At 40.0% G+C, this 144,179-nt stretch overlaps 8 protein-coding genes across 14 annotated transcripts in view; 6 read left to right on the top strand and 2 right to left on the bottom strand.

The window, feature by feature from the left end:
* Positions 1-11,833: 11,833 nt before the first annotated feature.
* On the bottom strand, positions 11,834-13,255 carry kctd12.1 (potassium channel tetramerisation domain containing 12.1). Its single transcript, XM_042494399.1, has one exon. The coding sequence runs from the start codon at positions 13,079-13,081 to the stop codon at positions 12,221-12,223; it is 861 nt and encodes a 286-aa protein (XP_042350333.1). The 5' UTR covers positions 13,082-13,255; the 3' UTR covers positions 11,834-12,220.
* A 3,642-nt stretch (positions 13,256-16,897) lies between these two features.
* acod1 (aconitate decarboxylase 1) lies at positions 16,898-20,448 on the top strand. Its single transcript, XM_042494393.1, has 5 exons — positions 16,898-16,993; positions 17,184-17,345; positions 18,360-18,449; positions 18,550-18,749; positions 19,335-20,448. The coding sequence occupies exons 1-5, from the start codon at positions 16,982-16,984 to the stop codon at positions 20,293-20,295; spliced, it is 1,425 nt and encodes a 474-aa protein (XP_042350327.1). The 5' UTR covers positions 16,898-16,981; the 3' UTR covers positions 20,296-20,448.
* Positions 20,449-20,573: 125 nt separating this feature from the next.
* zgc:162944 (uncharacterized protein LOC569993 homolog) lies at positions 20,574-23,913 on the bottom strand. The gene is made up of 4 exons (XM_042494400.1): positions 23,672-23,913; positions 22,744-22,915; positions 22,379-22,577; positions 20,574-21,840 (listed from the first exon to the last, which is right to left on the bottom strand). The coding sequence occupies exons 1-4, from the start codon at positions 23,864-23,866 to the stop codon at positions 21,645-21,647; spliced, it is 762 nt and encodes a 253-aa protein (XP_042350334.1). The 5' UTR covers positions 23,867-23,913; the 3' UTR covers positions 20,574-21,644.
* A 1,138-nt stretch (positions 23,914-25,051) lies between these two features.
* LOC121948873 (ceroid-lipofuscinosis neuronal protein 5-like) lies at positions 25,052-30,059 on the top strand. The gene is made up of 4 exons (XM_042494397.1): positions 25,052-25,230; positions 26,225-26,399; positions 27,431-27,656; positions 28,595-30,059. Exons 1-4 carry the CDS (start codon positions 25,127-25,129, stop codon positions 29,080-29,082), a joined length of 993 nt encoding a protein of 330 aa, XP_042350331.1. The 5' UTR covers positions 25,052-25,126; the 3' UTR covers positions 29,083-30,059.
* A 433-nt stretch (positions 30,060-30,492) lies between these two features.
* LOC121948872 (acyl-CoA desaturase-like) lies at positions 30,493-40,512 on the top strand. Of its 3 annotated transcripts, none has more exons than XM_042494394.1 (7): positions 30,493-30,661; positions 33,643-33,731; positions 35,437-35,675; positions 36,446-36,576; positions 37,014-37,219; positions 38,493-38,725; positions 39,304-40,512. In XM_042494394.1, the coding sequence occupies exons 1-7, from the start codon at positions 30,605-30,607 to the stop codon at positions 39,501-39,503; spliced, it is 1,155 nt and encodes a 384-aa protein (XP_042350328.1). In that variant the 5' UTR covers positions 30,493-30,604; the 3' UTR covers positions 39,504-40,512. The 3 variants fall into 3 exon arrangements, with proteins under 3 accessions (XP_042350328.1, XP_042350329.1, XP_042350330.1); XM_042494395.1 differs by having other exon boundaries at positions 33,675-33,731; XM_042494396.1 differs by lacking the exon at positions 33,643-33,731.
* A 610-nt stretch (positions 40,513-41,122) lies between these two features.
* On the top strand, positions 41,123-47,511 carry commd6 (COMM domain containing 6). The gene is made up of 7 exons (XM_042494401.1): positions 41,123-41,356; positions 42,765-42,823; positions 43,267-43,332; positions 43,434-43,510; positions 45,249-45,417; positions 45,517-45,669; positions 45,760-47,511. The coding sequence occupies exons 1-7, from the start codon at positions 41,332-41,334 to the stop codon at positions 45,808-45,810; spliced, it is 600 nt and encodes a 199-aa protein (XP_042350335.1). The 5' UTR covers positions 41,123-41,331; the 3' UTR covers positions 45,811-47,511.
* Positions 47,512-48,501: 990 nt separating this feature from the next.
* Positions 48,502-95,129, top strand: tbc1d4 (TBC1 domain family, member 4). Of its 4 annotated transcripts, XM_042494099.1 has the most exons (24): positions 48,502-49,476; positions 63,260-63,388; positions 63,951-64,182; positions 64,318-64,562; positions 66,704-66,793; positions 68,166-68,270; positions 68,392-68,524; positions 68,629-68,720; positions 68,895-69,005; positions 69,991-70,113; positions 71,674-71,733; positions 75,561-75,778; positions 76,197-76,349; positions 79,553-79,707; positions 81,165-81,377; positions 83,850-83,852; positions 84,293-84,454; positions 85,552-85,710; positions 86,102-86,202; positions 86,311-86,454; positions 88,802-88,961; positions 89,123-89,292; positions 91,462-91,638; positions 92,746-95,129. In XM_042494099.1, exons 1-24 carry the CDS (start codon positions 49,078-49,080, stop codon positions 92,974-92,976), a joined length of 3,765 nt encoding a protein of 1,254 aa, XP_042350033.1. In that variant the 5' UTR covers positions 48,502-49,077; the 3' UTR covers positions 92,977-95,129. The 4 variants fall into 4 exon arrangements, with proteins under 4 accessions (XP_042350033.1, XP_042350034.1, XP_042350035.1 ...); XM_042494100.1 differs by lacking the exon at positions 83,850-83,852; XM_042494101.1 differs by lacking the exon at positions 76,197-76,349.
* Positions 95,130-139,908: 44,779 nt separating this feature from the next.
* The window catches only part of klf12b (Kruppel-like factor 12b), a 58,467-nt gene continuing 54,196 nt past the window's right edge, over positions 139,909-144,179 (top strand). The window contains exon 1 of one of the 2 annotated variants that reach the window (XM_042494261.1): positions 139,909-140,037. In XM_042494261.1, coding sequence (XP_042350195.1) covers positions 139,944-140,037 — 94 coding nt within the window. In that variant the 5' untranslated portion in view covers positions 139,909-139,943. Of the gene's footprint in view, positions 140,038-140,058; positions 140,314-144,179 lie in introns of those variants that run through there. The other variant, XM_042494262.1, reaches the window with a different exon arrangement.

A 144,179-nucleotide genomic window follows, 5' to 3' on the forward strand; every position in this document is an offset into this window, starting at 1 on the left:
GAATCCGATGCCACTGCTTTTCTGAAACACTTTTTTCTAAAACAGCTGCAGGGCCACTGAGCCTGACTCATCCTTACAGCTGCTGGCCAGCTTTGTGGCTCCCTCAGCTTCTTGCAACAAAGTTCATTCTTCACAGCAATCAATAAATAGTCAATTTCATGTTGACAGAGACCGTGTAGGTGCTGTAGGTTTTTGTCCATGTGGGACAAGCCTGCCTTTTCGCACACTGCTGCACATCTCAACAATCTTCAAACATGCTCACTGTCCCAGGAAAACAACAGGCTTTTCTCTGTGGCATTAAGGACATTTTCGCCAGGGGCCGTATTCACAAAGCTTTCTAGTACTCAGAGTTGCTCCTAGTGACAAATTCTAAGAAAATTCTTTTGACATTCCTGAGAATTTCCCCTTATAAGTTAGACTAGATCCTGGTAAAGATAAAATGTATTCACAAAGTGTCTAAGCCCTTAAGATAGCTCCGAAAGGATAAAACTGTTAGAAGTATGAAGGAGAACTTTTAAGGGGCTTTAAGAGTTTCTTAAGCAGAGGAGAAAATGGTGAAAAGACAAAAAGGTAGGAGAACGCTGGAGGACAGTGAGTTAATGTAATGCTGCAGATAAGATGGTGCAGGGATAAAGTTTGTCGTTGATTTCATTAGAGATGCACTCACATCTTCCACCCAATAAAACAACAATATAACACCAGAAATAAAGTGATTACAACACTGAGATATTTGGGTACTGGAAGAATATTACAGTGCAGCAGTGTGATCACACAGTCTCATATTGTGATGCAGTTAATTTCATCTCGACTGGGTGTCCACACCTTGCAGTCTCACATTAGGGTGAGTCCTTGACAACCAATCACAACTGTTAAAAGAATGTATCATATCTAGCAATGGGGTCGACCACACCACAACATTAAAACAGAAGTTTCTGTATCTTCCTTGCTCAGAGTAGCTCTGAGACTTTTCCTAAATCACTGCTTGATAGAAAATTTAAGGCTGAGTTGGGTGCTCTCTCAGACTATTGTCAGAATCGTTTGTGAATATGGCCCCAGGTGTTTATAAAGGTGGCTGACAAATTTTCCACAAATCGGTCAACCCTGATTCCTGTGGATTTTGACATCTTTTTCTGCGTCGATGTTTCATCTTCCAACATGAGCTACAGTGAGCCATCACTGTTTTTGTTGTCCTCGCTCACCATGGATGTATGAAGAGCCTGACTTTATCTGACTGACGTTTGTGCAAGTTAGTTATCCTAACTGTGCATTGACAAATGCTTAGATCAGTGCTCAGCTGTGGCAGGATCAAAAAGAAATTTAAATTTCATATTTTAAACTATTTTTTAAAAAATGACTTAATAATAAATCTATCTTGTACCTACAATTCCTTTAAATCAGAAAAAACCCAGTCATAGTTCAATCCGGTTACACGCAGAGCTGGTTGTGGCTTCATGACAGAACCTTTATTCTGCACTAGTGCTGGGAAGTGGTCAACCTTGAGAAAAAAAAATCCCAAAGCATAAAAAAATAGCATGAATAAAGTGAGGGTTCACATGTTGAGTTCACATCATTTAAACTAGGGTGCACTTACGTGAGTCCTTGGTGCGCTGTAAATGCTGTTTAGTAAGTCAACTTTAATAGCCAAAGAGGAGACTGTAAAGGAAACACAAGATGCTGTGGTTCATGTACAAGTCTATAATTTACATTATTTCTGCCATGTGCCACACGAGTACTGCTGTTTTCCACTGCTCCTAAAGTATTGCTGAAGATACATTTTAAAGAAGTGTTGAAGGCTGCTTTGGATTCACTGAGGTGAAAAAAGAGCTGTAAGGAAATAATTGCCTTTTCCTTGCTAGCACAGTAATTACCATGCATTGTACTGTACCAGTACATATAGAGCTGTTGCTGCAGCTATCCCCTGAACTCCATCTGAGTTTGCTTTACACTCGTCCACAGTATTAAATCAATACCTTAATAAAGCCTATTTCTAAACTGAGATGTAAGCATCTGACTCGATTCTTTGCCCCTGTATTATTTATGCTACTGCAGCACTCTGTAATTCTGTCTCCTAAACACAGAAAAGGCTTATTCTCAAAACTAAGCCAGATGTGGAAAACCTGAAACTACAGTGACGGCTACTAAAACCAGATCCTCTGAATTTTTTGTGAACACCACATGAATGGGAAACCACATTCGTGCAGACGTAACCCTGTCGTTGTAGACTGCTCTCACGGGGCGATAACTTGTAACAGCCTCCTCGGTTCAGCATGTCATGACTGTGGGTCATTTTGTTGTGATGTGTCAGATCGCTCTCCCCTCTCCTCAAAGTGCATGATTATGTTTGATGCAGCATTCATGCTCCCTATTGATGGCGTCATTTCCTGAGTTGGGAAGTAATTTTTCTGACTTTTCATGAGCTTTGTAATGGGCAAAACCTCTAATGTGGAAACAACGTGGATGCTACAAAAAAGATGTGTTGAACTTTATTCCCCAGAGCATTTAAACAACATGTTATAACAGTTTAAAGATTCATTGTAGAAAATTATTTTGTCCCCAGGCTTGTTTCTGCACCAGTACATCCCCTAAAAACTACTAAAATGTTGCTTAACCTGACTAAGGTTTTGACAAAAACAAGTTAATTTATAATTTCAACGTTACCTCTCAAACACAAGCCTGGAAGATGTTCAGATCAGATCAAAAAATAAAAAGTCCCAAACCCACAATTGTACCATGTGTAACATATTTTGGCATCAAGGTAATGTGAAATGTCGCAGCTAAGTGCTGTCCCATTCCTATTTATATCATTTTAAACCCTTGGGCCTCTCGCTCTCAAACATTTGCCAGGTGTTGTCAGTTAAGTCCCTCAGGGTTCAGGGCTGAAGTCCTTAGGGGCGACATTAGGTTTGGTTAATTATATACACATTATTGAAAGTATGTCGTACAACAGACATTGCAAGCACTTTTTGTTGTTTCCAAAACATAGACGTAACAACATATGTCCCCCCCCCCATGAAAAAGAAAAGAGACAATTCAAGCCCTATCACCACGTGTACAGATATTTTTGAAAACACATATTTATCACCTCAATTTCAAAAAATAACTCCGTCAACATGACCTTCGTTTTACAAAATATCTCTGTCTATGTTAGAGCGCAAAAACGACTCCAAACACTTGCTGGCATTAGCTGTCTTCAGCAATCTACCTTGTCATTAAGGTACTAAGGTGTGCAGGCTAATGTTACCTTTTTTAAAACACCAACAGCAGAAGTGGTGCAGCAAGTCTTAGTTTAAGAGTAAAGTAATCAATAGACCAAGCAGTGCTAACACAACTTTAGCAAACCTGTAGTCCGCCGTTTATGTTTTCGTTTCTTGCTTATGCTCTTTTTAACATGTTCTCATCCCAAGTCGTCATATATCGCTGCTTTGTCAGTGGATTCACACTAGTTATCCTTCTGCGATGCTCCGGGATGCCGCATCCAACGCCGGGACGTCAACCAAAGCACATGTTTAGGATTACGTTACAAAGGCACATGTGGTTAGGTTTAGGAAAAATCATCATGGCCCATCATGTGGCCGTGACAGGTTCTATCCGCTCGCATTATTAACTGTTATTATCTGTGTGCAGAAGTGAGGCCGAAATGTAGACAGGGCCTTAGTTTTCAAGCACAACTATGCAAAAACAACAAAATTGTTTACAAGATCAGTTTTAGTTACAGGGATCAAATGGGAAAAGGCGTAAAGGTTATCTGCAGTCATGTACATCCACACAGGAGTTAAAACTGTGCAGAGCATCAAGCAGATAACAAATCTCTTGTTTGCTTAAAAGAACATCTGATCTCCACTAACGCTATGTGGAGAACACTCAAATGAAAGGCCTCCGTGTGAGACGAGTGGCCTCAGTATATAAAGCAGCTGTGGAAAGAGCATTTTCTATTTGATGACTGTAATTTTCAAAAGAACTCAGCTGGCATGAAAGGTGGGAGGTTTAATGGACATGTGAATGGATAGAGCGGCATCTCAGCTCAGGTGATCAGGGGCACATTGCATTAGTCTGGATGCTGCCGATCACAAATGAGGACATTGGCAATCGCATAGCAGAAGGCTAAAATAAAAGGAGTCTAAAATAAGAGTGCGTGGCACATCAGAAACTCTCAAGAAAATCGAATGCACTCTCAGCGACATCATTTGCCATATTTGAGATGTGCTCTGTCTGATGTTAGTGGTGTTATAACAATATCAGCAGAGGCAGTGACAGCACACTTAAGGCTCAGCAGGATGTGGTGTTTTTCTTTTTCATATGTTGTCTAATATTTTCGTTTCTGTAATTTAAGTCTTTTATCTGAATGCAGGCACATGCACTCACATAGTGGCTCCAGCTGCTGTCCCTTCACCATCTTTGGCTGAAGTGTCCCTCTGAAGCGGATAAATCATAATCATTACTATCACTGATAGAGCCTAATGTTTTTTGTGGTGATAATATTATTGTTGTTCCTGCTGCTGTTATTCTCATAATAGCGAGAAAGCTCTCGTTAAATAATCAAGTGGAGGTTATCACCGTCAGTGTTGGCTTTCATCCCTTCAGTAAATTCAGTGAGAACTTTCTCTCTTTTTGCTATATTCTTTGTTTCCCTTTCTTTGCAGTAATTGTATGTTCAGCTGAGGCTGGGATTGCATGACCATTTCATACAGTTCTTTACATTCTTATGAATCATTCATAAGTCGACCAACCTGAGCATGCTCTCTAACCCGATTCTTCTCACAGCGAGCCTGGCGGTCCAGCACAGTCTCACAGAAATATGTGAAATGGGCACAACCTCTTAACAATGCAATATGTGGTATTGGGCATGAAATGAGTTGAAATTTCATGCTAGCAACATGAAAGAAATCTCAATGCAAAGTCTATTACAAATGGTTGCACTTTGGTTAGGTTTAGGATAAAATACACTTGGTTAGGTTTGGAGAACAAAAAAAAAATGTTGGATAAGTTTAGGAAAGATTGTGGTTTAGGTTAAAATAACTATATGCAAGACGTAAGGTTCATAAATTCATGCAATACGAAGACTTTTGGTTACACATGGGACAGGAGCAGCAGTTTCCTGGTTAAAAGTCCATGTTTGTTTGACCAACGCTCTCACCCAACCTGTGCAGACTTTCTCACTGTTTTTTAAAGTCTTAATAGGCAATGAATTCATTGATCTAAAAATAAGGCCTTGATTGGTCATAACATTTCTTAAATCAGTCTTGCAGAATTCTTAAAATGCTACGACATAGGAGGTAGGATTTTTCCCTTTTCCAACATTGTATTGTTAAATTTCAAAATAACTTATAGCAATTTTTATTTTTCTAATTTACCTAATGCCTCCAACATTAATGTGACAGAGATCAAAGATGCAGAGAGTTCACTTGGTTGCAACTTTTTTGAAACATGTTGCAGGCATCAAACTCAGAATGAGTGTGTATTTATAAAATAAAGGTGTATAAGTTTGAATATTAAATATCTGTATTCATTTGAATATAAGTCGAAAAAGATTTGCAAATCATTGCATTCAGTTTTTAGCACATTTTGGGCGATTGGGTTGTACCTGGACCACTTGTCTCCCACTTCCCTGCAAAGATTGAAAAAGAAAAATCTGATTCATCCAAAAATCGTGCTTAAATTTGGTTAAAAATGATCTTGATAGGTCTGAAGTGTCTGAAACCTGTAGACACCCTGCCTTTGTTGCATGTCATTTAAGTGTGAACATGTGAGGGATAAATGTGCAGTGAGTGATGATTTAGTTTTGTAAAAAGATGTCAATGTTCCTTTATTACAAATATTGAAGTGCTTTACATTAGTAAAAGCAGATTGTGGTTGAAACTAAAAATAGATGAGCAATATTTTATGATAAATCCTCTAATACAACACTTGCTGATGGATTTTCTTGTTGCTCCTGGGCTCTTTCGACACCATGAGCCTTTTTACCCCGTGAAACCCTGTAATGTTATGCTTTCATATAACAGCGGGAACTATCCTCAGCACTGACTGATGCATACCCCTGTTGTGAAGTCAAGTTTAAAATGTATTTCTGACACAGAATTTCATTAGAATAATGAAGCCTTTGGTCCGGAGTTACTGTTGTGATGTGCTAATGAAAGAGACTTTGATCTAAAATAACTCAGGAAGCTGAAACGCATCCTGGACTCATGCATGGAATTCAAACAGTCCTGATCTGCGGAGGTTCATGTCGGGGAGCTCAACATGGCACATGCGCACACAGAGCAGAGAAGAGAATGAGTATTACAAGTAGAGATAAGCAGATGAGGCCAGAACAGAAACAATGGTTGACAATAAAAAGTAATTTCTGTTTCAGACTTGCTATTTTCCTCCTGTCCTTGACTCACTTTGTCTCGCAGCTCCCGTCTTCTGTTCTTTGTTATTCCCTCATCACTCACACTGAAAAACCTGACAACCCATTTATTGCATTTCCATTTCACTAAAAGGTAACACAGTCACGGCAATTTAAAGTAATTGTCAGTAACTCATTCTTGTTTACAATATCATATTGTGTACTAAAATCATATTGTTTTTTTCTGTTGTTTTCTATGTTTCCTCTTCCTTTGTATTCATGAAACAGTGCATCTCAAAACAAATGGTGTCAAGTCAAGCTACAGACAGATACCATGACTAGCATATCCAAATGATACCCATTAAAGCTGGTGTAGGCAGTTTTATTTTGGCATTACTGAGTAAAAACCCGATAAATATCTTTGAGCATGTTGTTGTTCAAGTTGACTGAGAGAACAGAAGACTTCTGCGCCTCCTCTTGGATCTGTTTTCAAGCTTTAGAAAATCTAACCCGTGATGGGAGACTTTGGCCGATCACGATTGTTCAGAGAGAGGGAGTTCCTATTGGCTGTTCTACAAATTAAGATGTGTGTGCACATCCCTCCAGTGAAAGCAAGCCCCCAGGAACAGTGTCGCAACCCCCTTAAAAAATGACTCATTTCACTATCCAGATTTGATCCATTTGGTTTCATAACATTTCAAAAGTCTTGAAGAGCTGCACTTTTAATCAGTTTATCCCCATTCAAGTAATCGAAGCACTAAACTGGAAGTTATTTTTTGGCTAGTGGGATTAAGCTTGCCTTGGCTGTCATAAGTTCACCACCGATGCTATATCCAGTTGTTTGTATGCATCCGTGAGTGAAAGCCCTGGTTTAATGATGGAGAATCCTGCAGAGAAAGTTGCTCCTCCAGCATTAGGGGACAGCTCTGGAGACGGACCCCCAGTGTGTGGCTGCAGCAACCCAAATTCAGCCAGTGCAGACCTCAGCTCTGGGGGACCAGACCGCCCAGACTCCCCACCCGATCAGCAAACTTTCTGTTGCTGCTGTTACACAGCTCAGACCCGCTGAGGTTTGTGCTCACTGAATTTGAGCCACTAGAGCCACCAGCTGAAGGTCCGCCTCTTGAGCTGCTGTCCACTCTGCATGTGGTGATGCAGTCCACAGTGGCAGGAGGTGAGGCGGAGGGATGGCGGGGTGGCTAGCTAATTTGTGTGTCATTTGTGGTCTTATAAATGAAGAGAGAGAGGCAGGCCTGGACTGATTGAATGAACTGTGTGCGGCTATACAATGAAATAAGATTAAATAAATCAATGTGTGTGAAACACTGGGTGACCATAGCAGGAGGAGGGTGCATTTTCAAATTCTACTGTTTTATTTTTACCTTTTCAGGTTTTTTCCTGCCCCAGCTTTAAATATCTGTGAGCAAACCCTAAAAAGACAACTGAAGTCTGGCCAGAATGCAGCACTACCAGAATGTAAAGATTTATATAAATAACCATGGAGACTCTAAAACAAAGCGTCTCTATGTCCAAATGGACTGTCATTTGTAGCTTCTTATCATTTATTTCATATTACAGATAGTAAGCTCCCGAGGGGCGGTATAAAATCCTGCTCTCTCTAAGCTGGCTGATCATTTCCACGAGTGCACGATGGGATCGCATCTGCATGTGTTGCAACAGCTTGAACGTTTTTTTGTTTAGCAGTGAATGACAGCCTTTGCTGCACATGTTCGAGTGGGTTTCCTCCCACAGTCCAGAGATATGCAAGTGTTGTGGAGACACTCACACTGTACTGTGTGTAAATGTGGGTGTGAGTCAGCAATTGTTTGTAGGCTGATAACTGTGACGGGCTGGTGACTGATCCAGGGTGTTTCCTTGTGTTTAGTCCCATGAAAGAGAGTAATTGTTACTGTCTGGTGTTTTTTCTACATTTACAAGAAAGAAAAAACTTCAAAGGAATTTAATATAAGCTCTGGGGCCTATTTCCAATTTTAATATTATCAAAGTCTGGAGAGAACTGGACCATGACAGGTTTTTCAAGACAGCTGCTAAAAGTTCAAGATCATGTCATGTATTTTCTCCTTTAAACAGCATGAAAAACAAAATCCACCAAAGATGGGATTGTTTATACATATTTCCGCCCTGACTGTTTGTTGGGTGTCTGAGAAAAAATTTACATGAAGTGTGACATTATTTTGGAAACTGATTTACATTTGAGTGTATCACTGTTAATATTTCTGCAGATGTCTGTGGAGAATCATCTTGGTTACTGCAGCTGCTTTTTCTGCTGTGCGTCACCCCGTCTGGAGACAGTTGACCTGCGCTGTCGATTACACTGTGGCATTTTTTTGGGAACTGAAAGAAGCCACCAGTGAATTTAAGCTTTTTGTTGTAATACCGAAACAAATGATAGAGCCAATTTAGGTCTTCAAATAAGGCATGCTTCCTTCAAAATCCTCAAGCTTGATTTGAGATAAATATCAGGAAATCCTAACTGGTAGTCAGCAAGCATCAATACAAAGTTGCAGAAGTTGCAAAACACTTGTTTTTTAAGCTTTATTTCTCTACTGTGGTTTTTAAATAAACTTGTCAGCGAGGCTTGCTCAAGCCCAGAGTTACGGTGGTTTCACTTAGCTATCATGATACTATATTTTTAGATTCAAAGCTTTGTCACGTCCGTTTTTAATTAACTTGTTGACCTACAGTTAATGTGCTTGTGAAGCGAGACAAACTGTTCTTCACACTTCATTTAAGTTTGTTTCTATGGAGTTGATGCTAACCATTTAGGCTGTTTACACACCAGCTGTGACAACGACACGACGGCTGATATTGTTTTCTTCTTGTGAGTCTGTGAATATCATCATGGCAGAAAGTGGTTCAGGTGACACCAGTTGCAGCAGGAACTACCAAAGGTTTTAAGTACTTTGTCAGATGTTTATGTCTTCTGTGGACATATTTTGTCAATGCAATAACATCATAACTGTACAAGATGCAGAAATGAAACTTTACAGGTGTGTAGCAGGGATCAAATTGAAGACTGAGCATGAAGATGGGTGTTGTCCAAGCGAGGGAGTTGGAAGTAGGAAAGAGCCTTTTGGCCCCAACATTACTCAAAGGGGCCTCCTGTGTGGACTGAGGCTGCTAAAGAAGTTTATTTTATCACAGCCTTTGGTCTTGCAATGACCTTCAACTAAGACTCAATATAGACTCCCTGATCTTTCTAAAGGCCTTGACACACCAAGAAGATGTCTGAAGAACTAGCGGCAACAAAAACCCTTTCTGCGTTGCCCTCACGCTGCTGTGCCTTAGCCAAAAAATTGCACGACCACACCAAACTGTTGGCCAACAAGCATATACGTCCTGTGTGACAGGAGATACCCTTCCATGCCAGCAGATGGCGGTCGTCTGTATTCAAAGCATATTTACTGTGGGTTCCTTCAAAACCTTTCTAGATCATTGCTGTCAACTTATTTTGAGTCATCTGTGTTTCCACAATGATGCCTAAACTAAACAGATCTCTATCCCAGATAGATATTTTTGCTCACCAAACAGCACATTCTCCATTTTTTTTAAAGCGAAATTGAACCACACTGACAGATTTAACCCATGAAAATGAAAGATATTCCCTCTGTGAGGATGTCCCCGAACCCCTGCTGGGAGTTACATCACTGCATCTGGTCTATAAGCCTCTGGTATTCTATCATCCCACTCATGGCTCTGAATGTAAGGCCATTTTTTTTCATGCCTTTTTGAATGAAACACATAATCCAGAACTGGCTGTACACTACACAGTCAAGCAATTCTGCTCTTGCAGCAGAGGTGCACGAATCCGCTCTCCATTCATCCTCCTGGCAGACTGGACCCTTCTATTTGTGTGCAGCTGGACCCTTTCATTATTTACACTTGAAATGATAATGACATCATGTGTGCACAGCTGCACTATTTGCATCCACATGGCGTGCGAGTGAATTTGGGACAAAATGGATAGGTGGACGCGGATCCTCCTACAGTATTTACATGCAAACTGTGTTCAGATGTGGAGGTTTGCTGCTTGGGTGATTTAATAACAGGGCAAATAGAAAATAGATACAATGTGACAGACTAAGTTGGAGCAAAGAGAAGTTCACGCTCGGGATTTTGTAACTTGCTCGTAAACACTTCTGGGTTGAAACTGTGTGACAGATTTTGTTGAGCTGGCAGCTTCAGTGCTGTGGCGGGCTGACGTCCCTGGGTAGGGCATCTCTCTTTGAGGCTGACTCTTTGATTCTCCACTGAGTAAAGTTGAAAAGGTTGGCGGCACATAAATGCCAGTATTTTTTTATATTCTACGCAAACGTTAAGAAGATATGATTGGCAAAAGGGGGCTGAGAAGAGCCGAGTATAAGATTTTATTTCATCTGAACAGGTTTAACAAACACAACTCTACCAAGCAAGCACATACACTTACAGTCATGTCAGTGGTGGAACTTCTATGTATAAGAAGAGCCTATTAGATAATACAAAACTTGGCCAAACATGTGATCAAACAAGCCTAGAAGTTACAATGACACTGAATACTAATTGCTGCTTGTCTGTTCTCTTGGATGCCGCTCAATTCACACAGCACTGAGTCAGATATGACTGAAACACTGATATGCAGTTCTGAGGTGGAGATGATGGCATTTTGTTGGGTGTTTTCCACGCAATCGGGCCCTGGATCGGTGTGGATGCTCTGCTCGCTTTGAACATCCAATTTCCATATATTTTTGTATAATCTACAGTACTGTGCAAAAGTCTTCGGCCAACATACATTTGTTGTTTTTGTATATAACCACCATTTCTGAAGACTGAAGTCGATATTTAATGTGAAACATGGAATCGTACAACCATAACAAAAGGTATCTCAATTAGTCAATATTGAGCTTTGGACATGTCTTGAATGCAACCTGGTGTAAATACATCAGAAGATTAGTAATGTAAATTTCATGTCTGCCCAAGAGAGTTCAAGAAATGCTAAGTGGAAAGGGAGGTCACACTAAATACTTGCACCTTTAGCCTGTTGAAGTTGTTTTATTCTGAAATATTTGTGTTTTTGATTATGTATTCACACTCCCTGTATGTTCGGGTTATATTTTAATAGAGCGACTACTGAGAAATGAATGCGTATGATCATTACAGCCAGTGGTGGCATATTGCTAAGTACATTTACTTAAGTACTATACTTAAGGTACTTTACTTGAGTTTTTTTTATTTTTATCCCAATTTCTATCTCTATTTCACTACATTTGAGAGTTAAATGTACTTTATGATTCAATATATTCATCTAAAAGATTTAGTTACTAGTCATTGTACTAGTTATTTGATTAAAAAAACATAAGAAAATATGTTTTCGTACTAAAAGTACAGCTAAATTTCTTCTCGACAATTAATCAAACAGCTGATCGACAGAAAATTGATTAGCAACTATTTTGATAAACATTTTGTCATTTTCTTGTTTTCTCTATTTTAAAATAGCTTTGAGTTGTTGATTTTCTTTTTTAATAGTTTTAATTGCTCAGATTTTTCTGAAAAGGGCACTTACTTTTCAAGTAACGTTAATGCAGGACTTTTACCTTTAACAGAGTATTCTCACAGTGTGGTATTAGTACTTGGAATTGGACTCTTCCTCCACCATGGACTATAACCTTGCTAAAACAACCTCAGACTTTTGCACAGTTCTGTATGTACTCGCATTTTGTGGTTAAATCACAGAAGTGGTAATACTGGCTGTTCTCAGAATAATGGAACAATATTTTGCAGTCGCCCTTGACAAATGTTACCATTCAACACAGCAAATGCAACACTATTTAAAGACATTCCCATCTATAGTATGAAATGTCTATTTACATGAGCTCGACTTCTTGTTTGCTGTTGCTGTTAATCCCGGCAGAAGACATATTCAGTGTAGCTTGTCCAGATTTTGTCCTCGTTTGGATCATTACTGGTGTAGGCGCAGGTGCCAGTGGAGCTGCAGGCCACCATGTGGAAGCCCACCTCTGTCAGCTTGTCAAACGCCTGCTCTAGAAAATTATACTTGAGATAGTACCGGGATGTGTATCTCTCCGGGGGCCTGTCCGGGTCTCTGCTCTCATTCAGCGTGTCCCCAAACACTTCTTTAGCCAGAGACGTCTTTCCGCACACCGTGATGCGCGCCACTCTCCTGAACTTTGCATCCGTTTGGATGTCTCTGCCGATGGTGTACGAGCCGCGGTATCCTATCGTGATATAGCCCGACTTTCTGGAGTCCAGAGACGGGGAGCGCATGGCCCCGCTCACCGACATGGCGCGTAAAGTCTCCATGGTGCTGGATGAGCCGCACTGCTGCGCACCCTCCTCCGTGTCGCTCTGGCTGATCTCCTCGCTGATGGAGTTGTCCTTACTCACCCGCGGGCTGAGGCGTTTGGCGAGGTCCCGCAGCTGGAAAAAGTCCGCCTCCCTCTGCAGACGACTTTTTTCCGGGAAGTAATCCGGGAGCACCAAGTTCAGGTCGCGGAGATAATCTAGGATGTAGCGGAACAGGAACCCGTCCCTATCCAAGAAGAAGCGCCCTTTGCTGTCTCTCGCCAACTCCTTTGGCGACTTCTTGCTGAACATGGTCCACAGCAGCGAGTCTGGGACGGCGACGAGAGTTTTGTGTCTGGTGACATAAACTTGTCCTCCGACATTCAGCTCGATAATCTCTGAGAAAGGGGAGTCTCCGCAGTTGGACACTCCGCGCTCCGTGTCGGCCAGTGCCATCTTCTCTGCGCCGCTGCACTGATGTGGAAACACTGAGCAACTAAGTGGCAGCGGCTTGTTTATGAAGCCTGGGCTTACCGCGTGCGTGAGTGCGCGTGCGTGACGGAGAGGTTGACTGTAAAATTAACATTTAACTATAACATGACTGTCTGGCCAGAAATACAAGCAGGCTGCCCGGTGTGTAAGTGCATCTGCAGCTCTCTCTCTTTCTGCGAGTGTCAGTGGCGTGTCCAGACTTTTCTTTTTTTTTTTTTTTTTGACTGGGGTGGCCAAGTGGGGCACTGTAAAAAATAAAAAGTTGATCTTACGCTTTAAAAAGTCTAGGAAACCCATTTCCTTGAAAAATGTAGGCTTAGTAATATAACTCTTAATTTATGTCCATGTTATATCAAATTATGTTAACTAAATTTAGTCATAATTTAATTTAGTTGGTATTGTGAAGTTGTTGCATCTTTAAAAAGACAAGTGTAATTAAATCAATCTTATTAAGTTTAACAACTTCATTGAACTAGCATACTGTGCTATACATCTGTATTTTGCTTGTTGCAAACTATACAATCATATTTGTGTGTTTTTTTGTTTTGTTTTTTTAAACATTTTAGTAAAACAGAACTTGCAGATCTCCTAACTTCATCATTGGCAAAATCCCTCTTGTGATGATCACGTTAAGTCAGACTAACTTAGTTTACTGAAGTTGTTAACACTTATAAAAGAACAAGGTGATTTCATTTGTCCTTTTTAAGTTGCAACAACTTCACAAAATTAAGTACATGTTAAATTTTAAGTAAATGTAACACTTAGATATGAAGTAGAGTTAAATTAAGATTGATCATTTTATTTACTTTACTTTATTAAGGCAAACTGTTTCCAGGATTATTTTAATTAAGATCAACTTGTCAGTTTTTACAGTGTGCAGAGGTTGCATTAAGTAGGAGCGCTGTTGCGGGCACACGCTTTGGCATAATTCAAATTTACCATTTTTGTCTCCACTACACATACCTGCTTTAATAACTAATATTGCTGTTTTACATTTATGTAAATAGTTTAGTTGAAAAGAAAAAAAGACCTGCTAATCACAACACAACAGAGTGACCCCAGACAAATGTAAATTAAAAGCTTCTACACTTTATTAAAGAAATAGTTCTTCCAAAAGTAAGTACAACAGCAGGTAAAAAGTGGCAATAAAATTAAGATAAATGAGCATGTGTGAACCAGTATTTTAATAGTTGTATCAATTTATTTGTCTGTAAAATTAGTGCGGCTAGACACTACTCTGACGCATTATTGCCTCGCAGGTTTAAAACTGAATTGCACCTTAAAACAAAAATTCTGTTCACTTGTCAAACAGTTCAAACTGACTGGGCAGATATCGAGTCATAATGGGGCTGCACCTGGAGCGGCCAGTACAATTTGGCCTGTACCGCCCCAGGCCTGGAGTGTGTGTGTGTGTGTGTGTGTGTGTGTGTGTGTGTGTGTGTGTGTGTGTGAGTGTGAGTGTGTGAGAGAGACATCCATGTTTTGTCTCGTCCAGCATCACTTAAAGCAAGCAGCCACATCCCATTTGATTGTCATTTTGTTCCTTCCCTGTCTGACGATCATATAAATGCAGCTCACCTTCTGATGATGTTTAATAATGAAATAAATAAAAGTCAAAAGAATGTTTGGAAAATATGGAAAGAGTGACATCTATGGTAACTCTGATGGAAATGCAGCCACACACGTGAAACACAATCTTAACCATTTAACTGCCCTTTGGAGGAGTAGCAAAAATACTCACTATTAAGGTTTCAGTTTTTTATAATGTAACCCTTTGAAACCTGTGCAGCTGGCTTGATTTCTTTCAAAAAATATGGTAAAAGGGTGACAACCAGTTTAATGAGAATAAGAAATGGCCCCAAATTAGCAAGAAGTGTTAAAAAGAAAAAAAAGTAAGAAAGAAAATGACCTTAAGAAAGTGATATTTTTCTGTAATATATTTTAAATATTTAATTAAGAGAATTTCAAATCTATTTTTCTGGACATATTGAATTCATTTTGATCATATCTAATAATCCCCTCTAAGCTAATTTTCAGATAATTTCCTTGTCACCTCTTGCTCATTTTTTAATTTATTTTTTTTCAGTTTGCGGGAGATTTCTTGCCAAGATGCCCATCATATTTTTTCTGTGTTTATGAAAGAAATCAAAACAATTTCCTCAGGTCTCAGAGGTTTAGTTTTTAATTTCATTTCAGCTTAGTTTCAGTTTTGTTTTTATTCTTTAAAAATGTTTAGTTTTAGTTGATATTTATTTGTTTCGGTATTAGTCTTGGTTTTATTTTTACAGTTAGTTTAAAGGTCAGATCAGGTGTTCGGTTTGTGAAATCTCACAGTCATGTGGACGCTCCTGTCTCGTAAACATAAGCACACACGTCTCCTCGTGCTTGTTCAGTTGACAGGACTGGAACTGAAAACATTTCCTGTATGATTTTATTTGATTTTACACAGTTTTGTATGTACATAATATCTTTTCAGTTTGTTTTTTAAATCTAGTTTAAAAAAATCACATCTAGTTTTAGTTTTGTAATTAAGTCTCAGTCAGCTATATAACCTTGTTTTTATCACTAATGATGACATTGACACTTTTTTTGCACCAGCCAAACAGTCCTTGGTTGTTGTTAGTGAATGAGAAGAAAAAATATCACATTTTGTGTCCCTAGGACTTAGGACTTTTGTTTTAGTATGTAATCAAAAGAGGTATTGAGAATCAAATCATTTTTTTCAGTGGTGTAGTGAAGGACATACTGTGGCTGTTACAAGTAAACCCACCAATCAGCCAAAAAGCTAGGTTAGAATACCTACTTCCTCCTAGTAGTACTAGTAGTAGTAGTACTGCACCCACCTCATCAACTAGCATGACAGCACTGGTTCTGTTGTACCAGTATTGTATTAAAGTTTAAAATGTTGGTATCGTAACAACTCTGAGACATGATATGATGCAACACTGTACTACTAATATACCTATTAGTATACAAAGTGTCTAAATTGTCACCATGTTGACAAACTATAACACGTAAAATGAACACGTGTATTTGTCAGTGACAAAAAGAATAATGTTCGATGATAATAAAACACTGAAAAGAGCAACAAGTACTTTTAGTTTTGATACTTTAAATACATTTTGCAGATAATACTTTTGTGTATTTTCACTGAAGGACTCTTTATGGAGTATTTGTAGATTTTAGTGTAGATTTCAAGGGAGGTGCAGTGGACACACCCATTTGAACTTGGGCATTTAAGAGTAGCAAAGGATTCTTCTTTACACAAAAAGACGTTTATGCCATAAATTTATGCAAAACGGCAAATCAGTAAAATGCTGATTAACACTAACACTAGAACCCCGTTTAATACGTCGCCCACCACCACCAATGTTGAAATGAAACCTTTGCCTTGTTTGTGGACCGCAATATTTCATCTTTCACATAGAAAAGGACCTGAGAACTGAGTCCTCCTCAAAGGTTTGGTCAGGGTGGTTCCTCCTGTGTCGACATACAAACATGAATGGGTCTATATCTGAGTTCACCAGCCTCTGGGGTCTAAAGCTGTCTTTCACACAGTCATCACAAACTTTTTTTCAACACCACAGTTGAGGTCAGTGTTGCTGTTTAGTAATATTTGTTTCCCCAGCAGTTTGAAATCCAGCATATTTTTGTCATGTGATTGTCCGTGAGTGTTTTGGTGGAAACTCATTTCCCTGTTCAAAGAGGCGGCAGCAAGTCATTGTGAAAGTTCCCACTTCTCATCATGTCGACTTTTAGCCACTTTGGAAATTTGGCAGACCAGCCTTCGGTTGGTGTAGTTACCTATAAAAAGCAGCTGCGTTTGAATGTCCTGCCACTTGAAGACATTGTAGATCCGCAGCAATGCTACGCAAGGTTTGGCTGTTTTCTTTACATATTTTCTTATATTACATTTACAATCTGAGATTCAATTGAGGCACTTTTTGGAGAGTATTTTTGTGTTTTAAGACAATAGATGCTGCATATTTTAACTGATTACATCCTTAACAGCTGTACTGTCACGGTGGATGTTTGCATCTGACTAACCCCTCGTTCAACTTTCCAGGGTATTACAGAGAGCTTCGGAGCTGCTATCCATGCCCTCAACAGCAGCCAGCTGACAGATGGTGTGATTAACAGGAGCAAGAGGATGATGCTGGACACTCTGGGCGTTGGACTGTTAGGAACCAGGACATCTGTCTTCAACAAGGCTCTCACGTACAGCCAGGTATGCCCAAACGCTTGACTAGAGTGGAGATGTACTATTGTATACCTGCTAAAACATGGCAAATTCTTATCCCTTTTATTGCCTTTTTGTAGGAATTTCACAAAAAAACTTGACTAATCACCTGACATCTGAAGAATTGGACTAAAGTGTCATAATTACCCGCTTTTCACCCTCTTACTTCAGTTTAATTCATTGACTAGACTCCTCCTCATGTACTTTTTGTGAAGGAATTTCTTTTCAGTTTTCTCATGTCTCTTTGGGCAGGTGTGAGCTTCTCATGCTCTGTCTTCTGGTTTATATTATGGAAAATGAAGCTCGTTCCCTGTACCGTTTTAGATTTTCAAAAAATGCTTCAATAGAAATACATCTGAAAAGTAAAAAGATTTGATTGAAAACACCACAAGTATCTCTTATATTAAATTCAAATATGTTTTAATAATATCTGTCAGTCCTTTACAGTATATATCTTTTTCCTAAAGTCACTCTCAAAGATGTTGAACTTAAGGAAAATGGTGGAGTGGAGTGTATGTTTAGGCAAAATCCACCCCCGGAAATACAAAAAACAAGAAAAAAAACTAAATTTGAGAATTTTGCACATATCTTTTTCTTGTGATTTTATTAACATTGTTTGTTAGCTAGGTTATTTATTGTGTTGATTGTAAACCAAGCTTCTCATTTTTTTTTCTTTCCTTTAGGATGTTGATATTATAGGTCTGCTTCCTGTGCTTCCTCAATAGGCCAGTTAGTCGATATAATCACTTGATGTTGCTTTTTGTTCATAATTTTGTGTGCTGGAACAGAAAAATAAGGAACATCACTCCTGAGCTCCATATTTAATTGCACACTTATCCTCTTTTTAATATTCTAATGTTTTTTTAAAGGCCTCCTCTGCACAAGTGTTGCAAATTAGCACTAAACACAGGGCATCTGGTTGTTGTGCATGAATTTGCTTTTCTAATGCTACTGTGATGTCCATATCAAGTAAACTATAACTAACTCATTGCCTGATTGCAGTTGTTCATGTCTGACGAGAGGAGCAGTGTTTGGGGTAAATCAGAGATAACGCTTCCTCCTCATTACGCTGCTTTTGTCAATGGCATTGCGGTAAGTTTGACCAAATATACCCATCATAATATATGGAAAACATAAGTTTGATATGGTGCTGGTCTGACATTTGATTATCGATTTTGGCCACATTGTTTAGGTTCACTCCATGGACTTCGACGACACTTGGCACCCCGCGACTCATCCCTCAGGAGCTGTGCTGCCGGCCCTGCTGGCGCTGGCAGAGACGCTGCCCAGCCAGCCGTCTGGGCTCGACCTGCTGCTGGCCTTTAACGTTGGTATCGAGGTGCAGGGCAGACTCTTGAGGTTCTCCAAAGAGGCCTACAACATCCCTGAGAGGTGAGATATTTAATCATATTAACATCATCAACATCAGACTGAGTTCTGGAGAGTGTTAATGTGCAGATTTTCTAGTTCATTTACGCTGGAATTATTTGAATGTTAAAGGGCTAATTCACCCAAACTGCAGTACTTCTGGTGGTATTTAGCCATGCACATATAGTTCTGCTTTTATTTGAGGTTTGAGAGGTGGATGTGGTGAACAGATTTTAATTTGTGGTACTCACAGAATTGACAAATAATATTCAACAGAAACACTTAAATTCATCAAAAATTTCGTTTGAGGTTGAGTAAGTGTTATAAAAATGATAATTTGGGGGATGAAGTAGTCTTTTAAGTCTAGGGTGATGTCCTGAAACTGCTTATTTAGTTGGACCATCAATATAAACCCAAATTGAATGAACCAGTGAAAGAAACCAGTAAACTTTTAGCATTTGTACCTGAAAAATTACTTATATATTGATTATTTAAATAGCTGCCAGTTAATAAAAGAGATTAATAGACTAATCATTTAGCTCTGATCATCTGCAAATCATTATTAAACTCAAATATATCCTGATGTTTTGGTCATCTTCCTTCACTCAGATTTCACCCTCCTAGTGTTGTCGGGGTGATGGGCAGCGCTGCAGCCTCAGCTAAGCTCTTGGGTCTGTCCCCTGCACAGTGCAGTCACGCTCTGGCCGTCGCAGCCTCTTCAGCTGGGGCTCCCTTAGCGAACGCTGCCACACAAACCAAACCTCTCCATATCGGAAACGCTGCTCGAAGAGGCCTGGAGGCTGCTCAGCTGGCTCAGATGGGTCTGGAGGGGAATCCGGCCATCCTGGATATGAACTGTGGGTTCGGGGTTTACTACAAGGACTACAGTCCTTCACAAATGTCAGTTTCCTCTTCTGGAGACTTTAAATGGATTTTGGAAGATCAGGACGTGGCCTTCAAGCGCATCCCTGCTCACCTAGGGATGCACTGGGTTGTGGATGCGGCGCTGGCAGCCCGAGCAAAGCTTGAAAACACACTCGGGAACTTTGACCTCGGCCAGATCAGGCGTGTCAAACTACGAGTGCCTCCATCCAAGTACGTCAACTGCCCCTTACCTGCTACAGAGCACCAAGCGAGGCACTCATTCCAGTTCAACGCCTGCTCCGCGCTGCTGGATAACAAAGTGGCAGTTTCTTCCTTCAGTGACGCTCAGATTAATCGGCCCGCTCTGAAAAAGCTCCTGTCCAAAGTGGAAGTGGAGACGCCGAAAGATAACCAGCCCAGCTTTGACAAGATGTACTGTGAGGTGGAGATAGAAACACATCAGGGGCAGAGTTACGGAGCCAGATGTGATACCTTTTATGGCCACTGGAGGAAGCCGCTGAGTCAGGAGGACCTGGTGGAGAAGTTCAGTGTGAACGCTTCTTCAGTGTTGTGCTCAGAGGGAGTGGAGGGCGTGATCGATGTGATCGGAAACATCGAGAGAGTGAGAGAGTGCTCAGTTTTGGGGTCGTATCTGAGAATGACGAGTAGTCAACACCAGCAGATGTACAGCACAAGGCGTTTGTGATTATTCAGTATGAAGCTGGTGTAGATAAAACTCACACTCATCACTTACCAGCCTAAACATCATATAAACTTCCTGCGTCAAACGTTACTTGAATCATTTAGGCCAGAAATAATATTAAACCACATCATGAAAAAAATGTGTAGCCTATGTGTTGTATAGAAAAGTGTGAATATCATTTTGTAGTCCCAAAAACAGGATTTATATCTTGTTATCTGCAGGTACAGTTGAGCAGGCAGAATATGACAGCAGTGATCACTTTCTACATGATTGTAGTTATTGTTCAATTGTTTCCACGGCAACGAGTGAAACAGACTGGAGGCCTGCAGTCTCTGCCCTCATGGACTTTAAGTGACGACAAAGAAGACGCCACAGTACGTATGACTGAAGTCTGTGAGGGCTCAGTCTGGAGGTTGGACGTTTGGATTCATCCCACGTTCATGAACTGCACATCAGTCGACACTTGTTACATTTGTTATATCATTTCAAGAGTTTTTTGTGCTTTCATGGGTAACGTACAGTTTCTACTCGTTACATGCATACAGTAAGTCAACTTACTGTAAAACGCTTCGTTTTTATGTTTATTCCTTTAGGTGTAGGCATCAAACGTCCCCAGTTAGGTTTAGAAAACCTAACTGCCATAGAGGGACTTTCTCGCTCTTAATACTGCATTAACTGCCAGCAGCGTCAGAAATAGCCGCCACTCAGTGCTTATCATACGCCCTGAAGAGTGACTCTGTGCGTCACTGACAAAGCGCGAGTAGTAGACAAGTTCTGTTGTTGCCAGGAGTCAGAAATAGCTGCTGCCCGATGTAGAACACACCGCTGCTAAAGTTGCCTCTGTGCGTCATTTTCTGACGCCAAAATCACTGACAAAGTGCCACAATTTGACAAGTTGGTTGTAAAATACAAGATACTCAGATGTAACCTGTGTGAAGTCATTTAATATATATTAATCTTTTCCACAAGAATCATAATGTAAATATTTTATATTCACCTCTTTTATTCTGTGCATGAAGAAATAAAGAGGACTGAAACAGTTAACTTTATAATTTTATTGCTTTTTTTTTTTTGTACAATACCACAGCTGCTGCAGATTTTTTCAAAATGTGATTAGCATTGCCCTCATGATACCAATCCACTGCATCAGAACATAATCCAATAATATTGAGTCAAACAGAGATTTCTGTAAAATAAATCAGACCATGTTGAGCTTAATACTTCTACAAACATGATTATTTCAAGAGTATCTGGAAGTGCTTTTTATCAAGTTACTTATCATAAGCTCTCTAAAACGACAGCCTTCCTAATTTTTCCTTTTTGTTTCCACCAACTTTTGAGTATTAGTACAATCATGCAAGTTTCAACACATCCTTCACCATCGCTCCGATCCCATCAAATATTTCGTGTATCGGAGCGTTGCACATGAACGCAGACGTGGTGACCAACTTGTTCTTCTCGTCCACGTGGCTCTCGCTGACGCTCTTACTCACGTGTTTGCAGCCCAGCTGGTTGATGGCCGCTGCAGTGTCAGTGGTGTCAGGATATCTAAGAGAGAGAGAAAAAAGAGGCCCCACACAACTTTTTAGAAGGATTCAGAGAATCATTTGTAACATACATAAACAATATGTGCAGTGGAAGACATTTAACGTCATCTTAGGGTTGTCCTGAAAGACAAAGAGGACAAAAATTCAGGATGATAAATGTGTGAAAATGTAAAATGTATACGTCACAATTTGAATGCTGCCAACTACAGGACAAAATAATGAATACACTCAAATCCATATATTCATGCAGTTTCTGATACTAAATCATTTTTTTCATTGAGTATGACTTTTTGTCTAAAAAGCAACTACGTACTCAATTTTTTGTTCTTTTTTGAGATTCTAATATTTTCTTTGGAGGTGAAATTGCAAGTAGTTTCCCCTTGAAGTGGCAGTATAATGCCTTGTGTACAACTACTGCAAGTACAGTAATTTAAAAGTCATCACTTAAAGTTATTTTGCAGAAAAAAAAGTTTTTTCCATATTGAGACGTGTAAACCGGTGTGTGAAATCATCGTAGTGCTCAGGCAAGTTAGACTCACTTGTCGTCCTTCTCGATACCGACAGTGACCTCACAGCCAGGAAACACCTTGGCAGCCAGGACGGGTGAGATGCAGCAGAGGCCGATGGGTTTTCCCTCGCCATGAAATGCCTGCAGCGCGGCCTTTACCTCTTCATTAACGGAGCAGTCCTTCCCCTGCACGGCCCATGTGCAGAGGTTCTTCGCTGCCCCAAAACCACCTAAAATACATTGCAAAAAAAAAATTAGTCAGGTAATTCAAACACTCTGAAACGCTTTTATGTCAGATATGGTCAATTTTTGGCCATATGTAACATGGCCAAGCATGTAACAGCACAACAGGATGAGTTCCTCTTGGCGAAAGAGCAGGCTATTATGTCAACAAACCTGGGAATATAACAGCGTCGTGGTCTTTGACACTGAGTTTAGACAGATCCTGGATGTTTCCACGGGCCAGTCTTGCGCTCTCCACTAACACGTTTCTCTTCTCCTCCGATGGCGCGCCTTTCAGGTGGTTCACCACGTGCATCTGGTCAATGTTGGGAGCAAACATGTTCACCTGCAAGTGCATAAAGCAAAGGAGAAGACTGTTGATATTTTTGTCAAATTATAATTCCTTTAGTCTATGAATTTAAATACATAGTAAGAAAATATTAATCGCAAGTTCCTGAACACCAACATGATGTGACCTCATTGTTTGTTTTGTTAATGTTTAATAGCCCCAAAATATTCACTTTACAATTATATAAAGCTGAAAAAAACAGCCAATTATCTTACTGGGAAAGCTTTAACCAGATAATATTTTGCATTTTTGCTTGATAATTTGCTTGATCCACTTGTTTTATCAAATTTAGACTAGTGAAACCTCATATTACAGTTTTTTTTCATGTAACAAGGACTGTGGATCACATGTAGGAGAGGGTGCTTTAAGGACCAATGGGGAACAATTAAAGAGACCGGTAACTTTTATGCACATGTGAGTATTGTTTTGAAAAAATGTGAACCCGTCGTTTAAAAGTCGTGCACGATTTGTGTAACTTAGTTAACCATAATCAGAGTGCATCAACAACAGTGGGCGGCAGTTTGACCTCTGGCCAGTCTCCAAATCCTGCAGCATGCGCATCCAACTTTCTATTGTCAAACACAATGAAAACAACCATAAACGAGCAAAATTACAAAATATATCTCACTCTATCAGGCCACACTGGAAGCTACTGATGATAAGGGTTTGTATGTAAATGAAAGTACAGTTTCAGCACTTCCTATTATAAGAAATCTACGCAACACTTGCAGATCTGAGCTGCCTTAAACTTACACTTGCACCTCCTCTGCTCAGGTGCACGAGAACAGCGGAGGCCTCGTGAATCTCACTGCCGTCATAAACTCCGCAGCCCGCCAACACCACGGCCACGCGCTTAGCCATCTGTGTCGTATAATAACTTTTATTTACTGTCTGAATTGTCCTGAAAGTCAGTAAGTTGCGGCCACAGTGGTGCAGCAGGGGGAGCATGGCGGACTGTCAGCGGAGAGGACGCCTCCTTCTTCTACGGTTTCCTCCTCTGCAACAACCGGGTCTCAGTGCGTCAGCGCCGTCCTGTGTCTGAACCTGAGCACTGCTGCCGCCGACGTTTCTATAGATTTATCTCTTCTTTAAAAGATAAAAGGTATAAAAGAAGACTAAACACTGAGGAAAATTGATTCTGCAGTTAGACTCGTTTGCTCGTTGCTAATATTTGCTCTGAAATTTAAATAATCAATTCTGAGGTTACAATTTCTAATACTACAGAAACAGAATGAATCTATTTCTACGTGTAAAACCAAATAATTTAAGTGTGGTAAATTCTTAACATTTTCTTTATTTTCAGGTCATTTTGATGTTTTTACATCTGTGAAATAAGTTCTGAAATATAAGAAAGTAATTACATTAAAGGATGCCATTAATACTATTTGTATATAATGAATAGTTACAGTTATCTTTGAGTAATAGTAAGACATTTTTATATATTGACTTAATTCCAATATCTTTAGTATATTTTATAATCAATATTACTATATTTTTTCATTTCGAATTTTTAAATTAATATTTATCGCTGTAATATTTATTATTATCGTTATTATTATTGTTTTGCTGTTGTTGTTGTTGTTGTTAAATTAAAAAAATTTAATGTAACACACTATAAATTTAATATTTGTTATTACTGTAATAAATTCAATGTCATAACCTTATCTCTCGCTCTCTCTCTCTCTCTCTCTTTCTCTCTCTCTCTCTCTCTCTCTCTCTCTCTCTCTCTCTCTATATATATATATATATATATATATATATGAACTTTTTATATATATTTATATGTGTGTCTTTTAATTTGTTATTCATGTATTTATTCAATATAATTCTGTCCGAGTTAGTCCTCTCCTATTGGAGCCAAAAAAATACACAAGATTTATGTAATTATTGTTTAAACGTATTTCTATGTAATATGTCAATTTATATCTTTCTTTTCTTTTTTCGCATTTTTAATTCTGTATGAATTTATTTCCACATTTTTCAATATAATTTATTTATTAATAAAAGTATTTCTTTATTTTGAGCAACGTTACCAACAACGTTACTTTCGCTGGAATAACTGCTGTCATGTGATTTCTTTTTTAAATTATCAACAAAACCACGTGACCAGTAATGAGGAAGTCCGTTCGGGAGGGGAGAATCATGGGAACGCTACCTCGCTAGGAGAAAGCTATCTTCCTCTTTTGTGTCAGTTTTTGGGTCTTTAACATGATTTACACAGAAGCTGTTTTGTTTTTAAACTTGCTGCTGTTTCTTCGTGTTGTTGCTCAGTCGGGGAATGACGGACAGCGGCAGTGGCCCATCCCCTACAGGTAAGACAGTAAACCCGCGTCTTCACGCTGTTTCTGCTCATTTAACCAGGAAATCAAGTATTTTTAGAGAGTTTAAACGTTTGAGTTTTTTTTTTACCTAACTTTTGATCGACAAAGCGTTAAAATACGATTATTGTTGATTATTCGGTCTCACTGTGGACTTTGAGCTGATTTGAAGTGATGTCTGGTGCGTTCACATGACTCTGGAAACTCTGAGAAACTAGGCAGCACATGATTAATCTAATTAAAATAATGAGTGACACAACAAGTTTTGAACAATGAATGTTTTGAATTTTATCAGTGGTGGAAAAAAACAACCTAAATACTGTAGTGTGATTTTGAAGTGCCACAACTTCACCGATTATTTCCCTTTTCTGTTACTTTATACTTTTCTGTTACATTTCACAGGCAAATATTTTTTACTGACTTTCTTACTTTACATTTTTTTAACTATACATTCATACATGTATATATACTGGATTAAAACAGTTTTAATGTGGAGCTAAAACAATGTCTAAACATAAACTCTAATTTTTAAAATTGTATAAAAACATTATTTTGACGGGGTACAGGGATGAGAATGGGGTTTGACAACCACCAGGTGTTTACAGAAGTTACTTTTTTATTTATTTGGTTACTTAATATTTATTCTTTCCTAGTTTATTTTCCTCTTTTTATGTAAATAATTATTAGGGGTCGACCGTTATTGGTTTTTCAAGGGTGATACCAGTTATTAGTAGTTAATGAGACCGATAACGATATTTGGAATAGATATGCATTTACAATAAAAATGAAGATTTTTCATTCAGAATTTGGAACATAACAAACTACAACACAAAATTTTGTTTAAATGCTTTTAGCAAATGTTTAATCAAAACTGTAACTTTAAACGTCATATACAGAAAGGTCCCAGCAACTGTTTTTTAAAAAAAATAAATATGCATTGCAATTCATATGCATTATTTAAGTGTTGTTCAATAATAAACATGCACAGACGGTTTGATCACCGCCCTGCTGTGGACTCCTACTGTGAAGCTCTCTACCCGTTCTGTCCCACTGGAGACGGAGATGGACGGATTCCTTACATGAGAGACAGCGATGTCATCTCAGTGTATCGACTGCAAACACCCGTTTGGGAATTCAAGTATGGAGATTTACTGGGAAAACTCGTGAGTACACAAACCCTCTTATTATCAGTTAAAGCATGTTGCTGATTTTTTTTTCTCTGCAACACAACACTGAAGTCAGACTAAGGTCTGTAAAATTCATTAAATAACCTGGTGATACATAATGTCTCTGATAACAACCCCAGTTCCAAAAAAGTTGGGATGCTGTGTAAAATATAAATAAAAACAGAATGCAATGATTTGCATGTCCTTTTCTCCCTACATTTAATTGAATACAGTACAAAGACAACATATTTAAATATACCATCACTATGGATTTAATGCCTGAAACTTGTTCCAAAACGTTTGTTGGTAAAGTCAATATTTTCTCAGTATATTGCTCAGCTGTGGAATATAGGTCATAAAAGATTGCAAATCATTGAATTCTGTTATTATTTATGTTTTTACACAGCATCCCAACATGTTTTGAATTGGGGTTGCAGTTTAATTTTAGAATCATTGGACTACAATACAATATAAATGAACTATGCTGTGTGTGTGATGCAATCCAGCATAAAATTATAAAAAATAAGAAAATATATAATTTTTAAAATTTTTCTCAAGGAGATTGTCTTGTATGTTTTTTTGGCTATTTTAATATAATTAGTCGTCATCGTTAAAATTTTCTTTGTAGTTTTGATTAAATTCAAAAATCTAAACAATTGTGGTTTCAGGATGAAATAAAAAATGCGTCACTGTGTAAGGTTTCAAATTGAACTTTATTTTGATTACATAAAGTATATCTGGTAAAATTCAGGTTTTGTCAGTGGAGGAAATTGTAACATATTTAAAACTAAATGTGGCCTCTAAAGGGTGAAATGGTCACCATTAGCATGGATATTCTTTATGTTGCGATGATTATAATCTCTAAACTTAAGAAGATACAACTGTGTTGCTGTAGATGGTAAAATTGTGACATAAATAAACATATGGAAGTGCAACTTGCTACTTTATTCATAGACACACAGCTGTGCACCCTCTCCACGTCTGCCCACAAACACAGAGCCATTTTACTGTTTCTGTTCGGCTCACAGCACATCATGCATGATGCCATCGGGTTCAGCAGCTCAGAAACGGGGTCCAATTACACCATGGAGTGGTATGAGCTGTTTCAGCTGGGGAATTGCACCTTCCCACACCTCAGACCGGAGATGTACGCACCTTTCTGGTGCAACCAGGGAGCCGCCTGCTTCTTTGAAGGCATCGATGATTTACACTGGTCCCAAAATGGCACTTTGGAGAAAATAGGAGAACTCACAGGTAAAATGTTGTATTTTGCTCATAGAGTCCAACAGAAAATGTTAATATAGTATCACTGGATTTGTTTTTCTGACATCTAAGATCATACAGAGATAAGGCTGATGAGAATCGAAATGTTTAATTATTTCCAACATATCCCATTTAGCCCACGTTCCCCTAAAACTTCATAAATGCAGATATGAGTCAGATGTTTACACTTGGAGACATTGTCCTTCATTGACTTGTAGCTTGTTCTGAGTCCCACATACACCTTGCTGGTGCTGTAAATACTCACTGATACACAACATTTGTATTTATCTGCCACTGACAACAGTACCCCAATAGTCCATTGTCAAAATATAACATGTATAATATAAGTCCATCTTTCTTATGTCATTTAATGTCCTGTTCCAGCTGGATTCAACCACAGCTGCCAAAATTAGAAATAATCTATTTACTAAAGGAATAACTGTCGTCAGCCACAAGAATCGTTTTTTTTTTTTTTTAATGCAGATGATATTCCTATTTATAACCGAGAGCGCCCTCTTTCTCAGTGCTGCCTTTTTTGAATATGGAAAGTTGTCTTAAAGCCAAGTAAGTCAGTTGAATCAGTGTTATGTATTTTAGAACTGAAATAATTCCACTTTCTGGAGGCACAATAGCAAAGTGAGAAGGTTATGGGTTGACTAAGTTTCCTGTTTATAGTGTCTCCTATGCCTTCTTCCCAGTGCATTCTGGGAGTGACACCCTTGACTTAGAAATAAACAGCTTAGATGTAGAAAAACTGACAGATACATAGTTAACTGACTTTAAAATGTTGCTCTTGTACTGTGATTAAAGCAGTTTTGTGACCTGTTCAAGCTTCTTTATAAATGCATATATACACTCTCACTTTGTTTGACCTCCTGTTTGACACTGTTCTGTCTCCGTTGTAAAAAAGGTTTGCTTTCTTTGTCCAGGGAACCAGTTCAATGACATGGCCCAGTGGGTCCAGGATGACAACGAGACTGGGATCTACTATGAGACGTGGACAGTTCGCTCTGACCCCAGTCCAAACGCCACAGTGTGGTTCGAGTCTTACGACTGCTCGCAGTTTGTTCACCGCACATACAGGAAACTGACTGAACTGGGAGCCAAACTGTCCAGCAGATCCCAAACCAACTACACCAAAATCTACCTGTACAGCGGAGAGCCCACCTACCTTGGCAACGAAAGCGCCATTTTCGGACAGCCTGCTCTGAAGAATCTGGCAGTGGACATCCGGAAATTTTACCACACGTTCAGACCACATCAGTCGTTTGCAGACTTTGCCTTCAGTCTGCTGGAGGCTTATAAAAAAGTCGTATTGGACAAGAGCTTCTACCTCTACTACAACTTTGAGTACTGGCATCTGCCGATGAAGCCTCCATATGTGCAGATTACATACGAAGAAGTGCCTTTGCCTTAACTTAAAACTTTTAATAGTGTTTTCATCAAGGGTCGCAAATAATAGTTTTCATTTTTGATTAATTTTTTTAAATGTCAAAAATGATGTCCAAAAGCCAAAGATATTAACAATAGTAAGAAACTGAGAAAGCTTATCTTCAAATTTCAGTTTAAAATTAGAGCATGTTTACTATTTTTGCTCGATGAGTGATTTAAAAACAATTAAACTTTTTTTAACCAGTGGACCATGGCCTAACCACAGACTCTATAGAAAGATGGACGACACGCCCTCCACTTACCCCCGCTATGCTGAAGTGAGGTTAAAATATTCGGGATACAGGCGTTGCCATCTTGTTAGTGTGATGTCATTGAGAGCCTGCATCTGTGCAGTAGCGATATCTGTGGTGGGTTAGTTGTGGTATATACACATTTGTGGTTGGATTTTAAATTCTGGTTATGAGGTTGGGCGCAACAGAGCAAAAAAAAAAAAAGAGTGCTGAACTCGCGTCATCACGGTGGTCTTACCAGGTTATGAATTTGTGTCCCTCATCAGCCAAAAAAAAAAAAAAGAAAACAATCTTAATCTATAGAGTGACTGATAAAATTTGAACATTCACTATCTAGTTGGTGGACCAAAGAGTTATTTTTGCAGGCCTTAATAAATGGATAATCCAAATAATTTTTAAGGTTAAAGAACTCCTTAAGGCATGGCAACCACATTTAATGAATTCCCTTTCTCATAAAAGGTTTGCAAAGCTATTTCTTTGTCTAACAGTTTACATTTTGCATCATTTACATCCATATGTTCGCTTGCAGTTTTATTCTTCCCTGCCTCTGTTGGTACATTACTACATTTCAACCTCAAATTTTGAGCCAACATGAACATTTGAACTTCTATAATTTCATGTAAAGATCTACTAATGATGATTATGCTCCAAAACAGCTACTAAATTAACTCTTTTTTCGAATTTTTTATTTATTAAACAAAATAGTACTAAATTCTTTTTTTTGTCTTTTGTTCAATTGGTCAACTCTTTTTTGTCTATCAGGGATGGGATCAGTCTATATCTATCTAATTTCATCACCATTGGTGTGTGGACTGTTTTGAAGCCATGAGTTTGGCAATTTAGCCATCACCCACTGCTTTAAATTTTGAGGGTAAAACATTTTATTGATTGACTATGTGCAAATTAAAATCACCTAAAATAGTAATTGTTGCAATTGGTGTGGATCAGAAAAATCTGAAATAAAAGAAGGGCATCGTTTTGGTAGCCTCTAGACACACATACACTATATACATATACATATGTAAATATATGTATATGTGTGAGGTTTTCTTGTGTTGTGATTTGGCAGGTTTGTGTGTGTATACTAGTCTGAGGTTATTAAAATTCACTCCATTTGATCTTTTTGTGTTCTGTCAGTCTGAACAGTCACTGGATGTTAGTTTACTGCAGGGGGAGCTAGTGGTGCTATGGAGGGTAGTAGTGGATAGAGTGCACCTGGGTCACTTGAGCTCGGTAGTCAATCACGTGAGGTTGTGGATGATGACGGTGATGATGATGCTCAATGGTGGTTTGCGGCATGCTATGGAGAGCCAGGTACTAGATCCTGATATGAAGGCTGACACTTTAAATACTTTCAAGATATTAAAATGATAAAATCTTGTTTTAAGATCTCCGACTATTGCCGTGAAATATCGTTGGTGCCCACGTGAACCACCACCGTGTTCACCGAGAGGTGCGCCTCCAGTGCGCCACGGATCTCGGCAGCTATGTTGATGGTGGTGCCGGGGACACAGGGCGTGGTGGAGGATTGTGTTTTCACGTGCCTGGTGATGGGGTCCCCGATGATGTTCGTGGTGGGACCAGGCATAGATCCTAAGCCAGGGCCGCGGTGTGGTGGAGGCAGCCGAGGGCCTCGGTTCGGCTGCGCCTCTCCAGTGGTGGTGGTAACCGTGAGGCCTGGCCGGGCTGTACACAGCGCGTACGGATGACCCAGCCGTAGGAGGATTTAGCCATGCGGTGCACGAGTGCGCACTAGCCGTATACGGTGGGCAGAGGTGCGAGCCGCCGGAGTGGAGATTGCCGTGTCCCTGTGGCGGGTCTGCTCTGGAGGACAGGGGCGAAGGGGCTCAGGCTGGTGAGGACCCCCTGGGCGTCTGTTGACGGCCTCCTGCAACATCCTCCGGCGGTTCTTCGTGGTGACGGAGTGAGCTGCACAAGCGGCGTTGGTCACAGGTGGAGGACGTGCAGCGGTGCCGGGAGGAGCCGCTAGAGCAGGGACCGCCGAGGCATCGCCAGGATGAGCAGGAGCCATGTCCACCAGAGAGCTGAAGTGGTTTGTGGGGGTTAAAAGGAGATAAATGAGAAATCGTCTCTCCAGCCAACTCACTCCTACGGCAACGGCGCACTACCTCTGTCCAGAATGGCCTTAAAGAGGAACTGTGAGCCGGTGCCAAGGGCTTAGGTCCCGCGCAGACCTCCGAAAAAAAAAATCGTAAAGAACAATTACTTTACAATATTGACATAAAGAAAAGAGAAAGACAGAAACAAAGAGGGGAGAGAGGAGGCGAGAAGCAACAGCAATAATGGCAACAATCGCGCGTCCCCGGCAGATAAAACCTATTGCAGCCTAACTAGGGGCTGAAAAGCTGAAAATAGCGTGTCGAGACAAGCCAGAGCATAGGAAGTTGTAAAAACAGCCAAAACACCCTAATATGGCAGGTCGAAAAATGCCATACCATACTATAGTATGGCAAAAATGTCAAAATGTGACCCCAAAATTATGCCATACTATAGTAGAGTGAAAACTGATAGGTTGCTTCTGTCTGTGCTATGGCGTGTTTCGACACGATACTTTAGGCGGTTTTCAGCTGTTATCAGCAGTTTTTGGGACTTGGGACATTTTTCATCATGCAATAGTATAACATTTTAGGTCGAGTTTTTTTTTTTGACATGCCATATTAGGGTGTTTTGGGCTGTTTTTGCAACATTCGATGCTATGACGTGTCTGTGCATGTTATTTTATGCGGTTTTCAGCTGTTTCTGGGACATGTCATATTATGACATTTTCACCCTATTATAGTATGGCATTTTTCGGTCGTTTTTTTGACATCCCATATTAGAGTTTCTTTGGGGCTATTTTTGCAACATTCTATGCTATGGCGTGTCTCGGCAGGCTATTATATGCTGTTTTTAGCTGTTTTGGGACATGCCATATTTTGACTTTTTTGCCATACTATAGTCTTGCATTTTGGGACATTTTTTCCACATGCCATATTATAATGTTTTTGATATGTCATCCCTCTTACACTTAAGAAATGTCAGCAGGCAAACTGTTACCTCCTGCTCTAAACATCCTAAAGCTGTTTGGTCAACTGATCTTTACTCCTCATCCTCACAGTGTTTGGTCAGTTTGTGTAACATTTTACACAACATGTTTCAAGAGTTTTTGTTACCTAAGTAATTTATGCATTCAAACTGGTTGTCAGAAGCAAACACTTTGAGCTGTTGCATGGGTGCCAGTATTTAATTGTTGATGTTGTGATTCTAATTTCTTTTGCTGTTGTTGAAAAGAGTGTGGCGTGCAGCATGGTAAAGAATGATGCTGTAAAATCAAAATCATCTGTGGTGCCAGTTGACACATTTAAGGAGAACAGACTGGAATGGAAATGGAAAAACAGATGGATGGATGAATTACTGAACGGGCATACTGGGCACAGGACCAGCAGCCCAAAGTGTCAGTAGCCCCCTGAATCTTTGCACCTGCAAAATGTCACTCATACAATACTAATAAACAAAAAGACAACAGAGAGATGCAAGGGAATTGCAGACGCACAAAAAATAATTACAAAAGGTCCAACAAACACAAAGAGACAAAAATGACTACAATTACTTATTTTCCATCAAAATTAGTGTGTGCAAACAGGTTTTTTTAAACATGGGTAAACCCACTAAAAATAGGCTATAGGCTCATTTACCATTGCCAGTAGAACAGAGCTGTGTACATGGCTCTGCAGCAGAGGAGTATGCCTCAATAAACAGAAAGCAGCATAGATGGGCGTATAAGTAAATGAACAAACAACAATGACCACAAAGATCATTTTTCATTTTTTTATCACATTTGTGAGAAGTTTTTCCCTTTCCCACAAACGTAACAAATTCCTGCAAATGTTATAGCTATTACATTTGCATGAAATTACGCATTATATTTGTAGTAGGCAACTGCTATAATGTTTATGAGAAGTTTGTGGGATTATTACATTAAAAGCTTTGTACTGAGTTTGTGGTTCATTACATTTGTGGGCGGTTATTATGTTGGCAGGTGTTACAAGGCCCCTGAAGACCTCAGTGTTTCAACAGCAACCAATTAGGGAATATTTACTGTCATTTGTATGCTCATATCGCTATGTTGCGTAAATTGTGACGTTGACTGATCAAACACTGTGAGGACTATTGGTAAACAGCAGAGACAAACAACCATGGTTTAATCACAGCTTGAGGCATTAATTTCCCATTGACCAATCATCTTACAGTGCAAAAAGGTGACTTAAGTAACGCAGCGGAGTTACCTTTTGCAGCTCTACTTTTCATCTTTACCTCCATCTCAAAGGGTCTCCTGCAGCTTCGGTGCCTTCCTCTGCAGGGAAAAGCGATTGGATAACATTCGGTGAGTTAGGCACTTAAATTGAATGCACATTTTTAACCAGGTCACAAATGCCATTTTAGTGTCATTAATAACCACTCTAAGTGGTATTTTACTCAAGATACTATTTAAAAAACTATACTTTTATTAACCAAAATAGCCCAAATGGATAGCATAATAAGTTTGAATCAACTGCTGTAAAACTAAACCTTACCTGAGATTCTGTAACTCTATTAACTGGAATACAACTGAAAAGTTTCAGTTAGTAAAATGTTGCTGCAGAGCAAGAACAATGCTCTAACATTACTATTAATAAGATTATCTTTAAGCCATTGCAAACTCACTTTGTATTTGTTTTTTAATCAGCTTATTAACTGACATCCAGTCATTGTATTAAAACATCACTTGTCGAGTAGCTATGGCTCTTTGTCCAGATTATAATGTTCATACTTAAATGACAACACATATATAATCCAGTGGGGTATGTGTCAGTGGAAGTGGATTAAAATCTCATTCACATGTGTCATATGGAGGGCACAATTAAGTGAAATCAAATTAAACAATTCAAAATTCCTTGTAGGACAATATTAACTGCAAACTAAAATATGGATGGCAAAGAGGTAAAGAAGTCGGCTGCACCTTTTCTTAACTGTGGGTAGATCTTTTTAAGATGCACACAGCCCCAAAAAGAAGGTAATGCAGCCTGTAGGCTCTAAAGTCTCTTGTTGTCCACCTTAATGTGTGTCTCAGAGAGACTTGTCTTTCTAATGCACAATTTCTGCACAGTATACAAGATTACTGGGAAGCACTGAATGAAGATGCAGAACTTGTCAAAGTGTCAACAGCTGATTCAAGAACAAGAAAATCAACAAGAAACAACAAAAGAGATGGGGGCAAACATATAGAGGGATTAAAGGGCTGTAACTAAATATTTGAATAATGATATAATTAAAAGCTCAAGCAAATAAATAACTACATAACTAAATGTATAAAAGTCTTGTGTGCAAGATTTAGTGGCACCTAGCCTTCAGGTTCCAGATTGCAACTAACTGAAACTTTTTCTTTTGTGACAAGGGAGTAATATGAAAATATGAATGGCTCTATCTGGAGCTGGTGTTTAATTTGTTAATTTTGGGCTACTGTAGAAATGATGCAACATGTCCAAATCAGGTAATGAAAACATAACAATTCTTATTTCCAGGTGAGTATACACTAAAGAAAACATAGTTATTATTCTATATTCCATCTCTGCCGATACAAACTCCTAAATTTGACAGAAAAATAAATAAATCTCTCAACTTGATCAAAAATCAACATTTTTAATTTATTTATGGGGACAATTTATTTATTTATTTAAGAATCTTATTATATTATTCACGTATTTAAGCATTTAATAATATAACTATTCATTTATCCATTTATTTGAGCATTTAATTTTACTATCATTACTTTGTATTGTCTGTTGTTTTTAAATGTGCTCTATAAATAAATTTGGATTTATATATTTAGTTATGGCCTTTAAAACCCTCCACACAAACATAGGATTATGAAAAATGAAAGAAAGACATGCCCACCCCCCCCCCCCCCCCCCCCCCCCCTCCCCCCCCCCCCCCCCCCCCCCCCCCCCCCCCCCCCTGCCCCCCCCCCCCCCCCCCCCCCCCCCCCCTAGCCGGCCCCCCCCCGCCCCCGAGCAGCATTAACTGAGCAGCATATCTCCTTTTTCTTCTAGCATAATGACTGAAACGGAAACCCTAACTTGTCACACTGGCAAGCAGCCTAATGGAGATGCCCCAACAAACACATCGGAGGAGCAGTGTGTTTTTGACCACACCTATAAAGCAAAAACGGGTGCCAGACCACCGGTGGTGGTGGTGTGGAGAAATGTTATCCTGATGTCACTCTTACATCTCAGTGCTCTTTATGGACTGACACTAATTCCCTCTGCATCACCTTTAACTCTTGTATGGGGTAAGTATTTAGTAAATATTATAGCAGCTCTGGCTTTGCAGCATTTATTTGGTTTTTCCTCTGTGTCACTCCCTGCAGCCAGAGAGGACAATGTGTTGACGTTCTGTGGTCATCACAAAGTCCAGTACAAACAGCTTGAGGGGTCATGTCTTGGGGAATAACGGAGAATGAGTCACTCTGGCCTTGTAATTTTCATTATAGACATCCACGCTTGAAAGCCTCTAAATCTATTTTGTCCTTCCTTTCAGAGCTCAGACCTGTAGCTGACTGGAAACTAAACTTGTCCTATATTAGAAATATGTGAATTTTAGTGGTAGTGGCTAAATCGCTCAATACCTGGAATTTGTGGCCCTATTACTGAAGCAAAACTTGTTTTTTTATCAGTCTCAATCTTGTTTACACCCTGTTATCATTTCCTCTTTTCTCTGTAATGCTGAGCTGCATATTGTTGCAGTATGGCAGACAAAGTACAATCACCACTCCCTGAGACAGAATAGTCTTTGTCAGTCCAATGCTCTGCTTCTAAAACCCTTGAGTTGCTTCGTCTACACTTTACAGAGAAACACATCAGCAGATTTAGAAGAATAGTGAAAGGGCTGGCCTGTGTGTTCCTACCTCCCCACATAGATGACTCTTCACCTAACAGAGGGGCCCAGGTGTAATGGAAAAAACATGTCGCAGTAGCTTTGCACTTACTTCTGTAAAATTAATTTAAGTGTAGTGGTGACTGTTTCCCTCACATCAGTCTTTCCCGCGTCTCTTTCTTCCAGCTGCAGCGTGTTACTTCATTGGTAATCTTGGGGTGACCGCTGGAGCACACAGGTTATGGAGCCACAGATCCTATAAAGCCTCTTTTTCCCTGCGAGTCTTCCTCATGCTCTGTCAGTCTGTGGCCTTTCAGGTAAAACAGAAAAGAGTTTAAGTATTTCAGTATGTTCCCATTTATTCCATGACAGTTTCATCCTTATCTTAAATGTTTTGTAACTTTAAACATGCATTAATTGTCTTTTATTGCAAATATAGTGGTGCAGGGGTCCTAAACCCCGGAAACAAGTGAGCATTTTATTAGTCCTGGTTGACTTGTCTCAAAGTCAATGGGTTTTTTAATGGGTTTTTGGTTAGACACCTGAAATAAGGTCTGTGGTTAACACAAGCTTGAGAGACTTTCACATTATAGTCTACGGCAAAAAATACGTCAGTAAATATTCCACTCAGAAATTTCACAGCCTTTATTTATCTTGAAAAAGACAACAATGGCTAAATGAGACTGCGGAGGTGGTTGCTGAAAATGGCTTTGCAGCTCACATCATGTATCCCTGCCTTTCTCTCTGTGTGCAGAATGACATATACGAGTGGGTGAGAGACCACCGTGTGCACCACAAGTACTCTGAGACGGACGCAGACCCCCACAATGCAAAGCGGGGATTTTTCTTCTCCCACGTGGGTTGGCTGCTGACCCGCAAGCATCCTGACGTCATTGAAAGGGGAAAAAAACTGGATCTGTTAGACCTGAAGGCAGACGAAGTGGTCATGTTTCAGAAAAGGTGAGCAAACACTGACCGCAGTTTGTCTTTGTTGTTTTAGTCAAATATGTTGTTTCAACAGGTCATCCATAAAACAGTCCACACGTAATGAGCTGCTGTCACTGCAGGCTATTTACTGAAACTTAATGGATTCACAAGCTCTGGTATTTAATTGTTTTACATTAATCTTGTCTCCTGTGCAGCAAATGCGCATTAGAGAAACAAAATAGCAACTGGATTATGATGGGACATTATTTAACTGAAGAAATAATTACAATATACCAGACAGAACACTCATACTAAAATTGTCTGCAAAATGGCAGCATTTTAGTGCAGATACTCCTCTACTATTAGAGTGTTGACTATTTACTGGAGGCCGACACAGAATTTAGCTTCACCCGGGTTCCCTCGTCAAAAACCAGTGGGATTTTTCCATTGGATTTTATTTTATTTTAATTTTTTTTTCAGAAAATAAGCTCTGTGACAAACAAATGCTTTTTACACTTCCATGTTTTTTTTCAGTTTTTATTTAATTTAACCCTTATATAATGAGGTAAGTCCTGTTGAGATCAACAATCTCTTTTTCAAAGGAGTCCTGGCCAAAATAGCAGCTTAAGAGAATGAAATCTTCACACATGAACACCACTTGAATGATTTTTGAGGCATAAATTCAATCACCAGAAGTTAAAAAGCTAACTGGGCTATACACAAAGTACATCACGACCGCATAATTTAACACTGCCACCATAACAAAGCTTTAAAACCCTGTTTGGCGCGGCTCGGCGTGACAATGTTCTGTAGTCTCATTCGGCCACTTGTTAGAAATCGCCTTTTTTAAGACAAATAAAAGCCTCAAACTTTGTAAGTGGAATATTTAATGATGTATTTTATGTCGTAAAACAAAAGGTGAAAGTCTATCAAGCTTGTGTTATCCACAGATCTCATTTTAAGCGTATAACCAAAAGCCCATTGACTTTGAGAAGGTGGGACAAGAGATGCTGAACTGCTAAATGATTCCCAGGTTTTAGGACTCCTTACTGGGGCACTGTATGTGTTGTAGAAGTTATGGAAATACCAGTGAAATCACTTGTGAAAAACTATTAAATTGCTTTCCACTCCCATTTAGAGTGAGTTGTGGGATTATGAAATGTATTACATGACTTTCGTTAAATAAGTTACTTCCATGCTAGTGCTGCAGTCACAGGTTGTCATTTGTCGTTTTGATTGGCTGTCGGGCTCAGATGGAATTAGTGACAAGTGATCTGGATCTGATATGTGTCTTCTTTCATTTTAGGTACTATAAGCTCTTTGCATTGACTCTTTGCTTCATCACGCCCACGGTGGTGCCCTGGTACTTCTGGGGTGAGTCCTTGAAGGTGGCGTACTTCGTGTCTGCGCTCCTGAGATTAGTTTTATCGCTCAATAGCACCTGGCTGGTCAACAGTGCTGCACACCTGGGGGACAAGAAGCCTTATGACAGGAACATTAACCCCTCGGAAAGCCCACTGGTTGCTTTTGCCGCCGTAGGTAAGGAAACAGCATGTTTGCTGTTAATTGTTTTACAGTAAGTGGAGAGGTGTGACTTCTCCTTTTTTTTCTAAATTTATTTATTACATTGTTTTATATCTTGACCCTCCCCAAAATTACAAATATGTTTCTTAAGGCTTAAAAATAAATGTAGTTACTGGAACCAGTGCAAGTTAACATGTGCATATAATCACCATGACTAACTATATCAGTAATTTGGCAAGGTAGATGTTTCTACTATGGTAACATTCTTATTTTCAGGTTATTATACGCCAAAAAAATAAACAAAATTATTATATTATATTCCATTTCTGCAAATATATTCCTCTAAATCCTACACACTTGACTTTCAAGATTTCTGAATTTAAAAAAAAAAAAACGCTCAACTTGGCTTCAAATTAAATTATCACTCACATACTGCAAATAACTGTTTGCCACTCAGTACAGCAGGTGCAGGTAATGTATTTTCATATGATTGTCATGATCATGTTTTTCCACTACAGCCATGAATATTTGAGTTTTGCCTGTGAACATGTTGACATTCAGTCAAACACTAAACTTTTCTCTTTGGTTTTCAGGTGAAGGCTTCCACAACTACCATCACACATTTCCTTATGATTATTCTACCAGTGAGCTTGACTACTGGCTCAATCCCACCACTGCTTTTATAGATCTCATGTGCTGCCTGGGTTTGGCCAAGGACCGCAAGAGGGTGTCAAAGGAAACGATTGTTGCTCGCATGAAGCGAACGGGTGACAGCAGCCACAAGAGCGGATAAATCACATGAGACACAAACTCTGTGATCTTTCTCTCTGATCCGTAATTGATGCCAACATGTTGAACCAAGACAGAACATAGAAACAGGGGTAGCAACATTTCGGTGGTGGGGCAGTGTTTAACGCTTCGGACTGTATGTTAACCCTTTTCCTGAAACCAATATTGTTTTTAAAGAGTTGTACAACTTTCATTAGATTCTGTGGCTCTCTTTTAAGTTTTGAAGTGTCCTCACTGACAATAATCCCGCCTGCAACTTGGCTACACGTGCAGGCACAGCCCTGTAACCATATTATCATGAAAAAGGCTAATGAATTTAACTCTTTAGCCAGCAGTACAACCGAGCAGGTCTCTATGAGCAGTGTGTGACTGCAGCAATTAAACAATAACACCTCTTATGCATTCATGTTATATTTTTTAATAGTCTACGGCACTTTATAAGCTTATTAGTGAGATTTGCAGGCAAGATTCAATCATCTCTGTTAGCTGAGAGCCTTTTGCTCTAATTGTCAGCAGTACTTTATTCATGTTTGTCTGTTTAAGTTAAGGTTTACCCTAAATTTTTGGCAAGCCAGTCATCTTAGTCAACCATAAGATATTGTTTTCAAGTCAAACCCAGGACCAAAACTGTTCCCCTTAATCCGACCAGAGTAAACTTGGTTGGATACTGTTCAGATGTGTTACACTTTGTTTTACTTTTACAGGTAAAGTTTGAGAGTCAAGACAATACCTTGAGGACAAAAGACTTCTCACCCTTCATTGGAAAAGAGACATTTTTTTTTAACTTTTGTTATTTATTCAGTCAAAAAGCCAATGCTTTTTGTTTATGCCCAAACATATTTAGCTTTAAAACCAGATCCAACCTTGTTACATCATGAATAGTACTGTTTTAATACTTAGTCACATTTCTTCTTTTGCACAACAACAACTGGTTGCATTTACTAATTGATGTTTGAATGCTTTAAAAGAAAATGCACATTTTGTCAAAGATATGTTTGCCTGCTGTATGCACAATAAATAAATAAAATTTTCCATTGGTGAAAAAGTTTTGTTTTTTAAATTCTATAATACTCCTGATTGCTATATTGAATGAAAAATATTTGATTGTGAGAATCTCTGCATGGCCTCATGTTGCCACTGATGTCACTGAGCCACAGCTACTTTAACATCTGCTGTTCTCATATGTTGTAATATAGAATAGAATAGAATATTCCTTTATTGATCCCCCATTGGGGGAAATTCCAAATGTTACAGCAGCATGAAAAAAGAAAAGTGAAATGTAACAAAGAAAATAACAATAACAATAACAATAAATAAGTAATAAAATAAGTATGTACATAGAGGAAATAGGGTATGTACACATAATAATAATTAAGTAATAGAATAGTATGTACACAAAAGATGGATTAGAGAATAGAAGATGGATTAGAGAATAATAATATATAGCGAGAGAGAGCAATATAAATATAGATGTAGATATATGCGATGTAAATGTTTCTTCAACCACTGGGAGGCAGCAATGAAACATCAAGACGAAAAAAAAAGAAAAGCCATTTAAATATGTAGAAAGGCAGATCCTCCGATACAGTAGGTGGCGATAATCACTTTTTACGGAGGTTGCCATCCGCCTGGAAGCAAAAAGAAAAAGAAAATGACCAGCTCTCTTCGGAGAAGATTTTTCTGTCTGAAAAGTCGCTCTTTTTTCTTTACTATGCGTTTTAATGTTTTTGTCTGCAGTCAACATAGCGACATTTAAAGTTGCCAGACAATAAAGTCTATTATTTGGCAGCACTGACCCGGCTTGTGGTCAAACCTGCAACCTGACTGAGAAGATGCCAGCAGCTGAGGAGTCTCACGGTGAGTTTTAACTTTCATCACGTTAACCTAAAAGTTGCAGTGTTTTGACAGGAGAGACAAATATGCAGCTGGTTAGCACTGCATGGAAATGTGTTAGTAACGCATTAGCTCGTTAGCTTAACACGGTGGCTAGCCGGAGGTGTATCTAGACTATTTCCCAGTCGATAACGTTAACTTTTGTGTTTTTCCTTTCCCATAACTAAAAGTAGCTAGTAAGCTATAACCTCAACTAGTAGTTTTCCGACATTGTTACCGTTAAGCTAATCGTTTATAGTTATCTACTCCTAGCCATTAGCTTAGCCCCGATTAGCACCTCATACAAACAGAGCTAACGGTTTCTCTAACCTAAACAAACGTTACTATAACTCTCAAAAATGTTGTTAAAAACACTTACCGCTGTTCTGTCAACATATCCAGAATCCACAACGAGTCCCTTAATCATTTTGGGTGAAAAATATTGTGCCAACTACCCGATAACAAGAAATTTTAACTCGTTTCTCAAGTTTTAGGTCCTCTTTCCGTCCAGGTACTCCTCATGATGCCATCTTTGTTTTGGTTCAGAAACAACAGTATAAGTTCGGCAAACTGGTCCAAATCTTTTCTTTTCTTTTTTAAATTATTATATTCCGTTAACGGAAAATGTTTTATCCAAGCAGTTAGAAGACTCTTCGGGGAAACAATGAATAATACTTGTCAAAACAGCCATTCCTTATAATTAGCATCTTTACTTAAATACTTTTTACAAGTTTGAATGCAGGAGATTTACTTTACAGTCAATTTCTACACTATATTATTGCTACTTTTACTTAACTATAAGATCTGAATAATTCTACCACCACTGGAAATAGCTAGATAAATGCTGTAAGAGTGCAAGATGTCAGAGAAAAACTAGAATTAACTTTTTATTTTTTAAATAGAGATTTAAGTGACATGAATTATAAGTGCACCTTTTGTACTTTTGCTGCTAAAATAGTATTTTTGCTTATCTTGGAACTGCTCTCATGTACATTTTCTGATATTAGTGCTTTCAATGTCAAACCTTTTTTTGTGTTCTGTGCTGGTTTTATTTGGATGGCTTGGATTTATTTTATTGTACTTTTTTGATTATATCCTGCTTTATGTAATTTGTGTTATATTTTGTCTAAATACATTTCTAATAATATACTGAGCTTTCTTTGGGTCACAGAAAACCAGCAGCATTAGACTAACATATTTGTTCATATTTGTAATAGTTTTTTTTAATAGTTAAATAATTTACGTCAATGTTCCTTTCCTATTCCTGAGAGGAGAACATTTTCAGACTGGCATATCAACATAACTAGTGAGCATTTTTAACCAGTGATGCAGTTCTGGATTCAGAAAAGTGTGGGAAACCTGTGATTAATGAATTACTTCATCTCTGTTTCAGGTGTCAATCAAGTTGTGGACAACATCTGTAAGCTTTCCCCAGATCTGTTGGCTGAAGCTGTGAGTATATTTGATCTCTAGTTGTATTTATCCCCCATGAGAACATGTCACATTTTTTTTCAAAAAGACAACCAAGCAAACAGCATAGACTTGATTAATATTTAAGTGAGTGATAAAAAAAAGTGCTTAGATGAGAAGTACTGCTCAAGTCACATCATGTTGTCATCGTTCACTTGTAGTATTTGATAAGTACAGGAGCAAAATGAATTCCTGAATGATAATAACTTAACAAATGCGTCTCTTCACAGTTTATTGTACAAGATTTGCAACATTAAGTTATGGAGCAAACCTCACAGCAGGATTAACAGTTGAAAGTCTAACACAATATAACAGTGTTCATGGTGGGGCTATTAGCAATAATGTTCTGCATAAGCTGCACAGGATGTGGTGTTGCTATAGAGGTTATACTGTAGTTCTGATAACTAATCTTATAATCTCCACAGTGTCAGCACATTTTGACTTATCTTCAAGGGCACATGCGAGGGGTAGATTCAGCTGAAATTTCTGACGTGAGTCAATGTTTCCTTAGAATATTTTTTTAACTTATAGTAACCCATCTTCCCAAGTTCCTCTTTCATGACTTGTTTTTTTTTCCACCTCCTCTGGGCAGAGATTTCAGAGAGCGGGAGTCAGACTTGATCATGAAGCTCTACAGAACATTATCAGATTTCTCTTGTTAACATTCAGGTATCTCATCCTTTTATTGGCCTTATTTGTATAACTTTTGTAACTGGGGGATGTGTAGTCTTGCATGTAGACCAAGTTTATTCCTTATGTTATCGATCAAGGTTTTACATGTTGTTGTGTTTGTCCAGTTTGATGTATTTGCATGTTGATTCCAAATTCCTGGATGAAAACATATCTATCCATAGCAGTGGGTATGTTTACATGCACACTAATATTCCAGATTTGATACAGGTCATGTAAACAGAATATTCCTTTTGCATAATCCAAATCCAAAGCCTTTTTCAGATTAAGATGTGGGATTTATTGGTATTTTTTAGGTTTTAATAGCATTGTTTGGGCATGTATGCAGTGCGTTTGTAACATGCATCTTAATTGGGTTTTAACCACAGTTTGCATCTCATGGCCTCTTGCTTGTTTACGGTCTGCTTTGTGCATTGTCATGGATGTGTTGTACACAAAACAACAGTTTTTAGGGCTGGTGTGGAGATGCATGCCCAAAAGAAAAGCCCACATCTCTGATCAGAAGAAGAAACACCTGCTTTTAAACATTATGAAAGACTTAGATATCAACAGTTTTTTTGATATGCGCAAATATTGCAATGCCAACCTTTTCAAGAAGGTGGTTGGAAGAATTAAAGAGAGCACCAGTCCATCAGCAATGGAAAGCGTTGAGAAAATTCAGGCCCAAGCAACAGCTGATCCACTCTTTCATATTCTGACGGGATAAATGACATGTCAGGGCACATTAGTCGCAGTGTGCACGGCTGCATGTAAACAAGAATATTCATTTTCATTAGTTTGTTAACAGTTTAGTAGGAATATAGTCTTTTTCAGAATAAGGATAAAAACTGTGGAGCTACAACTGTGGCAGTAAGTTCTTTTAAACTGGCTCAAAAACAATCGCACTGAAAAATTAAAGAGGCATTAAAAATTATTTTTATGTTTTTTTGCATTCTGATGTTTTTCAAGGCAAGTTTATTTATAAAGGACATCAGCAACAAGGCAAATTGCCGTACATAAAATATAAAGAGCATGGAGACATAGTGCAAAAGAAACACATAATAAAAGGACATTTAGATGCAATTAAAAACTTAATTAAAAAGCTAGAGAAAAAAAATAGAAAGAACGCTAACAAAAATATTAAGACAGGTATAAAATACATAAATAAAAGTTACAGTACAGTGTAAAAAATTAAATTAAAAAAAAATTTAATTAAAGGCAGCAACAAAGAAAAAAGACAATCAAGGCCATTTTTTAAATATCATTTTCTTTCAGGTTCAGTTTTTATCCACCCAAAAACAGTGACAGGAAGTTGCGGACAGTGCGGAAAAAGAGATTGAAAAAAAACCCTAATAAAAAAACCAAAACCTGCCACTGAAAAAAGAGTGGCATGAAGAAAATAAACAGACAATTGTTATTAAAAAAAATCAGCAGACTGAAAAAAATATAAAAATAAAATTCATTTCACTGCCTGTGTTTTATTTTTCAGTGGATTTTCATCAGTACTAAGGTTTCTTTTTGCAATCCCAAAACTTGCTGTCACTATTATATACTATTATATAGCTTCATAATAAACGGAAATATTTTGTGCATGTAAACGTTGTGCCTGACTCCGATTTTGTAAGGGAACTTTAGGCCTTTTTTATGCAGATTTATGTGCCTAATAAAATGCTCAACAATTCATAAAGAAGCACTGTGTTGTACTGTAACATGTGATAGCTGACGTGTGTATGATCAGGTCAGCTGGGAAGAGTAACCTCTCCGGGGACGACCTCGTGTCGAGGCTGGAAGAAGGCAGCAACAAGTGGCCCAAAGCTTCCCTCCAGGTGTTACACACGCTGTGGAGTGAACATGGTGCGTCGGTCCACGCCCAGCAGGAGGTGCAGGCCGTGCTCAGCATCGGCCAGGTGTGTCCACGTTTCATTTTCAGATATTTTCTGACCTAAGCACTTAATTTGTCTATATTCAAGGCGTATGAGACTCATTGTTTTGCTGCATCTTTCTAGTTAGTGGACATGCAGTGGAGGCTCGGCATGGCGGTGAGCTCCGACACCTGCCGATCTCTCAACTCCCCGTATGTGTCTCTACTGCTGAAGATCGTAGAGCCCTCTGGACAGATTTGTCAGAGGTCTTTTGAGATGACCATTCCACAGTTCCAGGTTTGTATGTGTTGATGTGAATCTAGTGTTGTTGGTGTTATTCATTATAGGCATGATTTAATTTTTTTTTTTTTTTTTTGTCCTCTGCAGAATTTCCACAAGCAGTTCAAGGAGATGGCAGCTGTTATGGAGACTGTATGATGGCTTCAAGCACACGGAAGTGCTTGTTCTAAATGAGTTTACATGACGCAGGCGTCTGTCTGCTGGCTGAATCAGAATGTGGATTCGTATTACTGCAAATGTCAATTGTCTGCTTTGAACTTCTATTTTTCTGCAGATTGCATAAGCTCCTTAATGAGTAACTTTTGAAACATCCAGCTGTTAAAATAGTTCAAAATGCCTGTTTTCACTCTGAATGCCAAGATTTAAGTTTAATTCCTCCCCTTAACTTTTCCAGGTATCATTGATTTAATTTGAAGGACATGTACTGTTGGCATTAGATACGACAGTCCTATAATAAATACTTTGTTCATGAAGGTTATAATGCTCACTTGTTTAACACTTAATGGGCATTTTGAAGGATGCAGTGTATGTTTAAAAAATGACTAATCTACCTAGTTCCTTGTACCTTTTTGAAGTTAATTGTATTATACAGAGAGGCGATTCTGTTATTGGTCTACCCTCTTTTGTGGGGTGGACAAAATAATAGAATCACCTGTCACAAAGCAATACAGTTCAACACACAGCATTCTCAAGTGCATCCCCCAAAGTTAGTCTACTCAACAACACTGTAAATAGTTTAAAGCTGAAACGTATAACCTTCGTGAAGGGAGAATTTATTTGCAGAGCTGTTGTATTTGACTGCAGTAGTTTTAGCTAGGAGTACTTAATAATGTGGCAACTGTATGTATTGTATCTGTACTGTTTATCAGTCCCTCCAGGATTCTGTGGGCTGTTTTTATGACAGGTGCAGCCCGAAATGCTTAATATCACAGCAGCTTTTCTAAAAATTCGCAATGTGTGTTGTAATATCTTTTTATGTGTTTTTTTTGTTGCTTTTTTGCAATGAAATTGCTGGAGCAAATGAAAATTGCAGTACAGTAGTTGTGGTGCGGTCTCAGATTCGGAGCCAGTTATTACGAATTCACGACAAAACTGAGACTAATATTAAAATGGTTTCTGCATTCCAAATCACCCATATATTCATACTTCAAATTTCATGGGACAGACCGCAACAGATATGTGAGCAAGAGGGTCAAACTTTAAGGTGTAACAGTATGACAAAGTAGCAGGTCCCAAATGTACATGTACTTCATGCTGCAGTACATACTGAAAGTGAAAAGAAAAATTATGTGATTTGGAGAGCAAGATAGTTTTTTTGTGGTATAAATAGTACGGTATTGTGGGTATTGGAATGCACAGTGTGCCTCATTTGTGACATGTCTAACAATAATATGGTTTAGATTAACCCTAGTTTGCACTAAACTTGAGTTTGCCTCTGGTGTTGTACGTTTAGATTGTACTGAATGAAAATTTGTTGCCACAGTGAGATCAGCCGCTGCTTATGTTGCTGTGTCTTTATCTAACAGATAGTGATTAGCCCACTATACAAAATTCTCTATACTGTATAGTTTCATTAGTGGCTGAAATTTCATATAAACTTTCAGTTTGTAGTTTGAAAAGCCTGCGAAGTGAAACACCCCACATACACTTTTAACACTCCTTGTGCTTTTTATAAATGTCTTAATTATGAACACTTACTTTTGCTGTTCATGTCTTTCCCTGTTATGCTGAAATGTACACTGTGTGGTTCTGAGGAGGTCTTTGCCCTTTTTCTTCTTTGGTCTGTCCTCACTTTGATGCCATATGAGGGTGATGCAATAAACATTTATTTAATGTAAACCTTTATTGCGTGGTTATTTGATCACAACTTCACAACTTCCACAAGAAAATCAAAGTGAAATCAATTTTACACTAAATCAACTGGGTGCTGTTTGCCGCTTTACCATCTAACTACTTTGTTTATGCAGAATCTACAGAGAAGTAATTCTGACCTACTTTTGGGTAATTTTATAGTCTTAATATTATTTTATTACTATTTGTGTCTCTTTGTATTGGTTTTGTGTCTCTGATGTAATTTAGTGTCTCTTTGAGGTAACTTAATTTCTTGTATGATCATTTTATGCATCTATGTAGTTGTTTTGCCCCCCTTTTCAGTTGTTTTGCCTCTCTGCAGTCCCTTTCCATTTCTTTAAGTGACATTTTGCAGGTGAGGGCCAGAGGGCCACCTATTCACTTTTGGCCCCTGGGCCTGTGCCTGGTCGAATAATCCTTCCACCAGTAGTGTGTGGGGTTTGGTAGGCTGCAGAGCTTGTACTGCCTCAGTGGGTGATGAGGTTAAATATGGCACCGCTACTATTTTGGGGAGAGGCGGAGTACTTGGAGTTATTGCATTTGATAGAAGGGAACTCCTCTGGAGCATAAAGCACATCAGATGTGATTACAGCTTCCCAAGACTATGAATCAGCATAACCTGTTGTAAACAAATAGTTGTGAGCTGCCATAGTAAAGTATTGCATTTTGTGCAGCCAACATGCAGTATTTAGTCAACTCTTGACCTAACCAAACCTGCTCATTTCACCAGGTGAAAGCTGTTTTTGTGTAGGATTACTACATACAGAGTTATGTGGGCCCCGAGGAGAGTACTGCAGGGACTGGAAACACTTTCCCCACTACCATGGAAGTGGCTTTCCAGTTATTGTGCACTGTGGAGAAACAAGGTGGAGCTTCGTCCTGTCACGTTTCGCACAGCGGCTCTGCCCTGCCCACTCCTCCAGCACATGGGATGGTTGGGCGGGTCGTCGACGCGCACAGCCGCTCCGCCTTCAAGGCGTTGTGGAAGAAAGGATCACAGTCAGGAGGCTGCGTTGAAGGGCGATAAACAAGCATCAATGTATTTTTTTTTTTGTTTAATAAAATGCGTGCGCACCGGCTTAGCATATATGGAATAGGATTTTAGGATTGGGACTGCATTTATGCACCGCCCTGTTTTGCGCTCCGAAGCAACGCGTCAAAGAAATCAGATTTCTCTGGGCGACTTGTGTTTACACAGGAGCCATCCAAAGCCACGTTTTAGCACGCAGGCTTGGTTGGGACAGTACAGTACAAGACTGTTTGGCATTTGAGTCACTGCCCATGCAAACAGTGGAGCACCAGAGCAAGGACGCACGCTACAAATACGTGACCATATAAGTGAATTTACTGAAGAAAAACTGCATCGGGGAGATTTTGGTAACATGGAGTGTTGCAGCTGATCGACAGCGCGAGCACATGTTGTGCATGTAGCTAATCGATGCGTTGAACTTTATGGCTGTGGACATGGAAACTGTTGCAAACTAACCACAACTGCGTATATTTGAAAGAAAGTCAACACATCGCTGTCAAGAACCGAAAGTGTGGTGGGTCGACATGGAGAGCCCAGAGGAGAGGGAGAGCAGCCCTCCGAAGTCAGACAGGAGGTTCTCCCTGACTTACATCGGCTGGTCCTCGCTCGACAGGCGGACCACCCTGCCCATGCTGCCATGGCTGGTGGCAGAGATCCGCAGGAAAAGTGAGAAGGGCGACTGCGGCCCCGTGGTGCAGCCCAGAGAAGTTCAGCTGGCCCTCAACCCCCCCTTCGTCCGCTGCGTCCCGTCCAACAGCAACAACTCCTCGGTCTTTATATTCGAGCACAAGGCTCAGCTCATCTCTCGCTTCATCCACAACAGCAATGACCTCAGCTATTTTGCCTACCTGCTGCGGGGACAGCCTGACAACCCCGAGTCCGAGATGTCCTGTCACGTCTTCAAGGCCTGCGACCCTAACCAGGTAGGCACGTGCTAGGTGTCAAAAATACTCACATACACGCTCACAATAGCCATTCTGCCAAGAATAGAGACGTGGCTGCATCTTATAGCAGTGATACTCAACTTGCTTTGCTTGGGGGCCACTTTTGCAAAATGACAGGAGGCCAGGGGCCAGTGCCATTCTAGTATTTAAGAGACTTCAAGGATATTAGGACATTTCTAAGATTTTACGCTTTGTCTAGGATTTTAGGGCATATCTAGGAAATAAGGACATTTTCTATGATTTTAGGACGTTTCTAAGCTTTCAGGACGTTTCTCGGATTTTAGGACGTTTTTAGGACTTTAAGACAGTAGGGGCTTTGCTAGGACCTCTATCAGTGGGTGCAGAAGATCCTCCACTGGCACTTTTTTGATAAACAAGCTCTATTTTGATGCAGTCTTATGCACTCTGGCACCTTATATATACCAAAAGTATAAAATAATTCCCATTGTAAATCACTTTATTTTTATTGTTAATTAGAATATGGTGGGAGGGCCATGCTGCACTCTATCAGGGGCCAGACTTGGCCCGTGGGCGTTAAGTTGAGTATCACTGCTTTGTAAAGAACAACAGATTGAGAGCATTATTAGTATAATCACACAATAATAAATATTGTTTCTAAGTGGCATTTAGGTGAGTTTCTAGTGACCTCATACCAGTGGTGCTCCCAAACAGGGCCATGGCCCCCCTGATACAGTTGTCGTCCCCTCTCTTCCCCTTGCAAAATAATTAGAGGCTGAAATTTCTCATTTTGTAAGCTATTGCAAATATATTGGTATCTTGTAAAAGTAGACAACCTAACACCCAGGGCACACTGCATGCATGAGTAGTGGATGATGGCAACCTCGCTGAATTGCTGCAGCTCACACAGACAGCATTGTTACCTGTTACTATAACTTATGTATTTCCACAATTAAAAGCTGATACTCTACTAATTTATGGAGCTGTGCAAGCCACTGCATTTTCCACAGCACGGTCCAGTGTCAGAGGACTTTAATTTTGAACTGGTTGAGTAAAACAGATATACTTTTATTTCCTCATGTCTGGGACAAATTATTAGATATTTTAACTGTGGTAAAATGTCAATATAATTGTCAAAATCCCATTGTCACTTTCTATTTTTACTGTAACTGCATGCATTGTGCAGAACAAAATCGTTGAGCCCCCCCACTCGCAATCAGTGTGACTGCTCTAAGCTGTCAACATGGGTGCAAAAAAGAAGAAAAAAGCAATAGGTTCTGCGATGCACATGCACTGGCCATGCTGGTAGGGTGTCCTAAGCATAAGGCATCCAGTGGTACTAACCATATCACAATAGCTTTTGGAGAAGAGGCTTAAAATACTCCTGATTTTGCAGAGGGAAAAACTGGCACGGCGACTTTCAGAGGGGTTCACTGAACTCTCACCATAGTCTATAAACATCAGATAATCAGTACGGTTGAAGAAAAAATCAATACGGCATAGTATCAAGATATTTTGTGTGTATCCTTTAATATTGTTTTTTTGTATTATAGAAATGATCAACATGACAAATACAAATTATCTTTTAGTAGCTTGCTAGAATAATAAAATGTATGGCTTTTCCAGTCCACCTGATACAGTTTGCTGCAATGAAAATAACTGAAGTGAGACAAACAGACTGAAAACTTTATCTTATTGAATGAAACAGATGCTAACAATGTTTTCCAATCAGGGACATAACTTTAAGTTTAAAAAAGATAATGCATAGCATTATATTGCGGTGTGTGATACTGCAATACTCAGCATATCGCAACATATGTAAATTTGCAATAATGTATCATGATCCAAGTATTGTGATCATATCCTGGGGCATCTGGTGATTCCCAGCGCTAATAATTATTAATATTAACTGTAAATCAGAACCTAAAGTATATTAGTATGCAATTATGTAACTTCCTTAACAACAACAACAACAGTATAATAGAATTCCTAAAATTAATTTATGGCTTATGGTTTTCGTGTGCCACCCCTATGAAAAAATACCTGGGCCACTGCCTCGTAGTGCTCAAAACTCCAGTTTAACAATATCAATCTCTTACTGTTGTGTTTTTGTGATATAATGATGTAATTGTCCTGAGGGTCCTTAATTGTAAATCGACGATGATATCATAAACAGTGAGCTCCACCTGTGTAACTTTTATGATGGACTGAAACTACCTCTGAGCATAAACACCAGACAATGAATGTCCTGCAAAGCCTGAAATCTCCTTTAGGTGACAACTATGTCATTTAATCTCAAACACACAGTAGATTAGTTGATGGCCCAAACATGTTTGCTCTGGTATTAAGTATTTAGGCCACCGGGTCGGTGGGAATGATAAACAGAGCACCCTGGATTTTTGGCAAAGTTAATCCATCTCTGTACTTTTCCTCTTCACGGGATCAGACATGTTGCTGGTGACTGTAGTGTGACAACAACTGAATAGGCACACTATCGAGTCAGCACATTTACATGCTGATCAGCATGCCACTCTTGAGTAATAAACCGAAATGTGGTAAACAGTCCAAAATCAGGAACGTGGTAGTCAGTTCGACATCGAACATGCAATCGTGTTTTCTGGTCGTTGCTGAAATGCACTTTAGGTCAGAGTGCATGTGTAAGGGCTCACCCTCGTGGCACTGATGTGTTTGTTTGCTTGCGTGTGAGTGAGAGTTTGCAGTGGTGAATAAGAAGTGCTTAATACATCATTTTTTGTGTTTATATATGAATCATGTGGTCGTAGTTTTGTGCTAATGTCATTTTTCACCTGCTGCAGGCAGGGTTACTGCAGATCCTCAAAAAGTCTTAAAAAACATTGAATTAATTCTTCTGAAGGTAAGGCCTTAATTGGTATTAAAAGTTTTAAAACTGCTCAGACAGTGGAAATGGGATTTTTTTCTGACATTGCATTGTAAAATTAATATGTAACTGGTATTATTTTTTATATTTATAATAATAATAACAATTATAATTATTACTGTTGTTTTAGATATAATCTGTCAAATTCCCCTCGCATGAACGTCAACAAAAAGTCACATTTTATGTCACAATAAATATTTTGGAAAAATTGTCCCTAATCAATTGATCGTCAATTTTGGTTAATGTAAAATTGGTCAGAAAGTTCATGATAAGTGTCATTAAAAAAGTCCTTAACAGTCTTAAATCTAACATGCCTTAAGCTGCAGGACAAACTGAAGTCTCACACTCCACCATGTTTCCCCAACGAACAAGGAAACCATCACAAATGATGTTCACACACAGATACGCTCACATTTTTGCATCGATCTCTGCGTTGTATCATGTTTCCTGTGGTATGTGCAGGCTGTTTGTCTGCTGGTGAAAGCTGAGAGCAGAGGAGGCAACACATTTGAGGTACTTCCGTGGTGTCTGGCCTCTCTGCTGGCATCCAAATGTTTGCAGCAGTCACTAAGGCATCTTGAACGTACCTCATTCAGCATTATTACGCAAGAAAAACTGGTTTGGCAGTCAGCGAGCTAGCAACACGTGCAAGGTGGACCATGTGGAATGCATGGGTTATTTTAGCAGTACACTGCTGCCGTGTACAAACACACTGCTGCAGTCTTTTTGAATCATCTGATAATTTTCCAAGTATTTCCTGGTTATTATACAGGCATTCTCATTGTGCTGCTGTAGATTTCCTCCTAGTCCTAGCTGAGTTTGAAGACATGATGATTCTTTGCTTTATTTTCAAGTGACAGGCATGTTTTTAATATCTGTTCTTAGCTGTAGACATGACACAGGGACATTGTGTAAAGCCTGAGGAAAGAGTCCTGGCCTCTACAAATATGATGTGAAAGGTTAAAATGAAGTGATGCTCATGATGTCTTGAGGGACGGAGAAGATTCAGTTTATTAGATTTTGTAGGCGTGGAAAAAGTTGAATGTAAAGAAATGCAAACAATGCATAAACGTAGAATGTCTCATTGCGTGTGTTCCTTTAGTTTGATAGGTTGGGTACTTAAAATCAAGTTTGACTCCCTCAACTTGAAATACAACTTCAGTCCTCACGTATAGAAACTTTTTAAACCATTTGTAATCGGTTATGCATAAGGTACAGCCTTTCTAAAATTTAAAGAGACGGTTCACCCCAGAATCTAAAATACTAGATGGTTTTCTCGAAATGATGACCCGGTTACTGAAGATAATCCACAGACGTTGTTGTGTGCAGTTTCATGTAGGAACTATTTTCTTTCTACCGAGCTACATCCACCAACTGTATCGCTGAGCAGAAGGAAATGTGCATCTACTCATGGCGTGCTCATCGTGCTCATGACAGAGCGAGATGTAAACATTAATCCTCGCCTGCAATGTTGCTAGTTCAGTGGTGCTAGGTGAACTAGCTGTAGCCCCTCCTGCACAGTGCTACAGTAAGTGGGTGTAGTGAAGTCTGGTAGAAAGAAAATAGTGCCTACATTTATTTATACATTTATTTATTTAAAAGAGACCATGTGCAGTTTAAAACATAAATGTTACCATTTTATGCACCGTACTAGATTATAGTTACGAGCTAATTTGCATCTGCAGTCCCTTGGCAGGTCAGAACAAAGACACAGCACAATAACATAATAATATAAAGTTGTATTTAAAAAAACGAGAGAAAACCCCCCACACAAGACAAAATACCCACAGGAAACTGCTCACAACAAGGTCTGTGGATTATCTTGATTAGGGCTGCCCAAAAGTGGGGCCTGCGGGCTAGAGTCAGCCCACCATGAGGTTTGATTTGGCCCACTAGATGTTTCTAGCAAAAAAAAAAGTAAATTCATTTTTAAGAAAACATAATAAAAAATGCTGTTTATGTGGTTTTATAAATTTTATAAAAGTATTTTTAAAATTTTGTATGCTGTATTTTTGTGAGGTAAAAATGCTGTTAAAATATGGAGGGTCCCTAGTTCTTCTGAATTATTTTTTATGATGTGAGCATGGCGAGCAGAGTAAATAGGCAAAAAACAGCTTGCACTCTGCAGTTCTCCACTTATCACTTATTTATTGACGTTTCGAGCAAGACTGCTCTTCACCAGACTGATGAAGAGCGGTCTTGCTCGAAACGTCTCTTTTGGTGCATTAAATAAGTGATAACTGGCGCCCTGCAGTGTGCAAGCCAGTTTTTGCCATTTTTCTTTTTACTTATGTTTGGTTCAGCACGTGCTCCAAGTTTGGATTGGATGTGCGTGCATATTGTGTACACGGCGAGCAGAGGGACACTTTAACGCAGGCTTTGGTGCAAGTGAAGTAAGAAAAAATGGAGACCCAGAGACAGGAGCACACGGAAAAATCAATTTCAGTTAAGTGAAATAGGATCCGAGTAGCATTTTGCACCTTTACATTACTGCGCAATAAGTGTGTGCTTTACACCTGTAATCCGCAATGAACTATCAGTTTTGGCCCATCAAGAGAAAAAGTTCAAAGAGACATTGCTGTTGAGTTTTTCAAATGTATTTTTTTGGCACTTTGAGCACAGCATGCTGAGCGCCGTCTAGTTCCAAAATTTGGAGAGAATGCAAACATCTTTACGGCTGATAGCTCGAACACTCAACGACTCACACCAAAATGATCTAGACTGATAAATGGCACGACAGGTACGAGGTAGAATGTGTATTTTGGGGGTCAACTGTCCCTTTAACTCCTTAACAGGCATTGTTACTACTCGGTAGACATTTTTTGCAATCAAATTGCATCACTAAAATCTTGGCAAAACCCAATTTAATTTCATACAGATGTTTATACATAATGCATTTTAGTATTTTCATTATACTATAATTTTATTCATTTTCAGTTTTATTATATTGTACTATTTGTTTTTGTTTTTCTATGGTACATTAAAAAATGTTACTAAATGTATTATTAAATTTATTTATTTTTTGTATTTCTATTATTTATTTGATTAAGTTATTTCTTTTTTTATTTTTTTATTATAGAATATTGACTCCTTTTTTACCATAAGTTCTATGCAGACTTTTTTTCACTAGATTCATTTTTATTTGCATTTATATATTCTCTTATTAATTTTTATGTTTATTTTATGACATCACTTTTTTCAGATTTCTATTATATTACATTGCCTTTTGCACTTCTTACAATGCATTATACAAGGGAAAAAATCTTAAGAGTTTGATGCATTTTGTTAACATAATCTGCAATCTATAATGTTCTATACATTTTTGCAAAGGTATTTCTTAGTGTGACTGTTTAAGGGTTATGGCTTACTCAGTCATCTTTAGACTCTTGATTGATGTATCCATGGCAACAGCCTATAATATTTTGCCAGCCACTATCATTCAGAGTTTAAATGTAACGTTTTACCTGGCTCAGAGTCTTAGATACTCATTTATGCCCTCTGTCAGACTCTCACGGCAGCAAATTTAATACTGGCTCAACTCATCCCTGTTGGGCCGTTATCAAACCAGCAACAGGCAGTCAGAGCCTGCACAGTGTTAGAGCACAGGCCTGTGTGTGTTTGCACCTCTGCTCTCACTTGGAACTGGACCACAGTGGAATCTCTCACTGGATGACCCTCTGCTGTCGTGTGAGCGGCGGTCATTATTCAGCAACACGTAGTGAGAGTGGGACGCACTCATGAGCCAAGTCGGGGCAAGAGTGACTTGACCGCACTATAAAAGTCTAAATCAGCATCAAGGAGTCAGAATCAGAATAAGATTTATTGCCGAGTCACTTGAAAGGATTTTGCTTTCATAGGTGGTGCATAAAATAAACATTGGGTGGAAATGTTTCAGAATGAGAAAGCTGTTCAGTGCTGGCAGTTAAGCAGACAATGGCAAGCAGGCAAGAAAAGGACAATGATGACATTCACTGTTTTTGTTTTGTGTCAGTCACAAGCTGCTGAAATGAATCAAATCAGAATTGTACCGTGGCGGACTTTGTGATATCAGCAAATATCATATAGTCCAAAGGATCAATATACAATCCCCACACAAAAAAGTATGGATGCTGTCTAAAACATAAATAAAAACAGAATACAAATATTTGCAAATCTATTTCAACCAACATTAATTTGAACATAGTACAATAACAAAATATTTAAAGTTCATATGTGGTTGTTTTTTGTTGATATACATGCCTGCAACGTGTCAAAAATGTTGTGACAGGAGCGTGTTTACCACCGTTTTATATCGCCTTTTCTTTTGATATCACTAAGAAAGGATTTTGGAACTAAGTACATTAATTGTTGAAGTTTTCAAAGTGAAATTTCTCTCTCAAGATTCACAAGTGGGCACCTGAAAATCCTCAGGACTTTTTAAAAATAAATCATTTAAAAGGATCCCCATCGATGCCAATGATACCAGCTAAGATTTAAAGACTATTTGTTGAAGATAGCACCAAAATCTCATCTGAACATTGTGAGAGGTTAGTTTCTTTATACAGAAAGCGTCTTGAAGCTGACTTTGCAAACAAAGACTTCTCTAAGTATTATATAAATTTCACTTTAGCGCGTTCAGTACGTTTTCCCTGTATCATTACACTTCATTGTTCATAGCTTTTATGGATTGAAATGAAATGATGTCTTTGTGTTGTTTAATCAAGTTAATATTAAAGTCTCATCTAAATTTCGTGTGAATAGTTGGTTGGAAATATGTTTAATGAAAAAAATAGGCAGAAAACAGTAGATCATAGGCACAGTGTGAGAGTAGACATGTTCTAATAGAGAAATGACTGCTTCTGAATTTTTTTAACTGAAAATAGCAGGCAGTTTCTTACACATGGTATGGATCTTCCATGGAAAGATTATTTTTGCAACAAAAGTCAAAGAGACCATGTGAATGAAAGTAAAAGAAAAGTCAGTGATCAGTTCTGACATGAGCTTTTCTGCCCACGTTAAGGTGACACCGGAGCCTCTGTTTTGCTTTGTTTTGACTTGGGACATGAACTTTGTACGGTGCCCAGTTTTTCCTAAGGGAGATGGAAAAGCACTGGCACGACGTCATCGCTGCTGTGAGAACAGAAAGGTGCCTTTAAAACCAACCCTCAGAGAGCTCCAGCCACACAAAGACAGATGTTTAAAGCAGCAGTATTTATCCAGGGCCGAAGCTCTGTTAACAAGCAGCAGTCTTATTTGTCTTGTCGGGCTAAACTGTTTTTTTTTTAAATTTTGAGGTTGTAAACGTGTGTGTGTGTGTGTGTGTATATATACACACACACATATACATACATATATATATACATACATACACACATATATATACACATATATATGTTAACATGATAACAATTAATCGACGATCGATTACTTGATTAACAAATTTAATTGATTAATTGATGTCAAAGTGTATGCACTTGTATGTGAGTGTATGTTGCTGTGAGCTTTGATTTAGGAAAAAACACATATGATATTTGAAATAAGTAACATTATTAAGAGTATATGTTTAAATAATGATTAATCAATTGTCATAATTATTGTTTAATCAATTGTCATATTTTTATTTATGTTTTTATTTGTTTATATACACACACACACACACACTATGAAAATAAAATGTTTAGATTAGATATAGGGTGTATATGTGTATGCCAGCATATATATGACAAGCCTTGGTTTTCTTTATGTGAGTTTTTGATAATAATTTAATTATATATGAAAGGGGCATTTTTTCTTTTTTGTTATTCATACATTTTTAACTACTGTTTTTGTTGTTTTTTTACATTTTGAAATTAAGACATGAATCAGTTGATATATCGTATTAAGTTAAGCTGTGACTGGATTTTAAAGTCTTTTGATTATTTTTAGTTAAATAAGCGTGTAGTTTTGTATTGCTTCTGTTCTGACATGGAAAATGATCTTTCATGCCTGTCTTCTTTCATCCTTATCTTGTATTGACACAAAGATAACCTGTGTGCCTCTAAAAGAAGTCTAATTAGGCCTAATTGTGGATGATGTGAGCATGGCGGTTTGGCTTAATGGTGCTGATAAGGTCAACAGAACCATGTGCCAGCCTCTGTTTGATCAGATATTATTAGTTCCTATTGTATGGAGGTTTGACACTACATAAGCCACGCACAGAGAGTGCTCAGGACTCCACCAGCTCACAGGGGACAATCCTCGTGTTTGTTTTCTCCTAAGCTCTAAAGCTGCTGCCGTTTATGTAGACAGGCTTTGGATCACAGCCAGTGTCACTGATATTGTTCGATAAAGCCAGGCAATGATGGGTGAAGGTTAGATGTAAAACCCAGTTTGAAGTACCGTCGGAGTGGTGTTTGAAGAGATTTCTACCGCGGTTTTCCCCGATTCCCTCTTTGCTCTCTGCCTGTCTGTTCCTGTCTCCACCCAAGAAATGAGCACCTTTCCTGGCTCTCTATTGGACTGACTACAAATTATTAATCAGATCAAATGCTGCGATGGTGTCATCTTACTCATGTATAATCCAGCAGTGCCTTTAAATGTTAAGACGGCGCTGTTTTTTTTTCCGACGCGGGCCTCATGGCGTGACAGAACAGACAGTGCAGTTGTGATTCTCAGCCACCAAGGCCTCTGAATTACCTTCACCTCATAGTGTCAGCGCTGTCTTTGCCAATGTTTTTTTTCCCACGGAGGAAGCCAGTTTGATTTCACATGCTGTTTTGTCCACCCTTGATAAAATAGGGTGACATCTTTAAGGTTATTTTCTGTATATTTATGTGCAGACATTCATTTTCATAGCTTTAAGTTAGCAGGGATCTCAAATTTAGAGCTGCACTGATTAACTGAATAGCTGACAAGAATTAATTCATCCCCAACTAATATGATAATTGATTAATCACTTTGAGTAGTTTTTTAAGAAATTAAAGTTTAAGAATCTCTGGTTCCAGTTTTTCCCACAGCCCTTTTTACACAGAGATTACACATTAGGGCCGCTACGAAGACACTTCATTACAATATCTCTGCCTTTTTTACTCAGAACCAAACGACGGCCTGGTAGTGTTTGATTTTAGATAGCATGCTGGCATCATGGAAGCAAAAGAGGCGTCATGGACGTGAAGTGTTACACAACAGCACTGGCCTCTTGTGTGACATATAACATGCATGTTGTCAGTGCTTTCTGAACAATAACAATTTAGTAGTTATTGATCTGCAAACTTTATTTTGCATGTGGTTTCTCCTCTTTAAATTCTGCCATTTTTGCAGGTCCTTGAACACAGCACAAGCAGAAGTTGAGTTCTCTTGGGTTTTTTTGTCAGCAGCAGAGATTTGAGGAGTTTGACTTATTGCGTGGATAACTGACCTGTTGACTTCATCAGAGCTGATCAGATAGAAAGCAAACTTTTAGATCCAACACAGTGAACTGTCAAGTTTCACTTTCACAGTGCCTCTAACTCTACTGCTCCATCTGTGCACAGAGTACACTCTGCGCTCCCAGCGCAATGAATAAATAAAGGTATTTATATTCTAATAGTGCTCCTATTGAACGGTCCAGCTCCAAAAATATAAAATCAATACACGCTGACAGATTTTTTAATGGTGGCGGGCTGCAACAAATCAATGAATATATGGGAAACCCTGGGTTAAATGAAAAGCGGTTAAGGTGAGGTTAGATTAAGGCTACGAGAGACTTTGGTGTAAACTATACTTTTAAAGGATTTGCCATCAAAACCATGTTTGGTTAATTTAATACTAGAGTAAGGGTTACATCTCATTACTCACAAGGTTATTCACATCCGCATGTATTCTGAATACAGTGGATTATCACTATCTTTGACTTCATAGCTGCTAACTGCTGCTAGCTACTTTTTTAAAATCCTGCCAATTGGTAGAAAGCATAACCTGTCGTCAAAACGTCAAACCTGTCTTGTCCTGCCAGTTGTCCCTTTAACACAGACGTCGATTTGGCGGTGTTACTTCTCACACAACTCTGTCCCAGCTCTCCAGTGATTGTACCTTTTAGAAAGAATGGCGAGGCGGCATAACAGTGCAACATACCTGCCTTGAGTAGGCAGTGTTGAAGGGTTTTATGACAGTAAACTGAATATCTTTCAGTTGTGGACAAAAAAAGATATTTCATGATTTCATCTTGGACTTTTGGAAATACTGATCAACATTTTCCCACATTTTATACATGAACAACAAATTGATAAATCAATAAAATAATCGACAGATAAATCAACACCGAAAGTTATCGTTAGTTGCAGCTTTACTCAAAAGATTCTTTGAAAGTTTTCAAGGATTTCAGAAAAATAAACCAGCTGACAGCCAGAAAATCAGTTACACAGGTCAGGCTTGTTGGAGTGAACAGATGGCTGAGTATATATGACCATCCACCCACCACCTGCCTTCTTCCCCGTCTCCATGCAGCCCTTTGTCACCAGCCACGCACAGCTCAACCCTCGGGAAGGCGGGCGCTTGGAAAATGGGCTTTTAAAATAGCTCATGTAGCAACAGGAGCAATATGGCAGACAAGTATTTGATCTCTGTGTCTCATACATAAACTTGCCTCCATGAACAGCAGGGATACACTCTCCCAGGATGTTTTATTTTATTTACAATTATTCCTTCCCTATTTGCCCGCCCTCCCCCTTCTGTCCTGTTGTCCTGGTCACACCTCTGAAGTTTGACTGATGTGTTTTGTTGCATAACTTCCCCCGCTGGTCTACATAATACATATGTTTGCTCAACAGTCAGTTGGCATCTGTTATCAGATACAGTTGGATTTGTGTGCAGTGTGTGGAGCCACTGTTTGTTTTGGAGCTCACTGTTGTCTTAAACGGGTGTTTGGCCGACCTTGGCTGTGGCCTGGTTTTATGCACTCTCGCTTTTTTAGAGCCAGAACTCAGAGGCTGTCACTCCTGTTGTGTCTGCTGAAATTATTGTAATCTCAACTGTAAAATTGTCTCATAACTGAATGATGCAATGGCTTCAAATTCCCAAGTACTGCTTAAGAGCGAGCTTTGACAGACTTACATTTTCTGTCTTGACTTGTTTAGGTTTTTTTTTTACTAGATGCAAGTTACCAAAACAGATTTCCTGCTTGGATGGCACAACCCATTCCTGGAGTTGAACAGGGTGCATGTGCCAAACACGGCGGAGCAGAAACAGGCTCAGCGACCTTCAAGTCTCTGATTTCCTCCAGCCCTTTTGTTTTGTCGTCTGTCCTACAGAGAGTGGGAGTTTCCTGTCCCCTCCCCTACTTTTGTTATGGGTGCAGTGTTTGGTCTGTCTGTTGTTGACTAGCCCAAGTTATTTAAAGTCACAACACGAAGTCTGGTCAAGTTATTTGTTAATCAAAGCAAGTTTTTTGCATGAGCAGCGACAGTCAGTGAAAAAAAAAATTAATTTGTTCTATGTTCACTTCTTTGTATGCTGTGAATGTAAGTTGAATAATTTTTGTTACCATATAAAATACAAACAAGTCACAAACAGTGTCTTTTGAGATCGTAGGGTTATTGCATTTGATGTTATTTGTGCCGAATGCTCGACCTCCAATATTGCTGCTTGCCTCTTTCTCAAAAACCACTCATGCAAAGGGCCATACAGCTATAGATTTATTATGATTTTAGATATGAAAAATATGAAATTATGTTACTATCCTGACTCCTTTGACTCTGAAATAACAAAATAAAGGCCGCCAAATCAACGAGTTGCACCAATGTAACTCATGGTATACTAATTACTTACTTGCACGCTTACTTCAGAGGAAAACATTGCACTACTACATTTACCTTACAGAGACATGTTGCTGTTGACATGCAGGAGTTTGAGTCGTGGGATGAATAACTGATCTGTTGATTGATGGATGACAGGAGCGGCTGCTGCAGAGGGTGAAGCAAACTTTTAGACCCAGCATAATGTATGGTTTAGTGTCACTTTCACTGCGCCTGCTGTTCAGCTGCTCCGTCCGTACCCAGAGTGCACTCTGTACGCCGAGAGCTGCAAGGAATCCCCAAACAGTGTATATATTACAACAGCGCTCCTAATGAAAGGTCCAGCTCCAAATTTTGAGATTAGTATGTGGCGGTAGACGCTGCAATCGTGGTGGGTATTAAAATTTGTACTATTTTCAGTTGATAGTTTAACATGTTTTACCACTGCCAACATCAAGATTCTCAGTTTGAGAAAGGGTAGAAAGTAAAGCAAGAATGCGTTTGCCAGGGATCCCTAAATATCTGATTCTGCCCCTGAAAAACATTTAAGTTGCAGCTACTATACAAATAGTGGCCAATTTCCAAATATGTGTATTTTGTGTTTGCTTTAACCACAGCAGTCATGACAGAGACTATGGATTTAAAGAGCAGAGGTATTTTTGCAGGCGACAACATAATTAGTGTCATAAATTATTCCAGTGTAAAGGCAAATAAAAACACACCCAAGTTCAAGCTACTCACGGCAGAAACACCAGTGAAATACACTAAATGAGACATGCTCGACTCTCTGTAGAGCCCTGAAGCCCACTGCTCACAGACCAACAGAGCGCTGTTTGCTTGTTTATTCAAAGGTAATTCATATAAAATGCGCTGCATGTCAGAATTGCACCAAATGTCATATTGCACGTCCTTGCGTCCACAGCAATACACACATTAAGTGTGAAGTGCTTGAATGGCTCTTGAGATATGTGGAGGACAAACAGACGGGGATTCCTTGCTTTGCAGTTAGGTTATGTGTCCTTTTTGGTTGTTTTATTCTCATGTTGTTCAGCTGCAGGAAGAGCTGCAGAGAAAACCTGCTCTTGCTTCTGTTTCCAGGTCACCTCCTTTTCTCTTTTGTTGTGGATTTCCTCTTCCCATTCATCATGTCCCTTTGGTCCACTTTCCTTTCTTTCAGGTCCCTGAGGTGATCAGCAGCATTCGCCAAGTGTCCAAATCTGCCCTAAAGGAAGACGTCAAGCCCAAACAGGAAGCTGACGAGGCCTTTTACAACTCCCAGAAGTTTGAAGTGCTTTACTGCGGCAAGGTAGAATTTAATGTGCCCCCCAAAAATAAATTGTTTTTATTCTATCAGGTAATTATGTTAACCCTTTGAAACCTGGATTGACATCACACCTTTCAAAATTATTTAAACCTTCGAATCCCGAGCTAATTGGATTGATTTCTTTAAAAAAAAATAACATGGATTTTAAAAAAGAGAAAATGAGCAACTTGGTAAAGATCTTCCGCAAATTGCAAGAAATTTGTTGATTTAGATTTTTTTTTAAAAGATAGTAAAATATTTCCAGATAACTATATTTATAATTATCACAACTACATATATTTAAAATTAATTAAAATTGTTATATTTTAAGCACTTTAAGTTAATTTATTTGTGATTCCAGGTAAACTTTTCTTTTTCTTCTCTTTGTTTGTTTCTTTGTTTTTGTTTATTTTTCAGGTAATTTTCAAGTATTCTTCACTGATTTCCTGTTCATTTTGCAATCATTTCTTTTTTCTTGTCTTTTTTTCATATTTTTTTTAAAAAGAAATCAAACTTACTTGCCCATGTTTCAAAGTGTTAATGCTGCTGCATTTTAAAAATCCAGGTGACAGTTCTGCACAAAAAGGCTCCAGCCACCCTCATCGATGACTGCATCGATAAGTTTCGTCAGCATGAGGTCGAGCGCAAGCGTCTTCGACTGCTCAACGGCCAGCGAGGGTCCACAGACAGCCCCCCTGTGGAGTTCCTCATTGGAGGAGATGGAGACCCGCTGTCCTCTGCTCTGAATGAGAGTATTGAAGACCCTGATGGCCTTATAGTGGAGGACATGGCTGGAGGTAGGAGCCTGTATGCAGGTTTAGGACTTAGCGTTAGCTCTTTTATTGATGTAGTGGCTCAGTACACCAGAGTAGCATCTAAAAGTTCCAGGTGTGTTCATCTAAATAAGTGTATCTTTGCTGTTTGTGTTTCAGGTAAAGGCTTGTGTAGCAGTGCCAGTCAGAGCAGTCTGCGAGGAGCATTTCCCGAGTGCATCCTGGAGGATTCTGGTTTTGAGGAGCCTCAAGAGTTCCGGACACGCTGCAGCAGCCTGGCGGGGAGTCTGCAGAGGAAGCCAGGGGAGGGCGTCATCATGGGTCCCACACGGCGCAGACACTCGAGCGCACCAAACCACGTTCAGCCGTCTGATTCAGAGAAGAACCGCACCATGCTCTTCCAGGTAGAGCAAATTTCATATTCAATCAATCATTAATTTTTTCACATGGAATTATACAAGGTACAAATCCACTGAAATGCAATCCCATCAGCCCCTCAAACTTGTGCACTATAATTCAGTCCATTTTGCTTCATATTGATGGCTGCTGCTTTATGATTGTCCATGTTTCCGGACGGTTCTGGTAATCCATGGAGGCTGTTTGTGGAGTGATTTAACTGTCCACACATCTGGACCTCAACAACAAGACGGCCACATTGTCACTCAAACACAGCAACACTGCCATTAGCAGTGATCCAGCAGCACCTGACATTCCCAGCAGCACACCAGTACTTATTCACCATAAAGCACAAAACTCATCTCCTTCCCTTGCCAGTCCTCTGCTCCTCCACATCGGCAAATAGAAAGAGAGTCACCGAGTTGAATGGCGTCATCCTGGATTTTGCCAGGTTTCGGTGAATCAAAGAATAATACACTTGCTGATGTGGCGTTGGCGAGTTTGTCCTTTTTTTTTTTTTTTACGCCTCTACAGTGGCTAGCAGGATGCTAGTTCAGCCGGTGCTCATTCTTCTCCAACCTTTCCTCGATGTGTACTGATGTTTACATTTGAAAATCTTGGCCTGGTTTGTGCTACTCAGATTGGGCGGTTCATCAGTAGAGACAGGTAGAAAGAAGAGGTCATCAGCAGGTGGTTGTATTTGAGTGATTTGTATCTTTTTAAATGTTTGCTCTATTTACCACACAAACTTCATCACGGCCTCATTAGGTTCTGTAAACGTACGGGACAATTTACAAAAATACGTCCAGATTTTTTAAAAAGTACTTCGAATACTTGTGTTTTTTTTCTTAAGCAAATTTTCCAGTACTTTAACTCAGTAAGTAATTTGACCCAGCAACTTTCACTTGTATTGGAGTATTATTTGAGCAGGAGTATCTGTACTTCACTTGATTAATAGAGTTGTGTACTTTGTCCACCACTGCCGATGAGTAACTCTGAGCCACACGCCGCCACTATGCAACACCAACCACAAAAAGCTCCACCAAGACTTGCAAAATTGACTTAAAAGCCTAAATTTAGCACAAATTTAGAAAGAGCTGACAGAGAGGCAACTAGAAACATCCACATTTAAGTTGCGGTATGCCACAATATATAATGCAATAATATGCAATAATTCTGTTGACTTCCAGGAAAACTGATGTGTTGCTTTCAGAGTGAGCATATCAGCTCAGAGGTTTCTTATCTGTGTCTCCGGCTGATTGTAGCTGCTCTTCCGTTGGTAGGACATTGAAAAGCTTTATCTTAAAACCTGCAGCTCACCATGGCCAAGGGATATATTTAATTTGATTTGCAGTCATCAGCTGTAAACTGAAAGGAATAAATACTATATGTGATTATAGTGGACAGTTGTGCTGACTTCCAGTAATATTTTATACTATTTTTGGATTTTCTCCAAAACTGCAGTGGTAGGTGGGTGTATTGGGCTGATCTGTACATATACTGCTTTTGTGAATGAGATGAATGGATGTTTTTTTTTCACTTGACTCCATCTTTCACACCAGAAAACCAAATGCTTGCTTGCCTCACACCGTTTGTCATTGACACCCTCTCTGCATTTAGGCCCGAGCTTCTTGCTTCTACAAATCATTTTTTATGTGGTTGGCAGTTATAACGCTGCGACTGGCTCAGGCCCGAGTTACCGCTTCAGTTAGAAAAGCCGTAACTCCTGAGGAGAATTTGTGAGTGTAGCGCTACTACTGTGTAAAAACGTGGAGGCCGGCGTTTTGTGAAAAAGCATTCGAGCTGCAGAGTGAGCCAGCTGCCATTCCTCACACACCATGCCCATTTCCTCATGAGGCTAATTTTAAAAACTAGAGCACAACGCTCAATATGATACTCGTCATAGCAGTCAATTATGGGAAAAATCGTTGGTGCAGACATGTTGACCTCGATTTGGAGAGTGCGCGAGTTTGTTTATGTATGTCATTGAACGGGTCTCCGAATAGTCCGAGTCCTTGTCATGAGATACTTGACACTGAGATTGTCTTTGCATTAAATTATACCCACAACATCATTGTTTTGCCTGAGTGCTTTTTTGTGTGTTTGTGCATGAATCTGTCTGACCATAATACACCTTTGTGTTTCACAGGTCGGGCGTTTTGAAGTAAATCTCATAAGTCCAGACAGTAAGACAGTGGTGCTGGAGAAGAATTTCAAAGACATCTCATCCTGCTGTCAGGTTGGTTTATTTTTACTTTCTGTATTAACATTAAAAGCCTCTCTTTTCTGTCTCGGCTTCAGTCCTTGCGATGAGATAAGCTCAGAATAATTTTCTGCACTTCTTCTTTAGACACCAAATGCATTACTGCCTGTTTTGACACCACAACAGGCCTCCTTTTTTCAGTCTATAATTTGATGGAAAATGTCGAAATGATCTTTTTTTTTTTTTTTGCTGCCTGATTTAATTCGGGTTCTTCAAATAGTCATCTTGCATTTAAGGGTAACTTTGGTATTTTTCAAACTAGACGCTGTTTTCCCATATTTATGTTTCTAAGTGACTAATGGAGACAACATTTTTTAAAATTGCTCAAGTATTTAGCAAAAAAGGCAGCAGCTGGCAGCCTTCGCCATCGCAAAACCTGCCAGACTTTGTGTGGATAAACAGTAACTTTATTATGTTTAGAGCAGCATATTTTCACATTTAATCAGGTGAATTAGGGTTTTATTTCAACCAAACCAGACTTGGTGATTGTTGAAACAGTGGAAAGAAAAACCAAAAAAGCTTTTGTGAGTTTTATTTTGATAATTTTGTTACTATATACTTTATATAAAGTGTGCTTTATATTTTATTACAATGTGTTGTAATGTGTTGTTTGTGCAATGCAATTTTTGGGTTATGATTTTATAAAGATATGAATGATATTAATTCACGTATATTCTCTAATTTCGAACTGTTTTTACTTGATTGATTTTATCTCTTTGTTAAGCAGTTTGGTCAACGTTTGTTGTTTCTAAATGTGCTCTATAAATAAATCTGACTTGACGCAACTTGTTTTACGATTATGAAATCACTCTTTATTTAAATGGAGTCTTTTGGGTTTCACAGTTGTGATTTCAGGGCCGTTTCCAATTAAACAAAAAAGGATCTTACTCTTTAACAAAGAGCTCTTTCTCTGTAGGAATGCTTTCCATGATGTTGTCAGACACTTATAATAACAATCTGAGCCTGTCAGTCATAAAAACGAGCACTTTTAGTGGATGTTAAATGACGGTGCTCAAATGCCCTAAGTGGTTACATTGCAGCCCATTTTCAGACTGCAGCCCTCTTGCTCAATACTGGACCAGTTTCATGGGAAAATACAGTTTAGGTTGAAAAATACTGAAGTTTCTCTTTAGGATAACACACTGTTTAGTGTGCGCTAAGTGTTTACTCTACTAATTAAATTGAAAATGGAAATGGAGACAGTCAAGAGCCATTATGGTGTCAATGACAGTTTTTTGTTGCAGTTTTCTGTTTTTTATCGCTGCACTGACAGAATACGAAGATCCACATGCATGGTGTTTCCTTCTAGTGATTTTCTCGTTTCATGTTTGTCTTGAATTTGTCGCAGGGTGTCAAACAGTCCGACCATTTTGGATTCATCTGTCGGGACCAGTCAGAGTCGGGTCCCAGTCAGTATGTGTGCTTCGTTTTCCAGTGTGCCAGTGAGTCCCTGGTGAGTCACACAAAACATGTGCATACAAATGACTTCATCTTTTTGTCTTAACCCCATTTATTTTGATCTGTGTTGTCTTTTTGACTGTGCATGCCTGTCTTGTCCCGCATGTTTGTGTCAGGTGGACGAGGTGATGCTGACCTTGAAGCAGGCCTTCACTACAGCAGCAGCCTTACAGAGCAACAAGACCCAGATCCAGCTCTGTGAAGCCTGCCCCATGCACGACCTGCACAAGCTCTGTGAGAGGATTGAAGGTAAGCCGCGCGGACTCTCTTTGTGACTTGGCTCATAAATAAATTGATGCATGGTCTCTTTCTCAGAGTTAAAAAAGCCCTCTTATTTCCGCTTCGGTTTCCAGGTCTCTACCCACCCAGAGCAAAGCTGGCCATCCAAAAATATCTCTCCCAGCTGACTGACAACGAGCAGGCTGAGATTTTTGAGCGAGTTCAGGTAAGGTTTGGCTCTGCTGAGAAAAAGAACACTTTATTTTCTGAGAAATTCAGTGACATATTGACAGTTTTTGGTGATTGATTTCTAGAGACAGTTTAATATTTTACAGATGCAGCATCTGTTTCAAAGCAGTTTTTGTTTTTTTTGAGTGTTTGTGTATCCATGTGTCTGCAGAGACTGAAGCCCGGGTCAGACCACGAGGAGAACGAGCTGGTGATTCTCCATCTGAGGCAGCTCTGTGGAACCAAACAGAAGTCCCACCTCCACATCGGAGAGGCCCCGCAGGTGAATAATTAACCCTGTATATGATGAAAAAAGTCATGCTTAGTTACAAATTTGATTTCAGAAGATTTTACTTAAAGGTTAACTTCAGTATTTTTCAACCTGGACCCCCTTGTCCCATGTTTTTGTGTCTTAAGTGACCAACGGCAGCAACATTTTTTAAAACTGCAGGCTGCAGTGCATCCACTCTTGCCATTTGTTTACACGCAGTACACGTCTGCTTAAGTGCTTGTTTTTGCCTCTGACAGGTTCAGATTTTAACATCCTTGAAATTGGAGAAATGTCAATTTAGGCCTGAAAGGATTCTGAAAATGATTGAATTTCTTTTTCCAGAATAGGACAGAATTTAATATGTTTCAGCCCTTTCAACCTCTCTGTCTTCAAAGAGTTCTTATCCTTAGTTTGAATGAACAAGGTTTCTATTTTTCCGAAAGATAAAGAACGACAATGACAGCAACGTTTTCACAGCACAACTTAAAAAAAAAATGTTGTGTTCTTATATTTGAAGAAACAAGTCAAACTGGATTTTCTACTGCTAACGCAAAGTGTCTGTGAGTGTTTGTGAGGTTGCATAAAATTTTGGGGGATTTTAGTTGCTCATGATGGCTGCTAATGATGCTTAAAACACAGTTTTTCAGCTTTTTGCTGCTATTTTAAATGTGAAATTCTTCACTTCCCATCTTGAAGCATAATGTTTTTGGAAAAGACCTACTGTAAGCCCGTTATCAGTTCAATCACTGTTGCATTCCATAAGTTGCTGCGGGGAGAGCATGACATTAAAGTATGAAAGGGCTGATCACTATTACTTCAGTAAGATGTAGCCTCAGGGATTGTATGCTCAGTATTATCATTCAGAACAACAGATCCAGTATTATTCTTGGCTGTGTGGTTTGTTTACAGAGTTTGTGTACTGAAGGCTCATAATGAAAGTCACATTTTATCCATAATTGCTTTGATTTATTTTTCTTCTTCTGCTCACTTCACACAGATTGCAGCGAACAGCTCTTCAGCAGCAGACGGCGCAGCCACCAGCAGCCGCTCCAAACTTGATGTTCTCAAGAATAAAGCACGCACCTCCCTCACTAACTCCCTGGAGAACATACTTGCGAGGGTGGGTCACAAGAGAGGGTTTTTTATATCACGTTTTCTTTTCTCCCCCCACATCATTTTTAAGTTTAATCCCCGTCTCTGTCTGTTATTTCTCCACCCCAGACAGAATATAGCCGCTGTGCTGTGTACCCTTATGTGTCTCTGCTCTGTCTTTGTATCAGTTGCTGTTTCTGTGTCATTGTCATCCAGGGGATTTGGATTGACCCATATCTGCCAGTGAGACAGCAGAATAACTCCTTAGTAGAGGGATCCAAGCAATCTGAGACCTCTGCTGCCATCTGTTATTGTCTCAGAGACTGAACAACAACACTGTTAATGTTATTAAGTCGGGAAATATTGGTCCTTTTTTAAATGTCTTGCCCTTTTAAAATTTTCTGATTCATGGCTAGTAGATGTTTGATTTCATTATTGACAAAATCAACTGCACTTTTTGTCACGAGCAGTCAGGATTGTGTAAACATGTTTTATGTAACGGCGCTAGCTGTGGCCAGAGGCACTATGTTTCTGGGTTTTCCATTTGTACATAAATATCATTATTGTGAACACAATGTCTCAAGAAGCCTTTAAGGGAATTACTTCAAATTTGGCACAAACATCTACTTCTAGTCAAGTATGAACTGCTTAGATTTTGGTGGTCATGTGTCAAAAGTCAAGGTCACTGTGTCCTCTTCTGTCTTATTCTTAGTGATATCTCAAAAACACCTTGAAGGAATTTCGTCAAATTTGGCACAAACACCCACTTTGAGTCAAAGATAAACTGATTTTGATTTTTCTTATCAAATGTCAAAGTTGCTGTAACCTTATGTCTTATTTTGTTCTCGTGAACGCAATGTTTCCCTAACACCTCAAGGGATTTTTTTTTTTTTTTTTCAAATTTGGCACTCAAAGACTGACTGGTGAGATTTTGGTAGTAGAACATCAAAGGTCAGGACTGTGTACTTGTTCTTATTCTCATTAACATGATATCACAAGAACACTGAAGGAATTCAAATTTGGCACAAACATCTACTTTGAGTCACAGATAAGCTGATTAGAATTTGGTGGTCAAAGATCAAGGTCAGTGTGATCTCAAAAAACATTTTTTTGCCATAACTCAGGAATTTGCACCCTAATCATGAAAAGATTTTGTACAAATGTCTCATTGGGCAAAATTATAGTGATGAAAATTTGGATTCAGAAATGTCAATGATCAGTTTAATTTAACATCATAATGTTTTGCAAAAACACTTTTTCTGGCTGTTTCTAAACATCATAACTCATAATAGAAGGGGAGACATCTGGTCAGGTATTAGTGACACAAATTGTAGGTGTCAGCCTTGAAACAGTGCTGATTGTGTAGATGTGTGAAGCATTCATGTTTTAGAATATGTAGCTTCTTTGCATTAACATCCAGGTTGAAGCATTGTCAATTGTCATGGCTGCATATGAGTCTAAGACAGACATGGATGTAAACTGTAACTGCAATTTGACAGGTTTGCAGAGGCGTGCAACCACAAGGTCGGTAATTTTGGTTAATAATATATTTTTGTTATTCTGTTTTTGTTATCACCTCTGTCCCCAGGGTGCCAGCCGGATGCGGGGCCGTTTGGGAAGCATGGGAAGCATTGGCGGTTTTGAAAGGGTAGGTGTCCTTGAGGGGGAACACGAGCATTCACGGAATTTCGTTCGAGGGACTCTGGGAATTCTCATTTTCACCCAGTGGCTTTTAAAAGCATGTTGTCTTCCATCTCTGTTCTCAGAAAAGGTCGAGTGTGACATACTCTCACTTTCATCAGGGTCAGTGGCTGGAGTCTGCCAACACTTCTCTTCTCGTACCTGATTCTGCACTTCATTATTCCAACATTGTTTTATGATGCAGATGCATTGGCCAAACGACAGAACAGTGCAGCAGACAGGGAATTTACAGAGCTGCCAGGGAACCATTTGGGGTTGTTGGCTTCGTTGTGTCACTGCTGTGCAGAATGTGGAGTGAGTGTGTGATGTAGTCCCCCTGACTCCCCATCAGTCAGGATGTTAAGAGATTCCAAGAACATTGCTCAATTCAACGGTGAACAATTTATTAGGAAAAGATCAGATTGATGCAGCAGAAGCAGAGATATTGGCCCTAACCCATTTAATATTTTAACCCCAACAACTCATTTTCAAGTGCCCGTTTGCCCCTCAAATCGGAGTTATAATGGCTTATGGTTGAAACTACCTCCATGAAATTGGACACTTCGAGATCCTTATACGTCATTGTATGCTGACTTTTTACGTAAACAGAAGCAAAGAGTGTTGCCAGACACTGTGTATAATGTCATCTTCTGCTGTGGTCATTTCTCTTATGTGGACGGAAGGGGGTCAGCAAGTTTTAATGTTTTTGGGTGTCTGTGCATTCAGTACAGTGGGAGCTCTTGATAAAGTCTTTTTTTCCTCAGCAGCAATTGAACCAACCCAGCAGATGAACAATTAAGTTTCACTCTCACTGTACCTGGCGTTTTGCTGCTTGGTCTGTGCCAAGAGAACATTTAGCGCCCCGAGAGTGTGGTGTAATGCAAAGTTGAACGGTACATATATTACAGTAGCACTCTTGATGAATGGTCAAGTTCCAAAAATAGAAAATCAATACGTGGTGGCAGATGTTTTGATCATGGCGAGCCACCACAGGTGATTAGAAGATGTTAGAAGCAGCTAATGTAGCCTCAAGCCACTTGCCTCAAGCAGTGATAATAATTGGTCTAAAGCAATCGAACAATCTCACCACTTTTTAACTTCAGACCTGATTGATGCTGACTCTAGTGACATCACTTGTGTCAATCTATCAGATTTCACAAACAGCTTCCTCTGGAGCCACACAGTCGTTATACAACATTTTTGTCACATTTGCAGTAATACTCCCCAAGACTGGTAAACAGAATTTTATATGTGAGTTCTGCGTTCAGGATGTGTTGCTCACAGTATAACACACAGAGATATGAAATAGACCCTTGACTGTCACATGACTCACTTTGCCTGTTGATTCAATGATGACATGTCAGATTTACTTGAAATATTAACGTGAGGAAAATTCACATCAGCCTTCAAGTGATGGGATTTTATTAAGCTGCTATATCTCTAACTTCACCAAATCCTCCAACACTGGCTGCTGCAGACTTAAAAAAGCAAATCAATCAATCATAGTCTCAATGACACAGCCCTACATATGAGGAGCAAGTTATGGTGTTTTCTGTCCCCAGTTGCTCTGTGCAAAATGATGTGGCATCATGATTCATGAGTGTATATTCTGTATGCACAAGCAAAATCTGGTGTCTTCGCTTTCTCACCTGTGCCCTCTTTGTTATAGTAGTGACATTCAGAAGAATGTTGTTTGCCTGGTGATTATGCGAATAAGTGGTCATCTGGGAATTATGTCAGGATGTCGAGCAGGAAATTCAAGTCAGGATGTCCAGTTGTGCGTCTGCTGAGCAATGCCTGCCCTGGTTTCCTCCTACTTAGTCCCATCGTAGTGCAACACTGCACCGATCCACAGAGTCACTTTATCTTGTCAGTGTTTTTTTTTTGTAAAATCTACAAATCACTATTAAGCCATTCAGCTGACAGTGACATTTAGCATGATTTGCACATGTGCAATGGACATACAGACCTTCTGCAACCTGATTAGCAGTGGGAAGACTTTCGATATCACAACAGCTTTATCAGACCTCATAGTTAAGCAGCACAGATGCTGCTGAGTTTCTCCTGTCATGTCAGATCTTAGAGTAGGAGGTCTGTGCAAACACAAAGGGAGGAGATTGGAGCGTTTTCATGTGGAGTTGAGGCACTGAGGTCCTCCCCGCCAATAGTGTGAGATGCTGTGAGTCACAGGACATCGCCCATTAGAATACAATAGATGTGGGAGTTGTACCATCAGCCATGAGGCAACGCTGAGTCCAGGAGTGTTGAGTGGAAAGTTAAACCTGTTACGAGTCTCTGCTGTGGGGTTACGTTGGTTAGGTGAGTGCAGACCTGTAACTTGAGGAATTGAGGTGGTGTTTAATTTAGATTTGGTTACTCGCTGTGTGTGTTTGACTTTGAAAGACATGTAGCGTGATTATTACCCTTTGGATTTTTGCCTGCTTTCACCCTGGTTATTGACCTGCACTGCAATACATAGTGTGTTTTAGAGGAATTTGCTATTTTAACATCTATTTAACTTGTCATAATTCAACATTCTCTCTTATTTTGACTCTGTTGAACAGTCAGATTCATCAGAAAATCCAACCATGCGTAACCCTTTTGAACTATGCAAAAGAAATGGTCCTCCAGTGCCTGCATTGGTATTTTTGCTTGTTTCTGATGTCATTTCTCTGAGTATCTTACTACATTTCTCTGGTCAATTTGTTTTTGCACATTTTTGCAACATACTTAACAAAGCATAAAGACGACATTATGAGTATACAACATGTTGAAGGGGGAGACAGAAGCCCTGGCTTTATGCTGCAAAAAGAGTGAATGTTTTAGTTATTATGGTTTTATTTTAGATGCCATGCAATATCATAATACTATGCTGTATCGATTTTAGTTGGCCATCCCATACTGGCATAATTACAGCAAAATACTATCTTGGCACCGCAAATAAAGTACTGTAAAATAATGACCAAGCAGCTACCTCTGAGGCTGAGAAATTAAGCTGATGTGGAAGTGACAAAATATGCAGTTCCTGTGATGGCCACTTGAGGCTGGCTCCAAAACAGAGTCAATCCCCACAGACACCCAGTGATTTTTTTTTTTTTTTTTTTTTTTTTTTAGATCTCACACATTTGCATTTAATTAAGGTCCAAACTTACACATATTTAAGGGCAGGACAGCTTGAGTGACAGGCTCTCTGTAGATAGTGTCCTCGGCAGATCTGCCCCTCACTTTTCCACACCGCCAGCCTCTCGTCCAAATATGGTCACTTCTGGCTCCAAAAAACCAAGATGGCGACAGCCATAATGCCAAACTCAAGGCTTCAAAACAGTCCACACACGAATGGGTTACGTCACATTTTTACAGTGTACACTGGTAATGACGTGATGGAGGGGAAGACAGAAGCTTTAGCTGTCTGTTGCAAAAATAATGAATGCTCTAGCTATCATGGTTCTTATTTTAGCTCGATTTAAACAGGACGTTTGTGGGACGTTTGTTTCTAAAGGATTAAAAATCTAGTTATGGGCGGCTGGTAGCTCATTGGATAGTGTGGGCGACCCATGTACAAAAGCGATGTCCTTGCTGCAGTGGCCATGGGTTTGCTTCCAGCTCGTTTCCTTTGATGCATGTCATCCCTCCTCTCTCCCCTTTTCATGCTTAAATTCTGTCCTGTCCAGTAAAACACAAACAAAAAAAACAACAAAAAATCTAGGTATGAATTCTCATGAATGTACATTACTGTGAAATAGTTTTACTGGTGCACTGACATCTTTCTCATCCGTCACATTCTGCCCTCTTTAGCAAGATGAGGAATCTCCCGGTCACTCCCCTCCTGGTTCTCCTCCTGCTTTCCCCGACGATGACCCAGAAGCCGGCCTGCAGTTCCGTCGGCGCGCCCACACCTTCAGCCATCCACCTGTGAAGAAGCGAATCTCCTTCGAGGGACAGCCGGCTGCCCAGAGCAAACAGGCTCCACTGCGCAGACAACAGTCTGTTAACCCAGAGCTGCTGCAGAGCAGGTAACCTCCACCCATCAGTCGCTGCCTTTAAACCAAACAGAGAAAGGAAGAATATACATCTATGTAATAATGTTGCAGGAGTGAATGTTTTGCACAGAGTGAATTGTAGTTAGTGAGTGTTTGTGGGTTTTGCTTCAGACAATCACAACCTGTTGCTTCTTTTAATCAGTTTCACACAAACTAAATATTTAGTTAACCTTTGGTGTACACAAAGACAATGTAATCTATTTGCGGCGCTTTTCAGATTTCTCCACCTTCTGCTCCTCTATCCTTGAACAATAGCATCACCAGTTTCCTGTCACTGTTTTGAACCCTTGTGTGTTTTTCCTTGCTCTGACCAGAAGCTCTTTTCTTTTGTATAATGTATTTGTTTTGTTTTTTTTTATTTGTGGGCATTTTCATGTTTGGCTTCGCCCAGTCCCGTGGCTGTCTTGAGAACGCGCAGCGTTTCGGAGAGCGAGTCCACCTTCAGCCTCCCCTCCTCCTTCTCCGCCCCCACTTTCCTGAAAAGCATTTACCAGGGCTCACTGGGCTCCCTGAGCTCCCTGGCAGACAGTGGGAGCCTCAAGAGGTGAGAGGGGGTGCTCAGACGAAGCCCCCCTGCTAAGAGCCATCGGCAGTGGAAAGATGGCATGAAATGGGTGGGAGGGACAGATTGGTCTTTGCTGGGATGCCAGTAGACGCGTACATGTTGGCTGTCCAAACCTTTTAACACCCAGCTTCTCTGACCCTGTATTTTGTAGCTTTTTGTAAAAAAACCCCAAACTTTCCAGCTGTTTCTTTTATTTCCAACCATTTCTGCAGTGGACGCGCCCTCTTCCTGTTTCTCTCAGAAGTAGAAGGAGATGCTGATACACCCCTCTCTCATATTTTCATGTGGAATTGAAGCTTTTTTTATGCACGGCACAACTGGAATAACCTGGATTTCTAGCTTTTATTAACCACACTTCACTCTATCCATGATGCCTTTAACCCTTTGAAACCTGGACTGATATTACTTATCTTGTGCTGTGCCCAGGCGCCTTTCACAAATATTTATACCCTGAGCAAATTGGTTTAATTTCTTTTAAAAACATGGGGAAAAAGCTGAGTTGAGGGTATGTCCAGAAAAATATATTCATAATTATCATAATAATATATTGAAAATTATGTTACAGAATTATTATATTATTGTTATTTTTATTTGTTATGTTATTTTTAAATACTTAAAAAAAAGGTTGTTTTTGTTTTTTAATTTTTAATTAATTCATTTATTTATTTATTTTTATGCTAATTTTCTGTTTATTTTCTTTCTAATTTGGGAATTTTTTTTTAAATCAAGTTTCTAATTGCCTTCTTCTCATGTTTTGGAAAAATATCAAGCTAGTTTGCTCAAGTTTGAAAGGGTGAAGCATCATGCCCACTCAGTTCAGTGATGTTTTTCTTTTGAAAGGTTGCTGCACTAATCAGTCAGCTAATATGTTCAAGAAAGCAAGACCTACAGCTGTGTGCCCGAGAGTCTCCTCTCTCAGCGTTGCCTTGACAGGGTCGACAAGGTGTATGGGTGGCAGAGAGTAAAGGTTAACATTTTCATTATGAATGAGATTCAGTGAAGCAGACCGTCGTAAAATGGCATTTCCACAGGATGCATTTCTCCTCTGACAGCGGTTCAATCCACCGCACACTGCAGCAAAAGGAGCCTCTGATGATAAATAAGAGCAGGTTTAAAAGACAGCTTGTCGAAAATCCCTCACCCTGCTGGGTATTTAAGTCTGAATAATTCGACATGTTCACAGCCAGATTTGCTTTATCTGTTGCAACATGAGATAATTCTACCCCTGCACTGTTTTTTATGTGGCTTTCTTTATAACTTTTACTGGCAAGGAGGTAATCTGTCAAATGAGGAATTTTAATCTGTTAAAGAGGCGATGAGGCAGAGGAGCTGTGACAGTTAAGTCATGGTTTCAGTAACACTTGTCTCAGTAAAGGTCACTTCCTGTTTTTCACTGTCCACATGATCAGACGGGCGCTTGTGTGCTGACCAAGCTGACTGGAGCCATCAAGTGATCCTCAACAAGTCAAATGGAAACCTTGTTGCTTTAATGGAGGAAAACATAATTGGAACCAGTCATTCATGAATTCTCTTTTGAGATTTCATTTTTACATTTAATGCTTTAACCACAGAGGTCTTCTGTGGTTTTCAGGCCAAGGAGCCCTTAAGCTGAAAGAGAGACGGAGCAAGGAAGCTCTGTTCATAGTATATTGTATAAAACTGAGCTGTATATAGCAGTGATGATTGTAAATAGCAACCAGCTAAAACTTATTCCGGTTAGAATTCCTTCGGTGTTAATTGCTCAGGTGGTTTTTACCGAAAGCCGAATATCCTCAGTGTCTTACTCTCCAAAACAAACAGACCAAGGGATTAAAATCAGTAAAAACACAGAATAAAGCAGTTTTACATTTGAAATCTGTGTTTCTCCTATGCTGTTTGGCATGTCGAAAAGGGCTGCTTGCCGAGCACCTGCTGTATTTGGGTTGTCTGTCTGTCCCATTCCCATGAACCCAATATCTGAAGAACAACTTAAGGGAATTTCTTTAAATTTAGCACAAATGTCCACTTGGACTCAACAATGAACAGATTCGATTTTAGTGGTCATAGTTCAAAGGTCAAGGTGGCCTTTTCTGTCTCATTCATGATAATGTGATATCTCAAGAACACCTTGAGGAAATTATTTAAAATTTGGCACAAATGTCCACTTGGACACAGCTAGGAACTGATTAAGTTAAGGTTAAAAGTCAAGGTCACTATGGAGGCACCCAGTAGCTCAGTTGGTAGGGCAGGCGCTCCATGTAAAAAAGTCAAGGTCACCATGATCATGGATCGGTCTCTGTCTCTCATGATCTCAAGAACACCATGAGAGATTATCCTCAAATTTGGCACAAACGCCCACTTGGACTCTAGAATTAAATGACTTGGATTTTGTGATCAAAGATCGAAGTTTAAGGTGACCTCACAAAATGTATTTTTTCATCATAACTGAAGAATTCATATGTTAATTATGACAAAATTTCACATAAATGTCAAGGATTTGAGGAGCTACCAGCTGCTGCATCTACATGCTCTGCTGCTGTCATAGCAACATCCACATGTGAAGCATCTTTAACTGACATGGCTACACATGAGTCTGGACAGACATGGATGTAAACTGTCACTGCACACTTGCAGAGGTATACAGCAGTGAGGTCGTGATTCTAGTTGTATTTTTGGAGAAAGCTGTTCATGTTGAGTAATATTTTTGGACCATCATAGACGATAGGAATTACAGGTAGAAAAACTTAACCAGGGGTGTAAGTCCACTTTAAGTTTTTTAGGTCCTCTTGCAGCTCAGTAACCAGTTTGTCCTCTTCACTAACAAACTTCTTTTCCAGAAAATGAACAAGCACGCATGCGCCTCGGCTGTGGCTGTTGGTGTGACTGAGTTTTGTTGTCATTTTACACGACAACACAACTGTCTGCCTTATTAACATGGACACTGGGAGTCAGTCAATGCCTGGTACATGTTTTTAATCAGTACGTTTAAGGTTTACCTTAAACATTTCTCATCAGCTCAGAGAGTTGGTTGATGAGACGCTTGTATAAAGTTTCTGAGTGGACAGGTTACATGTATGTGTGTGCTGAAGGGTGTGTGTGTGTGTGTGTGTCTGTCTGTCTGCACTTGTAAAAGTTGCTGTCGGTGCAAGATGAGACCTGACTCATTTATCGGGTGTCTGTAACGCTTTCGTCTTCTCTCGTAGCAATGGGGAAGGCAGGAAGAGGACCCTGTCTGGCTGCAGCAGCGACTCACTGAGCGGAGGTCCCCCTCCGACCCCACGCAGGGTCTCCTGGAGACAGAAGATCTTCCTGAGGGTCGCTTCACCCTTGAACAAGCCTGCATCCATGCAGCACACAGGTCTGGTAACACAATCCCACCCGCTGTACGGGCAAGGCACAACATGATGCACAGTGAATACGCTCTGAATAATCCACAAGTGCATAAAAAATGAGTGCAAGGCAGGGAGGACATTTGATTCTTGTGGAAAGACTTACATATATGGGGAAAGCAGGGAGGGTTGAAAGGAAAGAGGAATTTGCCAATTCATCCTTGTCAGATAAACACTGATAATGGAGCTTGTGAAAATAATCCTACTACATAACATAGTCTGTCCTCACTTACTCCAGGGAGCCCAAAAATGTAGCCAGCAGATAATTTTTACATCCAGAACAAAGATAACATCTTCACCAACAAACGTCACAAACGTGGATAGCACATTCATTAGATTCACTGCACATATAAATTAAGGGCTTCATACAGCAACATTCTCTTAAATTTTTCATATATTTTCTCTTAATTTTCTGGTAAGAGAAAATATTGGAGAAGTCAACTCCAGATGCACCAAACGCTCTTCCATCCAAATCTGCTCTTAGCCAGGTGTGTTCAATGATGAATCCTACTTGATCATAAGTCACCTATTTAGCATAGGTAACGCCCCCTAAACACTATATAAGGGCAGGTTTGTGTGCCAAGACTGTCACATGAACAAGACTGGAGACATGACACCAAACAAAGTTGTAAGAAGGAGAACTTCTGCAATAGTGAAACTGACGTACTATTAAAAAACATAATCAAAGTAAATGCCATTTCAAGGAAATGTATTGAAGTATTAAAAGTAAAACTACATGTGCAAAAAAGTTTCAATAAATTTAATAAATCTAAATAATTAAAAGAAAAGCAAGTCCTCATACAAACAGAAGCCAGAAGAATACACAGTTGTAAAATAGTTGCCAATTCATTTTGTAATTAATTATTATATTATTATATGGATTGTGTGCAAAAATCTCAATGTCATTTTTTAAAGTAGTCATGTAATAATAGCAGTGGTGTAAAAACTACAATATTTTCCTCTGGAGTGTAGTGGAGTCGAAGTGGAAAGTGGCATGAGATTAAAATACTTAAGAAATGTAAAAGTTCCTCCGATTATCATCAGTATTATTGTCATTATAATTACCCTGAAACATCATCTAAATTTGAATAAATGATATTCATGCATTTTTTAAATGTTTCTCAAATATAGAACTTGTTTTTCCTTGTTTTTTGCAAAGATTTCTGCGCTGTGAAAATGAGATGTTTTTCACTTGTCTTTTTAAGAGTGCTCTCGACCACCGTAAAATTTTCTCTTACCTAACAGAAGAGCAAACACAAGCAAACATTAGTGAATCCCAAAAATCAATGGCCACTAACAAATAAGAACAAATCATGGAAACGAACAAAAATAAGAGAAAATTTGTTTGTATATCGTTACTTGCATGAAGCTCATTGTGACATTTAAAAAGTGTTTTCGATTAATGTTTTTGATGTTGGTGTTTCAGACCACTCTGATGGCCGGGAGCTGCTGCCGCTCTCCCCTCGTGGCTTGGACTCAAGTCTGGATCCTCTGGGGCGTCTGCTGCCACTGGCGGTTGACCCCCTGTCTGGGGAGAGGCCTAAGAGGACGGGGGCTGACTATCGGGCCCTCTGGAAGACTGCCATCCACCAGCAGATCCTGCTGCTGCGCATGGAGAAGGAGAACCAGAGACTGGAGGGTGAGTTTCAGTTTTTAATGTGCACAGAAAGTACAATAATCACCCCGAGAACATATCCTTCCTTTGGTCACATGGATGACAAATACGAAGAGTGTTTAGTGTATTTGTTCCTCTGCAGACATTGGTGGCATTAATAATTTGTCTCAGGGCTGCTCTGGTTAGAATTGGTTTGATCCAGTTTGTTATTTCAGGAAAGTTCAGTCAATAGTTGTGAACATGAGCTATTTTCTCTTTTAGCCAGAAGCCACAAAAGTAAGTCTCAAACTTGTGATGTCATCAAGTATAATGGGAGCCTGAATTTGTGAACACCCAGTTTTGTTTGGGGTTTTTTATCTTTATTTTAGTGTAGTGTTCTTAGCTCTGAAACAAAATATGTACCCGTATACCCAGAACATTGCTCTGGGTGTCATCTAGAACAGTGGTTCTCAACCAGGGGTTCACGGACCCCCAGGGGTCGTTGAGGGAGTTCCAGGGGGTCCCCAGAAAAATAGGGAATAGTTCATTTTCACCATTTCATTCAATATAAAAGTGAGCTGATTTTGAATGAAAATGAGAACTTACTATTCTATTTTCCTTTTTTAAACTTTTTTTGGGGGCATTTTTTCGTTATTTGGTAGGACAGCTATCAGTGAATGGGGAAAAAGGGAAGGACATGCAACAAAGAGCTGCAGAGAGTGACTATTCTTATATTAGATTTTACTGTCTCCACCATGATCGCCTTAGTTGGTGATGATAGGGCAACTAATGATTATTTTCATTATCAGTTAATCTTCCCTTTATTTTCTAAATTAATCATTTTGTAAAAAAAAAAAAAAAAAAGTCAGAAAATAGTGCAGCATGCCATGTGTAATTTCTCAGAGCCAAAGGTGATGCCTTCAAATGTTATGTTTTATCATAGCAGTTCAGGTCATTATTATGCATGTCAAAGAAAAGCATCAAATTCTCACATTTGACAAGAATGAAACAGCAAATTCTGTTCCTTTTTTTACTCCGAAAACTACTAAAACAAGTACTTTATTATCAAAATAGTTTCCTGGCAATCAGTTACTTTTTGCAGCTCTAGCTATAAACTATAAGAGCTATGAAAGCTTCACACTGAGTCTTCACCACACAATCAAACTCTTTACATCTTGTCGTTTCTAACTGAAGCCCTATGACACGGGGTTAGGTGGTTCAGCTCCTCCTCACGCTGTCATTTGTTTATTTTGAGAGCTCAAGTGTTGGTTTGAGATTCTGGAGCACAGTTATATTTAGAGCGAAATGTTTTGGTGTTACACACACACTCACACACATGTGAGCACATGCAGATATGCAAACACACTTAAACACTCAGCAGGTTAAAGTGCATGTATCAGAGGAAAAAATAACAGCAGTAAATAGTTATAATAACAGGATATAGCATTTAGAAATATCGCCCTCTAATGGCCCAGGTTTTTCAGGGCATATCCCAAAGTATTTTTTAGCACTCCTCTTTTCCTTTACTCCCTTTGCAACCACTTATCTCTAAACATGTAATGTATTCAATGTAGATATAGATGATATATAGATATAGATGCACTTTTGTATTGTGAACATGTTTTTGTAGATGTGATTATTATTATAGCAAAATATTATATACATTAAATGATTCGGCTCAAAAAACTACCCTTCTTTACATTTTTTAGAGTTACCGATTTTAAAATATACTCAACATTAGCAGTAAATTAGGGTAGGTGCAGGTGCCCGATGTACAGAGGTTGCATCCTCATCGCAGCAGCCAACGGTTTGATGCCAACCTGCGGCCCTTTGCTGCACATCATTTCCCCTCATCTGTCCTATCACTAAAGACATAAAAACCCCAACAAATGCTCTTTAAAAAATAGTAAATGATTAGACATTTCAGTTTACTTCAGTATTTTTAGCAGACCATGAGGTATTTATTTTTGTTTTGTTTTTTAATTTCCTCTACATTTTATTCATTATGCAATTGAGTTTATTTTTTATAACAAAATATTGTTATACAATCTCTATTTTGAAGATATTTAATGTATATGCATTGAATGTGTCAAAGTTAAAAGAATTTGAGAGAAAAAAGCCACCTAAGTAGCAACTCTTAGAGAAACACCCACAAAAAATAATCTGACAGGAAGTAAACAGGCAAAAGGAGGAGTGGAGAAGAGGAAGTAGAGGCCATTTGGGACACGTAATTAGCTTCTTTATGATCAAAACATGCATCTATACAGCAAAATGAAGTAAACCCCACCTTGTAAATGATGTCTATGAACATAATATGTGCCAGTTTTATGTATGCCGAGCTCAAACAGCATTTAAAAATAATATTTCGTTTTCAGGAGAAACACAGAATATAGAATAAGAGAAGAGATCTTTTGCTTTTATATTAAATTACATTCTACCAACACATCTTTTTCCTTTTGTTTTGTTACTATGACACCAATGCTGGTCTGAGGACCTAACTGTGAATAATTTCCATAGAAGGTAAGAGATATAAAAGCAGCCTTTGGGACCAAGGCAGATAGATGTTTTGCATGATTTCGGGTGTTGGTTCTGATGTTCATTCACTGCTTTTGGTTTGCATGTTCAGGGACGATCGTACTTTCATGGTGGTGTTTTTGTTTCCTTTGTTTGTTGTACCTCTCAACACTATCTTGATGCAGCTCCCTCATAATAAGGATCTTTGGTGTTAATGTGGGTATTGTGGCTTGTGTTTAGGCTTTCCATGGTAACTGGTGACAAAAGGCGTGAGTTGTTATAGCTACACTCACATCTGGTGTCTTTTAATTGGATTCATCCTGTTTTACAAAAGCAGATTTATTTTTTCGTTGGCCTTTGCTCTTGATTTTCTGAATCAAAACTGGCAAATTGATGTTGAATACGTTCTTTTATTTGTTTTTATTATTGTGGTGACTGTGCTGCAGCGAGCAGGGATGAGCTGCACATCCGCAAGATGAAGCTGAACTACCAGGAAGTGGGCCAGTGCTCCAAAGAGGCGCAGGCATTGTGGGAGAGAAAACTGACAGCCCCGGGCAGAACGACAGTCCCACAAGACAAGGAGGAGATGTATCGTGCACTCTGCCAAGGTGAGATGAATGAGAAAAAGTGGTTTTAAAGATGTTATTCCGTATCCATAAACATGCAGCAGTTCATGTGTGAAGTTTTAAATGAGCACATGCAGCTGGGCTGAGCGATATGGCCAAATGTTTTTAGGATACATTTTTCATTTTATTAGAAATTAATAATCATTACGATAACTGTCGGATGATTATATCTTTCAAGCTTAAATGCTTATAACCATTCTGTAATTTGTAGTTTTAGTTAATTTGTATTGTCAGAATGTGACAAACATTTGCCAAACAGTGGATCATTTTCACAATCAACCCAAAATAACTGAAAGAAAATTGACAAAGAAATACTAATCCTGGTCAGCAGCAGGTCAAAAACCTTTTTACAGACAGTTTAAAACATTTCGTAAGTGTGTTATCTTTGGTCAGTATTTTCTGTACAAGTTTTAAATGCACGATATGTCATCTTTTCTTTCTTGTTTTATGAATGATCATGGTTAATTAATAAGAGGGGTATCTCCATAAGCAATTTTGGCTTCTAAACTCATCTGCATAATGTTTAAATTTAAATTATCTTTTTTTTCTTATGCATGTGCAAATAAAACTGTTCTTCTCTGTTGGGAGAAATTCACCCAGAGGGCATTCTTCGACAACGGTTAGGGAAAAAAGTTGCAGTTAGGATAAAAATGACAAGATTTCTTCCATTCATTTTTTGTATTGTCTTTTGTACATTTCCCTAGTTTTTTAAGTGCTATCTCAAGATGTAATGTCTTTGTCATTTTTTACTTTCTTTTTTACAGGACTTTTCTTAACAAGTTGATTTTTTTTTTAACTTTTAAGTTTCAGAGGTTTAAATGCTTGTGAAAGGCATCTGAATGCAGCACTGGAAAACTGATGCTGATCCAGGTGTTAAAGGCTTAATGCTGCTTAAAATCTATCTGACTTGAATTAGAAAGAAATCACGTTCACTGACGAGAAAATTGTAATTAAAGTTTTTAACTACATCAAACATTTATTGAACAAAGTTTATATTACCATTAAAGAAAATTATATCGAGATAATTGTCATTATTATATTATCACACCTAACAGGCAGTCTCCGTCTTCTGTGTGCAGGCGTTCCTAAGAGCAGACGCGGGGAGGTCTGGTTACTCCTCTCCCATCAGCACCGGCTGCGTCACAGGCTGCCTCAGCGTCAGCAAGCTCCAGACACTCCGTACCACGACCTGCTCAAGCAGCTCACCGCACAGCAGCATTCGATTCTGGTGGACCTAGGTGTGCACTCTATTCTAAAAAGTCACATAGAACGAAGAAAAGTCTTTACAGTTTGAGTGTTTTATGTTTTAGGCATAGGAAAATAATTCAGGAAAAGGTATGTGTAACATTATTGTAACTTGTATGTAACGTTAATATTGTGGGAACGTTCCCTGCCAGCTGGGATAAAGTTGCAACGAAAACCCAGCTGCTGGTGACTAAAACAAACGGGTGGATGGTGGCCCCATCAGCCAGCATGAGTCGAGCTGAGACCGGCTGCTTCAAACTGCTGCAACGTTCTTGTCTCATCGTGACACTTTGGCCTGAACTGGGCTTCTCATCATGCTGAAAGCTCACACAAACTATGAACATTTAACAAATGTTCAGATGTTATTATTATCTCTCTGCTCAGGCCGGACCTTCCCCACCCACCAGTACTTCTCAGCCCAGCTGGGCGCAGGGCAGCTTTCCCTCTACAACCTTCTGAAAGCCTACTCTCTGCTGGATACAGAGGTACAGACTAGTTCCTTTTCCCCAAACTGCATTACTGTCATGTCCCTCAGTGTGGTGAATGTCATGACATTGGTGGTACATATTGTGTATCTTTTTTGTGCCACACAGGTTGGTTACTGCCAGGGTATCAGCTTTGTGGCTGGGGTGCTGCTGCTACACATGAGTGAGGAACAGGCCTTTGACATGTTGAAGTTCCTCATGTATGACCTCGGCATCAGGCAGCAGTACAGACCCGATATGGTCTCTCTGCAGGTCAGTACATAGAAGCTGCATCGACCACTAGAACGTGTTATTAGAATATGAGCAAACATTTTAGCTACTGAATCCAATGCATTTAATTCCTGCAGGATAATTTTAGGGTTCAGCATTAGGCATGATTACGTGTTGCACCAACATTCAATTTGAAAAAAGTCAAGTTGGAGCCAAATTACAGCTCTTAGGTTTGTACATTTGGTGCTGCAGGAAAAAAATTATCTGAACATCAAAGGGTATGTATCATGATTTTCCTTATAATGTGATAAATACATGCAAAAGTAATCCTTTTGAGCAAAAACCTCAGGCTTCTGACTGCACTGAATACTGTGTTTAACATGTTTAACAATTTCTAGACAAGCAGGTGTCAGCTCCATATCTGTATTTGGTCATTTGCTCCAGGCATGCTACTGCAAGTGTTTACATTATGTAGCCTACACTGCTACATGAAGCCACTTGCAAATGTCATTGTTATAAATTTCTCCCAGATTTCAGATCACATTCCTGCTGAGACATGTCCAGTTTTGTTTAGTAGACTGTATTGGTGATTTTCAATGCTAGTGTCACTCTACACAGTCATTTCCTGGATGCATGTACATAGCTACATGTAACTATATGCTAATGTCAAGGAAAACATCTTGGCTGCAGATGTTGTTAAATATTCACGATTTCAGATCGTATTCCTGCTGGAACATTTCCGGTTGTGTTTAGAAGATTTTATTTGTGATTTTTGATAGGCGAAATTGATGCTATGCTCTGTTAGTCATTCCCTGGTTACTACACTGCTACATGTAGCTACATGCTGAAGAAAAACATATAAACTTGCTTGTCAGTTTCTCCACGATTCTGGATAATTCCTGCTCAAACATGTCGGGTTGTGTTTAGAAACTTTGATTGTTGATTTTTAAAAGAAGGGAGAAAGTGTTGCTATACACAGTCATTCCCTGGATGTTCGTACACTGCTCATGTAACTACATGCACAACGTCAGAGAAACACTTTTAATTAGTGATTTTTCTCAGTTACTGGCATTCTCATTACTGTGACGGTGCAGAGAGGCTGAGATGCAAAAGACCTGGAAACACCTGACCAATCAGAATAGACTGGGCTTTTTTAGGAGGGGGACTCAAAGAGACAGGCACTAAAACAGAGCAAAACAGAACTCAGAGGGTGAATACAGGTGTTAGTAAGAAATTAGTAAAAGTTACAAGAAAATATCCTTAAGATTAGTTAAAAAAGAAAAATAAAGTCTAAAAAATGACCTAAAAAGGTGCTTGAAAAATGCAAGAATTCTGTAGTATAATTTTGAATATATAATTCTGATAATTATAAGTTTTTTCTTAGCTTTTTCTTTTCCCCTTGATATTTTTCCATGTTTTTTTAAATAACTTTCTAAATCTCTTAATTTCTAGAAATTTGTGGAACATTTCTTACTCATTGCCTTTTTTTCCTTGTGTTTTTGATAGAAATGGCACCAGTTTGCTCAGGGTTCAAAGGTTAAAATACCTGTAAAGCCATCTGACAGCTGCTCAAGAAAAGTGACGTCACTCTAGTTTGTCAAAGGTTCAATGTAAATGTTAAAAGGTTACATATAGTACGTTTGCGACCTATTAGAATCAATATGTGAGTATCAGTCATGCTGGACTTGCACATTTACGTCTCAGCGATCATTCACCTGCTATAAAAGGCCTTGTGAGGGTAATTAGTCAACAGCAAACAGTAGTCAAGTGTCTCCACCTCTTATTGAAACCACACCTGCATGCCTGCTCTGTTAGCTTCTGTTAAACATCAGCTGACCTCACCGGGTGATAGCATGAGCAGGTGTGGTAATGTTTAATCTACATCAGGTAACCATTTAGTTAAACCGTGTCCTCTTGCTTTTCTCTGCGCTGCAGCTCTGCTCTTTTACCCAAAAGCTGCAAAACAAAGAGGAATTTTCTCTGTGCAGTGCTTCGGTGCGAGGAGGTAAAGGTATAACTCGTCTTCTTTGTAACGGACAGGAAACTGTAAGACTGATAACAGTCTAATTTTAGCCCGAGCTGACTTCTGCTTCTCTTTTCTGTCTGCTGTGCGTTGCACCGGTGCTCTTGTCACTGTGATACATTGTTAGGAGAGTTAAGCACAGCTCATTAAATGCTTGGCCTTGATGCGTGTCTGAGCAAGTCTCTACAACACCACTGAAGGAGCTCCTTGCTTGGGTAAATGTTCATTTGCCAGCTAATAATTTCTCTGTGGTACTGTGCCCCCTGCAGATCCAGATAGACCAGTTTGTTCTAGCACAGCATGTTTTCTCCTGTGTGATTATTATCTGTTTATGCCCATGCGCTCTGTGTGTCTGTGTTGTCCCAGGTTCAGATGTACCAGCTCTCCAGACTGTTACACGACTACCACCGCGACTTGTACAATCACTTTGAAGAGCACGAGATCTGCCCCAGCCTTTACGCAGCACCGTGGTTCCTCACTCTCTTTGCCTCCCAGTTCCCCCTCAACTTTGTCTCCCGCATCTTCGGTATATTTTTAGAATAGCGGCCCCTGTGTTTGCTCAAGCTTATCAGCACAATTTTCGAAAGACATTTGATGGCATCGTAATAATTGCAGCTCTCTGGTTAGAGAGTTTGTTAAAACATTGTTTTAATGACATTCTTTACTGCTGTGTTTGTTTCTCTTTAGATTTTGTTTTTGTCCAAGGGACCGGGGTGATCTTTAAAGTGGCCCTCTGTCTGCTGAGCAGCCATGAAGGGGAGATAGTGGAGTGTGACAGCTTTGAGAGCATTGTGGACTATCTGAAAACTACACTTCCCGCACTCACCCAGACACAGATGGAGCAGACCATTGCAAAGGTAAATAGATGAAAGTCACAGATTTCTGGATAATTAAGCACATTTATGCCTGTAAACGTAATATTTGCAAACAAGTACGTATTCAAACTCTGCCACACACCAGAGACCCTTCGTGTACCGGGACCTTGTTCCCTCTCATGTACCTCATGTTTTGAAATGACGATAAACCTTCTTGAAGTGGCCACTTAACCCCAGCTTTATTACCCTACTTTGCTGAATACTAGTTTTTGATTGGTCAATTACGACATTCTGCGGTCTGTTATAAGACCATTGCTACGGACATGGTTCTGATAAGAAGCTTAGCGGCAGCTTCAATATGATTCATAAATCAATATAAATATAAAATGATAAATTTCTTTTGTAAGTAGTCATGCAATAAGCAGGATAATGTACGAGTGGGCCGTTACAGTGAAATGACTGTACACAGTCTCTCATTGTAGTAGTAAGCTGCCACCTTCATGTGTCATGCTGGTAAAGATCCAGTATTTGTATGTACCACAATCTCATGAGACTGCATGTTTGAATAAATGATTAGATGAGGAGAACTTATCAAAACTACACAGAAAAAATATTAACAGTATATAGAGGAAGACTTGTTTTTGTTGTGTGCAGTGTGATATATGTGTTGCAGCTGCTGGTAAAACTGCTTTTTCTGTATGTGTCTAGCTATAGTCATGAAACCAGATTTTCAATCCCATTTCAACCCATCTATTTGTATGTCTACTTTCTGACTGTCCTTTTTTAGGATTTGACTGTGAGTAAATTTTGCAAATATTATTCAGCTAATTAATATTTATTGGACTAAGGTTGGCGATAATTTTTGTTTTTGTTGTGTTACCCAATCCCGTGAAAATGCTAAAACCAACATTGTCTTAGTGAGTCTCTCAATACTTTCCCCAGCTGGTGTGTGGCCCATTAGTTCTTAATGAAGATGCAATTCTCTGAAAGTACTGACTAATCGTTTAAACTCTCAATTTGAGATTTGTTTTGCTGGACCTTTCACACCTAATCAAGTGTTGCGGCTGTGTTGTGTTGTTGTTCATCTGGGCTGTGGCAGTGGGGTTGGAAGTGATTCCAACGTAGCAGCCTGAAGCAAAAAGTTAAAACAGAATCAACTTTTGAAGAGACCCAACATGATTTCAGGTTGTGGTGATCAATCACGTAACTGGCGATAAGACCAAAACACACCCGCCGTCCACAGGAACAAGTTATACGCTTTAAGTCACTTTCTGTTATTAAATATTAACACAAGTAAAAGAAATTAAAATAAAGTTTGTATTAACACCCGTGTGTAATTATCCTGCAAAGGACAGCCCTTGCTTTGTTTGTGAGTGGGCCTGTGTGTCTTTTGAGGCCTTAACCCTTTGAAACCCAGAGCAACGTCACTTTTCTTGTGCTGCAGTAAAATGTCTTCACGAATATTTAACCCTCTGAACTTTGAGCTATGAAGGTTGCGATTTCTTTCGAAAATATGGGAGAAAGGCAACAAGCAGACTGCAAGTACATATTTATTTTGAAAAAAAAAAATTTAAAGCTATGTAAAAATATCCCAAAAACTGTATGTATAATAATAACAATTATTTGTTTTAAATTATTTTTTAAAATTATTTTTTGGGTGTTGTTATTGTTTAACTTTTTTCTTTTTTTAAATTAATTTTAAGGTACCTCTTCCAATTTTTTTTTGCAAATTATTGGGTAATTTCATCTAAAGTTTCTTATCACACTCTGTCAAGAGGTTAAAGAAGCTCCAGTGATGATAATCAAAAAGAATTCGACAAATCTTTCAAGCAAACATTAACAAACTTACCAAAAACAAACACTCAGTAGTTAAAATGGAGAAATGGGCGTTCGATAATTGGCCTCCATCCTCCACCCCCCGCCAAATAGTCCATAATGGAAGTTATACTTAGCGCTGTGACCTCATGAGCACAAGCTGTTTACGTAGTCTACGTTTTAATTTGCCAGAGCACAATAATGACCAGTTAAACCAGTTAAGGCTTGTACACTGGACCAGCACAACTGGAAATCAACCCAACTCTAAGCTAATAGCTGCACACTTGATTTAGTATGAATGCACTCTGACTGCTGTTACTTATATCAGTATGAATATACTCTAATGACCTGTCAGTTGTTGGCATGTGACTCACTTTATAATCCATTTTTTTGCAGGTGATGGAGATGGACATCTCCAAACAGCTGCACGCGTACGAGGTGGAGTATCACGTCCTGCAGGACGAGATTTTGGATGCCGGGCCGCTGCCTGATGATTCTGAGCGACTCGACAAACTAGAAAAGACGAATGTGCAGTTGAAGAAGCAGAACATGGACCTGCTGGAAAAACTTCAGGTTTGGAGAAAAATAATTATACTCCTTACTAGGTACTTTTTAATCAGCAGAGTATTGCAACAAAGTAACAATACTTTGTTATAATACTTAAGTATTTTTGAGAGTTTCTGTACTTTACTTAAGTCTTAAAATTTTTGTGAACTTTTACTGTTACTCCCCTACATTTCTATGTATTGGAGTAAAAGTATTTTCCCCCAATTTTATTGCATTATCTATGTATTTCTATGTCCAAAACATCAGTGGTCGTAGTTAAGTCAGTTAGATTGTTCAATCACATGTGGGCAAGTGCACAAAAAGATGCGGTCAAGTATCGATTTGTCAAGGCCAGGCTGCATGTGAGATTCTAATAAGTGACTTTAACTCCCACCAAAAATATTTTCTGGTAGGATATCTGTGCTTTTACTCAAATGTGGCATTCAGGTACTTCGTCCACCACTGCTTTTCATCCACATCAGTGAGAATGAGCCTGGGAAAAAAACACCAAAGGCTTGGTATATAATGTGTAAATACACGTATTATTAAAATACGTGATTGCTGAGGGGATTAATGGGTAATTGTGGGAGGTATTTAAGCTATTGGTGAGTTTATTATACCTTCTTTTGATGGATTGGTGAGCTTTATTAAGAGATCCACTCTGATTTCACTGCTGTGCCTCAGGCTGCCCATAGGTGGCACTAAAACACAAGTTAAAAAACTCAGCGAAAATGACAGCAAGACAAAGAGACTGAACACTGTATGTTCTCCAAATGCTCTTAACATTTTCATAAGTAGTTTGTGAATCTGTTCAGCGGACTGGTGAAGGCACACCTGATGGTCCTCATGTTAATGAAGGTCAAAAAGCTGCTCTCATGTCTGATGTGACAAAGAAAGATTAGTGGACTCTTAGACTTGTGGCTGTTACCACATTTAAAGTGAATTGCCTGAAAATGTGTGATTGACATATTTGGTTGCATATTTGTTGAGATTTTGTGCTTTTTTCTGCTACAAAGTCATACAAGTGATGACTTTTAGTGTTGTCAGATTGTGTTGCTTTTTGCACCCTGTCCCCGTGTTTGTCTTTGTATTGCACCCCTGTATTTACCGAGGTGCAATGTCTGCGTCCTCCAGGCTGCACGGCAGAAGATTCAGTCACTAGAGACGAGCGTGGAGAACTTCCTTTCTCGGGAGAGCAAAATGAAGCACATGATCCGCTCTCTGGAGCAGGAGAGGGCAGCTTACCAGAAGACCATTGAACGCATGCGCTCATGCCTTCCCCCTGACGCCCTGACAGATGTGGAGATGACCCAGATCAAAACAGGACCCAACGGGAAAGCCAAAACTGCAGCCAAGAAGCCCTGATGGCAACCAGGGGGCTGGCTGCTGTGGGCAGAGACTGAAGTGAACAAATGGAGACTGCTTCAGTGGAAGGCTGCTGAGCTCCACAGCTATTGTTGAACTGCTGCACAAGAGCAGCAGGGTTTTTGTAAATGTGTGATGTCTGGACTTGAGACTGTATGGGAAATATCTACGTGGTATTTGTCAGCATATAATAGAGCAGTGGGAGGATGGTTTCAGTGATATTAGCAAACAGACTGTTCCATCAAAGCTGCTGATCTGTCTCGTCTCTTTCACTGCCAGTTTGAAGGTGAGATCCTTCCCTTTTTCAGATCTTTTAGTAATCGCAGGGGGGATTTTTTTTTTTTTTTAGATTGACACAAGTGAGAATGTGTCTGCCTCTGCAAATCTTTCTGAGCACTGCCTTGATGCATTTACTATCAGTCTGAGTAGCACCGCAAAAGCGTTAAAGTTGGCAAACAATCCAGGTTTAACTTACAGCCATTACCAGTGTGTATGATCTTTGCGTTCATTGTTTTTGTTGTTTGTGATGGAAACTCTGCCTCGGTGATCATATTACTTTGTCATTTCCTCGTCTTCACTTGAATTTTGTGAATGTAATTTCCCTCCAAAGATCACTGTGATATCATTTCTGTTTTTCACAACATCTGAGCTGCCATATTAGGCTTTAAGTTTCTGCAGCCATACATGGCAGCTCATCCGTCAGCACCGCACCACTGCCTTCACGTGAGACATCTTTAGTACGTGCACTTGCTGCTACTAAGGAGGAAGTGTTTCTTCCAAAGATCAGGCAGGATGTGAGGTCGTCTGCAGTCTCAGTTTCCTGTGTGACTGACCGCTGTGTCGCCTCTTCTTAACACCGCGAGTTCAGGCGCCCCAGGAGGCACAGAAAAACAGACAAGAGGTAGAGGAGTGATCCGAATGTACATCACATGCTTCTGTTCTTAAAGTCTGTGTGACACTTTTTGTTTTTGTCAGCCGGTGGTTTGACAAAACTAGCAGCACCCTCACTTCCTGTAGTCTGTGAAGGTGAGTTGACAAACAGCTTGAGTTGTTTGGCTCAAGATTTTAAGACAACACATATCTGCAGCTGCATTGCAATTTGATGTTTGCAGTGGAACTCAAGTGTTTAGGTGAGTAGGGAGGCTGAAAAAGAAATTAATTCAGTTTCCTTTTGAGTGTGGAAGAGTCTCTCTCCTGATACAAATATATACAGTATATGTACACACACACACATTCGCATACAATCTGTGCAGTGAACTGTCTGACTGTAAGGGCAGACAGTTCAAATGAGTACAGAGAGTGTCCCTGGCTGTCTCCTCAGTTTTGTTTTATCCCACCTCCGTGTCTGACTCACCATTGCCAGTTCTGATTGAAAGCAAAACAGTCCTGGGCTTGACTTCGCTTTCATAAAACGCTGTTACATTAAAATCAAGGTGATGTCTATCATGAGAAAAGTACTTACTAACTGTGTCTACCGGCATGCTTGTCCTTGGTGGCACGTTGAGGTGACAAATTTGTGTCTGTCTCAAGTTTTTACTCTTAAACTTTAGTCCAGGCAGACATATCGTTTGACATACAATGCAATACGTTAAGCAATTCTGTGTGTTTGCATACACCCAGAGCACTTGCTACCTTTTGCTAAGGAGCTGCAGTTTTTCACATAAGTTTGATAAATCCGCCCTTGCGTTCCCTGTCATGGTGAAATGCTCTGTGGTAGTTGAGGGGACATAGAGGTTTGCACCAAACTTCTCATAAATAATGCTGATATTGTCACCTCTGAATAGCAGGGACTCTCAACAGTTTAGAAAGTGAAACATATCAAAAGATTCATTTAGAAATCTGTCGAAGGATCAGCCCGTTCTCATTTTGAACTCGTCAAATACTGCTGTGTTGTCAGTGATGTTGGTGTTAGATACAGACGCAAAAGGGCACCTTTCGCAGCGGTTCAGTATGCAACGGGCGGCAGCAGTTGTTGACATAGCGCCTATGTGAGATACCAATGCACAAAGGCACCTTTTGCAACGTTATGAAATAACACCACCGGTAACAACGTTATTTAATGAATAATTTCCTGACAATACATTACAATTTGGTTGTAACCTGACCGAACTTAATGAACCCCAATTATGTACCATATCTTGACCAATTATTGTCATTACTGTCATTAAATGTCCTGACTGATATTGTAATAACCTTCTTATCAATAATGTCGTCTAATACCTTACAGTATTACATATATCGTAGGTACATTTTTTTCAAAATTGACGTTATAATAACTAACAAATAAGGTAGTCCTTTTTCCCCCAGAAATGTAAAGAGTGGAAGTACAAAAATTAATACAGTTAGTGGCATGTTAGTGTAGTGAAAACATTAACATCAAACACTGATTTCTATTTGTCTTGGAGATGTTAACTCTCGGCTTTGGGTAGAATTTGAAAGTTACAAGAGATGGCAAGTGATATGTTGCTATCAGGCAAAGATGCATTAAATTACAGTCCCTAATTGATCCCTATTAGTTAAGGTGAGTTTACACACCCAAATAAAAACCTAATAAATATGAATAAAATAATAGTTTTGGAGGGTGACAGCAAGCAGGAAGTGATAGAGGAGAGTGTGATTGTATTGTTAAAATGCGTTTACTATTTACTGTTATGTAAAGATCTAGTGATGGCGACAGGTCATTACACCAATATAGCTTAATATGTGTCTTAGTTTAGGGTCCGATATGTGATGTAGTTTACGATAAAGTTCTTTTGTAATGTTATTACAATATCAGTTGGGATATTTGATTACGTTATTGAATTTTATTACATTTTCGATTAAGTTAAGTTGCAAGTGGGAGGTGGATGGGTCCAACAAACCCTGGTCTTTCATCCGGGAGATTGCTGTTTGCTTCCTGTATGAATGTTGAGCCAAACCATGATGTTTTTTTTCTAAAGTTAACCATGTGTATTAAATAAACGCAAACAGGAGATGTTTATAGACCTTGTCAGTCCATTTTGAGAAACACTGTATGCATCAAACGAGTTGAAACTGTAGATTTCCTGTGAAAATGGAACATTAACAGCAAATGGAATACCTAGTGCATCATACGTAAACGTAAAAATCCACGGACAAAGCAGCGATATTTGGCGAGTTGGGTCGAGAACGTGTTGGGAGGATACAGTCCTACACAGCACTCCTGCCTCTTTTTGCTTGTATTTTGCTCATGTACAGTATTTGTGCATCATATAAATTGACCTTTGAACCAAAGATGTGGTTGCTTTTCAAAAATGAATGAATGAAAAAAAAATGAATGAATTCAAACTGCTGTGATGATAGTTAGTTACCTTTTCAGCTTTCTTTAGGTTTGTACCAAGACAAAAGCTTGAAAGGATACCAAATATTGACGGTAAAAACTTGACACTTCAAAATATAGACCATTGGTAGACTTGTTTACTCACGACTTCACGTCTTATTGCTTTGTGCCAAAAATAAATGGCTTTTATTCTCCATTAATCGGAGATATGAGACCATTTTGTCAATATCTTATATTAAGCACTTCCTTGTGGTCAGCAGAGGGTCTTTATTTTGCATCAGGTGCTCCGAGTCCTGACTACTAAATAGTGCTTGTATCACTGTGTTGTAAGGAAAGCCATTCAATAACAGATGGATTGTTTTTCTGTCAACATGAGGGCTACACAAAAACAAAGACACTGTCATGAATTCTTCAATAAACATCACCTTGCCTTGTTTTCTGTCTACTCACGTCTGAATGTCTTTCCTTCTCGGTAAGCTCTCATAAAGAAATCATGTTTCTTTCCTGCTCTACAAGGTAGCACTTCAAGTGTAGGACGTAGCCTCAAGCTGAAATGGTCTCTGTGTGTAGACGTATTATTGCGTAAAAGGCCAAAGAAGGCTTCGACAGTTTTAGAGAGTCTATTTAAAGACCTTTCAATAGTTGTACTTTTGTTAACGCCTTGGGCAAAGAGAACTACAGGTCTCCAGTGGGGAAAAAATCCTCTGTGAAATTGTACCTTTCTGAAACATTCAACCAAGTGTACATTTCTGAATTAGCCTTAATATAGTGAATTAAATAAATATTCCTCAAATGCTTGACTTCTGATGAAAGAAATACAGAAAAAAATGCAGTGTTCACTGAATTAAATAAAGATAAATCTTTAATGAAATCACCCTGATGTAGATGAGGGATTCCCAACCAGGGGTAGCCCACTTGACTGTTGTGCATTATATTGCCATTGAGAGTGCGTGGAAATGAATTAGCGAGAGAGTTAGCAAGTTTAAGCAGATATAAAATAATGGATGAATGAAAATATATAAACGTACACATTCTAATAATACTTTACTAAAAGTATTTTTATAACTTTCTGAAACGGTAAGCTTATAGTATGAGCTGTTAAAGTACAGAATAACAACAGACAATAGATAGACCTAAAATAGTTAATGTTAAAAGCAGAGTTGTGATAAATGGTGAAAAAAGCCAAAAGTGAATAAGTTGTTAAAATATGTAGTAAAAAGTAATGAATAGACAGTTAAAATAGTTAACAAGCATAAAAAATACTATATAAATGACGAAAAGCTAAAAAGTAATGGATAAATGGACAAACAGTCTTTATCTAAGACTTTAGTATTTAGTTGTTTTTTTTTTTTTTTAAATGGATAAATGATAAGAAAGTGTTGAATGAAGTCTTAACCAGTGTTGGGCAAGTTACTTTAAATTAGTAACTTAGTTACAGTTACTAGTTACTTCTTTCAAAAGTAACTCAGTTACTTTAAGTTACTCGTTACTTCCAAGGTAACTAGTTACTAGGGAAAGTAACTTTTTTTTGGCTTCTTCTTTAGCGTTAACAACAGCAGCATCGCCTGTGTTACTTCAGGGTCTTTTTCAATCAGCGTGGTGGACGCTTGTTGTTTCCTAAACTAAAAATGTTAAAAATGCTAAAAATGTTTCAGCAGATTCGAGCTGCTGCTCTTTGGTGAGGATAGTGTTTTCAAACCTACGCACAGATTGCAGGTCACCACAATATTCCTCTCGTCTTTCGCCGTAACAAAGGAAAAATAATGTCCATATTTCCACGTAAGAAATCCCACGCCTGGACTGCCGTCGACTGCCGCCATTGTTGTTTTCATTTATTGACGCGGACGTGACGTCGCCGTGTCACGTGACGTCCGCGTCACGTCCACCACGGAAACTATATTCCTGAGTTATGCACGTGAAGTAACGGGTAACGAGCCTGTTTAAATCACAGTAACGATAAACGCGTTACTGATTTTGACAAAGTAATTAGTTACTGTAATCGTTACCGTAAAAGTAACGTAGTTACCGTAACGCGTTACTAAGTAACTAAGTAACGCGTTACTAAGTAACGCGTTAGTCCCAACACTGGTCTTAACAGAGCAGCTAATGGACAAATACTTGAAATAGTAGGCCAATGTCAAAATTGCAGGCCAATCACTGGCTACTGATCAGCTCTGTAAAGTGACGCAGAAACTGGGAACCTGCTATTTCAGGCTAAGGGGCGGGCATGGAAGCTCCTTTTGGCTAAAAAGAGGCGTCAATCTAAAGGTCAGAGTTCATTCACCATTTTGATACAGAGGAGTCTGCATATTTACATGCAAACAGAAGAAATTTTGGATAATGTGCGGAGAAATACGAACATTTGAACCGATGCAACAGCAGTTGGTGGATATCTATGGATGTAATAATGTGTTTGGACTAAATATTCCACTGGATTTTGATCATCTGGACACCTGGAAGTGACAACAGTATGAGAGCTGTATCAGCAGCGTTTTTATGGATCTGTGGATTAAAATGATGGCTTCATGGGTGAGTTATAATTATTTATTTGCTTTTGTCTGACAGAAGCATTTATTGAAACTGCTGTGGTGGTTGTATCTTGAAATGGTTGCTATCAATCGACCTGCAAGGAGCATAGCTTTCAAACAATAGTGTAAACCACTCAAACGACAGCAAAGACAGCAGTTGTTTATATATGATAACCATCAAATAAAACCTTAAAAGGGCCCACTGAAGATTTATTGGATTTCTGAGAGGTTTTGTAAGTATTGGATTAACCCTTTGAAACTTGGTTCAAAATCAGTTTCCCTGTACTGTTTTCAGATACTTTTTACAAGCTGTTCAACCCTTTGAAACCTGAGAAAATTTCTATCAAAAACATGGAGAAAGAGGCAGTGAGCAACTTGACAGGAAATGTCCCATATATTGCATGAAATAAGTAAAAAGTGACAAGAAAATGAGCAGAAAATATTTTTTTAAAGGGGAAAATTAACAAAAGAAGGGGGTCAGTTTCTCGTTCAATTGTTACCCTTTTTGTGCTTATTTTTAATTAATTTTCTCGTAACTTTTTACTAATTTCTTGCAATTTTTTGGGCCATGTTAAGTTGCTAATCGCCATCTTCCCGTGTTTGTGCAAGAGGTCAAACCAATTTGCTCAGATAGAAAAAGCTAAAAGTAAGTGTAAATGGTTAAAATAACCTGCATCATCTGATAAGCCTTTAGCTTTGGGGTTCATCAGACAAAAAAGGTTTGGAGCCACTGATGCCTTCTTAGCCCTTTGTTTAATTTGTAGTCTATAACAGTGTGAGCCAAACAAGAGCTCCATCAGCCAAGGAGGGGCTTTGAAAGATTGCAGCCATAAGACTAGTCATTGTTTTCCTAGGAGGGTCTTACCCAGAAAGGTCTGTTGAGTGTTGCTCTGATCAGCGTCTGCCAAGCCTGGAGCTTGTCACACATACAGTACGACACACAAATGACCGCCAACCAGGAGCCTATCGCACACTAAACAAAAGGGGCCGCATTCTTTGCGTATTCCCACACGAGGAGACATCCTGCAGCAGGGGAAGAGTGGGATACTGGGAGTCCACTGGGGATTTGCTGAGAACGACACTTCCTCTGCCGAAGGTCTTATCAGCTCTGTTTGTGTTTTTTCTTCTTCTCTCTCGCTCCGTCTTCACTGTCTTCATCTTTCAGTCCATCTCTACCTCCCACTCTGCTTCCCGCTCTCCTCATCCCTCCCATTGGAATTGTGAGGCTTCATCTGAAGCTTTGGTGCGATATTTACTGTATTGTGGAGCTTAAAGGAGAAAATGCAGCAATGCAGATGTCCAGACAGGTATTTCAGGGGATGATTGGCAGATTGAAAACACAAAATGACAAGTATCAGTGTTCAAACTGAGAGAACCACCTGTGTTTGACTCAGAGCTGTTGTTCTCCGGCTGCCCTCTATACGATATTTGCCTATATGTGCGTGTATGTGTGTGCATGTGTGTGTGTCTTAAGGGCATTAGACCACGGTCTTAGCAGAAAGGGAAGAGCGAGCTGACAGTGTGAGCTGGTTGCTGGAGTGAAGGGGTAGAAGAGAGAGGAGGAGGAGGAGGGAGAAGGTTAGAAAGGGTCCTCCTGCCTTATATGGGAATTCATACTGCTCCGCTTGTGGCGCAGTCTAAAAGCTGGAGTTGTTTCAGTAGAAAACACTGGGCTGCAGCTGTCAGTACAAAGTATTTGCAGGTCATGGCATATCTATGCAACAGCTCAACTTTTACTTTGCAGCACGGTTATCCGCAATTCAAATCAATAATGTGGTTCGAAGAAGGCTAAAAAACAAACATTACACAACTGCAGAAATACATCAGTGCTGTGCAGTGAATGGGCTCCTCTGAGCAGCACCAGGCTTGGTGTACACAGAGACTAGGAGTTACTGAAGCCCTTTTTACTCAGAGATCGCACTATAGGGCCGCTACAAAATCCACTCTTTTTGCACTCTGTGTATTTTAACACACAACCAAACAACAGCAACCTGCTCCAGTGTGTGATTTTAGAAAACATGCCGGCATCATGGAACTAATGGCATTAATATGTCAATAACAATAATTTACCATCTGTTTTATGGTGGCTGATCTCGTCCTCTCCTCGAAGCTCCTAAATCTCCTGAATCTTATTGTTTTCCCAATTGCAGCCATTTATTGTTACTGTTCTTCTCTGAGTTTACTGGAACCGCTATTTGCTGCTTTTTTAATCCCCCATGGTGGGTCACATGCATAACATGTGGTCAGAACATAAGATAAGATAATCCTTTATTGATCCCCAGAGGGGAAGTTCTGCAGCAGTACAGGCTAAAGGGTAAAGGTCACACAGAATAACATATAATAGATAAAAGATCAATATACTGCATACCTGTCCAACAACATACCTGTCCTGCCCATGATCCCATCCTTCCAGTCTGTTCTCTTTCAAAAGTCATCAAAAACCGCCGCTTTTTCAGTGTTTGCAGCATCAGACACCAACTCCAAAAGCTACCTGTTGCAGCAGTATAATATGCAGCCGGGCAGCGGCAGTTCATAACCCAGCCGGACGGCACCCGTTGCGGCAGTATGATATGCTGCTGAACAGCGTCGGTTTGAACGTTGCCAGTAATTAGTAATAGCAAAAGTGTTAAAGGTTGGCTGAAGCAAAATCAGAGATGTGAGCACTGAGTTGAGTGTTGTAGGTGCATGTAACCTTGTTATTTGTGTCTTTTTTGCATTGTAATTCTATGTGAGGTATTTATTTACCTTTTTCTCTTCTTTTCTTTTATAACTGTTATTGTATGCAGGTTGCTGAATGTAACCTTGATACCTTAGATTCTTTTCTTTTTCTTTACTAAAAGCCTAATTTCAACTTAATTAGCTACAATCTCTATATGTGAAATATCAGTTACCACAGCTTGTTTGTAACAGGCTGAAGTTGTACTATGTTCATTTGCATTGTCCCTATCAAATAAACTTTAAAAATAAAATAAATATTATAGGGAGCTCGAAAATCCCTATACAGCAGGAGGTGAGAGTGAATGGGTCCAACAAACCTTAGACTTTACTGAAGGGTAAAGCAATACCATGATGTTTTTTTCTAGACTGCTCCAAGTGCTTTTGTTGCCTAAACCTAACCATGTGCTTTTGTCGACGGCCTAGTGTGGTTGCGGTATCCCGTAGTGTCAACAGCAGATGCAGAAGGATGCGTAGTGCGTAACATGTAGATGTGAAAGTCCACTGACAAAGTGCTGATATGTGATGACTTGAGATGACAGCATGTTGCTCCTGCCCATGGTCCCGCCCTGCCGGCTGTCCTGTTTATATAGACTCAGTTTCAGTGCTGTTACTACCTCCTGTGCTTAAACTCTGTATCCATTCTGCGATTGTATCTTATATACCAAATGGCAAGGTGACATAAAAATGGGAGTTGAAATAAGGGGATAGAAATAAGGATGATGGGGGGGAAGATTTGAATGTGGAGAGGGAAACAGCTGTAGGGGTGGGGGAGAGACTCAGGTGGGCTCAGTCTAGTCCAGAGAGAGGAGTTGGCTCCCCAGAGGCCAGGAACACACACACATACAGACACATTTCACTGCGTCTCATAGTTTAGCTATGCCTTGATTTCTCCCCCCATCTTTCCCCCAGATCCCCCAACTTTGCAGCTACACCGGCTGCTCCAGCTCTCTCAAAGCTCCTTGTCTCGTCTTTCTCTAAAGCTAGAAAATAAACTCTTCACTGCAGCAGCCTTGGATTCCAATCAGCTATCCACACTGCACAGGCGCGCACCCAGCACCACCACACTGACATGTTTTAGTTAGCACGGTGACAGATTTGCTTCCTACAGAGTGCTTTTCTCTCTCTGTACCTGTCATGGATGTAGCTGCCAGAGGGGCTCATGGTAAATGGCCCGAGCCAGGAAAGGCATAAGGAATGGGGAATCTGGCAATAATGAAGCCACAGAAGAAACACAAAACTAAACACACTCTCCTCCTATTCCCATGACTAGTCCAGTTCGTTCCTTTGGTTCCCTCCGTCGAGAACAGGTAGATCCACGAACACTGCCTGGAGAATCTTGTGATTAATGACACGCCTGTCATGTCTAAACCTTCTTCATCTTTCTCCTGACGAAAGCCACTCTTCCTCTCCTCCACCCCCCCAGCGGTCTGGCAGACGCACTACTCAAAATCCCCCGGGGCCAGCTGCAGCACATGCTGGGGAGTATCGCCCGGCTTACCTGATCCAATGCTTCATTCATCTGTGTAGCCTCTGGAGGCCTGGAAAACACACTCAGTATCCTTATACGCACACACATATGGGGATTACAGATACACACATGCACTTTAAACCCAGCCCAAACCCTCTATTCCCTCTGGCCTCTATGCTCCATGACCGTGTTGCAGACATCTCAGGCAGGACTGGTGCACACATACTTTTAAAAACAAGGAGGCAAAAAAGTTGCGAGGCTCAAACCCCGGGAGTAACGAGAAGATCTTATTGAGGCCATTTTCCACCTGGAGATCCCCGACAAATGTGACTGAAGTCCCAGGAGGCTGGAACGATCAGAGTGGAGACTTTGAGACCCTTCTAATCACATTATCCACTGCCTCTGCCTGGCCCACATCACCTCAGCAATGATTAAGACAAACACAGGCGAGAGAGGAGGAGATAGAGACAGCGAGAGACACAAAGAGAGTGCTGGCAGCCTGGAAGGAGGGGGTGGTCAGACAGACAAGGAGTGAGTCAGACAGGCAGATATCCTCCTACATGGAGGTCCATCCAATAAAAGTGCAAATAATATGTAAAGATCAAGTCGGTATAGACGGTCTTTGAGCTGACTTTATCTGGTTTTGTGTTCAGGGTTAAGCCCTGTAAGACCCCGGGTGTATGATATCAGCGATAAGGGACTCTAGGCGTGAGGGGAGGTTGGAGAAGTACGTCTGACATCATGCTAAACGTGTACGCACATCCTTTTCACAAGGCCACTAAGGGCACAAACACAAAGACGAGGTGGTGTGTGTGTGACTCAGTGGACACAATCTGACGTCAGCCTGTGGAAACTCAATGAAAGCAAAGTGATTTGTCCAAAGTGTCCACCATCACTAAAGCTCCTTTCTGAACCTCCCTGAGCATCACTGGTCCAGAAACTCAACGAGCTCATGGCAGAGATGATTTGGTGATTCATAATTCTCCTCGCTCTTGTTCACTTTTTATTATGCCTCCACGCTGGGGTGGCTGTAGGCATTACGTTTGTGAGTTGTTCGTCTGTTTCATTCTTGTGAACACAATATCTAAAGAACACCTTGTGGGATTTTTTTCAAATTTGGTACAAACTTCCACTTGAACTCAGTGATGAACTGATAAGATTTTGGTTGTCATGGGTTAAAGGTCAAGGTCAAGATGACCTCATCTGTCTTATTCTTGTGCATGTAAAGGCTGAAAACACCTTGAAGGAATTTTTAAAAAATTTGGGATAAACATCCACCTGGACTCATCTATGATTATACCTTTGTGAACACGATATCTCAAGAATGCCCTGAGGGAATAGTAGTAGTAGTCATAGGTCAAAGGTCAAGGTTACGGTGACCTCATCTGTCTCATTCTTGTGAATGTGATATCTCAAGAATACCTTGAAGGAATTTCTTCAAATTTGACACAAACATTCACTTGGACTCAAAGATGAGCTGGCTAGATGTCTGTGGTCATAGGTCAAGGGTCAGTGTGATCTTGCATCTGTCTCATTCTTGTGAATACCACATCTCAAGAGCTCCTTGAAGAAATTCATGCTAATTTGGCACAAATGTCCACTTGGACTCAACAGTGAAGTGATTAGAATTTGGTTGTCAAAGGTCAAGTTCACTGTGACCTCACAAAACATGTTTTTAGCCATATCTCAAGAATTCAGCAGTGCTGATAATGTAAATCTTCTGTACTGTTGGTGGAAGTAATAATGTTTTTACAGACATAGATGTAAACTGTAACTTAACTGGTGCGCGGAGGCAAACAACCACAAGGCTTTAATTCTGTTTTTTTTCTTTTTGCCAAGCCACCCAGCTGTTCCTGCGAGCACAGACTAACACAGTGGGTTTTATTATGCTGATCTGACATTGCTGAAGTTGGGAGGGGAGACAGCTGTACTTGTGTGGCCCTGGGCGCACCCGTCATTAGTGCCAGCCTCACTCCACTCTTTCTCCATCCCTCCCTTGTTCCTGTTCTCCTACACTCCCTCTTTCTCTCCTACATTGTTTCCCAAACAACACCACACCCTTTTATAACATTTGCTGACCTAATTTATGCCAGCCTTCCCACCTGTCCATCCATCTTAACGAGACGCCTCGCACATCTTCACCTCCCTGCTATCTGCCACCAGGAAAACAAAAAACAACCAGCATTGTGCTGGTAAGAGAGGCTGAGTGCTGTGTGCTTGCCACTCAAGATTTTCCTGAATAGATAATATCCAAATTGATTCAAGCTGGGCTCACGTCTAATGGTCTGTGTGGGCTCTAATGTGAACAGGAGATAATCAACACCCTGCGTTTCGGAGCTCTGTTTGTCAATCATTTATTCTTTTATGACTGTTTCTTTCTGTCCATACCTTCCTTCATTTTTCTCCTAGGATCTCATCATCTGTTCCTTTTCATACAGCCCATTTCGCTTCCACCCCTATACCTCTCCATCCCATTTCTTGTGATACTATCTGTGATACTTAGAGGCTGATTTCCCACTGTGCGTCATTAACCTTTTCTCTCTCCTCTTGGTTAAACCCAGCAAGTACATTCGGCTGTCTGAGACTTTGGGAGCATGCTGCGCTCACTCAAGTGGGATGGGGGGTGGGGGACACAAATGATCATAACTACGTCCTTATTAGCCACTGAATTGATACTGTAGCGGCACTTCTTTCTATTATCATATACCAATATTTCCCTCTGCCTTGCTCCATGTTACATAATTTCTCTCAAACCTTTGTTTTTGCGTCCGTGCATAGAAGAGATATCTTGGAGGTGTCAAAGAAAATAACTCTTCATGACACCAATCTCACCTCCCTGTGTCTGCCATGTGACATAACACGAGACAAGAATGCACATGCCATATTGTCACCGTGGATGCAGTCAGATGATAGCACTCTACCGTTGATAAGATGCTTTATGCCTGCAGGGAGAGAGGTAATCTTTGTGCATGAAATAAAAGAGTCTGTCGACTTCCTCTAAAAGTGTGTCTAATCACAATGAGTGAGGTGTAATTAATGCTTCACTGGTGCGCTGTGTATATGCAGTCCAGGACCGTGGGTGAGAGGATGTAGTGTGCGGTCTCTCTAACAAGCTCCCACTCACCCCGGTGGAGGCAGGCAGGGAAGGCTGGAGTGACTGCGAGGCTGTTAGAGCAAGTGGGTTGCGTTGGACGTGTCCATGTCTGTGTGTGTGTGAGCGTGCACTTGTCAGTGAGTGTGTGTTGGTGTGTGAAAAAGTGTGCATGTGTGTCCTTTTGTGTGTGCTGTACTGGGATGTGGAAATTGAATGGAGCCTTTCAGTTCTACTGCTCGTCTCCCCGGGGGTGAGAGACTGGTTGCCATGGTTATCCTGGAATCCTGCCGCTAATGGGTGGGAGTTTGTGTAGCTCTGGCAACCTGGCCTGTCTAGGGTGGTGTGTGTTTGTGTGTGCGGTGTGTGTGTATGTGTGTGCGTAGCAGGGGGGTGTGGTTGGGTGGAGGCAACATTCTAGGACACAGGAGGTCACATATGTGAGAACACAAGCTTCCATTCCTGTACGCTCCTGCATGTACAAACACAGACTCTTGTCATGTACTTCGCGAACTGTAGATACTCAGCGTGCAAAAAAATAACAAATTAAAACCTCCATCTCCACTGACAAATATCAGTAAAACTCTAAATCAGTAACACTGTATTCATATTCATATTTCAAATGCCCTTTTTACTCTGAGACCATGTTATAGGACTGCCACTTTATTGCATTTTTTTTATCAAACCAAACAACACATTCTCATCCAAATTCGACACATATCACCGCTTTGTCAGTGGATTTTCACGTCTACGTGCTAAGTGTCCTCCTGCATCAGTTGTTGATGTTCTGAGACGCCTTGTCAATTTACGCCTGTTACTTGCATTGTGTCTTTTCAAAACACACTTCTGTTTGTACAGGAAATGTACAGTTTCTGCTGGTTAGATTCATACAGTCTTTTTCAAAATAAATGTTCAATGTCGGTAAAACACCTGGTATTCACGTTTATTTCCTTATGCAACAAAAGCATGTGTTTAGGTTTAGAGAAAAACTTACCATGGTTTGGCTCATCATTCATATGGAAAGTAAACACCGGCCTCCCCAACACGTTCATATTCAAAAGTTGTGACATATCGCTGCATTGTTAATGGACTTTCACATCTACATATGTTAAGCTCTAGGTATCCTCCTGTGTTTGCCGCTGGCGTTCTGGGACGCCTTAACTAATGCTGGGACGTCAACAAAAGTGCATAGTTAGATTTAAAAAAACACATCATGGTTTGACTCTACATTCTTTACAGCTCCTTATACTACGTCGTTACCATCAGCGTTTAAAACTGACGCCATCCAGCGCTGTATCATACTGCCGCTGCAGGTGCTGTCCAGCTGCATTATGAACTGCGATTGTCCATCTTTGTACCATACTGCCATTACAGGTGATATTCAGCCAACAGTAGTGCATCATAACATGAGGAAAGGGGGATTTTTGGGGTTGCTGTCTGATGCTGAAATAACTGACAAAAAGGCAGTATTTGATGACTTCAGAATGAGAACGGGCTGAACCAAATGACTGCAGCATCATCCCACTCCAGTGTGCACTTTTAGATAGCATGCTGGCATCATAGAACCAAAAGGCAGCTGTGAAGAGCATGACATGTAACACAACAGTGTTTTTACGGTAACATATAACATATGCGTCCGCAGGGCTTTCTAAACAATAATAATTACATTAACATTGCAATAATAATCATTTGCCTTCTCTGTTATATGATGACTGATGTGCTCGGAGGGTGAGGAGCTCCCAAATCTCATTGTTTTTTACAAGTTGCATACATTTACAGCAGCTGTTCTTTACTTTTGAGTTAGCAGCTTACTGCTAACAGTTACTTTTTTAATCTCCAGGTCACAGACATAACATGTTGTCAAAACATCACACCTGTCCTGCCCATGGTCTCGCACTGCAGTCTGTCTTATTTATACAGACAATGTTTTGTTATTATCAACCGTGGCGGCTTAAAAGAAAGACAACTCTGTCTGCCCATTTAGCGATCGTACCCAGAACGGTGAGGCAGCATAACGGCACTATACTCCCACCTTAAACAGGCAGTTTCGGGCTGTATTTTTAAATAGCCATCCACCGTTGCCAAAATCTAGCCCGACAAAGTCAAATTACAAGCATGCCGGATATCACCAACATTTGGTGATGAAATAACCTTCTACTTTTACTGCATTATTGCAAGTGTAAAACATAATGCAGTGAAATAGTTAAGCCCTGCTCTCCCGTCATCCCCATTACCATCCTTTTACCCTGAGGCTAGTGGGACTCTTAACTGGGCACAGAGACCCCACTGAACAGGAACATAGTGGATAGTGGATAATGAAAACCTCCACACAGAGTAGATTAGTGCAGTGGAATATACATTCTCACTGTTTCCCTCGCTACACAATTTTAGATATGATTAGAAATGCTTGTCCACAAAAGAGTTCCACCTCACAAATATGTGTGAGCATCTAACCGTACATGCTAATTGGGATGTATTATTCAAATTGCATTATAAATTTGACATGGAGCACTTTACAGATAGCAGCGAGGCAGGGCATGTACTATTGTGCAGAGAATATACGCCCGTGATATGCAATGTGACCAGATAATCCTGGTTTTCCTTCTCCCAGTGTTCTGGTAGAGGGGATCAGTCCCTGCTAGTCACACAGATGTCTTGGCTCCTGTTCCTCTTGGAAGACTGATCCATATGTTGTGTGAACCCCTGTGGATTTAAAGGAACTTGGCTTAGGAATTTACTCTCCTCCATTCCAGTCATTATGTATAGCCAATTCACTGTGGTCTGGAAGCATTAGGAAAATGTTGCTCTTGTACAGCATCCAATATGTATAAAAATAGAAAATAAAAGCAAATGCAATGTTGTGATTACAATCATGCGTTATGCTTTCAGTGTGTGCTCTGGATGAGGGACCAAGGGATGAAATCATCTGTAAGGAAACTAGCTGCTGACAAGTTTGATGTGATTTGATTCTTTTTTCTTTTTTTTTTTTTGTATGGAGAACCTTTAAGAGCACCGGCCAGTGAGCAGAGGCTGAAGAATGTGGGCCGTCCCTGTGGTTGAACCCAGCAAGACATGGGGGGTAGAAGGACCTTGTAGACCCACCCCTTGCTCCTTAGCCCAGATTTATGCCCAAGCAGTTATATAATTCAATAAACACTTCCAACTCGGTGGCTGAAGTCCAGCCACAGGCCTTCTAACCCTCACACAACCACATGATCAGCACTTTCAGCTGTATCACTACCAACTCATTATAGAACAATTGGAAAATATTAAGCAATAGTTACATATTTGGATGATAGATGCTGATATGTTTCATATGGCAACTGGATAACAGAAATTAAAGGAGCTGTGTATTGGATTTAGGGGGATTTAGTGGCATCTAAGGATGAGGACTACAAATTGCAACCAAGCGAAACTTTTCCCAGTTAGAATTCATTCAGAGTTCATTATATAGGAGTTTTTACCATGAGCTGAATTATCTGCAAAGGTCCCGAAACGAAAAAACCCACAGATTTAAAGGTTCAGTGTTTTGAATTAAGGGGAATATATCGGAAGAAATGGATTATAATATAATAAGTATGTTTTCTTTAGTGTATTATCACCTGAAAAGAATTGTGTTTTACTGTACCTGAATGAACTGTTTATATATAGAGAGCGGATCCTTGTTCACAGAGTCTGCCGTTTTGTACCACCATGTCTCTACAGCAGCCCAGAAAGGACAAACCAAACACTGGCTCAAAATAGGGCCATTTGTTACTTACGTTCATTAAAAAAAGAAAATAACATATTACAATACAATTGTATGTACATGTATATGTATATAAATAAAACATTTGAAACAAATAGGGCCATTTGCATTTTTGCATTTTTGTGTTTCTGCGTCAGCCACCAAAGTCATAAGCCCCTCTGAGGAAAGAGGGCTCACTCAGTGTTTTTACTGATTTTAATTACCTTGTCTGATTTGGAGAAGAGGAGACCTCTGCGGATAATTCGGCTCCTGGTAAAAACCTGAACAATGAACACCAAAGGAATTCTAATCAGAAGTTTCAGCTGGTTAAAATAGGAAATTCTCACAGCTAGATGATTTCAAATCCCCAGAAATCTTACACAGTGACTTAAAACTGGTAGGGGCTGCTAACTACAGTAGCAAATGAAAAAAAAAAAATCATCCTATCTAGAGCCAGTGTTAAGTTAGTCCTTCCTGGGCTACTGTAGAAACATGGTGGACGCTCTGGACAAGGACCTGCTCCCTATCTAGATACAAAGGGCTCATTCTAAGGCAGCGTTTCCCAAGCCTTTCTTCAAGTACGACCTGTCATGCATGTTTTAAATCTCTCCCTGCTGATTCAAAAGATCAGCTCATAATGTACTCCCGAAGCAGCTTGATGATAACTCATCATTTACTTCAGCTGTGTTAAAGCAGAGAGAGATCTAAAACATGCAGGACAAGTGGTACTTGAAGAGAGGTTTGGGAGTCTTTCTGAAGAATCCATTTTTCCTGACATTTTTGGTGTTTTAATGCATTGTACATGTTCTCTTTATTCTTTGTTTATATCTGATAAATAAATGTATGTATACTTTCATTACAACTTTGCTAAAACATCAAAATATGGTGAACTTTGAGTTTTGCACAGTACTATATGTTCCATTTCTGCCAATATATCAACCTAAATCCTACACACTGGACATTTTAGTTATTTTTCTTTGTAAAACAAACTCTCCTGTTTCCTTTATATTACCACTGAACATGCTACTAACTCTGAGTATGTCCCGTTGAGTGAATATCTTATCATCTTATGTAATACATTCATTCCCAGCGTGCTGCTATACAAACAGGCAAATGAGCAGTGACAGTACATTTAATAGATGTGTGATACTACAGAATATACCCACAACCATTTTCTAGCTCCTCACCAAAATCCCAGAAACCATCTAACCAGGTCACCACGAGAGTTTCCCCCAATCCGTTATTTTACATGTTCCCCTCTCTCCTCCCCAACCCTTAGTCCTTTTTTGAGATTTCCACTCACTGGCCCAGACAGCCTTAGCCTTGACTCGGGGCCACCCCATGCTCTCACTGTCCAACTATTTAACTAACCGCAGTGAAACAGCTTTAATTTCAGCTTACTGCTCAGTCTGGCTGAATGCAACATCGCTTGGGGGTCTTTCTGGAAAGCTGTGGTATGGGGCCCAACAGGCCAGGCAGGCAGACTGGGGAGAACAACAGCCCTGTGCAGTTAGATCTCAGAGACCCCAGAGACACATACGTCAGTCTGAGCTGCCTCCCTCAGGAGTCGTTCAGTTAGTTATGGCTCTTTTAAAACGCTTTTCTGCACCTCTGCCCGATACGTGGAGGTGAGAGCTATTAGATAGCCAATAGTCAACGGCCGGATAAAAAAAACATTAAAGGTCCAGTGTGTAGGATTAAAGGGCATCTAGTGGCAGATATGGAATACAATATTCATAACTATGTTTTCATTAGATTATAATCACCTGAAAATGAGAAATGCTGTGTTTTTGTTACCTTAGAATGGGCCGTTTATCTACATACAGTGTTGTCTGCCATGTTGTTGCTAAAGAATGGACAAATCAAACACTGGCTCTAAATAGGGCCATTTACATATTTTAGTTCTGTAATCTTTGCCTCTAGATGCCACTAAATCCACACTGTACCTTTAAAGAAGTAACATCTTTGGAGTGTGTTGCCGGCTGTTGATTTTTTGTCATGTTTATTTTTGCAGGGTCATTTTAATGACAGTGCTGTCCTCCCCACATGCAAATGTTTCATAGAAACAACCAGCTCAACACTGTTTTGCAAGATAGCCATCGCTGCCTCCTGGGCTTTGTGCTTCCCAAGACAACTGTGATTGGTTAAAACAAACAAACAAACAAACAAACACAAACCGGAGTGTTTTTTTCCCCTATAGAAGAGAGATAATCGTGACTCCAGACCTTTATCTAGTGCTGAGACAGCGCTCTGGAATTAGGTCGGGCTATGTGAAACTACTTCTCATCTAACTCAAAAAACAGTTTATTTCCCCAAATATTTAAATTAATACCAGACTGAAAGGCAATGACTCACTGCTCTCATTGAAAGTTTGAAATCTGTTGCACCTCTAATAATGGGTGTGGTTGGGTGAGGTCATCAGCTGGCTCTGTGGCACCTTAAAGGAAAAGTCCACCCCAAAATCAAAAATACACATTTTTCCTCTTACCTGTAATGCTATTTACCTATCTAGGTTGTTTTGGTGGGAGCTGCAGAGTGTTGGAGATATCGGCTGTAGAGATGTCTGCCTTCTCTCCGCTATAATAGAAGTACATGGCAATCGGCTTGTGGTCCTCAAAGTGCACAAAAAAAAATAATTAAAAATTTAAAAATGGTAAAACTAAACAGTAATGTCTCTTTCCAGAAATCATGACCCAGTTACCCAAGATAATCTACAGTTCTTGTTCTGAGAAATTTCATGTGTGAAACATTACAGCTCACCTAAGGACACCATTAATGTTTACATCTTGAACTATCTCAAGCACAAGCCTGTTATCTGTCAGTAGATGCACACTTCCTTCAGCGCGGTGATATGATTGGCAGGTGTGGTTTGACAGAAAGAAAACAGTTGCAACATGAAACTGCTTGCAACAAGGTCTGTGGATTACCTTGAGTAACTGGGTCCATTTCTAGAAAGAGACATTGCTGTTGAGATTTTTTGTGTTTTTTCTTTTTTTATTCTTATTTATTTATTGATTTATTTTTGCTAGATAGCACTACAGCTGTAAGGGAAAATATACATTTTTGATTTTGGGGTGACTTGTCACTTTAAATCAAACACCAATTATAGTGATGTCACAATGTACTGACACACCCTGGAGTACATTTCTATATCACTGTGGCAAGTTAAGGAGCTAAATTACTGGAAGTCAATCAAAAACAAGGTTTATAAAAGGTGTTTTGGATAATATGGACTTTAAAGTTTGTCTGCTTGCTTAATTGATGCAAAAGTTTGGAGTTGTGAAATACTTTCAGAGTGGAATGTTTCTGCATCAGACTAGTAGCAAAAACTAAAAAAAATAAGACCCAGGTTGTAAAATATTTCCTCATCCTATATTTCAAGTTATGAACAAAGTATAAGGTAAAACAAAAAATGAGGAGTCTACGTTCCAACGAAGGTGCATGTGCATTTGTGTGTGTGTGTGTGTGTGTGTATGTGTGTATATATTTTTGCTGACACAGTAGACTGTGGATTTGTCTGGATGAAGGGGAATACATTTATGTTTTTTGAGGAGTGAGGGCCCACACCAGCCACCCTAGGGTCTTGTTATCCTCTCCTATGCCTATGCTCTTGGGGCGACTTTAATGAATACTCCTGTTCCAGCCCTCTTCCGGCTCCAGTCAGGCTATCTACAGGGCTGCCCCCATCCTCCCTGTCTGCGCCTGCCTGTACAGCAGAGCAGGTCCCGGTACAGCAAGAAAGAAGACAGAGACAGCAAGGAGGCTGGGTGATCGAACTGAATAATTGATGCGCGGAGTTCACTCGGGAACACCTCAAGAGTTTGTCTGAACACTGACCACCATATGTGCTCTTGCTCCTGTACAGATGTGAAGGAGAAAGATGGTATATGAGTTAAAACTTTGCAGGAATTTTCCAGAATTATTGAACTCTTACCTACCTTGTATATAAATTAAAACAGAGATTTGCTCATTACAAAATGTCACTGCTTACGAAATATCATAGCCAGCGGCATCAGATTAGTATACAGTAAATTAATGTAAACAGCCTGATAAGGAGTGAAATCACTCTGCTGCCTCGACTGATAAGAGACCCCAAGTGTCTCAAATGAGCACCACTAATAGGGCCAGGCAACAAGTGCTGAGGCACCTCCCATTACCTCATGGGTAATGGGAGCTGAGAGCGTAAAACATGAGGCAGTAACATGAAGTGAAGAAATGTTTTAACACGATATCTCTCTTTTATGATAGAAAAAGGTCAAAAGCCATCTCACAAATGTTCTCAATAAAAGTTCTGTAAACTGTAGCTGAACTGAGTTCAGGAAACATGCTTTATTTATAGAGTCAGGTGAGAGGTGAAGCAACAGCTGTTGGTAAATGTGATGTGATTTAATATGTGAATGGTTACTTTTTTAAAAATAGTTTGTGGGTTTAAAAGAACCACAGACACATTGATATAAGATCTCCATTTTTTAAAAACCAGACATGTGTCCCAGACTGTATTACGCCTTTCCCACCAAAATGAGCGCATGCGAGTTTTTCAAAAACAAGCATACCTGTCAAATGTAGGCGATAGATTGCATTAGCACTCCCTGTGAACACACCGCTGTAGCACACAAGTCTGCCTCTCTTGTGTGTGTGTGGGGAATGTTTTGTTGATGTGTCTGTGTGACATCACAGACAGGCAGGAGAACAGGTAAATAGTAGAAAGCAGTAGGAACAAAAGTCTGTGGAAACTTTAAAGTGGTTACTTCTCTTTATGTATCTCTAACTTATTCAGTCTCTCTTTCAAACTCGGCGCAGACTAACTTGAAATAATATTTTAGCGCAGCTTAGGTGGAGACGGAGGGTAATTAGTGCATCTTTATCATTAATATTAATTCTAGAGCTTTGTGCAGCATGTTGATTTGCTCAGCCCCTTGTTCTTTCCCTCTCTGTCGCTCTCTTTATCATGAGACCAGAGGGCTTTCATGACAGAGTTTAGTCGAGTTGTTTCGATGTTGATGTGAGAGTGTTGGGACCATTTAATGGTTAGGTGTTGGATGTTAGCCACTGCTGCTGTGTTAGCTTGTGTGAGAGCAGGAGGAGAGAAAAGAAATCCTTGAGGGACTGCATGCTTTATCAAATATTTACAAAATGAACATCATGCTGTTTTGACAAAGACATGAAACTGGAGACTGTGATCATAAACTCATCAGGAAAATTTTTATTGAGGTAATAAATCAAATCAGAAGTAGCCATTTTCTCAGTTTTGCTTTCGTTCCCTGCTGGCCATTAGAAAGAATGCAGTTTTAAGGCATTCCTGCATTGGCTTCACATTTTAGATCCAGAGGCTACAAACATTTTTCTTATACAGTCTGCGGTCCAGAGCAATATATGTGATTGGTAATTGCTGGTTGATATCATGCATCCAAAAGTGAATAAAAAGAACCAAATTTGAGTTATAGTAGAGTTATACTAGTGTACCATTCCTGTGTTATCGTCTGCTGCAGTCTTAAAAACACAAGTACGTTTTTTTCTTGTAATTTTAGGGCAAGGGTGAGAGCACAGTGTGTGTGCATGTACAGTATGTGTACGTGTGTGTCTTTGAATGTGGAGAAAGGCTCCGAAAACTAACACTTCTGGAATGCCCCCTGCAGAGCAAGGACTTCGGGGTTGGATGTGTGTTTATGGGAGCGTTTTGGCAGGAAAAGGCAGGGACTCGGTCCAGAATAACGGAACAACAGTGGAATGTGGTACAGCGGGGAATATCCTGAGTCAAACACAAGGCAGTCCTGGGGTCTGAGGAAGAGCACTTTGTGGCAAGACTTTCATAAACAGCGTTTTTTAAATTAAGATAGATGAGACATCGAGCAAGCCATTCTTGTGCGGCTGACAACGCTACATGGATGCCGGCAATCGGTTTTCATTTGACTCTTTTCATTTCACACCACAACTAAATTAGAAGACCATGTCCCATGGAATATCTTTCAAACCTGTGACTCATTCACTGAAAATCTCTATCCAAATGTGAGAGCCTCAACTGTGGCAGTGTTGAAGTCACAGTGAATATGAAGTGTTAGTATTTCTCTCCAGGCTGTGCATTAGGCCGGATGCCACGCACCTTCGCCCACATGCCTCCCACGACCCAGCGCCCGTATATAGAGGGCAGAATCTGAGCCCAAGCTGCAAGCAGGCAGATAAAGACAATCTCATTGATGTAGGAGCAGCTCACTGGTAAAAAAGAGACATCTCTGACACAACCCTGCTTGCGTTACCCTTGCTACAGAATCAGATTAACCACCGCAAAAATATTGTGCAAAGGCTTGAAGGCGTAGAGTCAGCTTTTACATACATATCAAGCAGGTTATGGTGGATCTGTGCATGCGAATACATGGCAATGAACCTGGTGGTTGCGGGGAAAGACCTTTAAGTGAAACATTGACAAGCAGCTCAATCCATCAATTCCTTCAGGAACCATGTCTATGCTTGTAATGCCATAAATATGCACTGTGGAGCCAGTGAATGACATGTTCCACCCACAATGCAGTCTGCAAACTACACATCTCAATACTTTATGGTGTTTCTTTTATTATGTGGATATAAGAATGTACACAGAGATGTAAAGCCGAACATCTCTTTTTTGGGAATTCAAGGAGCATTTTATCCTACCTGGTGAGCTCAGTCACGTTTTTTTTTCTTCACACAATGAACCTATCAACTCCACAGTACCACCCACATCACACCAAAGGACATTTGACAAACACCACCAGCATTCCTGTGTTGTATCTCTTACGCTAAACCTGCCTTCACAAGTATCCCACCTGCTTTGTCTGTTTTTTATCATTATGAACAAGATTTCAGCAGAGTGTGATGAGCAGCGAAGGCTGGGCTGGCTTTTTTTAACCCCCCCCCCCCCCCCATATGTTTTCCTCCTTTTCTCCTCTCTCTCACTCGCAGTCTGTTTCCTCTCACTCTCTTTGTCTTTGCCGTTTTCTCTTGCTCGGTCTCTGCCAGACCTCTACTTTACACTCCCCCTCCTCCCTCTCCTCCTCCCTGAAACCAACTCCTTGGCAACCAGTTGCAGCGTCTCCCAGAAAGGTAGACAGCCTCTCTGTGGTGCCACAGCAACCCAATGCAACATCAGACAGCAAGGCATGCTACATTATTAACCAGCAACAGCCAAGAGGGGCCATAGAGGACGGTATTGTGGACATGAGGGAGGGCGGGAGAGAGAATCAGGGGGGTCCCAAACTGCTGGTTATTGCATTATGAACTTCAGAGGGGAAACAGCATTTCGAGACTGGACATGCATGACCATAAGCACAGAGAAACACATATGAAAACAGTGTGAGCATGAAGGAGAGAGAGACACAGCGGTTACATTCAGCCAAATCCACAGGGGGATCAATAAGGAACATCTGGGTCTGGGGTGGACAGGGCGGTTTTTTTTTTTTGCAGGCAGTACATTGGCCTGACACCTCACCCAGTTTCTCTCTGGGTTTACACACACGGGGAGGGAAGAGAGGGAGAGAGGGGAGGAGGAATTGCTGGGGGGTGTGATTGGGCAGAAAAAGGTGTTTGCTTTTCTGCAGGCAAAATTTCCCTCATCCAAGGCCAAGGATTTATTACCAAAAGCTCTCAGATGATAGTATTTGTAGGAAAATCTAATCTATTTTTAGATAGAAATCTACATTTTTTGCTACTTTCTGTTTTCAACTAAGAGTCTACAGCCATGCTAGCAGCTCTGTGAGGCTGTATTTAGACACAGACGAGGTTTGATCTAAATGTTAACACAAGCAGGGACATTGCTCCAAATTTTGTGGACCCTCCTATCCTTCCTCTCTTGATCCATGTCTCACTTTTTGATTTCTTTTTTAAAGGGAGTTTTCTTTCTTTCTTTTTCTTTTTTGAAGAACAATTTTACTTCCTTGGTGCTCCAGCTTCAAGCACTCACTCATTCAGCTCACTTTCTGCAGGGGCGGACTAAACCATTTTGTGCTTTTAAGGGGGAGAGAAGCCTCAGTGAGATTTATTTTTTTTTAAAATATACATTTATTTTGTTTGTATTTTTTTATTACTTAGAAATAAAAAAATTGCAAACAAAACCAAACTTTTCATTCCAGGCTTTTCAAGGGTCCCCCCTCTCCTTCTAAAACTTTAAACAAGCTATATTTATTACTAAACTTTATTGAAGTTGTGTCACCTTTTTATTTTTATTCTTTCCTAACTATTTGTGACAACCCTGCACTGTAGGTTCCTCTGCTTGTGCTATTTGTTTTCTCATTCCCCAATCAGCGTCATGGGACACACCTGAGCTCATTGTGTTTCATGCACATAAGACAGAGCAGCGGCCGTCATTCTCTGGTTTGTAAGACTTCCTCGCCACACCTTTGCTTTGTTTCATTTGTTTCCTTTTTTTTATTTTCACGGCACAAAACCCTTTTTCACATTTCCACTCCCTCAACATATTTCTCTTACCTATCTGGTGTAACTTGTTTCACCTATTTTGATAACTTTTAGTTAATAAACCACTAAATTTGTTAATTTACCCATGTTTCTCCCAATTTTTGTGCAGCCTAGGAAAAATGTTGTGACAGTTGAGATATTTCAGTATTGACAGAAATGGGCAGACCAACCAAAAGACCAAAAACTGCCATGACTGGAGCCATGCTGCTTGTGTGGCCAAAAAACAAATGAAACATTTTTCAGTAAAATATAAAAAGTATTACCAAGCCCCTTTTACGAAGTCAAACTTTCTAGGCTTGAAAATAAGTCATGTAGTTTAAAAGTTGGGTCGCTGGAGTGGTACAACGATAGCTCTTACGGTGCAACAGACCAGGGGTGGATTAACCTTCGAGGGGGCTCCAGGGCAGAATTGAGCTGCAGACCCCTATTGGCTCCCAGCTCCTCACTCTCTGTGTATTTTATATGTATCTTGTTGCCTTTAAGCAGCCATCAGGTTCAGTGTTCACTGCAGACTACACATGGTAGCGTCAGGATGATTTGCTCAGACCCCCAGAAACCATCCATGAAATGTATGCACTACATATATAGTGTCTTGATTAATTCCCATAGTGGAAGTGCAACCTGAGTTGCTGTACACATTATATTTGGAGGGTATTTTAATTGCTTAAGTTCTCACACTAATTTATGTTGTCACAAAATACTGTGGAAAGATGTGTATTTTAGCAGGTATAATTTCATATTGTTATTCTGGACTTTAAGATGTTGAACTATTGAACTAGTTGAACTATTTCATGTCTTATTAGCCTCAAGTAAGAATAAGGGCAACTATAGTTCCTACCCTCCATTGTTGTGCAGGGGACAGGTATTGGTGTAACATACAAGGGTTAACATGTGCTACAGTTAATTTTAAGAGTGAAACTGGATGTATGCTGTCCAGCCGTGTATTGATGTGTATTAAAAAATATAACACAAGAAATTGGAGTTTATTACCCAAGACAGAAGGACCGGAGAACACCACCAAACAAGAAGGTAGGGTTAAAGAACAAAAACAAAATCCATGATATGTAGGCCTGCACGACTTGAATAATGTAATGTTTTGCATTTCATAGATGTAAAATAATCCCTTTTTAGGTGATTCGTCACTAGTCATATGTGTACGAAATCTCACTGCAGAGTTAATTAATTTGTGAATATTATTAAGTTAGTAAGTGAGTGACCAAAGTAGTGACTTTGGGCACAGCTCGTGTCTGAGTTACTTGGGTTAATTTGATTTGAAACATCTTTATTCAGCAATATGCAGCATCTGAGCACAATATGATGTAATAATAATTACCATAATTACTGTCTTGTGGTTTTATACTTCTGCAAACCAGTCAAGTTGCAGTTAGAGTTTATATCCTGTCTGTGAAAACAACATGGATAAGACACATAAGATGTATACAGTCAGCACAGTGTCAAGGAGGACACCCACGATTAGTGTCACTAATTGAGTATCTGACAGAAAAGTGCTTTTGCAGAGCATTATGATGTTACAGTGAAGTTGACCTTTAACCTTTTGGATATGAAATATTAGCACTAAATCATTTTATCCTATAAGACATCACAGTTGACCTTTGACTGCCAAAATTTAATCAGTTCATCTGTGAGTCCAAGTGTATGTTTGTGTTTCTGAGATACCATACATTCACAAGAATGAAACGGACGAGGTCAGAGTAATTTTGAACTTTGACTTGTGACCAACAAACTCTAATTAGTTCATTATTGAGTCTGAGTGATCATTAGTGCCAAATTTGAAGAAATTCCCCCAAGGCATTCTTGAGATATTGCACTGACGAGAATGGGATGGATGTATGGCATAATAATACACTCATCCATGCCATGTTAAAAACTGTCAAAAACCAAGCACTGCCCACTGGCCAGAGCAACCTTTGTCATAGTAAACTAAAATATGATTCTGAAAACATTTTTTGGCAAGAAAAAGGTGATGCAGTAACAGAGTCTTGATTCATATTAGATGAAATATGAATCTCATATTTCTTATCTCATATCTCATCTTATTTGACAGTTTGACCACAGTTCACAAGCAGAGATTGACATGATTGAAAGCTGTGTTGAAGACGTCTTGGCTCTGATTGGTTGTTTTAGTGTGCCTGTTGTGGATTCTTGCAAATACAATTAGAAGTGCTTCGAGGAGGCAGAGAGAGCGTTCTTCTGTGTGGATGTAGTGACAGTTGCAGCAAATGTGACAAAAAGTTGGGGTTTTTTTTTAAAAGTTACAAAAACTACAGTTTTAAAACAAGATCATGATACAGCAGGGCCTTGTGATTAGGCAAAAGACAATAGCTGTCTTAAATCGCCTATAATGTCAGTTGATATTGTGTTTTAGTGGTGTATTTTCCCACACAAATTTGAAATGTGTCAAATTACCTGGACATAATTGGGACAGTGTACCTGGGTAAATCCGGGCCCCTGAGGGTCTGAGGCTCCAGGGCAGTTTCCTGTTTTACCTGGCTTGTAATCTAGCCTGATAACAGACAAGAAGAAGGATGCCACATATAGATATTCCATCTCCAACAAAAAATCAAGTCCAAAAACATCACTGACAGAATATTAAAAATATGCTGTAGCTGGATAACACAGGAAACATTTTAAAAGTCAGAGGGATGAACAGGCTTTCAAAACAAACAGCGAATCCATTTTCATTCTTAATTGTTGACCACAAATCACAAATAGTTATTTTAAAGTGAAGTGCATCTTTCAGTGAAGGGTCTGAATAAAAAAGACATGCCGAAAAGATTTCTCCATTGTGTTAGCCGGAAATTTCATACAGTATCCTTGACTGTGCTGAACCAAAGAGCTCCACAGAGCCACAGCGACAAAAGAGAAACATCATCTATTCTTCATCAGGTAGTTGAGTTTTCTGGCAGCCCACCCCACTTCATGAGCCTGGAGATGAATGTACTCTCCTCAGTCTGCTCCGCACTTTAAACACGGGGAATTACACAAATGTTGAACTGGAGAGAGACAGACAGAGAGAGAGAAAGAGAGAGAGCACAAATAAAAGCTCGGGAGGAGGACTGAAATGGAAAAAAGTGGAGGAGATGAGAGCGGCTGAAGTGGAGAGAGAGAGAGGGTGAAACTAAAAAACAGAAAGAGTTGGAGGGTGGTTTACTCAGTGAGGGGGGGGTGAGAGGAGGAGAGAGGAGAGGTAATGAGGCCAGTGACTGGCTTTACACCTCGTCTCTGTGGAAACTAATTGGGAGAGAGCTGGAGGGCACTAATTTGAGCACTCTGCTGGGTAAATGTAGTGCAACGAACTATGAAGGGTAAATCAATGTACTACCTCTCCCTACACCTCGCTTTTTTCTCCTTCTCCACCTCGTACCCCCCTCCTCCCATTATTGTTTCCTAATAAAAATTCCATTGACTTCAACTATGCTTGTGGGCATAAAAGGTATCGACCTGGGTGGATGTCATGCGTGCTGATGAGGTAAAGCTCGCCAGTGAGGAGTTCAGCTAGTTAGCCGGCGAAAAAAAAAAACATTTCAGGGCTGGAGATCTCGGCTCAGTCGCACCGGCACCAGGAGGAGTCAGCGTGTGGTGCAGCTCCACTAAGCTTACTGTACATCAAGGACACTCAGCTTACTTTGCTTTAGCAAAATGACAGGAGGCCAGGGGCCAGTCACAGCAGCCCCATACATGTTTTTGGATTTTAGCAAAATTCTGGTATTGTAGGACATTTCTAGGGCCTTAGGATGTTTCTAGGATTTTAGGGGGTGTCTAACAAAATTGTGGGATTTTAGGACAGTTCTAGGATTTTAGGATGTTTCTTGGATTTTAAAACTTTCTAGGACTTTGGGCTTTTCTATGATTTTAGGACTTTTTCAAATTTCTAGGATTTCTAGGATCTAGGATTTAGGGGTCTATGATTTTAAGACGTTAAGGGCTTAGCTAGGACCTGTGTGTGTGTGTGTGTGTGTGTGTTTGTGTGTGTATGAGACTTGTGTGTTTACAAAAGCTCTATTTTGATGCTGTTTTATGCACTCTAGCACAGTGTGTACACTAAAAGATAGTGAAGTGAATACATTTATTTTCATTGTCAAATAGAAAATGGTTGGGGGGCCACCCGGCACTCTGTTGGGGCCAGATTTGATTGAGTTGAGTATCACTGCTGTACATACTGCAAGGTTGTATGATCGTCCTGTACATTCCCGGCAGTCTGGAGATTCTTCCCACAGATGTAGTGATCAAAAGTATTATTTACAGCATGTGTGTGTTCTCCTCTCCCAGGGTGGTGAGCTGTCTGATGGGAGAAAAGGAAACAGAATGTATAGTTACCCCCTGTGGTGAGCCCAAGGGTGGCTGAACAAGGAGCCAGAATTTGGGAGGTCTTAAGGGGAATTATCCTCACCCTCAGGCTTGGGGATATAGCAGGCTTTTCAGCCCGCACATAAGAAAGAAGCTGCTCTCATCCTCATACACGGCGAGGTTCAGCAAAGAAAAAACAGAAACAAAGAAGGAGCTGTGTGCTTTAATAGAAGGAGAAGTTTCAGCACTCAGTTATTCGTCAGATAAAGTAGTTCTGACTTCTGTGTTTACAATTTATATTGGTTTATTTGTTGGAAAGGGACAAAAAAAAGTCTTGTGAACGCTCTACACTGAGTGATTATGTGTTTGTCTAACTCCACCTTTCATTGTGGTGCTCGGAGGATGCTGATCTGCTCTGTTCAGCACCATCTGCCCCCCTCTCTCCGCGACTGTGCCTTGCAGCTCGGCCCCCTGGGAAATAGCTGTGGATAAGTTATTCAATTAGAGGGGCATTATTGGCCCGCTCTCTCAGAGGACAGAGCTGATGATGCTGTGATTATACCGCTCTGCATTCCTTTATGGCTCGGCACCCTCTGCATGTGTGTGTGTGTGACTTCTACACACTTTTGCGGTGTGTGTTTCTGGGTGTGTGTTACCGCAAATCAACAAATAATGTTTGTTGGGTGAATGGATGTGGAGAGGAGGTGGGGGGTTAAAAAATAGGGGTCTATCAGAGATGCTTGGATGATTTCAAATGAGCCCGTCAGAGTTTGAGTTGAAGTACACACTCGCGAGACACATATTGCTCTGACCACGCATGATCTCGGAGAGGATGGAGACGTGCCCCTTCAGAGTGACTAATCAGTGTGAGATGGAGAGTCTCAACAACTCCCACTGGGTTTCAGTTATCAGTTCATTTTAAAATTTGCCTTTATTGAAGAAAAAAATGTAAGTTCCAGTCATGTGTTAACCCTTTGAAACCTAAGCGGCTTGATATCTTTCAAAAACATGTAAAGAAGGCAATGAGCAACTTTACAAGAAATAACCCCAAAAAATAGCAAAATGTTCAGAAAATGTTAGGCCTACAAGGAAAAAGGAAATGATAGAGTAATTTTAATAAATCTAAATATGTTTATATATTATAATAGTGACCAGTTTCTTGCAATTTGTGGGGCACTTCGTGCCAAGCTGCTGATTGCCTTTTTTCTCTCTCTCGTTTTTTTTTTACCATGTTTTTAACAGAAATCGAACCAATTTGCTTAAACTTTTTAAGTGCTTGTGAAAGACATCTGCATACAGCACAAGAGAACTTGTCAGTTCAGGTTCCAAAAGGTTAACATTACAAACAGTGTGAATATAATGGCATGATGGCCTTCTAATTTGCGAACATTTTCGGCTGCAGTTCTTCCTTTTTGAGTAAGCTGCTAACTGCTTTTTGATTTTTCTGCTAGGTTTGCACACATGACACATTGGCAAAATGTTGCACAGGTCTCATCCATGGTCCCACCCTGGATATTGTCCCTTTTACACAGACATCGATTCAGCGCTGTTACTACCTTTGCTGCCAACCTAGAGGCGAAACAACTCTGTCCTCCCGTTCCACGACTGTATGCGTTATACAGAGCTGTTAGGCAGAATAGTCTTGAAAAGGCAATATATGAGACAGCAGACAGCCTGTCACTCGAAGTGGACATGTCCTTTATTATGTCTAATTTGAGCCTTAATAAACTTCAAAGGGTGAATTATATAAACATTCATATACCGTCCAGGTTTCATAAACGAGGACATTAGTCGTAGAGACCAAAGCCATTTTTTTTGGTACCAGGCTGAAAACATGTTTATTTCTGCTGTTAAGTTGGGCATTTTAACATAGGGGGTCTATGGGGATTGACTTGTTTTTGGATCCGGCCTCAAGTGGCCATTCGATTCGGTTTTATTATTTCAGCCCTGGTGGTTGCTGCTTGGTTACCACAAAATGAATTGTTGATTTCCTGATAATAGTAAGCAATCGTTACCACTTGACTGGGAGTGTTTCAGCTTGTCATCGGAGTCAGGCGATTTCTTTTGTCTACACAATCCTGGTCAAAACAACCAACAACACCGCCTGAGACAAAGAAATGGAAGGAGAGACGTCTCAGCAGGCCAACACAGAGGCCCACACACCCAAATCCAAACACATTCCCTCTCTGCGGACCAGTGAGGTGATCTTTAAAGTGCTGCCATGATGGGTCTGCCCTATCTGCCCAGCGCAGACCCACAGATGCCCTCCCGAGGGGACAGGCTAGAGGGGAGCAGGGCAGCGGGCCTGGAGCCTCATCTGCTCTGCCCAGAATACAAATAGGTCAGTGTGTGGTGGGAGAGGAGGAGTACGGGCAGGGACACACAAACACACACATACACACGCACACACACATACACACTGACCATGAACAAGAAGGGGTCCTGCCAGCTGAATTCCTCCATTGGCCATGATGGGAAGGGCCATCTGGTATCAATGTGGGGAAGTCAAGCAAGCTTGTGAGAGCACACACATTCACACCCACACACAGCGGACATTTTTTTTTTTTGTCTCCAAGAGATTCAGGGGCAGCACCTGAACATCATGTCATGGACCTCACATTCAGAGTCTCGAATCACTTCCAAACACTTAGACACTCTGTTACCTTTTACACCATTCAACTTAGATACGCTGAGCATGCAGCTGTCTGTTGCTTGACTAATGTGAACGTCATGCCCAGTTGATGAAAACATCCTTGTAAAGGATTTACTTCTGCATTTTTTCTAGTCTTTTTGAAAGGGATACTTTGCTGATTTTTAACCAGCTTTGTATTGTAACAATGTGGGTACAATGTACTTTTTGAGCATCACAACCCTTGCTAAAAGACTTGTTTTGAAAGTCGACGAGAGACATGATAAACCTATTTTATCCCGTTCAGGTTAGTGGATTGCTAAAGCGAAAGTTAGCCATTCATCCGGCGGATGTTAGAGTGTTTCTAAATGCACACGACATATGCAGATCAAGAGAGCCTTTCATTTCCAAACGCAGACCAACTCTAATCAAACTGTAAAACTAGGCAGCCTTGTTCAAGTTTACACTTAACCAAGACTCTGTTAATGTTTTTCTCACCCAAAATATCTTCAGAAGCATATTTTAGAGCACTGTTTGGCTGTATATGAGAATTTGTAGACAGAAAGTGGGCACCAAACTGTTCTCTGTACTGAAAAAAATGGAGACAGAAAAAGCTGAGATTAAATGGTGAAATTTAGCAGCGCTGATCAAATTCTGTTACTGTTACCCATTTCTCGCCTTTAATGTTTACAGAAACATATTGTAGCTTAACCTTTAACGATAATTGAAGAATGTTTGTTATCTGCATAGATTTATACAAATAACTAGATACCTGATGCAAAGATGGCATCCATTGATTCCAGTGGAGTTGCTCACCTGGCGCATAAGCTAAAAAAGTTTCTAGCTTTCACATTTTACTTCCTCGGTATGTCGTCCATGATTATATGCAATAACGTTTCTCCCGCTGACCCCACCCGTGAGTTCCCGCTCCACTCATAGATTTTATATTTTGATGATGCCATGGATTTTTAAATCGCTTTTCTCAGCTTGAGCAAAGTTTTGTCCTGTCAATAGTTTTACAGACATCTTTCAAGATTGTATTTCCGCATTTTCGTATGCCCACCACCACTGACACAAACAGTGTAGAAGCGGATCAAGAAAGGGATCCACCTCTCTCTCACTCTCTCTCAAATGTAGACCAAGATTCTGATACTGTTTTGCCTCTTTTTCACATATATGTCCTCATAAAAATACTTTTGGGCACTCTTTGGCTGTAATATGAGAATCTGTGGACACAGAGGGTGCCAAACTCTTTTCTATTTTGTAAAAACAGAGGCTGAAAAAACTGAGATCAAACAATACAACCAAGCAGTGCTGATCAAATAAGAACAACGATTTTCGTACTTTGTTGTCTATTTCTTGCAAAAAATGTTTTCAGAAACATATTTTAGCTTGTTTTTTTAACTGTAATGCGAGATTTTTCAATACCCGCCACCTACCATATTTCTTCTTGTGGAAACAATATGCATTACGTCACCCACTAGCAGGAGCGTCTGTTGGTCCAGTGCTGCACAGTGCATTCTGTCAGTTGTAGGCTTTCTACCTCTTGAGATAACATTAATGCCAGAGTACTTTTTCTCTATTTCTATGGTCATTTAGTTCCAATTTCAAAAGTATCTGCATCCTTCAACTGCATAGAAAGCCTTCAGGATAGCCCATTTTTCCAGCAGTGAAATACCTCTTCAACTATTCATGAATCGTCTCCTTATTAAAGCCATAAAAAAGTCAAACCTAAAAAATAGAGACCATTTAATGAAAGTTTTAATGCACTGTTACGAAGGACCAAACTAGACTTTAATACAAGCCAATTCATAATCAGTGCAATACTGAATTTAAAGTTAGATTTTTCTTAGAATCTTACAATATATATATTAAAGTTTAACTGCGTTTTTCACAAGAAACTTCTGAGAAAGAAACCTGCAGCTAGTTACCTTTACAGAGACTCCTAACCCTCAAAGATTACAGGTCCAAACACCCCCGGACTATGTTTAATCCCTTTTTTGACCCCCTTTTATGACTGCAGTTTAATTTAATTTTTGCAGCGCGGGGCTCAATCTTTCAGATTTCTCCTGTTTTGGAAATTCCTGGAAGTAAGAAAAACTTTAGCTGGGGTAAAAATAGACATTGTTTGGCTGTGATGTAATCCCGTGGCTGTATTCTAAAGTTTTCTTTCTGCTGCCGGTGCAGGCTCGACATATTGCTGAAAAGGGAACCTGATTTATTTTGGCTTAATATCAAAACCCTGGCCTGATGAGGGAAGGCTCGCATAGAGTAAATCAAGTAGAAAATAAGCAGGGTTGAATTATTTTCAAAAGCCAGTGTGCTATTAAGTCAGAGCAGGCCCGTGGCAGCAGCTCATGAAAAGAAAACATCTCTGGGTTTTCCATCATACAATTTCTTCTTCTTAATATCAGCACCTCTGCATAGATACATAAACTTTCAGAAGAGCTTTACAACAGCTTGCTGCAGAGGAGTGCAGAAACATGTGTGCCATAAAGAGTGTGTAGGACCTCCACTGTACAGTATATCCGCCAGAGGCATCACACGAGCAAATGGAAGTTGAAGAGGTCTGGATAACTGTTCATGTACTTTGTGTTTCAGACACTAAAGTACAAGTTACAGGGATGGATCTGGAAATGAACCTTCAGCTTGGAACAAGAAATTGATTTGTCTCCCAGACATTCACATCCTCTCGCTGAGACGCAGCTATTGAAATTATTACGACTTGAGCCTCCTGCACTCGCATTAGAGAGATAAGTTCTGCACCACAGCTCGCAAATATCTCAAGCATCCTTGTCTCCACCCACCACAGTCTTATGTCTGGAAAAAAAAATCATTTGTTGTGCAGCAATCTGCGTCTTTTTGATTAACACCCCCATTCTACTTCCTTGGCGTGCCCCCGCCTCACCTCTCTTTCTTCCTCCCTCTCCCTCTACGCACATCCATCTCTATGATTATTTAAACGGGTGCCAGAAAAACACTGTGACCCGTCTAATTTGGACTCTGTGAGAGCATAGAGAGGAGAGAGGGGCCCTGCGATTTTCCACACTCCCTTTTACCGAGCGGGGAAGTGGCGGGTGAGAGAGAAGCTGTTGCCATGGCTACCTGCTGGCAGCTTCTGTCCTTGTGTTTGGAGAGCACTGGCTGTTCCCTCTCTACCCAACGCCTGGGAGGGAGTGGAGGGAGGTGAGGTGAGGGGGAGGAAGGAGGTGAGGGAGGGGGGAAGAGTCTGGGAGGGGTCGAGCTGCCAAGGGGGAACAACACGAGGTCTCGCCGCAACAAAACCAAAGGGCTGCTGGCTGGGAAAAGAGCAACAAAAGAGCAGCACCGAGGGCTCTGGTGGCTGATCAGCCTCTGGTCCACACATGCACACACACCAGTGTTGATGACAGGCTTGACGGCAGAGGGGGGATGTGGAGGAGTGGTTGAGGATAATTGCTTCAATGCTGCCACACAATTCAGGTGTCTCCACTGCGTTGTGAGACGGCTTATCTCTCAGCCACTGCTCGCTGGATCTTCTGCTTTAAACTCAGAGCAATGCAGAAGATTGATATTCTCATCATCCCATCATTACACCTTCAGTTCAAGTTGCTGCCAGCAATGCCAATGGTGAACCTTCTCCAAAAGTCCACTCGCCAGAAGAAAATATTGGCATCGTACATTTCTGCAAACTACAAGGGCATTACATTTGTACGTTTCTACCTATCATAACAGTGTTTTAAAGTGACGTAATATATGAGCTGACTTTGTCATCTGGTAGTGGAGGGGATGATGGATGGTGACGCAAAGCTGCAGACCACTGTTCGAAAACAAAAAACACCAAAACTGTTGTGATTTATAGCATCAATGTGTTTGTAGCAGCTTTTAAGCTCAAAGTGCAGTTGGTATATATCGAAACATCGTTTCTTTTCCTGCTGGGATAGTGGCCCAGAAACAGTTGTTTTTTACAGAGACATTGCTGCTTTTTCTGCTGAGATGGTGGCCCGAGAGTAGTAGCCGTTTTTATTTACCAGGACATTACTTCTTTTCCTGCCAAGATAGTGGCCTGAAAAGTGTTTGAGACATCGCTTTTTTTTTCTGCCAGCATTTTTCTGCCGGGATAGTAGGTTGAAAAGCAGTTGTTTTTAATCCAGACATCGCTGCTTTTCTCACTGGTATAGTGGCCCAAAAGAGGTTGTTTATACATTACTTCTTTTCCTCCCTAGAAACTGCCCTGAAAAGCAGATGTTTCTTTACAGAGACATGGCTTCTTCCTCTTTCTAGATAGTTGCCTGAAAAGCAGTTGTTTTCTGATGAAATTGTGCCCCCAAACCTTGTAATTAAAGCCAAAATATGTCCTTTCCTCACCTTAACTAAGTAAATTTGTGCCTATAACCTAGCCAGACATTAACCACAGCATCGCTGAAAGTTTCAATGCTACAAAATTGTGCAAATGTAACATATCAGTGGTCTGCAGTTGCATGATTTTTTTCTGGCGATTTGGGTGTCACTATAGAGGTGACATGGTGTTGCATTTTCACCTTGTGTTCTGCCTGATTCTTCATTTTCAGCACTTGCACACCTTGCAGCACTTCTTGTGTGTACATGAGTGACTCGGGTATTTCAGGGTGGCTTCAGTATCACTGGCTCCACCCTGGGACTAGCCGCCCGGTAAGCTGATCCGAGTAATGGATAGCTATGGAATGGACATAATACGGAGCTAGCAGTTTTAAAACACACAGACCTCCTTGTTACTTTCCAAGCTATGCTTTCATCCTCTTAAGCTCGACAGCTATAGTTACTTGGCCAGCTAATCCAAACTATTTCCATCTCTTTTTCGTTTGTCTTATCTTATTTGCAGAGTAAAAAATGTGAGAGGCTCGCTACAGGCACCCTCTTCTTCGAATGTGTCCCTACATCTATCAGCGCCTGCTTGTTTTGCGACTTTCTTGTGTGTGTCTGTAATGGTGTTAAAGTTCACTCTCGGAGTGTGTGTGTGTATGTGTGTGTAAGAGCTCTGCGGTTGCTATTAGACACAGCGTGCTGAGGCCCCGGTGGTCATGCTGAAGCGTCCCCCTCCCCGCCCCCGCTCCCCCCCTGGCAGGAGGCTGACCTTGGCAGGGCCTGACAGAGAGCTGGCCTGGAGGGGGATCCACGGAGCTCCACGCCAGCCCACTGAGCCAACCCACTGAGCCAACCCACTCAGTCTGTGCAGGTGTACTGACGCCTGGACAAACACATGCACACACACATACACACACATGCATGCACAGCCACTAGACCAGGGGAGGCCCCCTGAGCAAGCAGATGTCCTAATGCTCCATTTCTCTGAGTTACCTTTCTTCTGGATTTCTGATTACCACTCTCTTTCTCTATATTTGATTGGTTTTAACAGAAAAACACAGTCTGCATACTAGATAATGCTCCCATCAACACATATTTAATTACCACCAAGGTGATGTTTCAAACATTAAGCTCCTCTAAAAGAAAAAATCTTGCATTAGTGTGCAGGGTGTATTTTTCCATCTTACACATGCTCTTCTGTCCAGCAGCTAGTATTTATCAGAGGTGGGGGACTGGAGTCACTCTAGTCTTACTCTAGTCAAACGTGAGTCACACATTTGAAGATTAGGGACTTTTTTGAATAACACTGATAAAAGACCCAACTTGACTTTGACTGGGTATTTATGACTTGAGACAGATAGCTTGAGAGGACTTCACTTTTGTTATTAAATATTTGCATTTTTCTAGATATTGGGAAGTTACAATTTGTTTTTGAAACATGACTGGATGCTTTCTAGTGCAATGTGCACAAACCTGGCAACCTCTTTCGACGCAGCAGACCAGCAGAGGCCAACACATCAGGGAATTATCATAATAGGTGGCTAGTCCTGTTGTTGCGGTATGCAATGTTTGCAGCTCAAAAATTATAGACATGATCACCACAACAGCCAACTTCATCCACCACTATAAAACCCACAAAGAAAGGTATGTGAATGTGTCTTTTTTAGCTAACTTTTTAGCTCATTGGCTCATCAAAGGTGAGTTAGAAAGCTAATGTTTTAACGGATGAAAAGAAAGTCATATTGCATTGAGACTTGTGACTTGATGAGCTGAAGCAGGGACTCTTGGTTGGTTGGTCACCACAGTAACTTGGGACTTGCTTGAGATGTGAAGGTTAACGCCCGGGCCACACTGAGCAGCACCTTACAGCTACTTTGCTGAACTGCTGCGCTTGTAGTGTTCATACTGACAGCATTTTTGCTGTGGGGCTGGTGCAGAGCTGCCTACTGATATAACTACTGCTCTAACCTGTTAACATGGGCGCCGAAATAAAAAACAACAGGTTCTGCATCGCACATATTGCTCACTCAGGCAGTGTTGCCTAAGTGTGGTTAAGAACCTCAAGTATATCTAGATATACATGCTTTTCAAAACTTTTTGCCATGTCATGCTTTTCTGTCATGACTGACTCTCATTTCCTTTTATGTCTTTTTTGCATTTGTCATGATCTTACCGTGTTCTTGACTTCTACCACTTGCAGCCTTGTTCACACTTGCTACAGTGAAACATAGTGGAAAATTAGAGGCAATAGAAACGTGGCAAAATCACTCTTGTAAAGTGTTACATTCATATGGTGTGTTTTATTTTTATGTACCACATCATTTCCGTTATTTCTGTCTGTCTTTACTGTCAGTTAAATGAAGCAGCCAGTGTCACAGACCATACAGCGCTGCATGCTTGGAATCTATTAGCTGATGACAGATGCACATGAATAAATAGATGTATAAATATATGTATGAATCAATAATCTACTCCCTATAGCTCTCTTCAGCAGGGTTCATTTTTTAAAATATCCATGTATCAGAATATTGTTTGACTTTTTAAGAGAGGCCAAACATCTGGGAAGCTGGAGGGCCCAGTGGAGGTATAAACTTAAGAACAGCCACACACTGATGTGGCTCAGCTCACTCCCCCGTGCACATCCATTTCTATGTCCTTATAAAGCCTCAGGTTGGTATCATTTACTGTAAAACAGTTTTGAATAATCATCAAATTACATTGAATTACTTCAAAATCACAGAGGCATTGCATCATAGGAGAAGTGGCTTCTATGAATCAGCTGCGGTGAAGGAGAAAACACAACATGTATATGAAAAGGAGTAACAGAATTACTTCTTACATTCAACTTAATAGAAAACCCTTGTTTGGACTGTACGACTTTGTCAGTAAATAAAAGTGCAAGTCATCATATCACAAATGTTGCACTGTGTTTTCAGGCCATTGCCTATTAAATATGCAGTGAAGACATTGAGGTATAAATTAATAAGAAGCTAAGGTTGTGGAAAATCTGTGAAAAACTAAAACGATATTGAGGTACATAAGAAAGTTTAGCCAAAAGGTAACAATCTGGACTTTTGAAAGAGGAAAAACGAATTTAAAAATATAACCTCGGAGATTTTTTGTAGGATAAAGACATTATTTGGAGCAAAAGACAGACACCCACCGGCTGACTTTATTCATTCTTACACTCCATGATGAAGTTGGTGAAGTATTTGCCTTGTGCCAAAAGGTATATTCAGGTCCCTCTCCAATCAAAAAAATGTTTTGCTTATTGTTCCTTTCCTTCAATGCTTGACCTTCACTGTGCAGAATGATGTCTGTGGAAAGTTTTACACTTACAAAATTTCACATGCATTCACTTAAGGGAAAGAGTTTCTCTGAAAGTGTTTTAAAACTGAGATCTATAGTTGTGGATGGCTTTCTGTGTGCAAATGAAAAAGATTTGCACAAATGATTTCCAATGTGTGGGTGCATCAAGATGGTTGCACAAAAGTGCAGTTACTCATCAAAGGTTTCCAGTTACGAGAAAGGTTTGCGGTTACACATTTATTGGAATAATCACACACAAAACAATATTTTGTCTAACAATGTCTCACCCCATGTTATGTGAAATTTGTTAAGAAAACTTTTTTTCTCATAAGTTGCAGAGAATCCTAATCACAATTAACCTATGCAGGATATGGTACGCAGTACAGAGACATTTAAAGGGACAGCTCACCCCAAAATCAAAACAAAAAGTGCAAATTTTTCCTCTTACCTGTAGCGCTGATTATCAGTCTACACTGTTTTCGTGTGGGTTTGCAAGTGTTGGAGATATCTGCTGTAGAGATGTCTGTCTTCTCTCCAATATAGTGGAACTATATGGCTTGTAGTGCTCTTTCCAGAAATCATGATCCGGTCATGTAGGCATTATTTTTTCATTGGTGCTACATGTGAGGCAGCAGTAGATGTACACTTTATTTCTATACGGTGATACGGTTAGCGGTTGTAGTTCTGTGAAGAAAAAATAGTTCAACATGAAACTGCTCACAACAAGGTCTGTGGATTATCTTGAGTAACCAGGACATGATTTCTGGAATGAAACATGGCTGTTGAGGTTTTCAAATGTAATTCTTTGAGCACCACAAACCGAGTGCCATCTAATTCCATTATATATATACTCACACCAAAACAATATAGACTGATAAACAGCACTACAGGTAAGAGGAAAGATATGACTTTTATTCGGGGTTGAACTGTCCCTTTAAATGTTTCTGTACTGCGTGACATATCTTGCAAAGGTTAATTGTGATTCGGATTGTCTGCAGCTGTGAGATGCTGCATTGGTTTTAGATTTTCTCAAAATCTGATCAACACTGAGATAGAGTTCCTGCAGATTTGGACAAAATTAGGCAAGTACACAAAATGTCACTGCAGTTGTACAAACTGCCAGAATGGAGCCTTGCATCAAAAATATTGTGTTTTGCAATAGAGTAGTACCCTCCTTTGGCAAACCTGTGTAGGGAGAGTCATGACATGCATCATTCCCCAAAGTTTTGTCAGAACCTTCCAAGATATTGCGCATGACAGGCGGGCAGACAGATGAACAGGCCGGGGCCAATCCATTGTGCTTCTCGGATTTCATTCTGGAGGACAAAAAAACCTTGACTTGTGAAGCTGAGAGCAAGCGCTTCTCATTTTGTGTATGTGGCCCTATTGTGTCGGGCATTCACAGTGGGAACAGAGTGGGACTGCAGGGGATAAAGAGAAGCTCTGGAGGTGAGCACTTCATTGCCTAGAAACCAGGGCTGTCTGACAAAATGAATATATATTCTTGTCCATCCTTCTTTCAAGGTTTCCAGTTGATTCTTCACTCTCAATCTTCTCACAGCCACTTCACTTTTTGTATTTAATTTTTTTTGTTCACGTCCTGACAATTTTATTACACTTTCATTATTCTATCCAAGGCCTATGCAAAATTTCAGAAAATGAGCTGGAGTCCACAGTGTGTCCTTTTCTTAAAAATGGAACGGAAATTTGTACAGTATGTCTTTTTAGTGGATATGATTATGGTGATATTCTCTAGTTCAGCCAACAGTAGCCCTTTTTACACTGCCTGTTCAAGGAGGGAATATTGAGCCACCTCTTCGTTTTGTAAAAAGGTACAATCGCAGAATGCGGAGACAGAGTAGTCTTGCCTTTAAGCAGTCATGGGAGTTGATAACGATGCCAAACGGTGTCAGTATAGACAGGACAGCTGGCAGGAAGGGTCCATGGGCAGAACAGGGGTGACGTTTTGACTGTGATATGTGTGCGACCCTCTGCAGGGGAATATAAATCCAACCTGTTCTCATTCTGAAGTTGTCAAATACCGCCACTTGGTCAATTATTTCCGCGTCAGACACCGACGAAAAATCCTTATGCAGCATTATTATTTACTGGGTCAGTTAGATCACACTGTGTGACGTCATCAGTTTGAAAAGCCGCCAGACAAAAAACGTAATTTAGGTGGCTAGAAAGTCCCTTGGAGGGGTCTGCATGGGTCCAAAACACAAAGAACGTTCACCTGGGAGGCCAATTTGTTCTTATTCTGAAGTCGTCAAATTCTACCACTTTGTCAGAGATTTCAGCGTACGATACCAACCATTGATCAAGTAGCAATATGTGACAAATCGGGAGTGAGAATATGCTGAAAAATCAGCTGATAGCAGTTGGTGACTAACTCAAAGAAGAACTGTTGTTGTAAATGTCTGCAAATTGGGAAAACAATGATATGCAGGGGCTCCTTACCCTTTGAGCAGAGGATGAGATTAGAGGCCATATAACAGAGAAGGTAAATGATTGTTATTGCCATGGTAATGCCATTGTTATTGTTTTTAAAGTGCTGCTGATGCTCATGTTACATAGCAAATGAGAAGTAGACGCTGCTGTATTAAACGTCACCCCTGTACCACCAATTCTGTGGTGCTGGCATGCTGTCTAAAAACATACACTGTAGCAGGATGATGCTGCCTGTGAGGCATAAAGAAGGGAGTCTGTAGTGCCTCTGTAGCGTGATCTCTGTGTTGAAAGGACTAGTAAGAGAAAGCGTCCTCCGTTTCTTGAGTGTTTTTTCTCCCCCTGTTCCTGCTCCCTCCCTCCCTCCTGATTGTTCAGTAACAGGTTGTGTTTAGCTTCTCTGCTCCCTACTTCCTCGTCTGCAATGTCTGTTCTTTCAGTCCAGAGTCTAAAGTTCAGCCAGAGACAACAGGAAGCGAGCATCACATCGCTCACTCGCAGCATTTCACAACATTTTTTCTTCATTTTTTTCAAAGACAAATACAGGCTTCCTTTGCACAGCAAGAATACCCGCCCCCTCAGTGCAGAAATTGTGTAGTGTGTGACTAAATGATGAATGGTGTTACAATAATTTGATGAGATTGGGTCAGATGATGCAAGGGAGAAGTGTGTAATGATAATGCTCTTGATGATGTCTTACAGCTTATTATGCTGCTCCACAAATGATCCCCCCCAGACGCCCACGCCGTCTTTGAACTGCTCCCACCCCAGGGTGACGCACAAGAGTGGGCGTAGGGAGAGGTGCTTGTGTCTCTAGTGTTCAATAAACCCGACTAGGTGCACCAATATGAAGCTCAAGAACCCCGTTCTCCTCCCAACGCCTGCTCCCTCAGACTATCATTCTCTCCCATTCTTCCTCCTCTTCACCCTCTCCATAGCTTCCTCCCCTCTTTTCCGTCCACACTCCTCCCTCTTCCACCTCCCTCGAAGCGCCTGTTTGCACTCCACTCCGCCTGCCTTCCTTCAACACATGCCAGCACTCCTGGGGCACCAGTTACACAGCGAGGATTTCATTTGAAAGATCTCCTCAGGACGTCATTATCAGGATCATCACCGGGCCTTACGGCTGATGTTACATTAGTGTTCCATCACACACATAGCTTCCTACGTGCCTATTAACTAGCCAGCCCCTCTCATCATGCAAATCTGAATTTTTCTCTCAGATTGGTAATGTGACATTAATCTGTAATTGACCATTTTCATGTATCAATACACTCAAGAATGTGAGATAAGTAACCATATGTCTGTAATTTGAAGCTTCCGTGGTTTTATACAACGGTGCTGCACAATGCAGATTCACTGATTACTTGAAACAACAGGTATTTGGATGGTACGTATGACACATGCTGAGAGGAGACTGAGAGTGGAGGAAGTTTAATAGTGTTTTGCAACTTAAACATTATGTTAAATGCTTTAGATTCAGTTGCAGCAACATGCACAGACTTGATGCACGCACATAGTTCCACACTGTAAAATCTGACAGGTTGGTCTTGGTTTTGGCATTTCTTGGCTGGTAACACAGCGATATCTTTGCAAAAAAAACAACTGCTTTTTATGGCAATATCCCAAATAGAAATGCCATTATGTTTCAGTAAAAAAAACAACAACAACAACAACAACAAAAAACCCACTTTTCATTGTACCAACCCAGCTGGAAATCGGGCGGTGTCTCTGTAAAAACCATCCACTTATTGTGGTACTATCCTGGCTGGAAATGCATTGATTGCTCGGTAAAGAACATCCATTTTTTGTGTCAGTATCCCAGTTGGAAATGTAGTGATGACTCAGAAGAAACATTTTTTTGTATTTTCATGGTCTTGAATAGTGGTCTGCAGCTTGTGCTCATTTTCATGCCTCCACTATCCCCTCCTCCTACCAGTCACGAAGTAAGTTCATATACTATGTCACTTTGAAACCTTGCAATGACTGGTCTGAATCATACAAATGTAGCCTATCCATGGTTTACATAACCCTACAAGGCCAACATTTCTTCTTCCATTTGTGCTGCCATTGGCAACGTGTCACATTATTGAACTTTTTTCACCGTATGTTCTATCTTTTTCACCAACATGTTCATGGGTCATCTCTTTTGTTTGCAACGTATTCATGTTCAGTTCTAAGAAAAAATTGAGCCTTGTCCTCTTATGAAATAATTTATGTTCTGACTATTGCAACACTTCTACAACAACAACAAAAAAATGCTGTGTGCATTTGGTTGCGTGTTCAACAGCTGCTCAATTTTGTGCAACTCTATTTAGGAGTTTTGTTTTTTTTTACCAATAGAGCTGTTCTTAACAGTGTGATTGGTCGGTAGGCGGCTGTGCTCATTGTAGTAGTAGGTGTCATGGAAACCACACACAAAAAAGCTTCTCTGAAGATAGAAAATTGTTACAGTGCCTCACTTCACTGCTATTCAATGCAAATAGAGATGGAACTTGTGTAAAACTCTTAATTATTCTGGTGTCATGTGTAATATAGTGCATTAAAACATGTAATCTTTGGATAATGATATCTAAAATTGTTGGCCACCACAAAACTCTATCAAAACGCTAACCTCTGAAGCAAGATTTAACCACACTGCTATATCTGATTGGTTTTGTAGTCTACAATTATATCCCATCACACCACGGCCAGATCATCCCTCCTCTCCATTTTTCTGTCCGTCCATTCATCCAACCAGCCCCTCTTCCCATTGGACACCTCGAGCCCCTCCTACCTAGGCAGCCACAAAATACACTTCTTAATTCACCCAACCATCCTGCCTATCCAACCTTATTAATCTCGTCCTCCATCCCTTTCGTTCCATCCTCACGTCTCCACCCAACCATTTTATCCTCCATTCAGTGCAAACACAAGACATACAGTATCTGAAGTGAAACAGAATGAATATTAAGTGGGTAGCAGTTGGACCAGGCTCAGTGTACTACTGTAAATAGTATTTTTTTTTTCCATTTCTCTCTCTCTCTCCTTATCATCTCTGGCTCTCTCAATCACGCCGCTCCAGCTCCACGATAAAGCACCATGTAGAGTGGTACGAGCTCCCATCAGCCATGCAGATGAGTCCTGCTTCCTTTACCTTAATTAGAGCTCCCAGGGGACTGGCTGTGGGCGCCGAGCAGCATCAGCATCAGCCTCTCGTACCACAGAGATACCTTTTATCAAGCTGGAGAACACGGGGAGGAAAACTGACATGAGTACAGTGGCTCAGGCACGACACAAAAGAGATTTTAAAAGCAGTCATTATTGGGAAATGTTCCAGCATGTTAGCCAAGGCTGGTCATTTAACCAGCAGGCAGAAATGTGGCATTTTACTGCCGGAGCAGAAACCACAATCCAACTGAGAGGAGAGAAACAGTTGCTCTTTTATAGATGCAAACTTACAGAAATAAATACCTGTTGAAAATTTGGGAGTTTAGCCAGCTTGAGCTGAAATGATCAGTCAAATAAGCGATTAGTCGATCAGCATGAAATGCATCTGCAACCCTTTCAATAATCCCTTAATTGTTTGGGTAATTATTTTTAGCAAAAAAAGCCTCAAATTCACCAATTTCAGCTTCTCAAGTCAAAATATTTGCTGTTTCTCTTCTTTAAAAGTAAATTAAATATATTTGGGTTTTGCTCTGTGGTTGAACAAAATAAGCATATTAAATGTATCGACTTTGATGCAATATTTGTACTATTTTCTGACATTTTAGGCCAAAAAAGAAACAATTGATTGATTAATTAATCAAGAAAACTGAAAATAAAAAAGTAACAGGTTGGCTTCACCTTCATATATGTGTATATATCCGTCACTGACACAGTGTGAAATTTGCATTGTTCATAGAATTTGGATTAATGCTTAAACTGTATATATCTATGTTTGTGCATATATGTGTACGCATATGTTTGTGCTTGTGTATATTTATATGTATATGTGATCAAGTTCAGGAATTAACTGATGAGTAGCGGGGAAGGCTAGGAATAAATGTGTGTATTCTCTTACACCTTTTGAAATGTTTAAGATATATATTTAAGTTGTTTATGAGAATTCATTCATTAAGTTGGTGGTCCAGGTCTATACTTTTAAGTGGCTATTTGGTTTATAAAACACCAGAAAACATTGTAAATACCCATCACGATTTAACAGCCTGATGCCATTTTGTCAAAGTACTTCTCTTAAATACAAAGATGCTCAATTTAATATAATCGGAGTCATATTTGTAATTGGGCATTTTTTTATTTAAGCATTTGAACATCAAAATTGCTTCAGACAAATTTTCTGATGAACTAAGAGATGAGTCAACCAATTGTTTCAGCTCTGATGAAAGTAAATTACATGATAACATGATTATATAAAATTAAAATTCAAACAATTTGATTATATGTACAACTGTACAACTATATATATCTACTTGATTATTTTAAATCAAACAGAGTTAAAATAATAAATTGCTCCTTCCTTCTTTTCATGCACACCTTCCTCTCCGTCCCCTTTAAACGGGGAGGTGCTCCGGTGCTCACCCCCAGCCCGGGGCTCTCCGCTGCGCTCCGGGAGGGGGAGAGAGGGAGTTCGGGCTGGCTGAGAGCGGACGCGTCGGAAACCTCCCCGGAGGGGCCCCGTGTAATTCGATGCATGCTGTTAAAGCTTAGAGTATATTGTCTTCCCTTTGCTTATGAAGCCTCCACCCACCGGCCCACCCTACATTTAGCGGATCATGTGACTCGGGGTAAGTCATTTGCAAGTACAACAGTTCTCTGTGCGCTCCCATTCATTTCCTGAGAACTGCCTGAGCCGAGCAGCTGAGAGGCAGAAGGGGAGGGAGCTGCTCACTCACATACACTCACACTCACACACATTGTCACATACACACACATACACACACACACAAACACACGTACATACACGCAGAGTGAGAAGAGGAGAGGAGAGGGAGAGGAGGAGAGGAGACAGAGAGGATTGTAGAAAGGAAAACAGTCTCCACGGCTCTGCAGCTTCTGACAAGGTCTGTGCATTTTTTCGTCCTGTTCCTCTGCTGGCTGCTGCTGTGTGCTTCATTTGTCACGTTGCTGTGGCTTTGTGCTTGTGTTCAGTGCGTCTCGTTCAGCTGTCATTTCTCTGTCAAAGCAGATGACAGCTCAGATCACCTATGGCATTGTGTTTGGTGTGTGTCAGCGGGGGGTGGGGGGGGGGGGGGGGGGTGAGGGCAAGACAACCCTGCGTGCTGCTGAGTGGACCTGAAACACCTAGTCCCAGTGTAAAATCATAAGCTGTCATGAGAGGAAAAAAAGTGACTATACACTGAATGGGCATGAGCAGCATCCTGTGTTTATCCACACTTTATATATTCTTATATATTTACCTCCAAAGAAACTTCAGATCAGCTGTGTTGCAGGATGAGTGGGGGAATACAGTGAAGTGAGCCAAACTCTCTCTCAGCACTTCTCGCTGGGAGAAAAAAAAGTTTGCTGCCTGTCAGAGTTTTGTGCATGCCTTAAGAGAGTTGTGTGTGTGTGTGTGTGTGTGTGTGGGAGTGAGAGAGACAGGCTTGTTTGCCTACCATTGCCCACTGTAGCAGCTTAGAGACAGAGAAATGAGGCTGTTAGCAACGGGTTAAACATTAGGAGGCTCGGGTAGCGGAGGAAGGACACTGGGGGGGAGGTGTGTGTGTGTGTGTGTGTCTGTGTGTGTGTGTGTGTGTGGGAGTGTTGCAGGGGTGGTGTCTTGGATGTCATCGGCAGCGCTCTCACTTCCAGGGTAATAGTCATTGGTATTGATGGGTGGCTGTCAGAGAGGCAGAGAGCCACCAGGTTGGGGAGAGTGGCCGGGGGCTGGCCCTTGGCTGTTATTTTCAATTACAGGGGACCAGGGCAGAGCTGACAGCAAAGGCATTTGTACATCCAGCAAGGGGGAGGAGGAGGAGGAGTAGGAGGGTGTGTGTGGGGGGAGGGAGTGAGCAAAAGGGAGGGAGGAAGGTGGGAGGGGGGATGAGACTCTGGCCCCTGCTCCTGGGTTTGATGTGGAAACTGAGCACTGACCTCTGTGACTTTACCCCCGCGTTGTGGAGAGGCCCTGTCTTGCCTTTAACTGGCGATAGGGTGTGTGTTTGTGTGTGTTTATAAGTGGGGGTCTCATCCAGAAAAAAACAGAGAAAAATGGAAAAAAGAAGGGGGGTTGTGTGTGTGGATGAGGCCCCCTGCAGCTCACGGATGTTCAGCGAGTGAGATTAGTGCCCGTTTAAACTCTCACTTAAATCCATTTACAAAGGGGCCTTCTCCCTGTGCATGAATAAGCAGGCCGATATTACCACACATGTAGAAGAGACTGCGCATGAACAGTGGAGAAGAGTCATGTTGGAGCTCGGAAATAAAAATAATAACATAGTGATAAACTTATTTTGTATAGCACCTTTCAGACAAGAAATGCAGTCCAATGTGCTTTACAAAGTAAAAAAATAAAATTACATGCACCAAGTGCTTCACATGAAAAGATATAGAAGACATAAAGACATAATAAAACCTGCATGTAAAAATAAGATAAGATCAGAATAGAATACACAGAATGCATCTTCACATGGATAAAACCTACTTGATAATACTAGTGAAAGTAAGATAAAAATAAGGATAAAAATAGAATGCACAGAATGCATAACATAAAATGGAAAATAAAACACGTTAAGATAGTATTAATAAAAGTAAAGTTAAATAGAGTATATAAAATGCATAAAATTAAGGTAAAAACAACATTTTAAAGAAGTGCAGCAGTGCGCAAGTGCAAAGCAAAATGCAAAGCAGTTAAGTCAGAGCTAGTTAAAGGCTAAAGTGAAGAAATACATTTTTAGTTTACTTTTAAACATACTTAGCATTGTGGCTTCTCTGATATCAATAGGCAGTGTGTTGCAGAGCTTTGGGGCAAGAGAGGGGGATATTATCTGAAAATAATATCATAAATCTGCAGGGTATTTTTTGCGAGAACAAGTCATGACTATATGATAAAATGCTGAAGAATACTTAAAGTTAATCGCTGCAACGTGGAGGTGTTTTATGTTGCATGGTACAGCTGAACTGGACTCTCTTGGAACAGTTGTTTTTTGTTTTTTCACAGGCAGAAAAGACACTGACACTGATTGGTCAGAGAGAATCGTCATTTGCAAAGTTGCTATCGATAGTGACAGAAATTTTGACTGTAATTTTTTGCTTGACCTAGATTTAGGAGAGTGGAAGCCCGCAAACCACACGGTTGTCAATTGACAATAGAGGTCGTGTATGGTTGCAGATTAAAGGATCCAGCAAGGGGTGCGTTAAAAGTGATGTCACAGCAGTTTCACGCAGCGTCGCTGCATTAGCCCCTTTTATGCTGCCTGCTCAAGGCGGGAATATCGCTTCGTAATGCCGATGTGCCCTTCTGTATAAAAGGTGTGATCACGGAATGGGGGGACAGAGTTGTCTCGCCTTTAAGCCAGCGGGAGAGTTGGTAACAGGATCAAAACAGTGTCTGTGTAAATAGGACAGGAATCTTTGATTTGTTCATTTACTGACGTGGACACGAACAGTTTCCAGGGAGTTGTCTTAAGGGTTGATCACATCGAGACGCGTCACTTGAAAATTGTTACCAGCAAAACTGTTGTTTCCCTATGGTACAGCACACCTATCGGGTGCTACTCTCTTGCTGCTGCGCGATGCGGTTTTTGGGCGGCATAAAAGTTCATTAAGTTAATTTGTCAATTTTCAACTTCTTAGCTCAAGGTGGTGGAGTCCCATGTTTGTTAGTGTCAGTTTTAGCCACATGCATGCAGTATGTGCATGCAGCCCCACTTCACAGTTGCTCCCAGCTATTTTAACAAATGCACTTCCAAAGATTTTGGAGCGGTAGCGCCTGGTGCAGTTTGCAAGTAAACTTTAAAACTTTGTTAAATTTATTTTCATGGTCTTGCCTTTTGGGCACCTGGTCAATAAATTAAACCAATTTAAAAAAAAAACAAAACAGCAGGATACGTTGTCCATGCTCTCTAGTAGAGTTGCAAATTGTTAACACTTTCCTTAATTGATAATCGGCAAGATTAACAACCAATTAAATGATTAATCAATATTTAGAAAAAAATTCATTTTCTCCTCAGTCAAAGCTCACAGCAACATATTGCATATATTTTGACAGCATTTCATAGCCTATCGATTAAATTTTGCATGTTTGATAAATTCTTAATGACCCACTAATCATATATTCATGTGATTTTGGAAGGTTGGAGTTTCTGAGTTTCTTTCTTCTGACTTTGTTGTGTTGATGTGCTTTGAGGTTGTAAAGTGTGATCAACATGGGAGCTACAAAGATAATTGGTTGCATTTGAATGCGTACAGCGTTTAAACAAGAGGTTGATAGCTGTTTCCAGTTTATTTATATTCTTATATAGTATTTTATTTTTTATATAATATATATTATATATCATTTCTGACATATTGTTATATTTAATCTAGGTCACTCTACATAGACAACATGGGTGGGGTTGGGGGTGGGGGGTGAATAGAGGGCTTAAGTACTTAAAATCATGACGTTCTTGGGTATTTGTTGAAACAGCTGATGCTGTTATTTTTCTTAGGTGGCTAGTTTTGTCATTTTGGTGTTCTTGCCACACATGATTTCTGTCTCTCCCTGTGCTCAACAAGGTGATAAAATAAGTTTTGTTGTTCTGTTACTGCTGTACTTACACATGCTCTTAAAATCTGGATATGTTTAAAGCATTTTTTAAACTGTATGGATATCATCATGAAAAACATGATGTGGTAGTTGTTTTCCCCCACAACTGCATCAAGCTGCAATCTCTGATTCCATCAATGGCTCAACCCCACACCCCAGACACGGTCCAAGGGCTTATGA

Source organism: Plectropomus leopardus, chromosome 10, assembly GCF_008729295.1.
Source record: "Plectropomus leopardus isolate mb chromosome 10, YSFRI_Pleo_2.0, whole genome shotgun sequence".
Taxonomy (NCBI): domain Eukaryota; kingdom Metazoa; phylum Chordata; class Actinopteri; order Perciformes; family Serranidae; genus Plectropomus; species Plectropomus leopardus.

Coding starts and splice junctions, on each gene's coding strand:
- kctd12.1 (XM_042494399.1), bottom strand. CDS start 13,081: ATGGCACTGGCCGACACGGAGCGCGGAGTGTCCAACTGCGGAGACTCC.
- acod1 (XM_042494393.1), top strand. Junction 17,346..18,359: donor AGGCTCTCACGTACAGCCAG/GTATGCCCAAAC, acceptor GCCTGATTGCAG/TTGTTCATGTCTGACGAGAG. Junction 18,450..18,549: donor CTTTTGTCAATGGCATTGCG/GTAAGTTTGACC, acceptor CACATTGTTTAG/GTTCACTCCATGGACTTCGA.
- zgc:162944 (XM_042494400.1), bottom strand. CDS start 23,866: ATGCTCCCCCTGCTGCACCACTGTGGCCGCAACTTACTGACTTTCAGG. Junction 22,916..23,671: donor TGAGCAGAGGAGGTGCAAGT/GTAAGTTTAAGG, acceptor ATGCACTTGCAG/GTGAACATGTTTGCTCCCAA. Junction 22,578..22,743: donor CGACGCTGTTATATTCCCAG/GTTTGTTGACAT, acceptor AATGTATTTTAG/GTGGTTTTGGGGCAGCGAAG.
- LOC121948873 (XM_042494397.1), top strand. CDS start 25,127: ATGATTTACACAGAAGCTGTTTTGTTTTTAAACTTGCTGCTGTTTCTT. Junction 25,231..26,224: donor CAGTGGCCCATCCCCTACAG/GTAAGACAGTAA, acceptor AAACATGCACAG/ACGGTTTGATCACCGCCCTG. Junction 27,657..28,594: donor GAAAATAGGAGAACTCACAG/GTAAAATGTTGT, acceptor TTCTTTGTCCAG/GGAACCAGTTCAATGACATG.
- LOC121948872 (XM_042494394.1), top strand. CDS start 30,605: ATGATGACGGTGATGATGATGCTCAATGGTGGTTTGCGGCATGCTATG. Junction 36,577..37,013: donor GTCAGTCTGTGGCCTTTCAG/GTAAAACAGAAA, acceptor CTCTGTGTGCAG/AATGACATATACGAGTGGGT. Junction 38,726..39,303: donor GGTTGCTTTTGCCGCCGTAG/GTAAGGAAACAG, acceptor TTTGGTTTTCAG/GTGAAGGCTTCCACAACTAC.
- commd6 (XM_042494401.1), top strand. CDS start 41,332: ATGCCAGCAGCTGAGGAGTCTCACG. Junction 41,357..42,764: donor AGCAGCTGAGGAGTCTCACG/GTGAGTTTTAAC, acceptor TCTCTGTTTCAG/GTGTCAATCAAGTTGTGGAC. Junction 45,670..45,759: donor TGACCATTCCACAGTTCCAG/GTTTGTATGTGT, acceptor TGTCCTCTGCAG/AATTTCCACAAGCAGTTCAA.
- tbc1d4 (XM_042494099.1), top strand. CDS start 49,078: ATGGAGAGCCCAGAGGAGAGGGAGAGCAGCCCTCCGAAGTCAGACAGG. Junction 49,477..63,259: donor AGGCCTGCGACCCTAACCAG/GTAGGCACGTGC, acceptor CCTTTCTTTCAG/GTCCCTGAGGTGATCAGCAG. Junction 66,794..68,165: donor ACATCTCATCCTGCTGTCAG/GTTGGTTTATTT, acceptor AATTTGTCGCAG/GGTGTCAAACAGTCCGACCA.